The sequence below is a fragment of the Fringilla coelebs genome (assembly GCF_963513975.1).
Source record: "Fringilla coelebs genome assembly, chromosome: Z".
Lineage (NCBI taxonomy): Eukaryota > Metazoa > Chordata > Aves > Passeriformes > Fringillidae > Fringilla > Fringilla coelebs.
Genome location: NC_140031.1, coordinates 78,253,713 through 78,397,891, shown reverse-complemented (window position 1 = coordinate 78,397,891; position 144,179 = coordinate 78,253,713).

The window sequence follows — 144,179 nt, the reverse complement described above, 5'->3', positions numbered from 1 at the left end:
GATTTAGAATGGTGAAAGCATCCTAACAAATTGGTTGAGAGTTATGCTGGTGGTCCTAAAGCTCAACTCACAGCTGGTGTATTAGCTGGCGATGCTCCAAAGGACAGAGCCAAAGACCAGGCTGAGGCTTTGTCTCGGGCTGTGCTTGGAGATATTAAGAAAGCAGCCTGGAGGGCCTTTTTAACTGTACAGCCTGCAGGAACTCTTGAGAATGCTCTGATTTGGCTAGGAGAAACGGAATCCTATGGTTCTTTGCTGGATTGTTTAACCCAGGCTGTTCAGAGGCAAGGTCTGGATGAGGCAGCCCATCCCCTTAATTAAGAGCCTTGCTTTTGCAAATGCAAACAATGATTGTAAAACAGTCATTTTGATAGTGTAGGGATAAAATGTTTCTAAAATCATGGGATATTAAGGGGGTTTGGAAAGAAAGGTCGGGCCTGGTAGGTCCTGGGGAAATGCTAGGCTTTACTGGATCATGCAAAACTGTGTCTGTATAATCATTTAATGACTGATAAATGATACAATTGTTAAATGTGATGATTGCTTGTCAATTGGAAATAATTATTGTTTAATCGTAACAAGAATCATGAGAAATGATGTTTGGGGGGTTTGATGGAAGTTACAAAATCCATGCTTAGACAAAATCAATGTATACAATAGAGCAATATAAGTTTAATAATGAATATGTAGTTATATAACATTAAGGGTATAAAAATGTGTTCATCCCAAACCCATGTCAGAGTCAGATTTGGGTCTGTACCCCTGATGCTCAGAGCTCTTCAATAAAAGCATTCCCTGGTTATGTGTTTCTGAACGCGAACAATTTTAGCTCTGCCAGAACAACTCCTCACAGTTGCCCAAATGTTGTCTGCTTGTAGTAAGCTGGGTGTGGGAATTCAGCACATCACTCCGGATGTCCAGAGCTACCGAGAGAACCCTTGGGGGGCTCGGAGGTCTTGGAATGTTGCCGAAAGCGCCTGGTGGCTTGACGTTGATCCTTCTAGGGATGTGCCAGCTGCATATGAGGAAATGAGAATCACTGGGGTTTAAATGGTATAGAAATAGTATATTTACAAGGTGAAACACAGATTGCAAGGTTTTGGTACAGGGGGGTTATGGAGACAAGATGGAGGGATTGAGGCCTATCTCGTGGTTCTTCTTCCTTCTTCATGTCTTCCATTCTCTGTGTGACGCAGATATTTTTTGATAGGTTCTTGGTGAAGGTACACTTGCTAATAAAGATGATAAGTATTGGGGACAAAAGGTAAATATGATTTACATAGGTTTTGTTATAAAAAGACACAACAGCCTTGTGGGCAGTCAGAGTGCCTTTGCCTGCCTTGCTGGTCAGATCCTGGCTGGGCAGAGAGAATACTTTGTAGATAAGAAATAATAAACAGCCTTGGAGACCAAAAACCTGAGAGTCCAGTCTCATCCTTTGAAGCCCGATCTGAACAAACCATCCTACGCGTGTCTGGGCAGAGACAGACAACAGCTGACCCGGACAGATATTTACATACACTGACTGATACTTGTATAGGGATATTATGAATGTATGTCTAGTTACATTTACAGATGTATGCTATGAATATATATACATGTAAATATATATAAAAACATAGATATGTCTGCAGGTATTGATATGTGAACCTATGTATCTACTTATATATGTATCTCTGTGTTCACTATACATCCCTGCTTTCTTATATTCACATATGTGTACAGTTGTACAGCTGTATAATTCTACTGTTAAAGTGACGTGGATTTTTATATTGGTACATTGATATTTGTATTTATAGATAGGATTCTATGTATATATTTATATATTTCTTATTATATGTAATGTATAACAATATATGTTTATACTGGGCATTGTCATGGTTGTGTATATTTACTACTATTATATTGAAATGCATATGGATTTGTACAGTTCTGAAATTGTATCCATTTAATTCTAGGCCTAGGGTTATTTAGAGAGGGATACTGATGTTTCTCTGTTTGTATATGGGCTGTATAATTGTAGTAATATGTTATATATTTAATTGTTAAACTTCAATTGATATTTGTTTCTAGTGAGTGTTTGTAGATAGTTTCAGTAAATTAGTTTTTTTAACTGCATTTGATATTTCTAAATATTTACATTCTATGATAGTAACAATAAACTTGTTTTGTAACCTTCAATTGATATTTGTATGTTGGCAGCATAGGTGTAGCAATTATAAAAAATTTCATTTATAAACTTAAGTGGATTTTTGTGTATTTGTTCACAGTTGCAGCGTTGCAGGGTGGTAAAAATGCTGCAGCCTTCTTTGAGGCATCTCCTTCAGAAGCCGCTCAGAGGAAGGCCACGAGAACAGCCCTTTCCAGTCCGTGCACACGCACACGCCACAGACGGCTCAGCGGAGGAAAGACTGGGAGGGTCTTGGCGTGAGATATTCCAGGGTTTTATTGCATCCCTCAGCCAGAGGGACCAGAGACAAAAGACCAAACCATGCGCTCTGCATGACCTAAGTGTGGGGTCAGGGACCAATGACCTGGGGCACAGGGGCGGGCAAAGGGCAGGGCCCAGGGCAGCGAGCTGTAGGGGATGAGCAATGAAGAATTGGGGTGGGCAGTGTCAACTGGCCAATGGGGGAGGCAAGCTGATGTGGACTGGCAGTGGTGCTGCAGAGCGTCAGGGGTTACATCTTCTCCAACAGCCAGGTGGGGAAAACTCTATGATACAGAGTTTGAGGGAGGGGAGTCAGAGGATTCCACAACTCCCCTGTTTTTCCTTACTATGAAGACTTCCCCAGTGGACCTCTGCAGACACTTAATTAAACAGGGAAACAGGAGTAAAACCAATGATTACAACCCAAAAAATTCCTCAAACAAAAGATGAAAGCTATCCTGTCAATTCCCATTGTTCAAAAAGTTCATTGATGTCATCTGAGTTCTTCTCAGCTTTTATGTCCTTTACATGCTCCTTCAGCTTCTGGATGTTTACGTGGATAGAGGCTGAGTGCAAAGAAAAGTTGAAGCAGAGCATCCTTTCAAAGTGGTGGCAGCTGTGTCCACGGTGAGCAGTGAAAAGTTGATTGCTGCTGGTTTTATGGTGTTCCATGCGTGGTGTTATTAGCATTTGGTAGCAGCTCACTTGGTGCTAAGGACGTAGCATTGGTTTGCTTACTGAGCTAGCACTTTCAATTCTCTCAGCATTTTTTTTTTAGTTTTTGCAGCAGTAATCTCAGGGACCAATACTGAGGCTTCTATTTTCTTTTTTTCTACCTCAAAAATCAATTTTGCTTCTGCAGCCAGATTTAAACTGATGGAAAAATCTGTTGTGCCTAATCTTTCAGGTCACAAATTATGGTAATGTTAGGTACTACCAGAGCAGGCTTTCCCAAGTCTCGTGGGTCACTTCGGCCATGGGACCATTTATTTGCTGGTGGGGAGTAAGGTTTGCAAGAGGCTGCATGGGTGAGCAGGGCTCTCCCTAAGGTAATTTCTCGGAAAAAAACCTGTAAATGGAATACAGCTGCAAGAAAAAATTAAATTGTAATAGGCTGCAAGATTTAGTAAAGACTGAGTATTTGCAAATTTCAATTCACAGATTTGTTACATCTAGAGTACATGGAGAGACAAAATTGTATTTAGTTACACATCCTTTTAGTAAGGCTGTTTGAGGGCTTTAGCTCTCTGCTTTTCAATGGCTTTAAAGACTCCTTATTCTGAAGACAAATTTACGTGCATCTTCTAACTTCCCTTATAAAAGGAGACAGAGTTGTGCTGCTAGAATATAACAAAATTTTCAAAATGGAAAGCATACTTAAAGACTCACAAGAAATACCTATAAAAGAAACTATGCCTTTTTTTTTAATTTATCAAATCTCTTGCATGTGTTTGAGCAGTTGAACATTGGTATATATCTTTGCATGAAATTCACACATATAGAACAAAGAGTCTTATACAATTCTGAAGTTGCTGCAGGTGAGGTTTGGGTTAGAGGGCAGTCAGGGTGGTGAGCACTGGAAGATGCAGCTGCAGTCCCCATCCATGTCCCTTTCAGGGGTGGCTTTAGGGTGTCTGCAGCCTGGATCCAGAGCGCCCTGGGGGCTCCTGTGGCTGGCTCTGCACTCAGGCTGAGGATGGCCAGGAGCCGCTGAGGCCGGCAGTGGGGACCAGGGCTGGGGCTTGTGGCCTGGCAGGTGTGGCTCTGGGGGCTGTGACACGCCAGGGCGTGGGTCACAGTGGGAGCTGTGAGCAGGGGCACGGCCAGCTTGGCAGCTGAGTGACATGGTTCTGCTGGCTGTGACATCACAGAGGACAGGTCACACTGGCATCTGTGTCCAGGGGCAGCACCGGGCAGTTGGATTCTGGCAGCCAGTGAGTGCACATGCAGGGGGAAAGCTGGGTTGGATGGGGGCTAGGAAGGGTGCCCTGGGGGTTTAAAGCCAGAGTGAGAGCTGGGACCCTCAGGGCAGGGCACTGTCCCCAGGGCTGGGGCAAGTGGGGCTGGGGGCTGTCAGCATGGCAGGGCCCAGAGAGGCTCTGGGGACACTGCAGGTGTGGCCAGCCCCCTGCTCCCTCCCAGCCAGACATGCTGAGCCCCCTTTCTCCCACCAGGCCATGTCTCCAACACTGGCCTTCATCCTGGCCCTGCTATGCACCCCCAGTGGGTTGAAAGCGGACATGAAAATTGATAAGGATGCGGTCAGGCGGATGCGGGAGCGTGAAGAATTTCTGCATCAGGAGATGACTCGGCTCCTGCAGGAGGTGGAGGACAACAATTCCATCATGGAAAGCCTGTTCCATTCTGCACGGCAGCTGCTGTGGCTGCCCTGGCTGACCATTTCTGGGCAGAAGGAAAATTCACAAAATGAAAAGAGTGAAGCTGAACAGATGCAGGAGCGCAAGGAATATCTGCTTCAGGAAATGACTCGGCTCCTGCAGGAGGCTGATGGCAACAATTCCACCATGCAAAGCCTGTTCCTCCCTGCACGGCAGCTGCTGTGGCTACTTTTGCTCACCAAGGCTGTTCTGCTCTCTCTGGCCTTCTGGCTGGTCAGAAGATGGAACCGTGGCTCTGCCAGCTGCAGGTGGAGTGTTGTCAGGGAGAAGTTCAGCAGCAAGGAGAAGGTCAGTGAGCATGAAAAGGACAAGGGTGGAGACTGGGGTGGACACATTTTGGTTGTGCCCAGCCCATCACCAGTGGGCACATCCAGGATAAGGCTGGAGCAGGCTGTGAGCAACCTGATCTCCTTGGGAATGTCATTCCTCATTGCTGTGGGGGTCACACTGGATGCTCCTTAAAGGTCATTCCCAAGCCCAGCTGTTCTGTGATTCTGCTGCAGGGCCTGCCCAGCACAACGGTGCTGCAGGAGCTGGTGGACGAGCTCCTCAGTGTCTGCCGAGTGCTCTCCCGGAGGAGCTTCATGCCGGAGCTGCACCCAGCTGCAGGGACGGACACCAGCCCTGCAGCCTGCGGCGTGCAGGAGAACAGCAGCACCTACCGCACGCTGGTCATCCTGCGGCCACCCCCCGGCCACTCCTTCAGCCTGGAGAGCAGGAAGCGGCCGCCAGCCAGGCGCATCCGTGTGGCGCTGGAGTGCCTGTGCTCCGGGGAGCGGCTGCTGGGGCACTCGTGCTTTCTGCACGCCTCTGGTGGCCAGCAGCCCACGGATCAGGAGTGGTACCTGATGGACACCCTGTGCACGGGCCCGTACTTGGACATGGAGAAAGTCACCCGCTGGGTGCAGACGTTGGTGCTGTCGGCCTGGCTGCTCCTGCCGCAGTCACGCCACTGCCGGCTCACGGCGCTGCCCTGCGGCAAGTCCTGCAGCTTCCGGCTGAGCGGCGCCTCTGGGCTGTGCTGCAGCATCGAGATGGCTCTGGCCGTGCAGCAAGGCAGCTCAGGTGCCTGCCCGGCCTTGCGTAGGCAGCAGCCGGCTCTGCCAGCAGCACCGTGTGGGACAGAGAGCTGCTGCCTCTCAGACTCACTGCCATGACGGCACTGCTGCTGAGGTGACAGCACTGCCACCGAAAAGGAGCTGAGGAAGGTGAAGAGAACCATTCCTCGGGGGACATTTTTTGTTTTCTATTAGGATTCTTTAGTTCTTTATTATGAAACCTAAACGATGTAGCCAGACTGTAATAATTGTAAAACCTCCCACGGCAGAGCTGGGAAGGTTAGCATGATTTCAAATACGTAGAAGTTTGTGTTGAGAAAAATTGGACATGTAAAGGAGTTTTCCTACACCACTTTGTTTTCATTAAAAAAAATAAAATGGCGTTCTTTGACTCATATTTGGTCTCCCAACATGTCACTTGTGATGAGAATACAGACAAGACACAAACATTAGTAAATTGTCAATAGAAGCAACTATGGTGGCAATTCCACATTTCATTGGTTCTTCTAACGCTCCATCTCAACTCTAGGAAGGTTTTTATAAAAAGGATAGAGATATCCTTGTTGACATAGAGCTTGGCCTGCAATTCCTCAGAAAGCATTAGGAAAACCATGCTATTTTGGGAAACTGACACTGTCCCTAGCATTCAACAGATGCTTAACATCAGGCACAAATACAAAAGCCAAAAACGTAGTGTGCATTCGTTAGGCTCAGGCTGTTTGGATAATGTAGAATTGCTGAAGAGGCCTTCGGTTATACTGGCATCACTTTTTACACCAGGCAAAGCTTCTTCACAGGCCCTTACACAATTAAAACGATTGGCTTGCTGGACAGGAAAACAAATTAACATTACATCTACAATACTGAATGAGCTTACCACTGATGTAGGTAGCATGCGCCACGCTGTGCTACAAGACAGGGCTGCTATAGAATTTTTGTTGCTAGCAGAAGGACATGGGTGGGAGGATTTTGAAGGGATGTGTTGCATGAATCTCTCTGACCACTCTGAATCTATTCACAAGCAGCTGTCACTGTTTAAGGAGAATATGAAAAAGCTCACAGTTGTTGAGAATTCCTTTGAGGAGTGGTTAAAATCCTGGGGAATAAGAGGCCGGCTCAAGGCTTTGTTGTCTTTGGCATTATGATACTTTGTATTCTTTTTTCAAGTGCGCCTATAGCGCCTTGCTTACTGCGCTGTGTGCAGAAACTCATTGACGGTGCTTTTAAATCAGTCTGGCCTGTGCAAAAACAAAGCCGAGGAAATGTCAAGGATTTTTGCAGAAAGAGGAGTTTTTGCAGGACAATGGCCATATGCAGCCAATGCACAATCCAGCCTGCTTGGGATAATGGACAATGGACACATTCAAAAACAATGGATAATGGACATATTCAGAAACGGGGTCGGTATATCCTTGAAAAAGATACAAGAAGAAGAGTCATCAGAACTCAGCAAGTTTGCCAGTGAGCTTGGGAAAGTAAGAAAGAAGAAAAGTTATGGGTGGGCCAAGACAACTACAGAGATGCATGAAAAAATTCAGTGATCCAATCAGCATTCTATTTTAGACATGTGAACGGCTAGGTTTAACCAATCATGTATTAGCTAGAGATGTGTGGACAGTAGAGATTTATTATAAATATAATCTTTATAGGGATAATAAATTTGGCTTCACTGGATCATATTGGTTATGGTGTGATGTCCCTGAACCTCCACAGCCTGCAGGAGGAGTGAGCGGGAGAGGGGAGAGATGCTGGCAGGAGGGCAGAACTCTGGGAGAGGGGAGGAATCCTGCAAGAGGGAGAAGTCCCCGGGGAGAAGGGGGAGATCCTGAGAGAGGCGGGAGAGTCTGAGAGAGGAGTGGGAGCTCTTGGGAGAGAGGAGGACCCAGGGAGACAGGCCAGAGAGGAGAGGGGAGACTGGGAGCGGGGAGAGCCTGGGGGCAGAGAGAGAGAGCAGGGGAGCTGGGAGATCCCCGGGAAGAGGTGAGCCAGGGAGAGGGGGGAGAGGCTGGGTGGGGGAGAGACCAAGAGAGGGGAGATGCCGGGAACGGGGATAGAGCCCTGGCAGAAGGGCAAGAGTGCGGGACACAGGGAGGAGAGCCCGGGTGAGGGGGCATCCTGGGAGAGGGGAGACAGCCCTTGGAGAGAGGGGAGAATCCAGGGACAGGGTGAGCCTTGGAAAGAGGGGAGATCCCCGGCTCGGGGAGTCCTGCAGCCGGGCAGAGAATGGGCGCGGGTCAGTGCGTTCCGGGAGAGCGCGGCTGCGGGGCTGGCTCCGGAGCCGGAGGCACGTGGAAAGCGCTGCTCGGCAGCCCCGGCGGCGCTGAGAGCACAGCCCTGCCCGGGGAGGCAGCGCCACGGGCGCCGCTCGGGTTCCCAGCGAGGCCGTGGCACCGCTCGGGTTCGCCGCCGTATCCACGGCAGCTCGGAGCATCGGCCCCTGCCCGGGCCAGGGGGTCACCTGCGCCAGGTGCACCAGAGCATCGCCTCTGCCTTGACAACCCACAGCGAGCAGTGCTGGGACACAGGGACTGCAGATCCCCATTGGTGGCAGAGAAAAAAGGGCAAGGAATCTTCCATGGGAGAATATAGGCAATAGGATATTGCCTATATTAACAAAACCATTCATTAACAATAGCATGGATAAACAGAAGGTGCCTTTTCAGGTCCTGGTTTAAACTGCACACAGAAATACATTAAGGCAGCATTATTGCAGTTACAAAGTCAAGGGCTTGGAAGTTAGGAAAGGCCAGGATTAAGGCTGCAGCCAGCACCTTATTTCAGGCCCCTTGTGCATGCATGCCAAGATACATTCTTTAATTACATGATCCTATGCTCCTATTTCCCTACACAGAATGGAAGGTGTTCAGTCAATAAGATGAGGTGTCACTGTGTCCTATTTTGAAAAGGAAGTGAGTTTTTTGGGAGTTTGGTGGTCAAACCAATAAGTGCTGATACTTGAATATTGGCAGCTGATGTGGCCACTGAGGACATGGATACGCCTCTGAGAACACAGGGGGTTAAAAGCAGAGAACTCCCAGGGGAAGCTCTCTTGGTTCTGGTGGGTGAAAGAGGTCAGATCTCCCCTGCCCAGCTGCGGGGGAAGCCATGCGGCCGGGTGAGGTAGGCTGGGCCCTTGGACAGAGAAGGGAGGTGAAGGCCCCTGCAGGATGGAAGGGTGGAGGAACACTGAGAGGATTTGGGCAGCCCCCACACACACCCAGGAGACAGAGAGAGCGAGAGAGAGCCTGTGCTTGTGCTGCCTTGAAATTTGATAACTTTTGCTGGCAACACAGCCCAGCTGAGAAGGAGAAGGGGAGGGATGTGGAGAGAAGGTGCCTGTGCCCGGCAGGGCAGTCATGGGAGTTCTGGGCAGGCAGAGCCCAAGGTTTTAACCCTTTTCTTGGATGACGGAAACCTTACAAATACTGATCCTCCTGGATCACAATGAGAAGAGAGATAGAGATGGAATGCAGGAAATGGGCAAGTGTGATCAAAGTCCATACAAGTGAAAGATGTCAGAAGAGTTGAGAAGGATTCTAGGCAGGAGGAGATGAAGGAGTGGCCTTTGGCTGGACTTTTCTTGTATAGCCATGGACAGAACCATTTTTCCTGTGACACAGAGACTGCATTTAGGGGGAGGCAATGGCTTGGAGCCAAGAGAGTGCAGATATGTGATGTGAAGGAGTGCGTGAACAGAGACGATGGGGGAGGATGGTGGTGGTGCCCTTGATCTTCAGTGAAGAAAAAGATCTCTGTTCTTGAGACCTCACGGCCCCCAGGAGTGAAATGTGGGGGGGACAGGGGTCCCAAAAGTGAGAGACTGTGCTCTGTTTTTGGAATTGGGCAAAGCATCCTTAAAAGGGGAAACCTAGAATCAGCTCTGGTCCATGCGCAGTGGTGAGAGCACTGGGCATGGAAGAAAGATGTCACAATGGCAAATGTTCTCCGGGCAGTGCCATGTGTGACAGGGAAACACAAGAGGTTTCAACTGTACAGCCTCAGCCTCAACCTAGATCGCAAATGTTGCAGACGGTCGCCATGTCGGGTGCAGTCAAGCGGGCGACAGCGCCTTCCAGTGGCGGGACCGGCACACTGCAGGACAGCATACCGGATTTGGTTGGTCAAGCCGCAGCGCCGTCTAGTGGCGGGACTGCAACATTGCAACCATTTCTTCCAACAACATATAAAAAGAGATCCAGGTCAAAGAAAAAGGCTTCAGCACAGCAAGCGGAGTTTTCACCAGAAAAGAGATGGAAAAGGAAAAGTATTTATTACAAAGCATAGGAAACATCATGATGCCTGTGACATACTATGCACAGGGTCAGAATCTGAGATGAGATAGACTGGATCATGAAGCAGTCAAAGAATTAACCAAAGCAATTAGGGACAATGGACTGGGTTCTCAATATTTTTAGCAGCTTCTGAGGGGAACTTTCAATATGTATGATTTAACACCTTATGACATCAAATGTCTTTTGTCAATGCTTCTCACAGACACACAGAATCTCATGTGGGACGTGAAATGGAGAAGAGCTCTCAATGAACTGAGGCTCAGACACCGCGGTGGGCCAAATGCAAACCTCACAGTGGCACAGTTAGCAGGTGATCCTCCAGAAGACAATCCAGTGCAGCAAGCAGCCAGGCTTCCATGAGAGGTGCTGAATGACGTCAAAGAGGCAGCACGAAGAGCAGTTCTGCAAATCCCACTAGTGGGGGGCCAGATACCCTCTTCACAAATGTCAAACAAGGTATCACTGAACCTTTTTTATTGTTCGTAGATCGACTCACTCAAGCAGTGGATCGACAAATGCCCAATGAAGACGCAAAGCCATACATCATCAAAGGTCTTGCCTATGGCAATGCCAACCCAGATTGCCAACGGGTCATCAACGCAATGCCCGGTCAACCTTCCTTGGCAGAAATGGTAGAGGCATGCAGCAAGGTGGGAACACCTCAGCATGTTGCCTCCATCGTGAAGCAAGAATTGCAAGGACAGCAAGAAGAACAGCTGGAAGGACGACTGGAAGGACCGTTGGGAGAACGAGTGGAGAGGATGATGCAAACGCAGAATGAAAATATTGACAGAATTGACAGACTTTTAGCAAATATTGAAAAGAACAGCTCACCTGGAGGACAATGCTACAAATGTGGGGCAAATTTGGACACTTCAAGAAGAACTGCCCGCAAGCACAAGTGCCAAAGATGGGAAAGCCACCGGATCTCTGTCCAAGGTGCAGGAGAGGAAGACATCTTGCGAATGAATGTTATTCCCATACGGATGTGGATGGAAAACCACTACCGTATTTGGGAAATGCTGAGAAGAACACGCAGCATCACCAACACGTGTCGACACAAGTGCTGGTGATCACACAAGAACAGACAGGACAGTCATTGGAGAACGTCAGTCAGACCCCCTCAGCAAAACCATCAGCGGAATCCCAAGCGACCCAGAGCTCCTTCTACCAGGGGCACAGTGCATCCTAGCAACTTCCAAAATGACATGCTTCATGGATGGAAGCCATGCAGTGATACCCACAAGTGTCACGGGAACTTCACTTAAAAGACAGGATTTCTTAAAAACTGGAAAAGACAGAAGTAGTATCCTCTGACTCATCATTTGTCCTTCAATTGTCTCAGCAAATCAAAACAAAGAATTGACAGTTTTAGCTAAGGCTCTTCAACCACCATTGACTGTTCCAGAGAACACCCCGGTAGCCAAAGCTATTGCTTTGCCACCACATGCCACGGAACAGGTCATGTCAGTGTTTGACGAAGAAGGATTTCCTTCAGAAGAACACGTGGAAGCACACGCTTCCTGGGTACAGCAGACAGGCCAAGAGCGACCCACTGTCACTTGTCAGTTGACTTGTGGAGAAAAAACAATTGCAATCAGAGGGATGCTCGACACCGGGGCAGATGTCACAGTTATATCATATATCTTTTGGCCCTGGGAATGGAACTTGGTTGCTCCCTTGGGTTCCCTCACAGGCATAGGGGGAAGTTCCCTGTGTCTGCAGAGTGAGAACACAGTTGTTGTTTCAGGGGCAGGAGACAAAACAGCAGTCATTCGTCCCTTTGTTGTGCAGAAACCCATCACAGTATGGGGAAGAGACCTTTTGGCACAATGGGGCACGAAGTGGGAAGTGGATTTTTAGTTGGGGTCACTGCGGCACTCCCCACACTGAAGTTAACCTGGAAGACAGACAATCCTGTCTGGGGGATCAGTGGCCCCTTGAACAAAAGAAGTTGAGTGCACTGAAGAACCTGGTTCAAGCACAATTGCAGAAGTGACAGAAACAGCCTTTGGCAGATGATCAGGCTTCAGATGCAAAAGATGAACGAGAAAGAAAAAAAAAAAGGAAAAAAGAAAAACAGGAAAGGTTTTACATTAGGTTTCTAAGGACCCATAATAGATAATTACTACCTGCCTGCTTTATATTTTTATCAGCTGAATACCTATTACAGCTGCACAATTGTACTTCCTGAACTGGGTCAGTGGGATTTTGAAATGAGGGAGTGCTCCTATTGGAGGAAGAAAGCCGTCTTCCTCACAGGGAACTCTTCACCCATGGCCAGTTGGCATGACCTTTTGACCTGCTGGTTGTTGTATTGCACTAAATAGTTTATTTAGTTGTTGTTGTGCACTGGGTGATAGGAAATTTTACTGAGTATGTTAGGTCATGTGGATGGTTTTTTCCCTCCCCCATCACATGGTCTCTCCCTCACACATCCCCCCTGTTATACACACCTGTTGGTCTGTCCCATGGGTACCTGTCCCCGCCCCCATCCCCTTGGGTATAAAACTGCACTGCAAGGGTGCCACGCCCTCTTTTCTACCTGGGTGGTCGCCGTCACCAGCAGTGTCCTGTCCCAAGCCAATAAACAGGATACTCATCCCCACATGGAAAAGGGCGCTTCTCGTCTTTTACTTTCATCTATGCAAGTCCATGTGGGCTAGAGTCTGAGCTAGCCGGGTTTGGACTCATATAAAGCCCAGAAACCCACAGATTACTTCAGCTGGTCATGGTCCAAGCCTTTCCTAACTGTTTATTATTCTTAAGGCAAGGTATTTTTATGGTCTCTGCTCCTTCACAATTGCTACATCTATCCCAGTCACTCCTAGCTTTACGTTCCTAATATATTTGGTTCTCTAAGGTACGTTCTGCAGTCTATATTAGTAACTTAGCATCTTACCACATTTTAAAATCTTAACTAAAATATGCAATCTTCTACCATCCCAATTATAGTCCCAGCTGGCCCCTTGACTCATCTGCACTTTTCAATTATCCTAATTACATTTTCAGCTAACCCCTTGACTCACCTCAGGCACATCCCCGATTCCCTCTCTGCCAGCAGCTCAGAGCTGCATTGCACAGCGCTTGCTGTGCACAGACAGCACAAAGCAGGCTGGCCTGGTGGCCCTGAATATTTCTGCAAAACACTCTGCATCTCCCCGCTTTGCTGTGGCTCAGTGCACAACTGCAGGATTGCAGGCGCTTCCTCCCAGAGCTGCGTGAGGCGCTGGCTCCTGCAGATGTGACCGGCCAAGCTGTCCCTGCCTCCCGCTGGCCTCGCTTCCCCGGGCAGAAGTGCCGTGCCTGAAGGAGGCTGCCCTGTGCTCCAGCCTGCCGAGCAGCCCGGCTCCCTGCCCCGGTGCCCAGAGTGAGCACACACCGCTGACCTTGCCCAGCACTTACAGGGCAGCCGGCAGAAGAGGAGCAATCCTCAGGCAGCCCAGCGGCCCTCGGCTGCCCTTGGCCTTTCTCTGCTCCCGGGCACACTCCAGACGGCCGATGCCTCCAGTGCGGGCTGTGCCCAGCACGGCTGCGCTTCCCCTCGGCAGCAGCCAGCTGCCCCCGGGCTCTGGGAGCGCAGGATTCGCCCGCTCCCAGCAAGAGGCACCCAGGGCGGGCCCGCCTGCTGCCTCTCGCAGCTACAAGGGCCTCCTTCCAGCCTGCCTCTGCCCGGGCTCAGGCTGCTCCGGCCTCTGCCGGGGCTCTGCTGCGGCTCCGCCCCGGCCAAGGCCGGGCCCGCTCTCCCCTCACAGGCGCTGACAGCTCTGCACCACAGGAGACCTTCCCGAGCACCCTCTCTGATCTTTCTGCTCTCTCACTTCAGCAAGGCTCTCCTTCCACCAAAGACATTGCACTTAGGGATACAATTCCAACTGGCAGGAACCCAAATGCTCTCCAGTCACAGCTGCAGACCTGAATCCACACAGGATGTCTTGGCTGCCCCACTCCTCCTGTGGTTTTTCCTGCCTTTTCTGCCTCAACCAGAAATATCACAGCTGTGCCTAAACGGGCCAGTGGGCCGTATTCCAAAGGCAGTGTGGAGAGGGTGGATGAAGAAGAGTCTTCCCCACTTTCAAAGCACACCAAAGCAGCCATAAATGTCACTTTGCACCTCTAAGAGACAACAGACAGCTCAGAAGGAAATGCTGAGCTCGTTCACAGGGTGAGAAAGAATGGAATCTTCCAGATGAGTTGAAATTTCAGAAACTTTATTTATTCAAAATCCTTCTCTATAATCTTGTAAGGGTCATAATTACAGAAAAATGGACAGGTACTGAACAAACTAGCCTAACCTTCTGGAACTAAAGAACTAAAGAACTAGGTCATGTTTTTAATACAACTGCATTCATCTTATTGGATAAAAAGTTGATGTTGCAAGCAGAAAGAATAAGCAGAAGAGTTGCTGACAGATAAAGCAACCCAAATGAAATGACCCTTACAGCATCTACCAATTAGATTAGGAAAAAAAACGTGTTCTTGCCTCCTGGAAAAATAGAGCTACCAGTCAAGAGATGCGTGGAAAAAGCAAAGCAATAACCAAACAATGGCTGACTATATAAACGAAGATAAGTAGTAAATATAAACTACGTTTAGAAGCACAGTAAATGGCTTCTCCTTGATTCACATTGAATTATGTAAAATCTTTTGTCTTTTCTCTACATAAACTCTAAATCCTCCTCTACAGTCCTAATCTACAATCCTACTCTAAAATGATTATAGAGTAAATGGTCCTGCTGTGTTTATAGTACTGTTGGCTTCTCCATCCTCCTTTTCACTGAGACGATGAGTGGTACCAGGGGGGATGCAGGCTCAGCTGATGTCACGAATGGATGCTGCTCACAAAGAAAAAAACAAAAAAAAACCCACAAACAACAACAACAACACAAACAAACAAACCAAACGAAACCAAACCAAAACAAAAACCACCAAAAAACAACAAAGAACAATGAACCATTAGATTCCAAGCTCAATGCTTCACAGAGTCAATCAGGATTCCTCTAGTTCCTAAAAAGACCCAGAAAGAGGAGTGATGGGACCATCTGCTCCCCAGTTGTCATGTGCAGGACCTTGCCATCACAGGCAAACCTTGCCCAGAATCCCATTCATCCATTTATTCAGGTTGCTTCATCTTGCTGGGATTTTTGCCCTGCCAGTGCTCTAGAAATGGTGCTTTCTGTCCCTGGGATTTCCATCTTTCAGGAAACTCCAATGACTCACATGGGTCCCTGTCTTTGAAAGACAGGCACTGTGCTGATTTCCACAGGGACAGAAAGCAGTGTCAGCCTTTCCATGCCCTGCCCTTCCTGTGCTGGTGGCACCTTCCTTCCCAGCAGGGCCAGCCCAGTGGCACTGGGCCCTGCACTTCCCTCTCTGCCACACAACCTGGCAGTGACCCTGGGGCAGTTCCCGTCTGCTTGAGCGTGCCAGGCAGCAGATGGGGCTGGGACAAGTCCCTCTCAGCTGTCCCTGTGTGTGTGCCAGAAACCCCTAAGGGTGGGCTGGGGGCACAAACCAGGGCCCCTCAGAGGCTCAGAGAGACCCCCCCACAGCCCCTCCTGCCCACAGCCAAATGTCTGACCCCTCAGCTGGGACTGGCTTCCTTGCGTTCCTGCACCACCATTTCATGTCTCTGTACCCTGCATTGCTCTACTTCAATGCTTTTGCCATTAGATAAAAACTAAAAAAACTAAACACGCACCAAATTACAAAACAGGATGACAGAAACAGTCAGAAAACAGAGCACCTCTCCTCTACGAAAATGCAGAGAGAAAGGGAGCTATTCAGTTTTTTGAAGAACAGTCCCCAGGGAGACTTTATTGCCACTTCCCAAGACTTCAGAATGGCTTTGGAGAAAGTGAGGGACATCTTTTTTAACAGGGCCAGTAACAATAGGATAAATATTATAAATGGACAAATATTTTTAAACACAAAGGGGATTTAATCAGAGTATGTCTAAGGAAGAACTTGTTTACTCAGAGCATGCTGCTACCCTGGCACAGGTTGCCCCTTGTAGGGGGGGCTTGTAGGTGCCCCCTCCCTGGAACCATTCCAGGTCAGGTGGCAAAGGGCTCTGAGCAACCTGATCTCTGTAATGCTGTCCCTGCTCACTGCAGGACACTTGGACCAGAGGACCTTTACAGGGCCCTGCCAGCCCAGCCCAGTCTGGGATTCCTCACTGTTTTCATTTGAACAGCACCAAGAGTGGAGGTGAGGAGGAAGGGGCTCATCTGATGCCTTGGACTTCAGTGGAGGAGGAGCCCATCCCTCAGACCCTGTTTCACCTGCAGCCCCTTCACATTTTACCTGCAGGAGCTCCTTGGCAGACCAGCGCCGCGCCTCGTCTGTCTGCAGGCAGCAGCTCAGGAAGTCCCGCAGGCAAGGCGAGAATCGGTTGGGCTGCCGCAGCCATGGTCTCTCTCCCCTGGCTGTCAGGAGTTTAGCCTGCAGAAAAAGGAAACACCAGGCTCCACCTGCTGCTTTCCCATCTCTCACTGCTCTCCCAGATCTCATTGTTTTAGCTCCATTCTGCAGTGGCAGTTTCTGTCCTGGCAGAGACCCAGAGATGATTTTCCTTTACCAACCAAAAACCCAAACCCCGATGCAGCCACAGCTTTTCCAACATTCAGCACATCTTGCCTTTGCAGCTGATTTCATTGACTGGCCTAGTTAGTGGGAACTACATCAGCAAAGCACGTTTCCTTCCCTGAGGATTCACACCAGCTTGACAGGCTTTTTTGGAAGAGGGACTTTGCTACACTAACTCTACTGTTTCCAAGGATTAGTAATGATTTAGAATCAGGTGAAAGGCATCTCTGCAGTACTTGTTGCTCCTGTAAGCACAGCTGCCATAAAACAAAACTCATCAAGCTACATGTCCTCTTCTAGAAAACAGTGGTAATTGGAAGGAAAGAAAGGAAATCCACCAGGTATTCCTCAGGAAAGGAAAACAAACATTTGGAATCTCATAGTCAAGACAGACACTTTACGATGCATCCACAAATATATTGAGATGAAAATGCCTGCTTGGGTGCACAGGAGCCACCTGCAGCTCTGTCTCTCAGCTGCAAGTTTCAGCTTCTCACAGTCAAATAAGATGTTCCATGCTTATGGTTATCCTCTGCTCAGTTGGATACTCAAGTCAATGCATTAATGGTGTGCCCATTGTGGATAGTGTTGGGTAAGAAATGGGTGGTTTAGCAGGATCTCCATGACCCCAGGCTGTGGCCTGGTTTCCATAAAAACACCCTTCACAATACTAACAGCTCTGTGCTGGTGGCACTGAAATAGATGGTGACCAAAGAGAGACTTTGTTATTATCCTCTTCAAACCAGAGGAAAATTTCCAAGTCTAAAACAGCAAACACACTCCCTTTCAGTACAAATAATTTATGGCAGCTTTCTTTGCTTTTCCCACACCACCAGAGGTCACAAAGGGGGTTTTATCCTGTTCCTCTGCAGCTGTGCTCAGCCACTGGACATGGTGGGGAGCTGGAGTCCTCACTGTCATTAGAACTGTGCAGGCCAGGGATGGCCCTGCTCCTGTGGTAAAGGAGCACAGCACCGGTGTCAACTGCCCATGTTGGATCCCAGCCCAGGTGCCTGGCTGCAAGCTCATCAACTTGTTAAGGTACCAAAAACAGCCAAGGGTTTGGCATACAATTCTAACTGCAGTGGGAGAAAAACACATCCTAAACTTATCCAGGCCACCCACACACAGGACTGAACAATGTGCAGATGACTTGAAAATCAGAAAGTTTCCAAGTTCCACAGGATTTGGAAAAGATGCTACAGTATGGAGGAAAATTGATGTGCTGTAGTTCAAAAACGAAAAGGAAAGCAGAACTACTTGGGCATTGCTTTGGTGGTTGTTTCTTTTTCACTTTTTCTTTTTCCATAAAACTGAAATTGGGAATACTCAACTTCCATTTCGAAGGATATTTATCACACATCCAACTGTTCCACTGAAAAGATCTTGTCCTTCAGAGACAGAGCTCCAACAGGTTTCAAAAAGCAAATGAGAAATGTCAGGCATGGCTGGAGGCCAAAATGGCAGGTTTCTGAACTGGTTAGGTTTGTGAACTTGGTGGAAGCACTGCCAGCAGATGGCAATGGGATTTTGTCCAATGGAACACAGAGCATGGGACAGGTGAGAAAGACAGAGGTATCAGTGAGTATTTGGACCTTACCAAGACAGGAGTTTCATTCCAGTAAGGAACTTCTTGTTCCAGCATTTCAATGCCCACGATTCCAAAGGACCATATGTCCACTTTGGGGCCATATGGTTGACCTGCCAGCACTTCAGGCGCCATCCACCCACAAGTGCCGGCCACGGAGCTCCGTCTGCTCTGCTCAGGGGTGAGCTGAGCAAAGAGGCCAAAGTCAGCTGTGGAGCAAACAACAAACCATGAAAGCCAGCTCCAATTTGGAAACCAAGCCAAAGAATTCCCCCCTCTCAGGCTAAGAATGTGCTGTTGAATTTCCTGGAAAATTGTCCACGCTCAGTTTCCTTGGGGCTTTAGGCAAGGAACTATGGAATTGGCCACTTCCAAAAAAACCCAGGCTTTTAAACACTGCTCACAGCAGTGGACTTTATTCCCCTGAAGGTTTAAATTGTACCTCCCTCAGTCTGCAAGGGACACACACAGACCAACAGCAGTCTTGACCTCTTGTGGTTCCTTGTCCTACCTCTGTGCACGTTGCAACTGTGCCCTCAGCTCATAGCAGGGGTCCCTGCACTGCCACCAGCACCATTTTTGGGGAGCTGGCAGTCACTCAAAGCAGCCCCACACCCACATCCCTGGAACGCTGTACCTGACCAAGAATATACTGACCCAACTTGACAGAGCCATTGGTTCTGAGAAGGATGTTGCAGCTCTTCACATCTTGGTGGATCACATGGTTTGAATGAAGAAAATCCAGTCCTCGCAGGCACTGAGAGAGAGAACAGAAACAGGAGGGCAGAAATTAGTGATGTGATTTCATCCTGCAAGAAAGGAAACAAAGAATCTAAAAGATTCCCTCTGCAGGGGAATGGGGAGTAATGGCAGAGCACAGTGCCACTAAGAGGTAGAGCTTGCTGCTCCAACACGTGCAGAGCAGGACCTTTCTAAGCAAAGGCATATCAGCTTTTGAAAGAGCAACAGCACCTGCTGTATTAGACTGTCCCCTGCAAACCAGCCAGGATGACTGCTGCTGTAGTGAACATGCTATCTCCTTGGAGAATACAAAGGAGGGGTCTTGCCAAAAAAGAAAAAGTCCCTCCCTTTGGTGTGAAGCAGATCACTTTTGGGTGGGAGGCTGCATGATAAAGGTTGTATTGCTGGCCTCAGCACAGGCTTGGAAGTATCACATCAGTCACCTTCCTGAAGCAAAAAGCATTTTGGCTGCACTATGATTCTTTCAGCTGAGGACTGTGAGAAATGAGTCTCTCTTTATTCTTTGCTGCTTGTTTCAAATCCTGCCACCAGCACCTTTGCTTTCACAGGCAAGGAATGCAGTGTAGGCAGGCTCCAGGCAAATGTTTAGAGAGGCAAGATGGAGAACAGCAAATACAAATACATGAAACAGAGCGAGAATACAACAGCAGGAGATAAGAGTACTGGCACTGAGTACAGGGAGTGCAGGGGCACTGGCAGGCATTTCACTTGAGATGCTTTTTCTTGCCCATAGCCTACCAGCAACATAGAAACAAAGCCTGGCACAGGAATTCACTCCAGCCCTGAGCCCCTGTTTCCCAGACAATCCTGCCCAAGCCCTTGGCAGCACAGATGGGATTGCTGACCTGCTGACTGATGGCTGCCATCTCATCTTCAGACAGGTAGGTCTTGCTGATGACATCGCTCAGAGTGCCTCCATCCATGAACTCCATAACCAGCCAGAGTTCCTCACCCAGAAGGTAGCTGAAAGAAAGAAACAAGGGCATGGAGATGAACATGCATGGCGAGGTTGTTTCCTTGACTGATTCTTGTTTTCAGGTCCCTTTGTAACAAGGCCAGAATAAAAGGAATAGACATTCCCTCTCGGCTGTGCATTGTTTGCAGTCTGTCCAGTCTCAAGGAGAAAGGCACAGCTGTGAAAAAGGAGATGACTTAAATGACCAGCAAGTAAAAAATGCAGTTGAGTAAGAGCCCAGATAAAAAACCTGTCACACTGTGTGTTTCTGGAAATAAGCACCTAGTCTTCCTGGCATGCGTAGCAATGGAAAAGAGGGCAGACAATCCAAGGGAAATTCATGTTAGTTTATCTGGACATAAAAAGACACTTGAAAAAAATCAAGCCCCAAAACAAAGTGGTGACTTGGAACTTACAGGCTAATGATTTAGTAAAATATGATTAAACAAGGTTTTTGAATAATTTTCAAACTATGTGTGCTAGGGAAAACTCATGGAGACAAGATGTACTCTCTTCCCATCCACTGGAGATGAGCAGAGCAATAATAATCAACCAATAATTACAGCTCTTTTTTCTGGCAGTGATCAAAGCAGGATTTTACCTTACATGTTTGCAATACATGAACAAATATTCTCAACAACTCACCTGTCTAAATAGCTGACCAGATTGGGATTTCTATTCATTTTCATGACCAGGAGTTCATTGACTTTTAGTTCCTTCTTCCTCAGTCCTTGAAGATTTATTTTCTTTATGGCCACCTAAAAGGACATTGAAAATCAGGAACTTGAGAAGTTGGTGGCACGAGACCACAACGCACATGGAGCGAGTGATTTTGCAATGACACAGCTGAGCTGTGCCAAACTGCCTTGTGAGCAGGCACTGCAGTAATGAGGAACTGACATTCCAACAGCCCATTTCTCTGCTCCCTTGGGGGCAGTTACAGGACATGTGGGGCCACTGACATTTTGCCTTGTCCTCTTGGTAACAGTGGTGTCTCAACTATCACCCACAAACCCCTGACCACACTCTCTGCTGCTCTTTCTAGGATTCAGAAGAAGTAACCCAGGCCTTAATACTCTGTGGATACATCTTGGGCTATGGGCAGGGCTTAGGGATTTTAGGGATGGCTTGCAGATCTCTCCCTACGTGCAGTTCCCAAGTGCAGCACTGCAGGTGGCTGAGGAGCTGCCAGTAACTTTCAGATGTATTTGCTGGCAGCCAGAAATGAGAATTCAGGACTCTGAAGCTGTAGCCCCACAGAGCAGTGAGGTGCTCTAAGGCACCACCTTTGTTTCAGCAATGGAGAGCGAGTGAGCGCCTCCTTCTCTGAAAGGAACCGCTGCCCTCCGTGCCTTCCTTCCACCAGCTGAGGAGGACAAAGTCCCAAATGTATTTCATGGGCTGGCACCAGTCTGTGCTTCTTGTGCCTTTTCAGCACAGCTCTACCCAAAGCTCCAGCCACAGCTCACACCAGAGGGGAAAGCCATTCAAGTGCAGCAGAGTCTGCAGGGACTGTTGACATTTACCTCTCCTCCTGTGGCATTGTCAAGTGCTCTGAAAACGTCTCCAAAAGTCCTAGAAACAAAACAGAAGCAGAGAAAGGAGAAGCCGTTTAGATCTTGCACTGAAAGCCAGCCCACACAGGAGAGCTCTGCTGTAAATGCCTAAAACCCGCAGGATGCAGGAGGGCTCTGCCAGAAGGCAGATGATGCATCTTCCTCTCAAGTGCATTGGCACTGGGCCTGTCCCTGAAGCACTGGGGTTTACTGCCTCAGCTCCTAAAGACAACTTCTTCTTTCATCTTGGGTTTCAGTTTCTATACTGTGTGGTTCCTATCCTGACCACAGAGCAAACTTTTGGAAAGAAATGTTCCTGTGGACTGTTATCTAACAGCTATAAGGGAGTAGGTTGTTCTTTCAGGCAAGCAAGTTTCTTCCCCTTTTATTAGTGTGTCCAGATGATTTAGAGACATCCAAAAATGCTAAGGAAATTAACACAGAACTGTCCCACACTTGAGAGACAAAGAGATCTTCCAGGTTCTGTTCCTTGATGCAGGCAAGACCTTGGCAGCATGGAGATGTCTCTGACAATGCCTTCTGAGCCCACTCACAAATTATGAGCTGCACTGACACATGGGAAAATCTATCCCCAGTGTCTGAACATGTTAGCAGCTTGTCTGACTTCATGCTGGATAGATACTCCATCAAAAAATCACCTGGCCCATGGTTGTGCAGAAGTAAGTGCAGTTGGACTCACCCACTGCCCATATACTCCAGCTCAGTGTATTTCCTAGTGGGATTTTCCATGTTCACCATTCTCCCTGAGGGAAACAAAATGCAAGATGCTGACTTTAAAGCAGAGATCCCAGCTTCCAGGAGATACAAAAGGCAGCCCCAGTGCCTGGAGCTCTGAGCCCTTTGTGGGTCAGCTGGGTAACAACAACAATCAGGCAGACAGCTCTGAGCACAGGTGGCCAGCACAGAGACTGATTTTCTACAGCAGCTCCTCTGGGGACTCCTAAATGTCCCTGTGATGCCAAACTCAGAAAAAACACTTGGTACAGCTGTGCTGACATGTGCACACACTGCACTGTCCCTCAGACAAGAAATACAGCAGACGTACTCAGCAGCTCCAGGCAGTCACCCTCGGTCTCCTGTGGCTGAGCAGCAGCTGGGTCAGTGCAGGAGGTGAACAAAGTGCCCTGGCTCCACTTCTCAGGTCGGGGAGCAAAGGCTCCTTTAGACAATGCTGCTGCTGCAGCAGGTTTGGTGACAGAGCCTGTGGAGATCTGGGACAAGAAATGAGTTTATGTCAGAAAGGTGGCTGGCAGAGATTACCCTGAGATCCCTTTTTGAAATGCAAGCCCGTAGGAAGGTGCTGTCAGCCACATGCCGGGCTCTTAAAATTGATTACTAGGATGTCCACTTCTCAAACTGGCTGGGTCAAAACCAAAGGCTAGTTCTACTCGAGTTCATGGCCAGATTCATGTTCTATTTTCTGGAATTTTCCAATGGATGGCTGCCACAATCACCCTTCCACTTCCTCTCAAGGATTCCTTTCCCCCTCCAAGGGCTGCAGACACACTTGCAGCTCCTTGTTCAAATGTTCTGCCTCCTCCCACTGTGTCCTCTTTTCTTGCACCATCTTCAGGTCATGCTCAACTTGTGGCACTTCTTGTGGGGATGGTACCTGTGCCTCATGCCAAACTTGGAGCTCTTCATTGCCAGACATTTTCTGGAAGACTTGACAGGCTGCCTGGTGATATGTCAACACTTGCACCTCAAATCAAACAGAACAAAGCAGTCAGACACTACAGCTTGTCCCTGTCAGCCAAGAGGCATTGACTGAGGAAAGGGAAAGAACAGATTGAGAGGGGATACTGACAGCTTGTTTCAATTCTCCATCTGGGTCACCCTGTTCCCCTGTAAAAACACCTCAAGCAACAAAGCTATTCAGTAGCCCAGGAAGTGTCCTTGAGAGCAGCTGTGATACACACTCCAGCAGGATAGCCCTCAGAGGCATCCCACTACTCCCTGCTGCTCTGCACTGGAAAGGCAAGAAGGGCAGAAACCACCAGTTTGGTGACTGCTGTGGCTATCCCTCTTTCACTCACTTGCTTTTCTAGAGCCTGAGGGAAGGGATTAACTTTCTCTCTGATGATTTTCATTTCTTCCTCCAGCCTCTTCTGCAATGTGTTGATCCTAGCTTCAGTTTTCTGCAGCTCTGCCTGCATGTATGCCTTGATGTTCTGTAAAAAAGAAGGGAGAGGACGCTTCAGGAGTGGAGAGGCTGCCACTCTTTCCCTCACCTGGTTTTGTTGATCGTCCCTCTGCTGCTGGAGATTCAACTCCTCAATTCTTCTCCTGTTATCCTTGTTCCTCCTCCTCACTGCCATGATGGCACTCTGAGCTTCAGGCAGCTCTGCTTGTGGCTCTGCCTTGATGTCCTGTCCACACAAGTGCAGAGCAAGTGACTGGGAGCTGCCATCAGCCTCAAAATCACATTTATTCAGCCACTTCTTTCTGCTTCCCTAGCCACATCTGCTTCCAATGTAACCCTCCTGTCCCAGTGCTGTTCTCTGCAGATTCCAAGGCTCTGTGCTTCCAGTGCCTGTGGGACTCATGGCCTCCTCAGCCCCAAGAGCTCTGGTTTATGCCCCTCTTCCTGCCCTTCCCTCTGTCACCTGGCCTGTCAGGCTTACCTGGCCATTCTGCTGTGGCTCTTCCACCTGCTGCCTGAGCTGCCCTTCCTGCTCTCGGGCTGGGAACAGCTCTCCCTGAGTCTGGCATGGAATCTCTGATGGAGCAGGCTGCTCCTGATCTTTCTCTAGGGGAACCTGCACAGAAAGCAAGAGAAGATGGGTTTCAACTTCCCATGTGACCTTTGTGGGCCAAGACTCACAGACTGATGGGCTCACACATTCCCAAAGCACTGTGCTGCTGCTCTGCTGGGGCATTCTCTGCCCGTGGGAGGCACAGATTCCAAAGGGACCCTGGCCCTACAATCAGGGGCCCTCTGGGACTGAAGCTCCAACAGCCTCTCAGGCAGCTGACAGGGAAGGTGTGGCATTTCTCAAGGGTCTGGTGAGGGCCTCCCTCTGCTTCTGCCCTGTCCTGTTTGTCTTTCAGTAAGGACTGACACCTAGCCCCGTCCCACAGCTCCATCCTGGCCCTGCAGGTGGTTTCCTGTGTGAGCTCACTCCTTGTGAGAGACACTTCTGGAGTTCAAGTTCCCTTCAGGCCTGCACCAGCATTCCTGCCTCCCTGACATCTGCACTCCTGTTAGAAACCCTGGTCATTCAGGAGATGTGGATGCGTGCAAAGGTCTCTGATGGAGGTCACAGAGCCTCTATGGCCACCTCAGTATATGGAGGAGGACCAAGGTGTTTCTTCTCCCTCTTTTGTCAACTGACAATTCTCACCAGCAGTAACAGAGTCTCTCCTAAGGCCCCATTAACAAATGCACTGGGGATGCCAGTGAAGGAAACCAAGTGTCATGTAATGCATGGCATGTATGACCAGAGTCACCAAACAGCACCTAAACATGGAATTGTTCCACCTCACTTGGACAGGCAGAAAATGAAAGAATTAACTGTGGACTTCTGAATAGAAGAGGCTGGAGGAGGAAAAGAGCTCTGAGGAGAAAAAAACCACCATATCTGGATGGGGGAAACATCTCTGCCTGCTCAGAATCAGTCAATGAAACGTGTCTCTAATCCTTTCCTGAAAGGGATGCTTTAGGTGAGCTTTGCACCTCCAACTGCTTTGGAGCAGAGGTGGGAAGATTCAATAATGCAAATGTTAGATAGCTTAAATAGATAGAAAGATAGATAGATAGATAGATAGATAGATAGATAGATAGATAGATAGATAGATAGGCAGATCTAACTCTTACAATCTCTCTTTACTGTCCTTTCTTTTGCTGCACACATCCAAACTTGGTAGACATTGCTCTGACCAGCAGCAATCCTGAGATTGCTCTCCTGTTGCTGCAATAAACCACACTCTTGAGGAATCTGGAGCCTGTAGGTCCTTATGGAATGCAATCAGACCCAGAGCATTGCACTGGGAACTGCTCTCTTTGTGCATCTGAGCTCAGGCAAGTTCTCCTCTTGGACTTGACCACACTGATGGTGCTAAAGTGTCTGTAATGAGAAATGCAGCCCAGCCCCTCCCAGCTCCTCTGATCTCTGAGGAGCAGCTGGAATGCAAGGGCATTGATTTCCTGCTCAATTCCCAAACACCACGCATACTGATTCCCTGGGCTGTAAAAGGGCACGGGAAATGTAAACCTGAAAGTGATGTGCAAGGCCCTCCTGGCTGGCCTGGCACCAGAACAGCTCCTTCTGAACCAACCTCCTTGACCAAAACTATGTCTTTTCATGCACAAATATGGCATCGTCCAGAAGTGACACCTTGGAAATTAAAATTCTAGCAGACCCAATCCCAGTACTGGAAAAGAACAGGAAATAATGAGGAAAAGCACCTTAGATGCTGGAAATAGAGAAAATATACAGGGCTCCTCCTCCAAGCAAGTAAAAAACCACAACGAAAACAGAGGAAAATGTCACTACCACAAGTGTCTAAAATATATGGATTAAAAAAAAGGATGCCTTAAGGTACCGCATAAGATTCCAGTTGTCCAGGCTAAAGCTCCCCCAGCACCTCCTCACTGGCCTTGCGCTCCACCTCCTTGCCCATCTCCCGTGGCCTTCTCTGCACACACTCCAGCCCCTCAATCCCTTTCTGCTTCACAGGGCCCACAGCTGCACACAGCACTCCAGCTGTGGCCGCAGCACTGCCCAGCACAGGGCAACACTCACTGCCCTGCTCCTGCTGCCCCACTGCTGACTCGGGCCACGATGCCCTTGGCCTTCTTGGACACCTGGCCACACCACGCTGCCTCATCTTCAGCTGCCCTGGACCGCCAGCCCTGCGTCCCATTGCCCACGCAGCTCCCCAGGCACAAAGGTGCCGATCTGACTTCAGGCACAACATGCACCACTTCTAGATGGCCATCCTGCTCTACAACCACATCATCTAAGTTGATATCATAAAGTTTGGTTGGAATAGAATACTAAGGCACTGACTAAATGAAAATGGGCTAACTCATCTCTGCAGGAAATTGCTCTTAGTTAAATATTCCACCCAATCTGCTGTCAACAAGCAATGTTCTCTCTGCAAAACTGGCTTTGTACTTCTTCAAAGCTCTGATGTATAAATTACTAAATATATGTCTATATCTTTGTTATTTTTGTTGAAGGCATGAAAATGGATTTATTTTGGCCTCCCTTGCTGGGCCTCTACTCTCTACTGCTACTGGGCAAGCTCTCAGCTTGCACTACAATTCTTAAACACCAGGAACATGAAATGTTCCTTTCTCACTCACCTCAGGATTAGCACAGCTGAAGACACGCCTCAGGTGACCTGTAGAGGGCAAGGGAAAATGAACCAGATGCTGTAAGAAAACTGCCTGGGCTGCTGAATCCCACAGAACTAGTCAACCCAAATAGACATAATTTTCTGCTTCACAAAATCTCCCCAGGACCCACATTCCATTCACACAGCCAGCAAGAGATCTGGACAATATTCTTTGTTATGCCTATATTTTGGCCATTTTGCTAGTAAATGAATACCACCATGATGAAGAAAATGCAAATAGTTCTTCAACATTCAATGCTCCTGTTGTACCAAACACATAAAACTACCTTTTAAATCCTCTCCTTTAGGTACTTTTTTAAAAAATCAGTTCTATGCACTAATTCCCATTAACTTGCTGGAAACAGTGTCTCAGGAAAGCTTCCCAAAATCCCCCTGAGCTGTGGCACTTCTGTTGTGGAAGAGCACAGCAGCAGCTCCAGGGCTCAGGCGCAGACACTCACTGCTTTAGAGTTTGCAATTCCTTGCAAAAGGAATCACTATTTTAGCACTCAGTAAAAGGTCAAGTTGGACTTTGGTCAAATCCTTTCATGACAAAATTTAGAAAGGAAGTAGATTTCCCTGAATTCTGGGAACAACTGCAGAGTTTTTAGAAGGCCCTCCAAGAAGATCTCCCAGTCTCCATTTTCAAAGGTGTCTCACTTGTCCCAGCAAACAGAGGAAATGACAGACCCTGCTGCCACAGACTCTCCCATGGAGGGAATGTAATCCCTGCAGGTTCCCTTGCAAATGCTGCCCCTGTGGCTACAGACACCCTCTTTTCAACTGAACATCCTGACAGGAGCTTCACCAAACCAGCGGCATCCTAATGCTCTTTCTGTTTCTAAATCAGAAACTCAGTCACTAAGAAAGAGCAGGAAGTCATACAAAAGCCAGCTTAGGTTACACCCTAATCTAAGTAGAAGGGAAACCTCTACTTACGGGCAAAGTGAGTCACGTAGTAGGCAGAAAAAGAAACACCATATGCAGCAAAAGCTGCAGTAGCAAGATGATGAATCATTGTAAAAATGCTGAGCAAGTTTTCTCCAAGAGTAGGAAAAACAAGGCTCCTGTCAGTGTGCACCTGCACGCTGACAAATGCCTGAAGCAGGAGGATGCTCCTGCTCTGAGCAAGCTCTAGGGCTGCTCTGACGCTCAGGCCTTCCGAGCAGCAAAGCAACCTTCTGATGTCACCACGACGAGGTGGCAGCCATGCCCTGACATCACAAAGCAAAAGCTCTATGCTGCTCTGGGAATTTATGCAAAGCAATAACCAACTTTTCCTAAGGTTTGTTGCTTTCCCTAAGCAAACACAAAACAGCCTGGGAAGTTCTCCTCTTTCACAAAGCAGCACAAGTTCCCCTCATGGGCCAAACCACGTTGTTCAGGGGATCCAAGAGTAACTCCAAGAGTGCCCCAAGCACTTACAGCCTGTACCCCAACTGAGCACTCAGATGGGACACAAGCAAAGGAAAGCAGACCAAGAAATTGACCCCCAGCATTGCACATGTGGGAATCGACTCTCACTTTTAAAAGTTTAAAGGTTTATTAAACCTTATCAGATGACTCCATAAGGAAAGATTGCAGCACTGGAGTCTCCGTGACTAGCAGCCAGATGCTCATCTACAAAAAGGATGCTCTGCCTTTTATACCCTTAGCCCCTCCAAAAGTTTTGTCACTCAACTCCTTCTCTGCTGTCCATTGGTGGAGATTACTTTCTTGCACCTTCCTTGGAGGTCAGGTGTTGTTACACCGCGCCTCATGGTCACAAGCCAGCCCTCCCCAAATGCCCTGATCACCAAGGCTATTACAAGGGGGAGGGGAAAGAGGACTATGTGAGGATATATTACAATACCATCACTACACATTTGAACATCCACAGCATATCTATATCTTAATTGTCAGAGCCAACCATTACATTACTGATCTAGAACACACAGAACCAGGAGAGAAGGAGGTGTTGCCGTAACAGATGAAATAATTCCAAAAAATCTCCCCACGTATTTGCACGTTTCTTGGACATGCCCAGGGCTCCCGTGCACGTACATCTCTGCCTTTATTCTCCTTTGGAAGCAGTCAAACTGGCAGCATCTGCCCACCAGCAGCAGCTGCTCCAGGCTGGGAATGCCACTGGCAGTGCCGATTTCCAGAGACTTCTGTGTCCCGGGGGGAGCCAAGGCAGGAGCGGGTTGAAGGGTGCTGGCGCTGCTGCTGCTGCTCTGTGCCAGAGAGCCCCGGCTGGGCAGGGCACGGTGCCCGCTGCGCTGCGGGCTCTTTCTCCTGCCAGAGCTGGGCATACCTGGGAACAAGGCAGGACGACTTGTGGGGAAACCAAGGGGTTTGTGGGGCTGCACTGCTCTGCACACACGCAGGTCACCTGCAGCACAGAATTTTAACCCTCAAACAGGTAAACCAGAGGGAAACAGCTGGAAAAGATTTCATTTTGACCTTTCTTACCTGCTCAACAGAAGTCTTCAAAATCAACCTTACCAAGCAGGGCCTGATCCCTGCTGCCAGCTCAGGGTTAGAGAGGAGGCAATACTTGATTTCAGCACTGGGTGTGTGGGGAATCCCTTCCCTAACACCTGCACACCCAACAATCTCCCTTACTAGTTTGTATCAGTGGAACTAACGCATATTTAATACTTTGTTGAAACGCACAGGATAAATATTCCCCCAAATTATCTAATTTACTGATTGATACTTATTGATTTATTGATACTTATATAACTTCTCAGAATTTACTGATATGAGAATAGGAGTTTCCTGTACGTCCCTAGTGGTCATTGCCACAGGTTCAGGAGGAGACCCATGCACAAAACTGGGCTTGCAAGGCAAATTTATTCCATTAGTTGCTGTTGTAAATAATACATAACAACCCCTGGATTCCTAAAAATCTGCTGAGCAGAAGAAGGAGATGGAGCATGGTGCTTGGCAGCAGGCGCAGGTAGGCAGTGCTCTTTCAGGACATCCCCTGGATCAAAACGGTGCGCATCTCATCCTTCTCACCCTTCCAGCCAAGAACCAGGCCTTCAATCTCCTGCTCAGGAGTGGAATTTTCCCACTTACAGAAACAGCTCACACATGGCTGGCTCGTGAGGTGAGGCCAATGAATGGAGGGTTTAAAGCAACTGGAAGAATTGAAAATTTTGAGATTTAGGTAGAGGGAAAGAGTATAGCGTGAAGAGTAGAAATAATAAGGGATAGTCAGTTTTTAGTAGATAAAGTAGTTAAGGCTAGGGTAATATATCACTTGCCTGTCTTTACTATGTTTAAAGAAGCAGGATGGGATGTGGATTTCTTTGTGACAAAGAAGAGGAGCGTCACCTGCACCTGGGCCTCGAAACTTCAGCTATAGCCAAGGGGTCTGAAAGCTTGCCAAGAGGTCATAAGTAAAGAGGTCAAATCGAGGAAGATGTCTTGTCTTTCATCAGAAGGAGACCATTCCCCACTTTAAAACCCACCAACCCCTTTGAAGTGAAAGACTGCACAAATGTGAAGCAACTTGGGACTCAATTGAAATACATTTCAATACAAAGTGGGGGAAGGCTGTGTTAGCTACTGAATATGTATTAGGTCTCTTGGGAATTATATGAATATGTAAGACCTTCTTAGATAAGTAGAGAGCCAGAGCTGGTGACTCTTTGCACATGTCTTTAGGAGACGACTCCTCGTGTGCCTGGCGCTGTAATAAACATACCACCTTCTATCTTTAACCAGTGGCGAGTTCTATTCCACACTTCATTTGGTGACCGCGGCAGGAACGCTTCTCTGCTCCAGCAACAACAACCGGGCTGTGGAGGTCCATGGGTGCTGCCAGGACATTCCTTTCCTGGAGGGACCTCTGCTCCTGGCTGTTCCTCATGGGGGACAGACCAGACTGCTGGGACTGTGGAGAAAGGGTCGGTGTAACTGTGTATAAAGTAACCCGTGGGGCGTACGCAGGGGAAGGGCTGTTCATAAGTCAAACAGAGATGTCCTGCGCATGACGTACGCCTGTAGAGGTTGGGTTTGGGTCTGGCTGCTGGCAGAAAGGATTTGCTGTGTCAATAGGGACCTGCTAGCAATTCTGGGGGTGAATTAGCAAATCCTGTTTTATTGCTGCTATTTTTACTGTCTATTGTTATTGTGGTTGTGTGTGTATGTCTGAGAAAGCTGATGTGGGTGGATGCTGCTGTGGTGTATGGTGTGTGTTGTGTTGAGAAAAGTGAGCACTCTATCTCCTAATAAAGAGATTTCCCGGTGAGCTTGTGTGTGTGGACTTTCTAGCTGCAGGGGTCAGGATTCCCTGTGATGCCTGGTGTTTGGGTACACAGGGGGGTTGTGGGGTTTGTCTCCCACATTGTGGTCACCTGTGGTCCCACATTTGGGACTGTATGGCTGTGTTTGGGGAGATTTTAGGATTTGGTTTGCAACAAGTTCAGCAATTAATGCAGGAAACTACAGTGTGGTGATTTATGTATGTTGAAGTAGGGTAGCTCCTTTCTACCGCCCCCCCCCTCCTTCGGGGTTTAAAATCTCCTGCCACGAGTTGGATGCTCTCTTTCCTCTCCTGGATGGCCTCTTTCCTCTCCTTTTGCACTGCAGATATGCCTGCAGATCAACCCAAAAGGAATGTTTGCCTTGCTTTAGCCAAGTCAGCAAGCTCAGGCACCATATGTTTGACCAATTTGAGCCCAGACAAACCCTTTGTGACCTGTTTGGTCGGTGTGCCAGTGCCAGCCAAGGAGTGGCCAATACCCAATGGTGACAAATATTGGTGTGAAGCTGCCAGTGAGACCAGTTCCATAACCAAATGGCATCTTTGGGCCCCTGATCTTCTAAAAGCACATTCTGAACCTCAAGAATTGGAATTCTTGGTTCACTGGTCATGGAATTTTGTGCTGCATTTCAGTACCAGGGAGATCCACAGTTAAATGTTACTCCCCATCATGCTGTGTACAGATAGTCAAGTTTGTGGTACAATTGTACTACCCCAGTGTCCCCTAAGGGTGAAAATGATGGTAAGTAGATGACCTAGATGCGACCCCACAACAATCACAGAAAGGATATTGGCTCATTTGTGGAGATAGAGCCTGGCAGGGCATTGCCTCAAAAATTAAAGGTGGCCCATGTAGCATCAGACAACTCACTGTGATAGCACCTATTGCTAAAAAGGCCATCAAGAGAAAACATAGAGAAAAAAGATTTGCCCATCATTACAAAGAAAGCTGTCATAGCAATTTCAGACCCAAGGGCCCTGCAAAACGAGTGACATCAACTTTATTTTTACCTCAGCTTGCCTCAGGCGAGGCATTGAAACCATTGTACTGATTGGGGTGTTGGCTGAATAGAGAATACAGTGATAGTTCCATTGCAATTAGTGATATGATGACTGATGTTACTGCTGACAGACATGCAACCTTACAGAACAGAGCAGCAATTGATTTTCTTTTACTGGCCCAAGGACATGGTTGTGAGGAATGTGAAGGATTGTATTTTTATGAACCCGTCTGATCACTCTGAATCCATCCACAAAAGCATACAAAAGCTGAAAGATTTGAAAACTCAAATTCAAGAAGATGGTGGGTCATGGTTAAAAGATTTCTTCCAAGGATGGAGCTTTGCACCTTGGCTAAGGGAACCTTGTAAAACGGTCTCTATCTTTTGGGTGTTTTGGTAGTGACACTAGTAGTAATACCTTGCATGCTTCAGTGTGTGCAACAAATGATGGACAAAACTGTCAAAGAAGATTTTATCACACAAGAGAGAGAGGTAGGAAATAGATTCACAGAGAGTTCTCAAAGTCTCAGAGAGATGCTGGATGAAGGTATAGACATGGAGGAAGGTTTTGAATTAAGACCTTGGAAGAGGCAAGACTTTTTGGAACCATGACTTGTAATTGCTATCAGACATGACTTATTCCCTTTGAACTGACTGGACTTTCACAGCATTAAAATTGCTGTATTGTAATACAGCAAGGCTAATGCAAACAAAAAGGATGCTTTAAGCAAGTAATAAGCAGGTACTCTAAAGAAAAGCTATGAAATGCAAAATAGGTAATGAATGACATGGTTACAAAGGTTTCTTTTTAGTTGTACGAAGAGGGGGAAAGACACAGAAAGACACAGAAAAGAGGAGGAAAAAATTGGCATCATGCTACTGCTGGTATCCTCCTGGAGGAAAATCTGTTGGGTTTCTTAAGGTCGAAGCTTTCCAAAAACTAGGAAAACTACTCAGCAGCAGTAGCCCAATTGTGAATGGTTTTCTTGACTTGGCAAAGCTGGGATGTTTACAGTGGACTCTGTCCTTGGTTCAAATCACCTGCCCTCACCTGCAGACAAAAGCACCATCAGCAGCAGAAGCTACATCTGTCCATTTTCTCAAAAAGCTGTGTTAAATTTGGGAGAGGAAAGGAAAACATATCAGACACTGTGGATTAATGACAAGATTCTAAAGAACGGTTCCAAAGCAAAGGGCAGCAGTTTCTCTCTGGGACACTCCTTGTGCTCCAAGGCAGCCGGGCTGCCCTGCCTGCCCAGGACCCTGCGCTCCGCAGGCTCTGCAGAGCTGCACAGTGGGGAGGAGGCAGCTTTGGGCACCTCAGCCCCTGGGCAGGAGTGGCTTCTTGCTCTGGAGGGCTGCCAGTGGGCAAGTGCAGGGTGCTGGCTGCTGTGAGCAAGGTCCCAAGTTACTACTGTTCAAGTTGTAGGATCAATCTGAAACTGTAACAAGGTATGTTATTTAAATTGTTGTTAAATGGTAAACCTTTAAGTTACCCCTTTCCCTCTTACCCTGTATTTGTATCCCTTTCCATTGTGAACAAGTTCACAAGTTAATACAAGTTAGAGTTGTTAATGTTAATCCAAAACTGTAACAAGTTGTGTTATTTTAATTGTTGTTAAACCTTTTCCTTACCCCTTTCAGCCTTACCCTGTATTTGTATCCCTTTCTGTCCTACTCTGTATTTGTACCCCTTTCCGGCTTATCCCAGATTTGTTTCCCTTTCCCTCGGGAACCCTTCCCCTGCTCCCAGAAGGACTTGCACGCAGGCTGAATTATAATGAGAGGCTGATGGTACTGTATGAACCCTCTCAAAAACAACAAACCAGCACATAAACTGACTTTAACCCAGCAGAAATCACTCACCAGTGACCAGAACCTGATCCTGTCCTGCTGCCATAATTTAAGTAGCACCCAGCTTGCATGACATCCCTAAGGTACAAGCCAACATTTTCTTCTCAAGGACTTCCATGAGGACAGAAGCCCGAGCTCTGCCGAGAGACAAATCTGCACTCCTCCTCCTCAGTGTTCTCCTGTGGGAGCAGTGGCGGTGTTTGCAATCACTCAGGTTCCCTACCCAGGGCTGTCTTTAATAAAGGCCAGGTCTCCTGGCCCTGTTTATCACACTGGCCTTCTGCTCTTGGCCCTGGCCTGGCCTTGCAGGGCTAATCCTGTTCCCTGTCTCAAATGTGCTAAAGACAGACTTGTTTGTTTCCAGCTCTGCACAGCATTGATTTGCACCACAAAATACTGAAGGACTAAGGCCTGAACAACACACCCTGACTGAAACATCAAAAACAGGACCTGTGCCAAAGTTGCCCTGCAGATGACCTCTCCAACCAAATGTTCTATGGATCTGCTCCTTTACCAAGTATTACTATCAAATGGATCAATGCATCCATTCCCTGGTGAAACACGTCTTCGCCTTTTGGCATTAGGAAAATGGACAAGGCCACACCTGGCCTTGGCTCCTCCTTAAGCCCTGGGCAGGCTCAGGGAGAAAACCAAGAGGAGAATGAAACCAGCTGTCCCCCAGCAGAAGCTCTGGCACATTGCTCGTCCAGCACTATCAAAGCCGGGCTACTCTCACAGCGCGGTCGGAAGCCTCGAGGCCGGCAAAGGTGGAGGCATCGCAGGATTTCCCGGTTCCCGGCCGTGGCTCTGCAGGGCTTGGCTGGGACAGCTTCCCCCAGCTGATGTGCAGCCCTGGATGAAGGGGAAAGGATTGGGCTACCTGGTGATGTATCTTCCTTAATCACCAGAGGTAACCTTTTGTAATAATGCTGAGGTGCATTGCTTAGCTTATCATTTCCTGACCCTTTCTTGCACCTTTGCATTACAGTAAATTACACTGTTCCTTCTGTTGGTGTCTGTGTCTGCATCCCTGACCCTCCCCACCAGCAAAACAAACACACAGCAAGTTTAGCAGGAGCCCTGCCTCTCTGCCAGCCCATCTCTTGGCAAACACCCCTGGGGGCTGTCTCCACAAATGAAATTCCCACTTTGCAACTTCCTTTTCTGCAGGCAGGTGAGAAAAGGAGTCACTCCCAGCTCTGGATGCCTCCAGTAATCAACTGCTTTCAGCAGTCACAACCCTGAAATATCAAGCTCCTTTCTTAACCTGCCCATGGGGAGCTCTCTGCAAGAGGCTTTTTGTCCAAGGATATCCACAGAAGAGCTCGAGGATGGAGCAGTTTGAAACACAACCCCTGCAGAGTTTAAACCTGCCTTTATCACATGAGCACACACCAACCTGTCCCAAAGGGAAAGCAGGCAGGAAAGAGAAGCTCGCCTCCCACAACTGCAACCTCTGTGCTTCCTTCTGTTCCAGCTGGAGAGTGGAGGCCATGAGCTACACCTCACTTTGGGAAGGAGTCCTGGGAATTGGTCTGATCTGGGAGGGTAGCAGAGGGAAGTTTCCTAAAAACTTGGAAAAGAATCTCTGGAAGCAGAAGATTATGGCAATATTTCTGCAAAATACAGAACAACACAAAAAAAAAAATACTTGAAGCATTCCAAAAAGTTCCCAGACTGAAATTTGTGTCCCACTTTGACAACCCCAAAGTCTCTGTGGTGTATCAGTGTTATAAACAAGAAGCTTGACTCGGCCAATATTCAAGCAGCAATCAATTTAATAATTAATATGGTAAAATATGAGCAATACAGTGCAGGGTACAGTGGGGGAAGTTTTCCCTCCAACTGCACACCGATAGCTGGGGCCTGCAGGTATTTGTGGGGCTACTCATAAGCTTTCTCAGCAGTTTCTATTCCCAATTTTTGCTCATCAGCAGTTTCTATTCCCAATTTTTACATCACAATTCTGCACATTATTGTGATTTAGTTTTTCTCAGGATGTATCCCAGAAAAAAGAGTGTCCCAGGTGGTGGTGGTGGTTTGTTTTCCAAAAGCAGGAAGAAGTCTCCCAGATGGTGAGGTCCAGTCTCCAGATGTGGGTCCAACTTTTGATTGCAAGGACTATAAATCTCATAACAGGGATGTCTAGCTTCCCTTGGTTGAAACTCTTGAGACATAAACTTTAAGGAATTTAGAGATTTTAGAGGAGCTGAGGTTTTAGTTAGAGGTAAGCTTTATTAGAGGTAATCAAAATAAATGGGTAGGCCTTGATGAAGTTAGGAGTTAGTAGTTAACTAATAATTGATTGCATGTCCACATAATGTTTGTTTAGCTGGGTTTCTAGTGAAGAATATAAAAAGTGATAAATAGCTTTTAGGAACATGAGACAATTGTAGGCCTCCTCTGTTCTGAAACCAATTGAAGAGGGGGAACGGGAGTTCTACCAAGGGTTCATTTGTCATATTTGCATTGAAAAGGTAGAAAGGTCAGAACGAGGAAGACTTCATTTACTTCCTCATGTTGGGAACCCACCCCATGAAAGGGACCACCGACCCATTTCAAGGAACAAACTATGGATTCTTAATAGCTTTTGAACTAATTACCAAATGAAGCAGGGAATGGGATGCACCAAAGCTATGAATATGTATTTGTATTTTGGATATTCGATACTTGTATAGATAAAAGGACTCTGTAATCACCTGTAAATTGCAGTGTGTATTTGGGAGTTATCCCCCATGCTGCCCAGTGTTGCAATACACATACACTTCCTAACTTTAAACTGTTAGAGAGTCTTTGTCCCTCACAGTTGGATATCGGTACGAGAACAATATTCATAATTTTAATAAATCAAAGGTACTTGAATGGGTTTTAAGGAGAAATTGGGTTCAAGTGTTCTTATGGAAATGCTGTCCATTTCTTAGCATATTTTAAACTAGTCTTTTTCAACCAGCCTTTCTAGATAGATGTTGATTCATGCACAGACCTATGGGGACTTTGAAGTCAAGTGCTTTTCCTAAGTTTCCTGCCATTTATTCATTCAGCTGACATGGTAGACCTGTTAGCAGCAAAGCCATAACTTCTTTTGGGGAAGAATATGAAATTGACTGAGGGAGGATAACCTTTGGGAACATTCAATAGGGCTGTGACTGCCTATCTTCCTTGGACAGTATTCTACAAATTTCTCAGTTGTTTCCATGCCAATGATGTTGAGTGCCTGTGCCTGAGAGTTCTTGGGGTGTTTTGTGGTTGAACAGCTGAGCCATCGTTGCCCTTCTGTTCTCCTTCAAGTGAGGTTCAGCAAAATGTCAGCTGTTAAACCCTGAGACTTGGATCCTTTTTAGCCTGGGTCAGGGGTTGCTCCTACAGCTCTGCAGTGCAGCAGCCCCAGGAACGCTGCCGTGGGGGGCATGGGGTGAATTGTGCTGGGGAGCCTCCCCTTGGCCTGGTGGCTGCTGCTGGTTGACAGAGTGTGCAAGAGTTCTGCTGGTGAGAGTGGGCTGAGACGGAGGATTTTTCATAGTTGCCCCTTCATGATTCATCTTCTTCTTTTATGGAATTTCTACTAACTAATTCTACACCGCATAAAAAACTTTTTTTTCCATGCTCTGAGAAATTGAGTCTTGATATTGTCATCTATATTTTCCCCTCCAGTGCCTAGTGTGTTTGGGCTGGCATTCCTTGGGGGAAGGTGTATCAATGTACTGATCCCATCCCCTTTATTGCTGCAGGAGTGATTAGAAACCCATGAAATGGTTCCTTTCCACTTTTCTTTAAGTGCCTTGTTGCTGTACTTTCAGACATGGACACTTTCCTCAGGTTAATGAGGATGTACCTGAGTATCCAAAGTTATCAGGGATAGTCACATCAGAAATTTGTGGAAAGATGAGAGCACTTTGCTCAAAAGATGACACACATAGACTGCAATTATCATTTCCTATCACAAAAATTTCTCTAGAAAGGATTGTTACTTACTAGTGTCTTCCACTGAGCATTTCCTATGATCTCATGTTTTCTTTAGTAGCCACTGGAATTCTGATCCTCAGTAGTGCAAGGGGACGCACTTGTGGCCGCTTCAGGGAGTTTTCCTGGCAAAATTTTTCTCATTTCTGTTTTTAGACTCTGATTGGTCTCTCAGCCTTGCTGCTGGGCAATGACCTCCATGGGCTAAGTATGTCCTTGTTAACTGGGAGTGTTTTACAGAAATTTTGTTCCGTTTGAGCTATGAACTGAGAATCTGTGTCTGACAACATTCCAAAAGGAATCCCAATTTTGCCTTTTTGTAAGCTGTGTAAAAAACAGCACAAATACCTGGAAAATTTACCAAAGCATATTGCAAATTATCAGAATTTGGCATTGCCCAATGAAAATAATCTTTTTTCAGTGGTAAGTAGATACCTGCAAATTCTTGACCTGCTAAGGTTAACAGTCTTGTTCTGGCCTTAATTACAATTTGTGCTATCAGCTCTAAAACTGTGAAAATAGTCTTTGGAAACCTGTAGAGAAGAAAAACCCATTCTATTATCAACAAAGGATCTCTCTCAGAAGGGTCCCTTTGAAAAATTAGACCACAAAGTTGCATTTTTTCTTCTAAAATTGCAAAAAAGGATGGCCTTTTGGGAATACAGCAATGAGCTTGTTGTCTTTGGAGAGCCTCCATGACCTTGTCAAGGGCTGGATGAGCTTCAAGTGTTTAATTTCTATGAGAGTTGATGATGCAGCTTCCTCTCAACAAATTAAAAAGTGGACACAGTTCATCCCTGGTGATTCCCAAAACGGGCCTGATCCAATTGATTTCTCCTAGAAGCTGTTGTAAATCTTGCAGGGTGTTGACATTGGTCTGGAGCTGTATCTTCTGTGGTGTTATTGTTTTTTCAGTCATCTTCCATCCCAGATACTTCCAGGGTGGAACTTCTTGAATTTTGGCTATAGAAATTTTAAGTCCAGCGTTTTGGATTTCAGTAACAACACTAGCATGAGTTTGCTCCATCTCTGGCTGCATTGGAAAGGCGATGAGCAAATCATCCATGTAGTGTAGAATCCTGGATCTTGGATACTTCTGTTGAACTGGAGACAAAACTTATGCGACAAAATCTTGGCAAATTAAAGGCAAATTCTTTGTTTCTACAGTCAATGATTTCCAGTGCCATCTCTGTATGGGTTCTCTTCAGTTGATGGCTGGAACTGAAAAGGCAAATCCTGGAGCATCATGGGGATGAAATGGAATGTGGAAAAAACAATCCTTTAAATCAATGACAACAAGAGGCCTGTGTTTTGGGATCACTGGTAAAGAAGGAAGTCCAGGCTGTCTTCAGTCCCATGTCTTCAGTCACTTCATCAATCTTCTTTCGGTCATGAAACAATCTCCAGGAGTCCGATGTCTTCTTGTGGATGATGAATACTGGTGAATTCCAGGGACTATTTGTGGGTGTGATGTGACCAGTCTTTTAAGACTATTAAATTCTTCCTCGGTTAAAGGCCATTGATCAATCCATGAAGGATGATCAGTTTTCCAGTTCAGCTTTCAGGTGGCAGGTTTCGACATGGTTTCCATCACAGGCCCACTTCCAGTTCTGCTCCCCTTTGGGACAGGACGTCTCTCCCCCAGACAATGAGAAGCTTCTGAAGAACAAAAGGATGCACCGTCGCTGTCCTTTCTTCAGGACCTGTAATGATAATCATAGATGCACTTTGCAAACACACAGTAGCACCTCCAATCCCTGTGAAGGGACCCTGCAGGAGCTGCCAAATCCCAATCACTGGGCCAAAACATGTGAGAAATTACAGTGACATCTGCACCAGTATCTGGCATGCCTGTCATGTAAATTGTTTTACCACAGTGAGTCAGGTAGGTAGCAAGTCAATTTTGGTTGGTTGCAGTCCAAACATTGCACCCAAAAGACCTCAGGATCTGAGGTTCCAAATGGCACAGATACCATTGAATTCTCTGGAAAGTTGTTTGGCTTGTCTGTATTCATGGGGGAAAGAAATGCAATAGCTATAGGTGGTTTTGGTGGAGTCACTTAAGGAACATTAAAGGCAAGAGCTAAAATTGTTAGCTCTTTGTTACAATTTATTGAAACAGTTGCTGGAAGGACTGGAAGTCTGAAAATTTTGTTGGTAGCTCTGCCTAGAATCAAAAGGTGTTGTCTTTGTTGAAAAAACCTGATAATTCCAGTAGAAATACTTTCAGAACAAAAATTATTTAGAAGGTGTGTCAATTTTCAGGAGGCAAATTCAAACCTTGTACCTGAAGGTATTGAGCTGGCACCATTTGAGGAATGGCTGACTGAGGGATAAATGACTGAGGTACCAATACCACTTGACTGGGTAATTGGCTGTAAGGAGGTGCCACTGCTTGTGTCGAGGCGCGGTGATAATCCACGCTCTTTTCTGAACTCTTTAACAACCAAGCTTTGCCATTGCTGTCAAATTGAGAACGATAGTGCCTGGCAAGATGCCTCCCTATCCGACACCAAGGGCAAATAGAAAGTTGTTTAGGTCGGATTGTTGTTGTAGGACAATCCGTTTTCACAGGTCCTGCTTTACAACAAGCAAAGCAACAAGACTTTTTATCAGAGTCCGACTGTACAGTGCCAACAGATTATGAAAACATTTTTGTTTGTGATTCAAGGGCCTTTTCAAGCTTTTCCAATTTTTGTCCCAAATGTTCTCCCAAAACCTTTCCCAAAAATTTCTCAAGAAATGTTTTCCTTAACTTTTCTTGAGATTCTGCAATCTGCTTTCCAATAGCACTGACTTGCACATTAGCAAGATGTTGTGGAGAAATAAGCTTACTGCAAGCTCTTAGCATCTGTGTTACAGTTGGAGGCTGATCAGATAAAGTTATAATAAAGTTTGTACATTCCTAGAAGTTGTTTGATATCATGGTGAGAAAGAGTTTTGTACTATGGATTTGCATAGTGACCATGTCTTACAGGTAAGTCAAGGAGTTGTTTATTTGAATCCAAACTTTTTCCTAAATTTTGAATAATATTAGAGCAGTTAGGTAGCTGACATGGAAGGTTTACCACTGATTCAGACTGTGTTTTGTTTTTCCCTTTCATCACTCCAGTATCTGATCCAGAGGAACAGGTAGTGTTGTCACAGCAATCAGCTGTCCCAGGAACCCTGCCAAGAAGCTCCAAGTTCTTGGCAATAGCGTCCTCATTGCAGCAACTTTCCTGGGAGCCCTGCCAGGAAGGGTTGGGGAGGAAGGCTCCAAGTTCTTGGTGACAGGAAGAAAGCCAGAGCCTGCTAACTCACATCTGGATTCACTACATTGGATCTTTTTAGATTCATACAAAGTGGGCAGCTCGCCAGCTGCAGATCCCAAATTTGTATTTGTGACAATTTCCAATGGACTGTTACAGGTTCCACGTGGTATCCCCACCTGCAGGGATACAGCTGAAAACCTCTAAGGTCTGAGCTGCGATCTCAGCATGCTTTCTCCCCCCACCCCAGCAGAGAATGAGACAGGCTTCAAGGCTTCTAAATGAACTGTCTGTGTTTCCACAGCAATGTTCCTGAGCTCTCCCACCTCCACCTCATCCATCTCTCTGGGCAGAGCCATCCCTGCCCTGCTCAAGCCCTGGCTGTCGTCCGCTGCCTCTGTCCGTCCCCCTGCCCACTCCCCTGCAGACAGAGCCAAAGCCAAAGCCCCCCCACCTTCTGTAAGCGGGGCTGGGGAGCCAAAAGTGGTGAAAATCCTGGAAGAGACTTGGCAGAGGAATCTATATGAAAAGAGTCTTCGGAGCTGCAAAGCAAACTGCCTGGCTGAGCCCAATCTGAGGAGGTGACTTCCTGGGAAGGGGAAACTGTGGCATGTGCTGGGCATGGCTGGAGATTTTCATGGCCAAAATCCTTCGGCATTTCCATCTGCTCATGGCTTTGGGTAGCACAAATTACAACACATCCATCTCAGCTGACAAATGGCATTTCTTACAAACTGCTACACCACCGCTGACAACACAGGACTATACAGATCTTAGTTAAAGTTAAAAAAGTAAGTTATTTCACTGTTACACCACACTATTTAAAAACATACAAATAACAACTTCCACTAACAAAACCTAATTTATTGGAAACCTCTACAAACACTCACTATACACAGAGATCAAGGGAAAATTAACAACTTAATTTCTTGCATATTATGACAAGCATACAGCCCATGTTGAAATACAAAAAATATCCGTATCTCTCTGTAATACCAAGTATTCAACAAATAGAATTCCACCACGATACAACTCCATACACAATTAAATAGAACTGAGTACATATGCAACTACCACAACATAGAGATGTGAATATAGATTAAATGTTACCTATCACATTCAAGAAACAGATACCTAAAACAAACCTATCTATAAATAGACAAAGAGCAGTACCAATCTAAATATCTGTATCAATGCAACTGTACAGCTATACATCTGTATATACATGCAAATATAATACATAGAGAAATAGATCAATATGCATCTAAAAATATAAAACCAGACATATATACAGATACAAATACCAAGATACCTATTTAAAAAGACATATGACAAAAGCTGCATCAATACAAATAGATACCTACACTCCTGTATACATATGGAAATCTAAACACAGATATTACAATACATTAAAAGAACTAGATACACATAGACACAAATACTGACTGCAAACCTGTATATATGCAGGTATCTTCACATACAAATATACATAGTACATTCATAAATCTAACACCATATGCACAGAAACATGCCGGTACAAATAGCAGGCTACATATGTACACATCCATCTCATAATCCCAGTTCACATGCAAGTCCGTGTATCTTTAAACAGCACTCCAAGCAGAGGGATTCCATCTGCCCCATCTTCAAAGCCTCTCCCTCGCTCTCCTCCTCCCGTGCACAGCAGCTCTCCTGGACAGGGACAGCAGATGGGACATCAGGCAAAGGGAACACTGAGTGAGTATGGGGACGTTTCCCTGGGCAGCAGCTGCACTTCCATCAGGGCAGAGGAAATCTCAGAGCCTCCCCAGGAGGGTCAGAAAGAGAAAGCAGCCGAGCGGGCCAGGCTGTGGTGAGCGCAGCCGCGGCGGGACCGTGGCGCAGCCCCGGCAGCCCGGCCCTGCCGGCACAGCCGCCTTGCCCAAGGACAGCCCCTGTGCCGGCCGGGGCAGCTGCGCTGAGCAGCCCCAGCACGGGCAGGGCCCGCTCCTGCCCCGCCGGGCAGTGCCCACGGCCACAGCCCACGCCACCCTCAGCCCCACCCTGCCTGCCCGGGCCTGTGGCCTCAGCCGGGCTCTCTCCGGGCTGGCAGCAGCAGGTCCCCGCTCACTGCTCTTGCTGCTGGCCTCCAGCTTCTCCCTGCTGCCTCCCGTCAGTCTCCGGCTGTCCTCAAGGTCTTCCTTGCAGCTGCTGCCAAAGTGGAGGCTCTGGAATTGGTTCCAAGGCCTGGCAGAGCTGCAGTCCCGGAGCCCTCTGTGCTCCCTGCTGGCCCCTCCATCCCTTCAGCCCCGCCATGCTCTCGCTGAACCCCCAGCCCCCTTCAGTTCCTTCAGCCCCTCGCAGTCCTCTCACCCCCCTCAGTCCCTTGTGACCCATCCTGTCCCCCGAGACCCGCCAGCCCCTCAGCCTGTGCCACTTCCCTGTCACCTCAGTGCCACCATGGCCCTCGGCTGCCCCACAGCCCTCAGCCCCAGCAGCAGCTCAGGGTCCCCGTCCCTTGAGCGCCACCGCCCCCTCAGCCCCCTCAGCCCCCTCAGTCTCCCCGTCCTCCAGCAGCTCCTCAGGGCACAGTGCCTGGGGCCAGCGGCAGCTCCCAGCGCTCCAGGGACAGCCGGGGCTGGAAGTGCTGCTCCGCCCGGCCCGGCCGCCAGCTCGGAGCCAGCACAGGGAGAGGGGACCCAGGGGCACAGGAGGAAAAGCAAGAGGTGAGAAAGGCAGCCGAGGGGGGAAAGAGGTAAAAATGCAGCCTAGGCCTGCACAGCTCAATCTCTGCATCTAAACTTCCACATACCCCTAAGGAAATAACCATGCCATATTCTAGATTGATATCTAAGCATGTAAATGTAGGCATGTAAATTTAGGCATCTAAATGTAGGCATGTAAATCTAGACATCTAAATGTAGGCATCTAAATGCTACTCCAAAAATATATAAATGTAAATCTCCAAATCTATAAATGGAACTACATCCATACAAATATATTACTATCCTATTTATAATGATATGTATCAATTTAACTCTGTAGATGTATATATATACCTATAAAGACACCCCTCTATAAAACTATAAATTAAACTATATGGATATATCAATTGAAGTAGAAAAATCTACAAATCTGTGTATCCACAAATGGATTCCACCTGCCTGATGGTCACAGGCTCTCCCTCGATCATCTTCCCATGCAGGGCAGCCCTCCTGGCAAGGTAGATCAGGTGGTTGTCTGGGAAGCAAAGGGAACACTGGGTCAATATTGGCCTCTGTGCATCATTCCCTTTGGAAGTAACTGTCCTTCCATCAAAGACTGTAAAAGATGGCTGGAAAGGCAGACTCTGACTTGGCACTTTGAAGCCTGCTCTTCAAAGAGCTGCAATCCTTCCAATTGTTCAGAACTTCTGAAGTTTTGAAGTATCCCAATAAACTCAAAGCAGTGCAAATGGCCCTCATGAGAGCTTGAAACACAGACAGTCCCAGCTGGCACAAAGAAGCCCAGCCTTGTTCTTTCTCTGTGCTGACAGAGAGACCTCAGTCCTCACTGAAATGGCTGAAGCTGAAGGTGCTGGGAGCTGAGTTATGAACTAGCACCGTTCCCTGCCATCTCCAGCCTGCCCTCTGCAGCGAGCAACAGCTCCTCCAAAACAACCACCAGCTCTGGGATGAGGAACTGTGTGACAAATGCCCAGAAAATATTTGCTTTGGCATTTTTGTATTAGCTCTTGCAAGATGTTATAGATTATAAATATTTAGAAATAGAATAAGTTATAACTTTTTGTAGCTGCTTGTTAATATCGTAGAATCCATCAGCTTAAGTGCGCACTTTGTTGCTCATAGAAAAAGTAGTGTAATGAATATAATATCTATGTATCACTTATGGAGACAATTGTGTGATGAGGAGGAATTCTTTGGCTTGGTTTCCAAATTGGAGCTGGCTTTCATGGTTTGTTGTTTTCTCCACAGCTGACTTTGGCCTCTTTGCTCAGCTCACCCCTGAGCAGAGCAGACGGAGCTCCGTGGCCGGCACTTGTGGGTGGATGGCGCCTGAAGTGCTGGCAGGTCAACCATATGGCCCCAAAGTGGACATATGGTCCTTTGGAATCGTGGGCATTGAAATGCTGGAACAAGAAGTTCCTTACTGGAATGAAACTCCTGTCTTGGTAAGGTCCAAATACTCACTGATACCTCTGTCTTTCTCACCTGTCCCATGCTCTGTGTTCCATTGGACAAAATCCCATTGCCATCTGCTGGCAGTGCTTCCACCAAGTTCAGAAACCTAACCAGTTCAGAAACCTGCCATTTTGGCCTCTAGCCATGCCTGACATTTCTCATTTGCTTTTTGAAACCTGTTGGAGCTCTGTCTCTGAAGGACAAGATCTTTTCAGTGGAACAGTTGGATGTGTGATAAATATCCTTCGAAATGGAAGTTGAGTCTTCCCAATTTCATTTTTATGGAAAAAGAAAAAGTGAAAAAGAAACAACCACCAAAGCAATGCCCAAGTAGTTCTTCTTTCCTTTTTGTTTTTGAACCACAGCACATCAATTTTCCTCCATACTGTAGCATCTTTTCCAAATCCTGTGGAACTTGGAAACTTTCTGATTTTCAAGTCATCTGTACATTGTTCAGTCCTGTGTGTGGGTGGCCTGGATAAGTTTAGGATGTGTTTTTCTCCCACTGCAGTTAGAATTGTATGCCAAACCCTTGGCTGTTCTTGGTACCTTAACAAGTTGATGAGCTTGCAGCCAGGCGCCTGGGCTGGGATCCAACGTGGGCAGTTGACACCGGTGCTGTGCTCCTTTACCACAGGAGCAGGGCCATCCCTGGCCTGCACAGTTCTAATGACAGTGAGGACTCCAGCTCCCCACCATGTCCAGTGGCTGAGCACAGCTGCAGAGGAACAGGATAAAACCCCCTTTGTGACCTCTGGTGGTGTGGGAAAAGCAAAAAAAGCTGCCATAAATTATTTGTACTGAAAGGGAGTGTGTTTGCTGTTTTAGACTTGGAAATTTTCCTCTGGTTTGAAGAGGATAATAACAAAGTCTCTCTTTGGTCACCAACTATTTCAGTGCCACCAGCACAGAGCTGTTAGTATTGTGAAGGGTGTTTTTATGGAGACCAGGCCAAAGCCTGGCGTCATGGAGATCCTGCTAAACCACCCATTTCTTACCCAACACTATCCACAATGGGCACACCATTAATGCATTGACTTGAGTATCCAACTGAGCAGAGGATAACCATAAGCATGGAACTTCTTCTGATTTGACTGTGAGAAGCTGAAATTTACAGCTGAGAGACAGAGCTGCAGGTGGCTCCTGTGCACCCAAGCAGGCATTTTCATCTCAATATATTTGTGGATGCATCGTAAAGTGTCTTTCTTGACTATGAGATTCCAAATGTTTGTTTTCCTCTCCTGAGGAATACCTGGTGGATTTCCTTTCTTTCCTTCCAATTACCACTGTTTTCTAGAAGGGGACAAGACGCTTGATGAGTTTTATTTTATGGCAGCTGTGCTTACAGGAGCAACAAGTACTGCAGAGATGCCTTTCACCTGATTCTAAATCATTACTAATCCTTGGAAACAGTAGAGTTAGTATAGCAAAGTCCCTCTTCCAAAAAAGCCTGTCAAGCTGGTGTGAATCCTCAGGGAAGCAAATGTGCTTTGCTGATGTAGCTCCCACTAACTAGGCCAGTCAATGAACTCAGCCGCCAAGGTAAGATGTGCTGAATGTTGGAAAAGCTGTGGCTGCATCGGGGTTTGGGTTTTTGGCTGGTAAAGGAAAGTCATCTCTGGCTCTCTGCCAGAGCAGAAACTGCCACTGCAGAATGGAGCTTAACCAATGGGAACGAATGGGAGAGCAGTGAGAGATGGGAAAGCAGCAGGTGGAGCCTGGTGTTTCCTTTTTCTGCAGGCTAAACTCCTGACAGCCAGGGGAGAGAGACCATGGCTGCGGCAGCCCAACCGATGCTCGCCTTGCCTGCGGGACTTCCTGAGCTGCTGCCTGCAGACAGACGAGGCGCGGCGCTGGTCTGCCAAGGAGCTCCTGCAGGTAAAATGTGAAGGGGCTGCAGGTGAAACAGGGTCTGAGGGATGGGCTCCTCCTCCACTGAAGTCAAAGGCATCAGATGAGCCCCTTCCTCCTCACCTCCACTCTTGGTGCTGTTCAAATGAAAACAGTGAGGAATCCCAGACTGGGCTGGGCTGGCAGGGCCCTGTAAAGGTCCTCTGGTCCAAGTGTCCTGCAGTGAGCAGGGGCAGCTTTACAGAGATCAGGTTTCTCAGAGCCCTTTGCCACCTGACCTGGAATGGTTCCAGAGATGGGGCACCTACAAGCCGCCCCCTACAAGGGGCAACCTGTGCCAGGGTAGCAGCATGCTCTGAGTAAACAAGTTCTTCCTTAGTCATATTCTGATTAGATCCCCTTTGTGTTTAAAAATATTTGTCCATTTATAATATTTATTCTATTGTTACTGGCCCTGTTAAAAAAGATGTCCCACACTTACTTCAAAGCCATTCTGAAGTCCTGAAAAGTGGCAATAAAGTCTCCCTGGGGACTGTTTTTCACAAAACTGAATAGCTCCCTTTCTCTCTGCATTTTCTGAGAGGAGAGGTGCTCTGTTTTCTGACTGTTTCTGTCATCCTGTTTTGTAATTTGGTACGTGTTTAGTTTTTTTAGTTTTTATCTAATGGCAAAAGCATTGAAGTAGAGCAATGCAGGGTAAAGAGACATGAAATGATGGTGCAGGAACGCAAGGAAGCCAGTCCCAGCTGAGGGGTCAGACATTTGGCTGTGGGCAGGAGGGGCTGTGGGGGGCTCACTCTGAGCCTCTGAGGGGCCCTGGTTTGTGCCCCAAGCCCACCCTTAGGGGTTTCTGGCACACACACAGGGACAGCTGAGAGGGACTTGTCCCAGCCCCATCTGCTGCCTGGCACACTCAAGCAGACGGGAACTGCCCCAGGGTCACTGCCAGGTTGTGTGGCAGAGAGGGAAGTGCAGGGCCCAGTGCCACTGGGCTGGCCCTGCTGGGAAGGAAGGTGCCACCAGCACAGGAGGGGCAGGGCATGGAAAGGCTGACACTGCTTTCTGTCCCTGTGGAAATCAGCACAGTGCCTGTCTTTCAAAGACAGGGACCCATGTGAGTCATTGGAGTTTCCTGAAAGATGGAAATCCCAGGGACAGAAAGCACCATTTCTAGAGCACTGGCAGGGCCAAAATCCCAGCAAGATGAAGCAACCAGAGAAAACAGATGAATGGGATTCTGGGCAAGGTTTGCCTGTGATGGCAAGGTCCTGCACATGATGGCTGGGGAGCAGATGGTCCCATCACTCCTCTTTCTGGGTCTTTTTAGGAACTAGAGGAATCCTGATTGACTCTGTGAAGCACTGAGCTTGGAATCTAATGGTTCATTGTTCTTTGTTGTTTTTTGGTGGTTTTTGTTTTGGTTTGGTTTCGTTTGGTTTGTTTGTTTGTGTTGTTGTTGTTGTTTGTGGTTTATTTTTTGTTTTTTTCTTTGTGAGCAGCATCCATTCGTGACATCAGCTGAGCCTGCATCCACCCTGGTCCCACTCATCATCTCAGTGAAAAGGAGGATGGAGAAGCTAACAATGCTATAATCACAGCACGACCATATACTCTATAATCATCTTAGAGTAGGATTGTAGATTAGGACTGTAGAGCAGTAGGATTTAGAGTAGGATGATGTAGAGAAAAGACAAAAGACTTTGCATAATTCAATGTGAATCAAAGAGAAGCCACTTACTGTGCTTCTAAACGTAGTTTATATTTACTTCCTATCTTGGTTTATATAGTCAGGCATTCTTTGGTTGGTTGCTTTGCTTTGTCCATGCATCGTTTGATTGGTAGCTCTATTTTGTCCATGAGGCAAGCACACTTTTTTTTCCTAATCTAATTGGTTGATGCTGTAAGGGTCATTCCATTTGGGTTGCTTTATCTGTCAGCAACTCTTCTGCTTCTTTTTTCTGTTCACAACATCAACTTTTTATACAATAAGATGAATGCAGTTGTATTAAAAACATGACCTAGTTCTTTAGTTCCAGAAGGTTAGGCTAGTTTGTTCAGTAGCTGTCCATTTTTCTGTAAATAATGACCCTTACAAGATTGTTGAGTAGGATTGTGAATAAATAAAGTTTCTGAAATTTTAACTCATCTGGAAGATTCCATTCTTTCTCACCCTGTGAACGAGCTCAGCATTTCCTTCTGAGCTGTCAGTTGTCTCTTAAAGGTGCAAAGTGACATTTATGGCTGTTTTGGTGTGCTTTGAAAGTGGGGAAGACTCTTCTTCATTCACCCTCTCCACACTGCCTTTGGAATATGGCCCACTGGCCCATTTAGGCACAGCTGTGATATTTCTGGTTGAGGCGGAAAAGGCAAGAAAAACCACAGGAGGAGTGGGGCAGCCAAGACATCCTGTGTGGATTCAGGCCTGCAGCTGTGACTCAAGAGCATTTGGGTTCCTGTCACTTGGAATTGTATCCCTAAGTGCAATGTCTTTGGTGGAAGGAGAGCCTTGCTGAAGTGAGAGAGCAGAAAGATCAGAGAGGGTGCTCGGGAAGGTCTCCTGCGGTGCAGAGCTGTCAGCGCCTGTGAGGGGAGAGCGGGCCCGGCCTTGGCCGGGGCGGAGCCGCAGCAGAGCCCCGGCAGAGGCCGGAGCAGCCTGAGCCCGGGCAGAGGCAGGCTGGAAGGAGGCCCTTGTAGCTGCGAGAGGCAGCAGCCAGGCCCTGGGTGCCTCTTGCTGGGAGCGGGCGAATCCTGCGCTCCCAGAGCCCGGGGGCAGCTGGCTGCTGCCGAGGGGAAGCGCAGCCGTGCTGGGCACAGCCCGCACTGGAGGCATCGGCCGTCTGGAGTGTGCCCGGGAGCAGAGAAAGGCCAAGGGCAGCCGAGGGCCGCTGGGCTGCCTGAGGATTGCTCCTCTTCTGCCGGCTGCCCTGTAAGTGCTGGGCAAGGTCAGCGGTGTGTGCTCACTCTGGGCACCGGGGCAGGGAGCCGGGCTGCTCGGCAGGCTGGAGCACAGGGCAGCCTCCTTCAGGCACGGCACTTCTGCCCGGGGAAGCGAGGCCAGCGGGAGGCAGGGACAGCTTGGCTGGTCACATCTGCAGGAGCCAGCGCCTCACGCAGCTCTGGGAGGAAGCGCCTGCAATCCTGCAGTTGTGCACTGAGCCACAGCAAAGCGGGGAGATGCAGAGTGTTTTGCAGAAATGTTCAGGGCCACCAGGCCAGCCTGCTTTGTGCTGTCTGTGCACAGCAAGTGCTGTGCAATGCAGCTCTGAGCTGCTGGCAGAGAGGGAATTGGGGATGTGCCTGAGGTGGGTCAAGGGGTTAGCTGAAAATGTAATTAGGATAACTGAAAAGTGCAGATGAGTTAAGGGGCCAGCTGGGACTTTAATTGGGATGGTAGAAGATTGCATATTTTAGATAAGATTTTAAAATGAGGTAAGATTCTAAGTTAGTAATATAGCTTGCAGAACGTACCTTAGTTAAAGAGAACCAAATATATTAGGAACGTAAAGCTAGAAGTGACCGGGATAGATGTAGCAATTGTGAAGGAGCAGAGACCATAAAAATATCTTGCCTTAAGAATATTAAACAGTTAGGAAAGGTTTGGACCATGACCAGCTGCAGTAATCCGTGGGTTTCTGGGCTTAAAAGAGTCCAAATCCGGCTAGCTCAGACTCTAGCCCACATGGACTTGCATAGACGAAAGTAAAAGACCAGAAGTGCTCTTCTCCATGTGGGGATGAGTATCCCGTTTATTGGCTTGGGACAGGACACTTCTGGTGACGGCGACCACCCAGGTAGAAAAGAGGGCGTGGCACCCTTGCAGTGCAGTTTTATACCCAAGGGGATGGGGGCGGGGACAGGTACCCATGGGACACACCACCAGGTGTGTATAACAGGGGGGATGTGTGAGGGAGAGACCATGTGATGGGGGAGGGAAAAAACCATCCACATGACCTAATATACTCAGTAAAATTTCCTATCACCCAGTGCACAACAACAACTAAATAAACTATTTAGTGCAATACAACACCTCCACCTTTTCTGTTAACTAAAAGTAAAAGTGTGTGTGACTATTTCGGCTGCAGATTATGAATTTGTCCACCACTCATGTTCTGCAGTCAATTTGCTTTAGTTCCACAAACTCTGTGCGGTTGACTTCTGCAGTACTGGAGACCAAACCATTGATAGTCTTTAAAAGTATGTGACGTAAAATCCCAAATGCTAACATGACTAGGAAAATAACTACAAAAAACAACAAAATTGTCCTAATCATAGAAGTCCACCACCCCAAGAGTCCCCAATCCTTGAACAGTCCGCTGAACCAGTCCTCGGATTCTTGCTTGACTTGTTCGATCAGGCTTTTCACTTCTCGGAGAGCTACGGTGGACGTTGGGTGCCTTTGGTGCCAGGTTCATGCAGCACAGTCCTGTTGGAGTGTCTGTGCCCGGGTCACCCAGATGTTTTGGCGTGGCTGAGGAACGACCCACGCAGCTGTCAGACTGCTCAGTGTGAACAGGATGACAACTCAAACAGGGCTCATTGTGACATTGGGTAGGAGCTGGATTTTCTGTTCTACAAAGGAAAACAAACATTTTTTAAGAAAAACACATACAAGTTCATGGGTCTGCCGGAATACAGCTCTTTTAGCTCTCTCTCTCCCATCAGTAAATTGAGAAGGGGAGCTAGGTCCCTGTTGGTGAGACCCAGCCAAGGCCTGACCCAGTTCAAAGATCCACACAAGGAATGGAGATCTGCTAGGGTTTTGGGATCAGTCTTAATTTCCAATTTCTGTGGAACAATGGTCTGCGCAGTGATTTGCAAGCCCAGGTAATTCCAAGGTGGCATCTTCTGAACCTTGTTTTCCTGCAGTTGGAATCCAGCAGAGGTTAAAACTTTAACCACTAGGTCAAGTGTGTCTTGGAGTATTATGTCATTGGGGGCACACACAGAAGCACATCATCCATGTAGCATAGGATGATTGCCTCTTTTTTATGGGCGCGCACTGGGGACAGCAATGAAGCTACATACCACTGGCAGATGGATGGACTGCATTTCATTCCCTGCGGCAATACTTTCCAGTGGTAGCGCTTCATTGGGGCTTTTTGATTGGTGGTAGGAACTGAGAAGGAAAACCATGGTGCATCCTCCGGGTGTAGAGGAATATGGAAGAAACAGTCCTTGATGTCTAGAACAGCCAATTGCCAATTTTGGGGGAGTATCGTTGGGGAGGGCATCTCTGGTTGGAGAGACCCCATGTCCACAATTCTCTTGTTTATTTCTCTTAAGTCATGGAGGAGCCGCCAATTATCCTTCCCCGGCTTTTTTATTTCAAAGACCGGGGAATTACAGCAGCTAGATGTCTCTTCAATGTGTCCTTTAGCCAACTGTTCTTCCATTAGCTCCTCAAGCGCTTCTATCTTTTCCTTACTGAATGGTCACTGTTTTACCTAGACTGGATCATTTTTCAGCCATGTTAACTTGTGGGCGGGGTGCTCCACAGTGGCCGCTTCTAAAAATCCTGGGGTGTCTTAGGGATGACCAATTTGACTCCCCACTGGGACATGGTGTCTCTACCCCACAAGGGAGCTTTGTCATTAGTAACAAATGGACGGACACTGGCCAATATTCAAGTATCAGCACCTATTGGTTTGACCACCAAACTCCCAAAAAACTCACTTCCTTTTCAAAATAGGACACAGTGACACCTCATCTTATTGACTGAACACCTTCCATTCTGTGTAGGGAAATAGGAGCATGGGATCATGTAATTAAAGAATGTATCTTGGCATGCATGCACAAGGGGCCTGAAATAAGGTGCTGGCTGCAGCCTTAATCCTGGCCTTTCCTAACTTCCAAGCCCTTGACTTTGTAACTGCAATAATGCTGCCTTAATGTATTTCTGTGTGCAGTTTAAACCAGGACCTGAAAAGGCACCTTCTGTTTATCCATGCTATTGTTAATGAATGGTTTTGTTAATATAGGCAATATCCTATTGCCTATATTCTCCCATGGAAGATTCCTTGCCCTTTTTTCTCTGCCACCAATGGGGATCTGCAGTCCCTGTGTCCCAGCACTGCTCGCTGTGGGTTGTCAAGGCAGAGGCGATGCTCTGGTGCACCTGGCGCAGGTGACCCCCTGGCCCGGGCAGGGGCCGATGCTCCGAGCTGCCGTGGATACGGCGGCGAACCCGAGCGGTGCCACGGCCTCGCTGGGAACCCGAGCGGCGCCCGTGGCGCTGCCTCCCCGGGCAGGGCTGTGCTCTCAGCGCCGCCGGGGCTGCCGAGCAGCGCTTTCCACGTGCCTCCGGCTCCGGAGCCAGCCCCGCAGCCGCGCTCTCCCGGAACGCACTGACCCGCGCCCATTCTCTGCCCGGCTGCAGGACTCCCCGAGCCGGGGATCTCCCCTCTTTCCAAGGCTCACCCTGTCCCTGGATTCTCCCCTCTCTCCAAGGGCTGTCTCCCCTCTCCCGGGATGCCCCCTCACCCGGGCTCTCCTCCCTGTGTCCTGCACTCTTGCCCTTCTGCCAGGGCTCTATCCCCGTTCCCGGCATCTCCCCTCTCTTGGTCTCTCCCCCACCCAGCCTCTCCCCCCTCTCCCTGGCTCACCTCTCTCTCTACCCCCGGGCTCTGCCCGCTCCCAGTCTCTCCTCTTCTCTCTGGCCTATCTCCCTGGGTCCTTCCCCCTCTCCCAAGAGCTTCCCCTTCTCTCTTGGACTCTCCCGCCTCTCTCAGGATCTCCCCCTTCTCTCCGGGGACTTCTCCCTCTTGCAGAATTCCTCCCTCTCCCAGAGTTCTGCCCTTCTGCCAGCATCTCTCCCCTCTCCCGCTCACTCCTCTTGCAGGGTGCTGTGATAGTCTGTCCGAAACTTCTCTCATTTGTCTCATGACTTTCGTCATGAAAAAGGACAGAAACTGAGACCACTGAAAGATCCTGTTTGATATCCAGGTTTGAAGAAAGTCTGCCAAGCTTACAAGGCCGAGACATGACTCCCAGCCTGCCAAGTAATTGTGCAAAGGAGCACCTTGACCCATTTTGCAACAACAAGCCTTGGAATTTCCCTGCCTCTCAGCTTGGATGGACTCTTTTCTGGAATAACCTTTATGTGGTCCCCACAGAAGACCCTTCATTTGTTCTGCAACCAATGTGACTGACTTACTGAGATGGGAGAAACCTCTTCCCCAAAGACTGAGACTTGAAACACTCACATAAAACTCCTTTTCTTCCCAAGAATTGAGACTGAAATCTGGGAGGGACTGGCAGGGGGAACAGAACAGACCGTGATGCTTACTTGCGGGTACAGATTATGATGTTTGCTCGCAGGTAGTGATTATTGGGACTATTGGACCAAGAAGGAAACTATTGCATTATCCCCCCCACCTCTTTCGCAATCCTCCATAGGATAAAAACCCCCAAGTTAGCTAGTCCAATTTGAAGATCTTCCCCGCGCTGGGAACGACCCTTCGACTGACAGAACCTCGACTGGACTCCAAAGGACCCAGTTGCTTCCACGGGCGGTAGCTATAGCCTCCTCTTTTCTCTTTACCTCCCTACTTTTCCATATGCTTTCCCTGCTTTCCCTCTTTTCCCTCACACGCATTTTGCTGTAATCATTCAATAAAGTAGACTGTTTTAATTGTTACTGCAAACCCCCTTTGCCGTGTTGGTATTTTGTACTGAGAAATCCTTTGGAAACGAATCATCACGAAATCCGTCAATAAGGACAGTTCGTGACAGGTGCGGAGGTTCAGGGACATCACACCATAACCAATATGATCCAGTGAAGCCAAATTTATTATCCCTATAAAGATTATATTTATAATAAATCTCTACTGTCCACACATCTCTAGCTAATACATGATTGGTTAAACCTAGCTGTTCATGTGTCTAAAATAGAATGCTGATTGGATCACTGAATTTTTTCATGCATCTCTGTAGTTGTCTTGGCCCACCCATAACTTTTCTTCTTTCTTACTTTCCCAAGCTCACTGGCAAACTTGCTGAGTTCTGATGACTCTTCTTCTTGTATCTTTTTCAAGGATATACCGACCCCGTTTCCGAATATGTCCATTATCCATTGTTTGGGAACGTGTCCATTATCCCAAGCAGGCTGGATTGTGCATTGGCTGCATATGGCCATTGTCCTGCAAAAACTCCTCTTTCTGCAAAAATCCTTGACATTTCCTCGGCTTTGTTTTTGCACAGGCCAGACTGATTTAAAAGCACCGTCAATGAGTTTCTGCACACAGCGCAGTAAGCAAGGTGCTATAGGCGGACTTGAAAAAAGAATACAAAGTATCATAACGCCAAAGAGAACAAAGCCTTGAGCCAGCCTCTTATTCCCCAGGATTTTAACCACTCATCAAAGGAATTCTCATCGAAGGAATTCTCAACAACTGTGAGCTTTTTCATATTCTCCTTAAGTAGTGACAGCTGCTTGTGAATAGATTGAGAGTGTCAGAGAGATTTATGCAACACATCCCTTCAAAATCCTCCCACCCATGTCCTTCTGCTAGCAACAAAAATTCTATAGCAGCCCTGTCTTGTAGCACAGCGTGGCGCATGCTACCTAGATCAGTGGTAAGCTCATTCAGTATTGTAGATGTAATGTTAATTTGTTTTCCTGTCCAGCAAGCCAATAGTTTTAATTGTGTAAGGGCCTGTGAAGAAGCTTTGCCTGGTGTAAAAAGTGATGCCAGTATAACCAAAGGCCTCTTCCACAATTCTACATTATCCTTACAGCCTGAGCCTAACGAATGCACACTACGTTTTTGGCTTTTGTATTTGTGCCTGATGTTAAGCATCTGTTGAATGCTAGGGACAAACAGTGTCAGTTTCTCAAAATAGCATGGTTTTCCTAATGCTTTCTGAAGAATTGCAGGCCAAGCTCTATGTCAACAAGGATATCTCTATCCTTTTTATAGAAACCTTCCTAGAGTTGAGATGGAGCGTTGGCAGAACCAATGAAATGTGGAATTGCCACCATAGTTGCTTCTATTGACAATTTACTAATGTTTGTGTCTTGTCTGTATTCTCATCACAAGTGACATGTTGGGAGACCAAATATGAGTCAAAGAACGCCATTTTATTTTTTTTAATGAAAACAAAGTGGTGTAGGAAAACTCCTTTACATGTCCAATTTTTCTCAATACAAACTTCTACGTATTTGAAATCATGCTAACCTTCCCAGCTCTGCCTTGGGAGGTTTTACAATTATTACAGTCTGGCTACATCGTTTAGGTTTCATAATAAAGAACTAAAGAATCCTAATAGAAAACAAAAAATGTCCCCCGAGGAATGGTTCTCTTCACCTTCCTCAGCTCCTTTTCGGTGGCAGTGCTGTCACCTCAGCAGCAGTGCCGTCATGGCAGTGAGTCTGAGAGGCAGCAGCTCTCTGTCCCACACGGTGCTGCTGGCAGAGCCGGCTGCTGCCTACGCAAGGCCGGGCAGGCACCTGAGCTGCCTTGCTGCACGGCCAGAGCCATCTCGATGCTGCAGCACAGCCCAGAGGCGCCGCTCAGCCGGAAGCTGCAGGACTTGCCGCAGGGCAGCGCCGTGAGCCGGCAGTGGCGCGACTGCGGCAGGAGCAGCCAGGCCAACAGCACCAACGTCTGCACCCAGCGGGTGACTTTCTCCATGTCCAAGTACGGGCCCGTGCACAGGGTGTCCATCAGGTACCACTCCTGCTCCGTGGGCTGCTGGCCACCAGAGGCGTGCAGAAAGCACGAGTGCCCCAGCAGCCGCTCCCCGGAGCACAGGCACTCCAGCACCACACGGATGCGCCTGGCTGGCGGCCGCTTCCTGCTCTCCAGGCTGAAGGAGTGGCCGGGGGGTGGCCGCAGGATGACCAGCGTGCGGTAGGTGCTGCTGTTCTCCTGCACGCCGCAGGCTGCAGGGCTGGTGTCCGTCCCTGCAGCTGGGTGCAGCTCCGGCATGAAGCTCCTCCGGGAGAGCACTCGGCAGACACTGAGGAGCTCGTCCACCAGCTCCTGCAGCACCGTTGTGCTGGGCAGGCCCTGCAGCAGAATCACAGAACAGCTGGGCTTGGGAATGACCTTTAAGGAGCATCCAGTGTGACCCCCACAGCAATGAGGAATGACATTCCCAAGGAGATCAGGTTGCTCACAGCCTGCTCCAGCCTTATCCTGGATGTGCCCACTGGTGATGGGCTGGACACAACCAAAATGTTTCCACCCCAGTCTCCACCCTTGTCCTTCTCATGCTCACTGACCTTCTCCTTGCTGCTGAACTTCTCCCTGACAACACTCCACCTGCAGCTGGCAGAGCCACGGTTCCATCTTCTGACCAGCCAGTAGGCCAGAGAGAGCAGAACAGCCTTGGTGAGCAAAAGTAGCCACAGCAGCTGCCGTGCAGGGAGGAACAGGCTTTGCATGGTGGAATTGTTGCCATCAGCCTCCTGCAGGAGCCGAGTCATTTCCTGAAGCAGATATTCCTTGCGCTCCTGCATCTGTTCAGCTTCACTCTTTTCATTTTGTGAATTTGCCTTCTGCCCAGAAATGGTCAGCCAGGGCAGCCACAGCAGCTGCCGTGCAGAATGGAACAGGCTTTCCATGATGGAATTGTTGTCCTCCACCTCCTGCAGGAGCCGAGTCATCTCCTGATGCAGAAATTCCTCACGCTCCCGCATCCGCCTGACCACATCCTTATCAATTTTCATGTCCGCTTTCAACCCACTGGGGGTGCATAGCAGGGCCAGGATGAAGGCCAGTGTTGGAGACATGGCCTGGTGGGAGAAAGGGGGCTCAGCATGTCTGGCTGGGAGGGAGCAGGGGGCTGGCCACACCTGCAGTGTCCCCAGAGCCTCTCTGGGCCCTGCCATGCTGACAGCCCCCAGCCCCACTTGCCCCAGCCCTGGGGACAGTGCCCTGCCCTGAGGGTCCCAGCTCTCACTCTGGCTTTAAACCCCCAGGGCACCCTTCCTAGCCCCCATCCAACCCAGCTTTCCCCCTGCATGTGCACTCACTGGCTGCCAGAATCCAACTGCCCGGTGCTGCCCCTGGACACAGATGCCAGTGTGACCTGTCCTCTGTGATGTCACAGCCAGCAGAACCATGTCACTCAGCTGCCAAGCTGGCCGTGCCCCTGCTCACAGCTCCCACTGTGACCCACGCCCTGGCGTGTCACAGCCCCCAGAGCCACACCTGCCAGGCCACAAGCCCCAGCCCTGGTCCCCACTGCCAGCCTCAGCGGCTCCTGGCCATCCTCAGCCTGAGTGCAGAGCCAGCCACAGGAGCCCCCAGGGCGCTCTGGATCCAGGCTGCAGACACCCTAAAGCCACCCCTGAAAGGGACATGCATGGGGACTGCAGCTGCATCTTCCAGTGCTCACCACCCCTGTCTGCCCTCTAAGTGAACCCAAACCTCACCTGCAGCAACTTCAGAATTGTATAAGACTCTTTGTTCTATATGTGCAAATTTCATGCAAAGATATATACCAATGTTCAACTGCTCAAACACTTGCAAGATTCGATAAATTTAAAAAAAAAGGCATAGTTTCCTTTATAGGTATTTCTTGTGAGTCTTTAAGTATGCTTTCCATTTTGAAAATTTTGTTATATTCTAGCAGCACAACTCTGTCTCCTTTTTATAAGGGTAGTTAGAAGATCCACGTAAATTTGTCTTCAGAATAAGGAGTCTTTAAAGCCATTGAAAAGCAGAGAGCTAAAGCCCTCAAACAGCCTTACTAAAAGGATGTGTAACTAAATACAATTTTGTCTCTCTATGTACTCTAGATGTAACAAATCTGTGAATTGAAATTTGCAAATACTCAGTCTTTACTAAATCTTGCAGACTATTACAATTTATTTTTTCTTGCAGCTGTATTCCATTTACGGTTTTTTTTCCGAGAAATTACCTCAGGGAGAGCCCTGCTCACCCATGCAGCCTCTTGCAAACCTTACTCCCCACCAGCAAATAAATGGTCCCATGGCCGAAGTGACCCACGAGACTTGGGAAAGTCTGCTCTGCTAGAACCTAACATTACAATAATTTGTGACCCGAAAGATTAGGCACAACAGATTTTTCCATCAGTTTAAATCTGGCTGCAGAAGAAAAATTGATTTTTGAGGTAGAGAAAAAGAAAATAGAAGCCTCAGTATTGGTCCCTGAGGTTACTGCTGCAAAAACTAAAAAAAAAATGCTGAGAGAATTGAAAGTGCTAGCTCAGTAAGCAAACCAATGCTACGTCCTTAGCACCAAGTGAGCTGCTACCAAATGCTAATAACACCAAGCATGGAACACCATAAAACCAGCAGCAATCGACTTTTCACTGCTCGCCGTGGACACAGCTGCCACGACTTTGAAAGGATGCTCTGCTTCAACTTTTCTTTGCACTCAGCCTCTATCCATGTAAACATCCAGAAGCTGAAGGAGCATGTAAAGGACATAAAAGCTGAGAAGAACTCAGATGACATCAATGAACTTTTTGAACAATGGGAATTGACAGGATAGCTTTCATCTTTTGTTTGAGGAATTTTTTGGGTTGTAATCATTGGTTTTACTCCTGTTTCCCTGTTTAATTAAGTGTCTGCAGAGGTCCACTGGGGAAGTCTTCATAGTAAGGAAAAACAGGGGAGTTGTGGAATCCTCTGACTCCCCTCCCTCAAACTCTGTATCATAGAGTTTTCCCCACCTGGCTGTTGGAGAAGACGTAACCCCTGACGCTCTGCAGCACCACTGCCAGTCCACATCAGATTGCCTCCCCCATTGGCCAGTTGACACTGCCCACCCCAATTCTTCATTGCTCATCCCCTACAGCTCGCTGCCCTGGGCCCTGCCCTTTGCCCGCCCCTGTGCCCCAGGTCATTGGTCCCTGACCCCACACTTAGGTCGTGCAGAGCACATGGTTTGGTCTTTTGTCTCTGGTCCCTCTGGCGTGAGGGATGCAATAAAACCCTGGAATATCTCACACCAAGACCCTCCCAGTCTTTCCTCCGCTGAGCCGTCTGTGGCGTGTGCGTGTGCACGGACTGGAAAGGGCTGTTCTCGTGGCCTTCCTCTGAGCGGCTTCTGAAGGAGATGCCTCAAAGAAGGCTGCAGCATTTCTACCACCCTGCAACGCTGCATCTGTGAACAAATACACAAAATCAACTTAAGTTTATCAATGAAATTTTTTATAATTGCTACACCTGCTCTGCCAACATACCAATATCAATTGAAGGTTACAAAACAAATTTATTGTTACTATCATAGAATGGAAATATTTAGAAATGTCAAATGCAATTAAAAAAACTAATTTACTGAAACCATCTACAAACACTCACTAGAAACAAATATCAATTAAAGTTTAACAATTAAATATATAACATATTACTACAATTATACAGCCCATATACAAACAGAGAAACATCAGTATCCCTCTCTAAATAACCCTAGGCCTTGAATTAAATGGATACAATTTCAGAACTGTACAAATCCATATGCATTTCAATATAATAGAAGTAAATATACACAACCATAACAATACCCAGTATAAATATATATTGTTATATATTACATATAACAAGAAATGTATAAATATATATGCATAAGAATCCTATCTATAAATACAAATATCCATGTACCAATATAAAAATCCACCTCACTTTCACAGTAGAATTATACAGCTGTACAACTATACAAATATGTGAATATAAGAAAGCAGGGATGTAAAGTGAACACAGACATACATATATAAGTAGATACATAAGTTCACATATCAATACCTGCAGACGTATCTATGTTTTTATATATATTTACATGCATATATATATTCATAGCATACATCTGTAAATGTAACTAGACACACATTCATAATATCCCTATACAAGTATCAGTCAGTGTATGTAAATATCTGTCCGGGTCAGCTGTTGTCTGTCTCTGCCCAGACACGCGTAGGATGGTTCGTTCAGATCGGGCTTCAAAGGATGAGACTGGACTCTCAGGGTTTTGGTCTTCAAGGCTGCTTATTATTTCTTATCTACAAAGTTTTCTCTCTGCCCAGCTGGGACCTGACCAGCAAGGCAGCCAAAGGCACTCTGACCGCCCATGAGGCAGTCATGTCTTTTTATAACAAGACCTATGTAAATCGTATTTACCTTTTGTCCCCAATACTTATCATCCTTTTTAACAAGTGTACCTTCACCAAGAACCTATCAGAAAATATCTGCGTCACACAGAAAATGGAAGACATGAAGAAGGAAGAAGAACCACGAGATAGGCCCAAATCCCTCCATCTTGTCTCCATAACCCCCCGTACCAAAACCATACAATCTGTGTTTCACCTTGTAAATATACTATTTCTATACCATTTAAACCCCAGTGATTCTCATTTCCTCATATGCAGGTGGCACATCCCTAGAAGGATCAACGTCAAGCCACCAGATGCTTTCGGCAACATTCCAAGACCTCCGAGCCCCACAATGGTTCTCTCGGTAGCTCTGGACATCCGGAGCGATGTGCTGAATTCCCACACCCAGCTTACTACAAGCAGACAGCATTTGGGCAACTGTGAGGAGTTGTTCTGGCAGAGCTAAAATTGTTCACGTTCAGAAACACATAATCAGGGAATGCTTTCATTGAAGAGCTCTGAGCATCAGGGGTACAGACCCAAATCTGACTCTGACATGGGTTTGGGATGAACACATTTTTATACCCTTATCGTTATATAACTACATATTCATTATTAAACTTATATTGTTCTATTGTATACATTGATTTTGTCCAAGCATGGATTTTGTAATTTCCATCAAACCCCCCAAACACCGTTTCTCATGATTCTTGTTACGATTAAACAATAATTATTTCCAATTAAGAAGCAATCATCACATTTAACAATTGTATCATTTATCGGACATTAAATGATTATACAGACACAGTTTTGCATGATCCAGTAAAGCCTAGCATTTTCCCAGGACCTACCAGGCCCGACCTTTCTTTCCAAACCCCCTTAATATCCCATGATTTTAGAAACATTTTATCCCTATACTATCAAAATGACTGTTTTACAATCATTGTTTGCATTTGCAAAAGCAAGGCTCTTAATTAAGTGGATGGGCTGCCTCATCCAGACCTTGCCTCTGAACAGCCTGGGTTAAACAATCCAGCAAAGAACCATAGGATTCCGTTTCTCCTAGCCAAATCAGAGAATGAGCATTCTCAAGAGTTCCTGCAGGCTGTACAGTTAAAAAGGCCCTCCAGGCTGCTTTCTTAATATCTCCAAGCACAGCCCGAGACAAAGCCTCAGCCTGGTCTTTGGCTCTGTCCTTTGGAGCATCGCCAGCTAATACACCAGCTGTGAGTTGAGCTTTAGGACCACCAGCATAACTCTCAACCAATTTGTTAGGATGCTTTCACCATCCTAAATCCCATCAAATACACCGTGAATTCGTTAAAATCATCAGAGGAAATATTCTTACGATCTGACGCTGTTAGGTCATAAGAGTCAAATTTACTTTTCACCACATTGGTAAAATATGGGGAACTCAAGCCACCATCTTTGATTTCTTTCCTTAACTCTTTGATATCATAATGTGAGATGGGCTCCCATCTGGGGTTAGCATTATTCCTTCCATACCTAACTGGCATTACAAGCAAGTCTCCATTAGGTGAAACAAAGTCTTTATCTTGCCTCTCCTTTATGTCTTCTCTCAGCCCAATCAGCCAGTCTCTTTGAATTATTTCCCAAATCAAAATCAGGTAGACCAAGCTCCCTTTCTGTTTTTGCAGGACCAGCAAATTAAAAGGTTAATTTCCTCTTCTGAAGACTTGCTGGAATCACTAGAGTTACTGTTCTCCTTCTCCCCCATGACCATGTAAATCACAGACCATCTCTGAGGAATTTCAAGGTGACCAGAGCCTGTTTGTTTTGTAATGTTACCAGAGAAATCATCCTCCCTTTTGCTAGCAGATACACTGGTACTGAGAAACTTTCCCCTCGTCCTCTCCCCGTCCTTTTTCTCACAAGAGGCAAAAAGTTCACGTTCTGGGGGGCAGAGGGGGGACCTGGACATGGCTCAGAAAATGGTGAAAGTTGGGGGGCACACTGCCCTGGTAGGGGTGGAGGTCCCACAGCCCCAGTCTGAATTTCAGGGTCTTGAGTTAGGGCTCAGCCGAGGGGGGTCTGGGGACTCAGCCCGAGTGTCGGGGGTAGGTGCAGATGCAGCCAAGGAAGAGGAGGGTTTGGTAGAATGTTTAAACATATCAATCATCCTAGACACACCAGAAGCAACATAGCAGCTCTTCGATCTCTGTTTATGGTAAAAGCATTGTAGAGTTTTGGTCCTAAAAGTTCCCAAGAAGGGAGTGATAACACAGAAGCTTCATCCACAGCTGGAAACTGCTTCTGAATGCATAACAGTAAGTCATTTAACTCAGTTTTTAAAGCATAACAAGAATTAGATTTGATTGATTAAGGTTTTTATAAACATCTCTAGGCAAATTGGACATCTTGTGTCCCATCATGTTCCCAGAGGCTTACCTGATCTTGAACAACAGGCAAGTATTGCCAGATCTCTGACCTGATCGAGCCAGCAACGAGGGTAGAAATCCAACTTCTCTCTTCTTGCAGAAATTATAATCTTGGGATTCACACTTCTTTCAGCAGCACTTCACAAAAATTACCTCGGGTCTTTCCAACAGTCAGACACATGGGCTGATTTATCTGCCTCACTCAGGGGCACCAATTTGTCAGACAATACCCTCTCCTGACCCAGAGATGGGGCAGCTGAGATGCAGTTTAAAAACTTTTATTCCATTTTCAGTCTCATGAGAAAGATGAGACAATACAGATGGTATAATTCACACCATCACAATCAGAAGCCAACCATTTCCTTGTTCCAGTACACTAGAAGCGTTTCTTGGCCTATCAGCTTTTTGCCCCACCATGTTGTAGATGCCTTAAAGCCAATCCCCTGAAACTACCCCTCGTGGGTCCCATTACAATGCATCGTTCATAGTTCTATTTCTCCAAAGTATCTAGTCTCATTTGCAAGGCCATCCTTTGAAACTTTTTACTAGCTCCATTTCTCTCTCAACAATATCTGTCCCATTCCATGGCATATCTAAGTCAGCATTTCTTGTCTCAAACTTTGCATATGGATGCATACTGTGTGGGCCTTCTGTCAGGCCCTGAGAACTCTCTACAAATCCATTTCCAACACATGGTAAATTTTACTTATGACCCCATTACTAACATGGCCACTGCCTTTGCACTTAGCATACACAGAGCCACAATTTATGTTATCCACCCTATCATTGCATCAGGATTAAATCGTGAGAAGGCAGTACTTTGCCTCTCTCAATATCAGGTATGGGCCAGAATGGTAGAGAAGAAATGGCAAACTGTAAACATAGACTCCTTTGTTACTCGACAACAGCGGGGATTCATCTGTGGAAGTAATACCATTGATGCCCAAGACATATGCTTAGATACTGAACAGGGTGTGTGACACTCTGAGATCCACCCAGACACCATTCAGAAAACAGAGCTTATACACACTGGTCAGGGCTTTGTATGCTTGAGAACTGCCTGTGTCTCAGTAAAAATAGACAATGAAAATAGATATTTACTTGTTAAAAATCACTCCAGCTTTTGCTGGAGTGATTACCAATTACAAAATTGGTAATTTTGTTAACATTGTAGGCTGCGATTTTACATATTCAGTACCAGATGTCTCCCACCAACTGATAATGGCCAACTACAAAATGTATCACCCTTTATCAACTGCACCACTGGCATAAACCTTACAAGATCTGAGCAAGATCTTGAGCAAAATTAAAGAGAATGGAGAAAATTTTAATAGCTGTTCATCATGATGCAAAAGAAATTAGCAGGGTTCTGCAAAACATAAAGCAAGAAGCAAGTCATCATTGGTGGGATGAACTTTTTGGATGGTCACCAAAAGCAACTGGAATACTTAATGCCCTAATCCTTCCAATGATTGTTTTGCTCATTTTAGCTGCCAGAAGCTTAATTTTGTCCATTGCAATATTTGGAATTGGACGATGCTATGACTAATGGCAGTCTTGAATTCATTGCCAAGAGCACATGGTATAGCCTCGAAAGATACTTACCGTATGACTCGGTTACATGAGGAAGAAACTGTGTATTAGTAAAAGAATTTACTAACCCTACAGAAAAAGGGGGGGATGAATCAAGGATTAAAAAAAAACTGAGAGTTAAAAGTTTACTAGATTTAGTATGGGGGGAAGAGTATAGTGAGAAGAGCAGAAATAATAAGGGATAGGTAATTTTTAGCAGGTAAAGTAGTTAAGGCTAGGGTAATACATCATTTGCGTGTTCTTTACTATGTTTAAAGAAGCAGGATGGGTTGCAGATTTCATTGTAAAAAAGAAGAGGACCATAGCCTGCACCTGGGCCCCTGAGCTATAGCCAAGGGGACCGAAAGCCTGGGGAAGTCATAAGTAAAGAAGTCAAATTGAGGAAGATGTCTTGGCCTTCATCAGAAGGAGACCATTCCCCACTTGAAAACCACCAAGTCATTTGAGGTGAGAGACTGCGCAAGTGTGAAGGAACTTTGGACTCAATTATAATATATTTTAATACAAAGTGGGGGTAGGTGGGTTAGGTAATGAATATATATTAGGCATTTTGGGAATTATCTGAATATGTAAGGCTTTTTTAGATTAAGAGCCAGAGCCTCTGATTCTTCACACATGTCTTTAGAACAAGACTCCTTGTGTGCCTGGTGCTGTAATAAACCTTCTATCTTTAACTAGTGGCGAGTTCTTTTTGTGCTTCACCATGATGGCTCATGATAACAACCACATGGCAACAACACATGGCTCCATTATGCATTGCTCCCCTTTCAAAGGTTAACTACCCACGGATTGACCAATACATTGTTTCTCTTTAAAAGCTTCCTACCCATTGAACAATGCACTTTTCTTCATTTCTCATTGACCTGCTCAAACATGGATCAAATATGACAGAGTCTCGGACACAACTCCACTCCCTGCCACAGTTGTTTGGGAAATATCCCATTCCTCAAATTCTCCTTTCCTGGTCAAGAACCTCCTAAAAACACTCTCTTTCCCTTGAATGCATTCCAGTTACCTTCTTGGAAGGAACCCTCACTTTACTCTCTCTGGGCCAAGATAGCCACTTGCACACAGTAAGCATTGCAATGGGGCTATACAGGACCAAGCGCTGCCTGCTAACGCTAAAGGAATTCACAAACTTATGCCCCGTTTGTTATATTTAAATATATTCCCAGCACCTCTCCTTACTCTTCTGGGAATCAAACACAAACATTTTGCCATTAAGGCTTTCAAGGGCTTTTGAGGAGTGAAGACACATTGCACATTCTTTTTGAAAAGAATGAAGAAAACACAGATTTCCTACTGAAATTATTCTGCTCCCTTCCAAATCAGTTCACTCCTCAAGCAAACCCCTCAGGCACATCCCCGATTCCCTCTCTGCCAGCAGCTCACAGCTGCATTGCACAGCGCTTGCTGTGCACAGACAGCACAAAGCAGGCTGGCCCTGTGGCCCTGAATATTTCTGCAAAACACTCTGCATCTCCCCGCTTTGCTGTGGCTCAGTGCACAACTGCAGGATTGCAGGCGCTTCCTCCCAGAGCTGCGTGAGGCGCTGGCTCCTGCAGATGTGACCGGCCAAGCTGTCCCTGCTTCCCGCTGGCCTCGCTTCCCCGGGCAGAAGTGCCGTGCCTGAAGGAGGCTGCCCTGTGCTCCAGCCTGCCGAGCAGCCCGGCTCCCTGCCCCGGTGCCCAGAGTGAGCACACACCGCTGACCTTGCCCAGCACTTACAGGGCAGCCGGCAGAAGAGGAGCAATCCTCAGGCAGCCCAGCGGCCCTCGGCTGCCCTTGGCCTTTCTCTGCTCCCGGGCACACTCCAGACGGCCGATGCCTCCAGTGCGGGCTGTGCCCAGCACGGCTGCGCTTCCCCTCGGCAGCAGCCAGCTGCCCCCGGGCTCTGGGAGCGCAGGATTCGCCCGCTCCCAGCAAGAGGCACCCAGGGCCCGCCTGCTGCCTCTCGCAGCCACAAGGGCCTCCTTCCAGCCTGCCCCTGCCCGGGCTCAGGCTGCTCCGGCCTCTGCCGGGGCTCTGCTGCGGCTCCGCCCCGGCCAAGGCCGGGCCCGCTCTCCCCTCACAGGCGCTGACAGCTCTGCACCACAGGAGACCTTCCCGAGCACCCTCTCTGATCTTTCTGCTCTCTCACTTCAGCAAGGCTCTCCTTCCACCAAAGACATTGCACTTAGGGATACAATTCCAACTGGCAGGAACCCAAATGCTCTTGAGTCACAGCTGCAGGCCTGAATCCACACAGGATGTCTTGGCTGCCCCACTCCTCCTGTGGTTTTTCCTGCCTTTTCGGCCTCAACCAGAAATATCACAGCTGTGCCTAAACGGGCCAGTGGGCCGTATTCCAAAGGCAGTGTGGAGAGGATGAATGAAGAAGAGTCTTCCCCACTTTCAAAGCACACCAAAGCAGCCATAAATGTCACTTTGCACCTTTAAGAGACAACAGACAGCTCAGAAGGAAATGCTGAGCTCGTTCACAGGCTGAGAAAGAATGGAATCTTCCAGATGAGTTGAAATTTCAGAAACTTTATTTATTCAAAATCCTAGTCTATAATCTTGTAAGGGTCGTATTTACAGAAAAATGGACAGGTACTGAACAAACTAGCCTAACCTTCTGGAACTAAAGAACTAAAGAACTAGGTCATGTTTTTAATACAACTGCATTCATCTTATTGGATAAAAAGTTGATGTTGCAAGCAGAAAGAAGAAGCAGAAGAGTTGCTGACAGATAAAGCAACCCAAATGAAATGACCCTTACAGCATCTACCAATTAGATTAGGAAAAAAAACGTGTGCTTGCCTCATGGAAAAATAGAGCTACCAGTCAAGAGATGCGTGGACAAAGCAAAGCAATAACCAAACAATGGCTGACTATATAAACGAAGATAAGTAGTAAATATAAACTACGTTTAGAAGCACAGTAAATGGCTTCTCCTTGATTCACATTGAATTATGTGAAGTCTTTTGTCTTTTCTCTACATAAACTCTAAATCCTCCTCTACAGTCCTAATCTACAATCCTACTCTAAGATGATTATAGAGTAAATGGTCCTGCTGTGATTATAGTACTGTTGGCTTCTCCATCCTCCTTTTCACTGAGACGATGAGTGGAACCAGGGTGGATGCAGGCTCAGCTGATGTCAGGAATGGATGCTGCTCACAAAGAAAAAAACAAAAAATAATCCACAAACAACAACAACACCACAAACAAACAAACCAAACGAAACCAAAACAAAACAAAAACCACCAAAAAACAACAAAGAACAATGAACCATTAGATTCCAAGCTCAGTGCTTCACAGAGTCAATCAGGATTCCTCTAGTTCCTAAAAAGACCCAGAAAGAGGAGTGATGGGACCATCTGCTCCCCAGCCATCATGTGCAGGACCTTGCCATCACAGGCAAACCTTGCCCAGAATCCCATTCATCCATTTATTCTGGTTGCTTCATCTTGCTGGGATTTTGGCCCTGCCAGTGCTCTAGAAATGGTGCTTTCTGTCCCTGGGATTTCCATCTTTCAGGAAACTCCAATGACTCACATGGGTCCCTGTCTTTGAAAGACAGGCACTGTGCTGATTTCCACAGGGACAGAAAGCAGTGTCAGCCTTTCCATGCCCTGCCCCTCCTGTGCTGGTGGCACCTTCCTTCCCAGCAGGGCCAGCCCAGTGGCACTGGGCCCTGCACTTCCCTCTCTGCCACACAACCTGGCAGTGACCCTGGGGCAGTTCCCGTCTGCTTGAGCGTGCCAGGCAGCAGATGGGGCTGGGACAAGTCCCTCTCAGCTGTCCCTGTGTGTGTGCCAGAAACCCCCAAGGGTGGGCTGGGGGCACAAACCAGGGCCCCTCAGAGGCTCAGAGTGAGCCCCCCACAGCCCCTCCTGCCCACAGCCAAATGTCTGACCCCTCAGCTGGGACTGGCTTCCTTGGGTTCCTGCACCACCATTTCATGTCTCTGTACCCTGCATTGCTCTACTTCAATGCTTTTGCCATTAGATAAAAACTAAAAAAAACTAAACACGCACCAAATTACAAAACGGATGACAGAAACAGTCAGACAACAGAGCACCTCTCCTCTACGAAAATGCAGAGAGAAAGGGAGCTATTCAGTTTTGTGAAGAACAGTCCCCAGGGAGACTTTATTGCTACTTCCCAAGACTTCAGGGTGGCTTTGAAGAAAGTGAGGGACATCTTTTTTAACAGAACCAGTAACAATAGGATAAATATTATAAATGGACAAATATTTTTAAACACAAAGGGGATCTAATCAGAGCATGTCTAAGAAAGAACTTGTTTACTCAGAGCATGGTGCAACCCTGGCACAGGTTACCCCTTGTAGGGGGGGCTTGTAGGTGCCCCATCTCTGGAACCATTCCAGGTCAGGTGGCAAAGGGCTCTGAGCAACCTGATCTCTGTAAAGCTGTCCCTGCTCACTGCAGGACACTTGGACCAGAGGACCTTTACAGGGCCCTGCCAGCCCAGCCCAGTCTGGGATTCCTCACTGTTTTCTTTGAACAGCACCAAGAGTGGAGGTGAGGAGGAAGGGGCTCATCTGATGCCTTGGACTTCAGTGGAGGAGGAGCCCATCCCTCAGACCCTGTTTCACCTGCAGCCCCTTCGCATTTTACCTGCAGGAGCTCCTTGGCAGACCAGCGCCGCGCCTCGTCTGTCTGCAGGCAGCAGCTCAGGAAGTCCCGCAGGCAAGGCGAGAATCGGTTGGGCTGCCGCAGCCATGGGCTCTCTCCCCTGGCTGTCAGGAGTTTAGCCTGCAAAAAAAGGAAACACCAGGCTTCACCTGCTGCTTTCCCATCTGTCACTGCTCTCCCAGATCTCATTGGTTTAGCTCCATTCTGCAGTGGCAGTTTCTATCCTGGCAGAGACCCAGAGATGATTTTCCTTTACCAGCCAAAAACCCAAACCCCAATGCAGCCACAGCTTTTCCAACATTCAGCACATCTCGCCTTGGCAGCTGATTTCATTGACTGGCCTAGTTAGTGGGAACTACATCAGCAAAGCACGTTTCCTTCCCTGAGGATTCACACCAGCTTGACAGGCTTTTTTGGAAGAGGGACTTTGCTATACTAACTCTACTGTTTCCAAGGATTAGTAATGATTTAGAATCAGGCGAAAGGCATCTCTGCAGTACTTGTTGCTCCTGTAAGCACAGCTGCCATAAAACAAAACTCATCAAGCTACATGTCCTCTTCTAGAAAACAGTGGTAATTGGAAGGAAAGAAAGGAAATCCACCAGGTATTCCTCAGGAAAGGAAAACAAACATTTGGAATCTCATAGTCAAGACAGACACTTTACGATGCATCCACAAATATATTGAGATGAAAATGCCTGCTTGGGTGCACAGGAGCCACCTGCAGCTCTGTCTCAGCTGCAAGTTTCAGCTTCTCACAGTCAAATAAGAAGATGTTCCATGCTTATGGTTATCCTCTGCTCAGTTGGATGCTCAAGTCAATGCATTAATGGTGTGCCCATTGTGGATAGTGTTGGGTAAGAAATGGGTGGTTTAGCAGGATCTCCATGACGCCAGGCTTTGGCCTGGTTTCTATAAAAACACCCTTCACAATACTAACAGCTCTGTGCTGGTGGCACTGAAATAGATGGTGACCAAAGAGAGACTTTGTTATTATCCTCTTCAAACCAGAGGAAAATTTCCAAGTCTAAAACAGCAAACACACTCCCTTTCAGTACAAATAATTTATGGCAGCTTTCTTTGCTTTTCCCACACCACCAGAGGTCACAAAGGGGGTTTTATCCTGTCCCTCTGCAGCTGTGCTCAGCCACTGGACATGATGGGGAGCTGGAGTCCTCACTGTCATTAGAACTGTGCAGGCCAGGGATGGCCCTGCTCCTGTGGTAAAGGAGCACAGCACCAGTGTCAACTGCCCACGTTGGATCCCAGCCCAGGTGCCTGGCTGCAAGCTCATCAACTTGTTAAGGTACCAAGAACAGCCAAGGGTTTGGCATACAATTCTAACTGCAGTGGGAGAAAAACACATCCTAAACTTATCCAGGCCACCCACACACAGGACTGAACAATGTACAGATGACTTGAAAATCAGAAAGTTTCCAAGTTCCACAGGATTTGGAAAAGATGCTACAGTATGGAGGAAAATTGATGTGCTGTGGTTCAAAAACGAAAAGGAAAGCAGAACTACTTGGGCATTGCTTTGGTGGTTGTTTCTTTTTCACTTTTTCTTTTTCCATAAAACTGAAATTGGGAATACTCAACTTCTATTTTGAAGGATATTTATCACACATCCAACTGTTCCACTGAAAAGATCTTGTCCTTCAGAGACAGAGCTCCAACAGGTTTCAAAAAGCAAATGAGAAATGTCAGGCATGGCTGGAGGCCAAAATGGCAGGTTTCTGAACTGGTTAGGTTTCTGAACTTGGTGGAAGCACTGCCAGCAGATGGCAATGGGATTTTGTCCAATGGAACACAGAGCATGGGACAGGTGAGAAAGACGGAGGTATCAGTGAGTATTTGGACCTTACCAAGACAGGAGTTTCATTCCAGTAAGGAACTTCTTGTTCCAGCATTTCAATGCCCACGATTCCAAAGGACCATATGTCCACTTTGGGGCCATATGGTTGACCTGCCAGCACTTCAGGCGCCATCCACCCACAAGTGCCGGCCACGGAGCTCTGTCTGCTCTGCTCAGGGGTGAGCTGAGCAAAGAGGCCAAAGTCAGCTGTGGAGCAAACAACAAACCATGAAAGCCAGCTCCAATTTGGAAACCAAGCCAAAGAATTCTCCCCTCTCAGGCTAAGAATGTGCTGTTGAATTTCCTGGAGAATTGTCCACGCTCAGTTTCCTTGGGGCTTTAGGCAAGGAACTATGGAATTGGCCACTTCCAAAAAAACCCAGGCTTTTTAACACTGCTCACAGCAGTGGACTTTATTTCCCTGAAGGTTTAAATTGTACCTCCCTCAGTCTGCAAGGACACACACAGACCAACAGCAGTCTTGACCTCTTGTGGTTCCTTGTCCTACCTCTGTGCACATTGCAACTGTGCCCTCAGCTAACGGCAGGGGTCCCTGCACTGCCACCAGCACCATTTTTGGGGAGCTGGCAGTCACTCAAAGCAGCCCCACAGCCCTGGAATGCTGCACGTAACCAAGAATATACTGACCCAGCTTGACAGAGCCATTGGTTCTGAGAAGGATGTTGCCACTCTTCACATCTTGGTGGATCACATGGTTTGAATGGAGAAAATCCAGTCCTCGCAGGCACTGAGAGAGAGAACAGAAACAGGAGGGCAAAAATTAGTGATGTGATTTCATCACACAAGAAAGGAAACAAAGAATCTAAAAGATTCCCTCTCCAGGGGAATGGGGAGTAATGGCAGAGCACAGTGCCACTGAGAGGTAGAGCTTGCTGCTCCAACACGTGCACAACAGGACCTTTCTAAGCAAAGGCATATCAGCTTTTGAAAGAGCAATAGCACCTGCTCTTGTAGACTGTCCCCTGCAAACCAGCCAGGATGACTGCTGCTGTAGTGAACATGCTATCTCCTTGCAGAATACAAAGGAGAGGTCTTGCCAAAAAAGGAAAAGTCCCTCCCTTTGGTGTGAAGCGGATCACTTTTGGGTGGGAGGCTGCATGATAAAGGTTGTATTGCTGGCCTCAGCACAGGCTTGGAAGTATCACATCAGTCACCTTCCTGAAGCAAGAAGCATTTTGGCTGCACTATGATTCTTTCAGCTGAGGACTGTGAGAAATGAGTCTCTCTTTATTCTTTGCTGCTTGTTTCAAATCCTGCCACCAGCACCTTTGCTTTCACAGGCAAGGAATGCAGTGTAGGCAGGCACCGGGCAAATGTTTAGAGAGGCAAGATGGAGAACAGCAAATACAAATTCATGAGACAGAGCGAGAATACAACAGCAGGAGATAAGAGTACTGGCACTGAGTACCGGGAGTGCAGGGGCACTGGCAGGCATTTCACTTGAGATGCTTTTTCTTGCCCATAGCCTACCAGCAACATAGAAACAAAGCTTGGCACAGGAATTCACTCCAGGTATGAGCCCCTGTCTCCCAGACAATCCTGCCCAAGCCCTTGGCAGCACAGATAGGATTACTGACCTGCTGACTGATGGCTGCCATCTCATCTTCAGACAGGTAGGTCTTGCTGATGACATCGCTCAGAGTGCCTCCATCCATGAACTCCATCACCAGCCAGAGTTCCTCACCCAGAAGGTAGCTGAAAGAAAGAAACAAGGGCATGGAGATGAACATGCATGGCGAGGTTGTTTCCTTGACTGATTCTTGTTTTCAGGTCTCTGTGTGAGAAGGCCAGAATAAAAGGAATAGACATTCCCTCTCGGCTGTGCATTGTTTGCAGTCTGTCCAGTCTCAAGGAGAAAGGCACAGCTGTGAAAAAGGCGATGACTTAAATGACTAGCAAGTAAAAAATGCAGTTGAGTAAGAGCCCAGATAAAAAACCTGTCACACTGTGTGTTTCTGGAAATAAGCACCTAGTCTTCCTGGCATGCGTAGCAATGGAAAAGAGGGCAGACAATCCAAGGGAAATTCATGTTAGTGTATCCGGACATAAAAAGACACTTGAAAAAAATCAAGCCCCAAAACAAAGTGGTGGCTGGGAACTTACAGGCTAATGATTTAGTAAAATATGACTAAACAAGGTTTTTGAATAATTTTCAAACTATGTGTGCCAGGGAAAACTCATGGAGACAAGATGTACTCTCTTCCCATCCACTGGAGATGAGCAGAGCAATAATAATCAACCAATAATTACAGCTCTTTTTTCTGGCAGTGATCAAAGCAGGATTTTACCTTTCATGTTTGCAATACGTGAACAAATATTCTCAACAACTCACCTGTCTAAATAGCTGACCAGATTGGGATTTCTATTCATTTTCATGACCATGAGTTCCTTGACTTTTGGTTCCTTCTTCCTCAGTCCTTGAAGATTTATTTTCTTTATGGCCACCTAAAAGGACATTGAAAATCAGGAACTTGAGAAGTTGGTGGCACGAGACCACAACACACATGGAGCGAGTGATTTTGCAATGACACAGCTGAGCTGTGCCAAACTGCCTTGTGAGCAGGCACTGCAGTAATGAGGAACTGACATTCCAACAGCCCATTTCTCTGCTCCCTTGGGGGCAGTTACAGGACACATGGGGACACTGACATTTTGCCTTGTCCACTTGGTAACATTGGTGTCTCAACTATCACCCCCAAACTCCCTGACCACACTCTCTGCTGCTCTTTCTAGGATTCAGAAGAAGTAATCCAGGCCTTAATACTCTGTGGATACATCTTGGACTATGGGCAGGGCTTAGGGCTTTTAGGGATGGCTTGCAGATCTCTCCCTACGTGCAGTTCCCAAGTGCAGCACTGCAGGTGGCTGAGGAGCTGCCAGTAACTTTCAGATGGATTTGCTGGCAGCCAGAAATGAGAATTCAGGACTCTGAAGCTGTAGCCCCAAAGAGCAGTGAGGTGCTCTAAGGCACCACCTTTGTTTCAGCAATGGAGAGCGAGTGAGCGCCTCCTTCTCTGAAAGGAACCGCTGCCCTCCGTGCCTTCCTTCCGCCAGCTGAGGAGGACAAAGTCCCAAATGTATTTCATGGGCTGGCACCAGTCTGTGCTTCTGGTGCCTTTTCAGCACAGCTCTACCCAAAGCTCCAGCCACAGCTCACACCAGAGGGGAAAGCCATTCAAGTGCAGCAGAGTCTGCAGGGACTGTTGACATTTACCTCTCCTCCTGTGGCATTGTCAAGTGCTCTGAAAACGTCTCCAAAAGTCCTAGAAACAAAACAGAAGCAGAGAAAGGAGAAGCCGTTTAGATCTTGCACTGAAAGCCAGCCCACACAGGAGAGCTCTGCTGTAAATGCCTAAAACCTGCAGGATGCAGGAGGGCTCTGCCAGAAGGCAGATGATGCATCTTCCTCTCAAGTGCATTGGCACTGGGCCTGTTCCTGAAGCACTGGCATTTACTGCCTCAGCTCCTAAAGACAACTTCTTTCATCTTGGGTTTCAGTTTCTATACTGTGTGGTTCCTATCCTGACCACAGAGCAAACTCTTGGAAAGAAATGTTCCTGTGGACTGTTATCTAACAGCTATAAGGGAGTAGGTTTCTCTTTCAGGCAAGCAAGTTTCTTCCCCTTTTATTAGTGTGTCCAGATGATTTAGAGACATCCAAAAATGCTAAGGAAATTAACACAGAACTGTCCCACACTTGAGAGACAAAGAGATCTTCCAGGTTCTGTTCCTTGATGCAGGCAAGAGCTCGGCAACATGGAGATGTCTCTGACAATGCCTTCTGAGCCCACTCACAAATTATGAGCTGCACTGACACATGGGACAATCTATCCCCAGTGTCTGAACATGTTAGCAGCTTGCCTGACTTCATGCTGGATAGATACTCCATCAAAAAAATCACCTGGCCCATGGTTGTGCAGAAGTAACTGCAGTTGGACTCACCCACTGCCCATATACTCCAGCTCAGTGTATTTCCTAGTGGGATTTTCCATGTTCACCATTCTCCCTGAAGGAAACAAAATGCAAGATGCTGACTTTAAAGCAGAGATCCCAGCTTCCAGGAGATACAAAAGGCAGCCCCAGTGCCTGGAGCTCTGAGCCCTTTGTGGTCAGCTGGGTAACAACAACAACAACAATCAGGCAGACAGCTCTGAGCACAGGTGGCCAGCACAGAGACTGATTTTCTACAGCAGCTCCTCTGGGGACTCCTAAATGTCCCTGTGATGCCAAACTCAGAAAAAACATTTGGTACAGCTGTGCTGACGTGTGCACACACTGCACTGTCCCTCAGACAAGAAATACAGCAGACGTACTCAGCAGCTCCAGGCAGTCACCCTTGGTCTCCTGTGGCTGAGCAGCAGCTGGGTCAGCGCGGGAGGTGAACAAAGTGCCCCGGCTCCACTTCTCAGGTCGGGGAGCAAAGGCTCCTTTAGACAATGCTGCTGCTGCAGCAGGTTTGGTGACAGAGCCTGTGGAGATCTGGGACAAGAAATGAGTTTTATGTCAGAAAGGTGGCTGGCAGAGATTACCCTGAGATCCCTTTTTGAAATGCAAGCCCGTAGGAAGGTGCTGTCAGCCACATGCCGGGCTCTTAAAATGGATTACTTGGATGTCCACTTCTCAAACTGGCTGGGTCAAAACCAAAGGCTAGTTCTACTCGAGTTCATGGCCAGATTCATGTTCTATTTTCTGGAATTTTCCAAAGGATGGCTGCCATAATCACCCTTCCACTTCCTCTCAAGGATTCCTTTCCCCCTCCAAGGGCTGCAAACACACTTGCAGCTCCTTGTTCAAATGTTCTGCCTCCTCCCACTGTGTCCTCTTTTCTTGCACCATCTTCAGGTCATGCTCAACCTGTGGCACTTCTGGTGGGGATGGTACCTGTGCCTCATGCCAAACTTGGAGCTCTTCATTGCCAGACATTTTCTGGAAGACTTGACAGGCTGCCTGGTGATATGTCAACACTTGCACCTCAAATCAAACAGAACAGAGCAGTCAGACACTACAGCTTGTCCCTGTCAGCCAAGAGGCATTGACTGAGGAAAGGGAAAGAACAGATTGAGAGGGGATACTGACAGCTTGTTTCAATCCTCCATCTGGGTCACCCTGTTCCCCTGTAAAAACACTTCAAGCAACAAAGCTATTCAGCAGCCCAGGAAGTGTCCTTGAGAGCAGCTGTGATACACACTCCAGCAGGATGGCCCTCAGAGGCATCCCACTACTCCCTGCTGCTCTGCACTGGAAAGGCAAGAAGGGCAGAAACCACCAGTTTGGTGACTGCTGTGGCTATCCCTCTTTCACTCACTTGCTTTTCTAGAGCCTGAGGGAGGGGATTAACTTTCTCTCTGATGATTTTCATTTCTTCCTCCAGCCTCTTCTCCAATGTGTTGATCCTAGCTTCAGTTTTCTGCAGCTCTGCCTGCATGTATGCCTTGATGTTCTGTAAACAAGAAGGGAGAGGACGCTTCAGGAGTGGAGAGGCTGCCACTCTTTCCCTCACCTGGTTTTGTTGATCGTCCCTCTGCTGCTGGAGATTCAACTCCTCAATTCTTCTCCTGTTATCCTTGTTCCTCCTCCTCACTGCCATGATGGCACTCTGAGCTTCAGGCAGCTCTGCTTGTGGCTCTGCCTTGATGTCCTGTCCACACAAGTGCAGAGCAAGTGACTGGGAGCTGCCATCACCCCTCAAAATCACATTTATTCAGCCACTTCTTTCTGCTTCCCTACTCCCATCTGCTTCCAATGTAACCCTCCTGTCCCAGTGCTGTTCTCTGCAGATTCCAAGGCTCTGTGCTTCCAGTGCCTGTGGGACTCATGGCCTCCTCAGCCCCAAGAGCTCTGGTTTATGCCCCTCTTCCTGCCCTTCCCTCTGTCACCTGCCCTGTCAGGCTTACCTGGCCATTCTGCTGTGGCTCTTCCACCTGCTGCCTGAGCTGCCCTTCCTGCTCTCGGGCTGGGAACAGCTTTCCCTGAGTCTGGCATGGCATCTCTGATGGAGCAGGCTGCTCCTGATCTTTCTCTAGGGGGACCTGCACAGAAAGCAAGAGAAGATGGGTTTCAACTTCCCATATGACCTTTGTGGGCCAAGACTCACAGACTGATGGGCTCACACATTCCCAAAGCACTGTGCTGCTGCTCTGCTGGGGCATTCTCTGCCGGTGGGGAGGCACAGATTCCAAAGGGACCCTGGCCCTACAATCAGGGGCCAGCTGGGACTGAGGCTCCAACAGCCTCTCAGGCAGCTGACAGGAAGGTGTGGCATTTCTCAAGGGTCTGGTGAGGGCCTCCCTCTGCTTCTGCCCTGTCCTGTTTGTCTTTCAGTAGGGACTGACACCTAGCCCCGTCCCACAGCTCCATCCTGGCTCTGCAGGTGGTTTCCTGTGTGAGCTCACTCCTTGTGAGAGACACTTCTGGAGTTCAAGTTCACTTCAGGCCTGCACCAGCATTCCTGCCTCCCTGACATTTACACTCCTGTTAGAAACCCTGGTCATTCAGGAGATAAGGATGCCTGCAAAGGTCTCTGATGGAGGTCAGAGAGCCTCTATGGCCACCTCAGTATATGGAGGAGGACCAAGGTGTTTCTTCTCCCTCTTTTGTCAACTGACAATTCTCACCAGCAGTAACAGAGGCTCTCCTAAGGCCCCATTAACAAATGCACTGGGGATGCCAGTGAAGGAAACCAAGTGTCATGTAAGGCATGGCATGTATGACCAGAGTCACCAAACAGCACCTAAACATGGAATTGTTCCACCTCACTTGGACAGGCAGAAAATGAAAGAATTAACTGTGGACTTCTGAATAGAAGAGGCTGGAGGAGGAAAACAGCTCTGAGGAGAAAAAAACCACCATATCTGGATGGGGGAAACATCTCTGCCTGCTCAGAATCGGTCAATGAAACGTGTCTCTAATCCTTTGCTGAAAGGGATGCTTTAGGTGAGCTTTGCACCTCCAACTGCTTTGGAGCAGAGGTGGGAAGATTCAATAATGCAAATGTTAGATAGCTTAAATAGATAGAAAGATAGATAGATAGGCAGATGTAACTCTTACAATCTCTCTTTACTGTCCTTTCTTTTGCTGCACACATCCAAACTTGGTAGACATTGCTCTGACCAGCAGCAATCCTGAGATTGCTCTCCTGTTGCTGCAATAAACCACACTCATGGGGAATCTGGAGCCTGTAGGTCCTTATGGAATGCAATCAGACCCAGAGCATTGCACTGGGAACTGCACTCTTTGTGCATCCGAGCTCGGGCAAGTTCTTCTCTTGGACTCGACCACACTGATGGTGCTAAAGTGTCTGTAATGAGAAATGCAGCCCAGCCCCTCCCAGCTCCTCTGATCTCTGAGGAGCAGCTGGAATGCAAGGGCATTGATTTCCTGCTCAATTCCCAAACACCACGCATACTGATTCCCTGGGCTGCAAAAGGGCACAGGTAATGTTAACCTGAAAGTGATGTGCAAGGCCCTCCTGGCTGGCCTGGCACCAGAACGGCTCCTTCTGAACCAACCTCCTTGACCAAAACTATGTCTTTTCATGCACAAATATGGCATCCTCCAGAAGTGACACCTTGGAAATTAAAATTCTAGCAGACCCAATCCCAGTACTGGAAAAGAACAGGAAATAATGAGGAAAAGCACCTTAGATGCTGGAAATAGAGAAAATATACAGGGCTCCTCCTCCAAGCAAGTAAAAAACCACAACAAAAACAGAGGAAAATGTCACTACCACAAGTGTCTAAAATATATGGATTAAAAAAAAGGATGCCTTAAGGTACCGCATAAGATTCCAGTTGTCCAGGCTAAAGCTCCCCCAGCACCTCCTCACTGGCCTTGTGCCCCACACCCTTGCCCATCTCCCGTGGCCATCTCTGCACACGCTCCAGCCCCTCAATCCCTTTCTGCTTCACAGGGCCCACAGCTGCACACAGCACTCCAGCTGTGGCCGCAGCACTGCCCAGCACAGGGCGACGCTCACTGCCCTGCTCCTGCTGCCCCACTGCTGACTCGGGCCATGATGCCCTTGGCCTTCTTGGACACCTGGCCACACCACGCTGCCTCTTCTTCAGCTGCCCTGGACCGCCAGCCCTGCGTCCCATTGCCCACGCAGCTTCCAAGGCACAAAGGTGCTGATCTGACTTCAGGCACAACATGCACCACTTCTAGATGGTCATCCTGCTCTACAACCACATCATCTAAGTTGATATCATAAAGTTTGGTAGGAATAGAATTCTTAGGCACTGACTAAATGAAAATGGGTTAACTCATCCCTACAGGAAATTGCTCTTAGTTAAATATTCCACCCTATCTGCTGTCAACAAGCAATGTTCTCTCTGCAAAACTGGCTTTGTAGTTCTTCAAAGCTCTGATGTATAAATTACTAAATATCTGTCTATGTCTTTGTTATTTTTGTTGAAGGCATGAAAATGGATTTATTTTGGCCTCCCTAGCTGGGCCTCTACTCTCTACTGCTACTGGGCAAGCTCTCAGCTTGCACTACAATTCTTAAACACCAGGAACATGAAATGTTCCTTTCTCACTCACCTCAGGATCAGCACCGCTGAAGACACGCCTCAGGTGACCTGTAGAGGGCAAGGGAAAATGAACCAGATGCTGTCAGAAAACTGCCTGGGCTGCTGAATCCCACAGAACAAGTCACCCCAAATAGACATGATTTTCTGCTTCACAAAATCTCCCCAGGAGACACATTCCATTCACACAGCCAGCAAGAGATCAGGACAATATTCTTTGTTATGCCTACACTTCGGCCTGTTTATCCAGTAAATGAATACACACATGATCAAGAAAATGCAAATAGTTCTTCAACATTCAATGCTCCTGTTGTACCAAACACATAATACCTCTTTTAAAACTTCTCCTTTAGGTACTTTTTAAAAAAATCAGTTCTATGCACTAATTCCCATTAACTTGCTGGAAACAGTGTCTCAGGAAAGCTTCCCAAAATCCCCCTGAGCTGTGGCACTTCTGTTGTGGAAGAGCACAGCAGCAGCTCCAGGGCTCAGGCGCAGACACTCACTGCTTTAGAGTTTGCAATTCCATGCAAAGGGAATCACTATTTTAGCAGTTAGTAAAAGGTCAAGTTGGACCTTGGTCAAATCCTTTCATGACAAAATTTAGAAAGGAAAAAGCTTTCCCTGAATTCTGGGAACAACTGCAGAGTTTTTAGAAGGCCCTCCAAGAAGATCTCCCAGTCTCCATTTTCAAAGCTGTCTCACTTGTCCCAGCCAACTGAGGAAATGACAGACCCTGCTGCCACAGACTCTCCCGTGGAGGGAATGGAATCCCTGCAGGTTCCCTTGCAAATGCTGCCCCTGTGGCTACAGTCACCCTCTTTTCAGCTGAACATCTTGACAGGAGCTTCACCAAACCAGCGGCATCCTAATGCTCTTTCTGTTTCTAAATCAGAAACTCAGTCACTAAGAAAGAGCAGGAAGACATACAAAAGCCAGCTTAGGTTACACCCTAACCTAAGTAGAAGGGAAACCTCTACTTACGGGCAAAGTGAGTCACATAGTAGGCAGAAAAAGAAACGCCATATGCAGCAAAAGCTGCAGTAGCAAGAGTATGAATCATTGTAAAAACGCTGAGCAAGTTTTCTCCAAGACTAGGAAAAAACAAGGCTCCTGTCAGTGTGCACCTGCACGCTGACAAATGCCTCAAGCAGGAGGATGTTCCTGCTCTGAGCAAGCTCTAGGGCTGCTCTGACGCTCAGGCCTTCCGTGCACCAAGGCAACCTTCTGATGTCACCACGACAAGGTGGCAACCATGCCCTGACATCACAAAGCAAAAGTTCTATGCTGCTCTGGGAATTTATGCAAAGCAATAACCAACTTTTCCCTAAGGTTTGTTGCTTTCCCTAAGCAAACACAAAACGGCCTGGGAAGTTCTCCTCTTTCACAAAGCAGCACAAGTTCCCCTCATGGGCCCAACCACGTTGTTCAGGGGATCCAAGAGTAACTCCAAGAGTGCCCCAAGCACTTACAGCCTGTACCCCAACTGAGCACTCAGATGGGACACAAGCAAAGGAAAGCAGACCAAGAAATTGACCCCCAGCATTGCACATGTGGGAATCGACTCTCATTTTTAAAATTTTAAAGGTTTATTAAACCTTTTAAAAGGACTCCATAAGGAAAGATTGCAGCACTGGAGTCTCCGTGACTAGCAGCCAGATGCTCATCTACAAAAAGGATGCTCTGCCTTTTATACCCTTAGCCCCTCCAAAAGTTTTGTCAGTCAACTCCTTCTCTGCTGTCCATTGGTGGAGATTACTTTCTTGCATCTTCCTTGGAGGTCAGGTGTTGTTACACTGCGCCTCCTGGTCACAAGCCAGCCCTCCCCAAATGCCCTGACCACCAAGGCTATTACAAGGGGGAGAGGAAAGAGGACTATGGGAGGATATATTACAATACCATCACTACACATTTGAACATCCACATCATATCTACTTCTTAATTGTCAGAGCATACCATTACATTACTGATCTAAAACACACAGAACCAGGAGAGAAGGCACTGTTGCCATAATAGATGAAATAATTCCTAAAAAATCTCCCCACGTATTTGCACGTTTCTTGGATATGCCCAAGGCTCCGGTGCCCGTACATCTCTGCCTTTATTCCCCTTTGGAAGCAGTCAAACTGGCAGCATCTGCCCTCCAGCAGCAGCTGCTCCAGGCTGGGAATGCCACTGGCGGCACCGATTTCCAGAGGCTTCTGTGTCCTGGGAGGAGCCAAGGCAGGAGCGGGTTGAAGGGTGCTGGCGCTGCTGCTGCTGCTCTGTGCCAGAGAGCCCCGGCTGGGCAGGGCACGGTGCCTGCTGCGCTGCGGGCTCTTTCTCCTGCCAGAGCTGGGCACACCTGGGAACAAAGCAGGACGACTTGTGGGGAAACCAAGGGGTTTGTGGGGCTGCACTGCTCTGCACACACCCAGGACACCTGCAGCATGGAATTTTAACCCTCAAACAGGTAAACCAGAGGGAAACAGCTGGAAAAGATTTCATTTTGACCTTTCCTACCTGCTCAACAGAAGTCTTCAAAATCAACCTTACCAAGCAGGGCCTGATCCCTGCTGCCAGCTCAGGGTTAGAGAGGAGGCAATACTTGATTTCAGCACTGGGTGTGTGGGGAATCCCTTCCCTAACACCTGCACACCCAACAATCTCCCTTACTAGTTTGTATCAGTGGAACTAAGACACATTTAATACTTTGTTGAAATGCGCAGGATAAATATTCCCCCAAATTATCTCATTTACTGATTGATACTTATTCATATATTGATACTTAAATAACTTCTCAGAATTTACTGATATGAGAATAGGAGTTTCCTGTACATCCCTAGTGGTCATTGCCACAGGTTCAGGAGGAGACCCATGCACAAAACTGGGCTTGCAAGGCAAATTTATTCCATTTGTTGCAGTTGTAAATAATACATACCAACAAATGGATTCCTAAAAGTCTGCTGAGCAGAAGGAGATGGAGCATGGTGCTTGGCAGCAGGCGCAGGTAGGCAGTGCTCTTTCAGGACATCCCCTGGATCAAAACGGTGCGCATCTCATCCTTCTCAGCCTTCCAGCCAAGAACCAGGCCTTTCATCTCCTGCTCAGGAGGGGAATTTTCCCACTTACAGCATCAGCTCACACATGGCTGGCTTGTGAGATGAGGCCAATGAATGGAGGGTTTAAAGCAACTGGAAGAGTTGAAGGTTTTGCAAAATTTAGGTAGAGGGAAAGAGTATAGCAGGAAGAGTAGAAATAATAAGGGATAGTCAGTTTTTAGTAGATAAAGTAGTTAAGGCTAGGGTAATATATCACTTGCCTGTCTTTACTATGTTTAAAGAAGCAGGATGGGTGGGATGTGGATTTCTTTGTGACAAAGAGGAGGACCGTCGCCTGCACCTGGGCCCCGAAACTTCAGCTATAGCCAAGGGGTCTGAAAGCCTGCCAAGAGGTCATAAGTAAAGAGGTCAAATCAAGGAAGACGTCTTGGCTTTCATCAGAAGGAGACCATTCCCCACTTTAAAACCCACCAACCCCTTTGAAGTGAAAGACTGCACAAATGTGAAGCAACTTAGGACTCAATTGAAATACATTTCAATACAAAGTGGGGGAAGGCTGTGTTAGCTACTGAATATGTATTAGGCCTCTTGGGAATTATATGAATATGTAAGACCTTCTTAGATAAGTAGAGAGCCAGAGCCGGTGACTCTTTGCCCATGTCTTTAGGAGACGACTCCTCGTGTGCCTGGCGCTGTAATAAACATACCACCTTCTACCTTTAACCAGTGGCGAGTTCTATTCCACACTTCATTTGGTGACCGTGGCAGGAACGCTTCTCTGCTCCAGCAACAACAACCGGGCTGTGGAGGTCCATGGGTGCTGCCAGGACATTCCTTTCCTGGAGGGACCTCTGCTCCTGGCTGTTCCTCGTGGGGGACAGACCAGACTGCTGGGACTGTGGAGAAAGGGTCGGTGTAACTGTGTATAAAGTAACCCGTGGGGCGTACGCAGGGGAAGGGCTGTTCATAAGTCATACAGAGATGTCCTGTGCACGACGTACGCCTGTACAGGTTGGGTTTGGGTCTGGCTGCTGGCAGAAAGGATTTGCTGTGTCAATAGGGACCTGCTAGCAATTCTGGGGGTGAATTAGCAAATCCTGTTTTATTGCTGCTATTTTTACTGTCTGTGGTTTTTGTGGTTGCTATTCGAGTGTGTGTATGTCTGAGAATGATGATGTGGGTGGATGCTGCTGTGGTGTATGGTGTGTCTTGTGTTGAGAAAAGTCAGCACTCTATCTCCTAATAAAGAGATTTCCCGGTGAGCTTGTGTGTGTGGACTTTCTAGCTGCAGGGGTCAGGATTCCCTGTGACACCTGGTGTTTGGGTACACAGGGGGGTTGTGGGGTTTTTCTCCCACATTGTGGTCACCTGTGGTCCCACATTTGGGACTGTATGGCTGTGTTTGGGGAGATTTAAGGATTTGGTTTGCAACAAGTGCAGCAATTAATGCAGGAAACTACAGTGTGGTGATTTATGTATGTTGAACTAGAGTAGTTCCTTTCTACCACCCCCCCTCTCCCAGGGTTTAAAATCTCCTGCCATGAGTTGGACGCTCTCTTTCCTCTCCTGGACGACCTCTTTCCTCTCCTTTTGCACTGTAGATATGCCTGCAGATCAACCCAAAAGGAATGTTTGCCTTGCTTTAGCCAAGTCAGCAAGCTCAGGCACCATATGTTTGACCAATTTGAGCCCAGACAAACCCTTTGTGACATGTTTGGTCGGTCTGCCAGTGCCAGCCAAGGAGTGGCCAATACCCAATCCTGACAAATATTGGTGTGAGACTGACAACAAGACCAATCCCATGACCAAATGGAAACTTTGGGTCCCTGCTCTTCTAAAAGCACATTCTGAACCTCAAGAATTGGAATTCTTGGTTCACTGGTCATGGAATTTTGTGCTGCATTTCAGTACCAGGGAGATCCACAGTTAAATGTTACTCCCCCTCATGCTGTGTACAGATAGTCAAGTTTGTGGTACAATTGTACTATCCCAGTGCCCCCTAAGGCTGACTAGTAGATGACCCAGATGAGACCCCATGACAATCACAGAAAGGATATTGGCTCATTTGTGGAGATAGAGCTTGGCAGGGCATTGCCTCAAAACTTAAAGGTGGCCCATGTAGCATCAGACAACTCACTGTGATAGCACCTATTGCTAAAAAAGCCATCAAGAGAAAACATAGAGAAAAAAGATTTGCCCATCATTACAAAGAAAGCTGTCATAGCAATTTCAGATCCAAGGGCCCTGCAAAACGAGTGACATCAACTTTATTTTTACATCAGCTTGCCTCAGGTGAGGCATTGAAACCATTGTACCGATTGGGGCGTTGACTGAATAAAGAAGAGAGTGATAGTTCCATTGCAATTAGTGACATGATGACTGATGTTACTGCTGACAGACATGCAACCTTACAGAACAGAGCAGCAATTGATTTTCTTTTACTGGCACAAGGACATGGTGGTGAGGAATGTGAAGGATTGTATTTTTATGAACCTGTCTGATCACTCTGAATCCATCCACAAAAGCATAGAAAAGCTGAAAGATTTGAAAACTCAAATTCAAAAAGATGGTGGGTCATGGTTAAAAGATTTCTTCCAAGGATGGAGCTTTGCACCTTGGCTAAGGGAACCTTGTAAAATGGTCTCTATGTATTGGGTGTTTTGGTAGTGACACTAGTAGTAATACCTTGCATGCTTCAGTGTGTGCAACAAATGATGGACAAAACTTCTTCTGTCAAAGAAGATTTTATCACACAAGAGAGAGAGGTAGGAAACAGATTCACAGAGAGTTCTCAAAGTCTCAGAGAGTTGGTGGATGAAGGTATAGACATGGAGGAAGGTTTTGAATTAAGACCTCCGAAAACTTTTTGGAACACTGACTTGTAATTGCTATCAGACATGACTTATGCCATTTGAACTGACTGGACTTTCACAGCATTAAAATTGCTGTGTTGTAATACAGCAAGGCTTAATGCAAGCAAAAAGGATGCTTTAAGTAGGTAATAAACAGGTACACTATAGTAAAGCTATGAAATGCAAGGTAGTAAATTAATGACACTGTTACAAAGGTTTCTTTTTAGTTGTACCAAGAGGGGAAAAGACACAGAAAGACACAGAAAAGAGGTGGAAAAAATTGGCATCATGCTACTGCTGGTATCCTCCTGGAGGAAAATCTGTTGGGTTTCTTAAGGTCAAAGCTTTCCAAAAACTAGGAAAACTGCTCAGCAGCAGTAGCCCAATTGTGAATGGTTTTCTTGACTTGGCAAAGCTGGGGTGTTAACAGTGGATTCTGTCCTTGGTTCAAATCACCTGCCCTCACCTGCAGACAAAAGCACCATCAGCAGCAGAAGCTACATCTGTCAATTTTCTCAAAAAGCTGTGTTAAATTTGGGAGAGGAAAGGAAAACATATCAGACACTGTGGATTAATGACAAGACCCTGAGGAAGAGTTCCAAAGCAAAGGGCAGCAGCTTCTCTCTGGGACACTCCTTGTGCTCCAAGGCAGCCGGGCTGCCCTGCCTGCCCAGGACCCTGTGCTCCGCGGGCTCTGCAGAGCTGCACAGTGGGGAGGAGGCAGCTTCGGGCACCTCAGCCCCTGGGCAGGAGTGGCTTCTTGCTCTGGAGGGCTGCCAGTGGGCAAGTGCAAGGTGTTGGCTGCTGTGAGCAAGGTCCCAAGTTACTACTGTTCGAGTTGTCAGAGTCAATCTGAAACTGCAACAAGGTATGTTATTTAAATTGTTGTTAAATGGTAAACCTTTAAGTTACCCCTTTCCCTCTTACCCTGTATTTGTATCCCTTTCCATTGTGAGCAAGTTCACAAGTAAATACTTTTAGAGTTGTTAGTGTTAATCCAAAACTGTAACAAGTTGTGTTATTTTAATTGTTGTTAAACCTTTTCCTTACCCCTTTCAGCCTTACCCTGTATCCCTTTCTGTCCTACTCTGTATTTGTACCCCTTTCCGGCTTATCCCAGATTTGTTTCCCTTTCCCTCGGGAACCCTTCCCCTGCTTACAGAAGGATTTGCATGCAGGCTGAATTTTAATGAGAGGCTGATGGTACTGTATGAACCCTCTCAAAAGCAACAAACCAGCACATAAACTGACTTTAACCCAGCAGAAATCGCACAAAATCACCCACCAGTGACCAGAGCCGGATCCTGTCCTGCCACCATAATTTAAGTAGCACCCAGCTTGCATGACATCCCTAAGGTACGAGCCAACATTGCCTTCCTAAGGACTCCCATGAGGACAGAAGCCCCAGCTCTGCCGAGAGACAAAGCTGCACTCCTCCTTCTCAGTGTTCTCCTGTGGGAGCAGTGGCGGTGTGTGCAACCACTCTGGTTCCCTACCCAGGGCTGTCTTTAATAAAGGCCAGGTCTCCTGGCCCTGTTTATCCCACTGGCCTTCTGCTCTTGGCCCTGGCCTGGCCTTGCAGGGCTAATCCTGTTCCCTGTGTAAAGTGTGCGAAAGAGAGACTTGTTTGTTTCCAGCTCTGCACAGCATTGATTTGCACCACAAAATACTGAAGGACTAAGGCCTGAACAACACACCCTGACTGAAGCCTCAACAACAGGACCTGAGCCAAATCTGCCCTGCAGATGACCTCTCCAACCAAATGTTCTATGGATCTGCTCCTTTACCAAGTATTACTATCAAATGGATCAATGCATTTGTTCACTGGTGAAATACATCTTCACCTTTTGGCATTAGGAAAATGGACAAGGCCACACCTGGCCTTGGCTCCTCCTTGAGCCCTGGGCAGGCTCAGGGAGAAAACCAAGAGGAGAATGAAACCAGCTGTCCCCCAGCAGAAGCTCTGGCACATTGCTCGTCCAGCACTATCAAAGCCGGGCTACTCTCACAGCGCAGTCGGAAGCCTCGAGGCCGGCAAAGGTGGAGGCACCGCAGGATTTCCCAGTTCCCGGCCGTGGCTCTGCAGGGCTTGGCTGGGACAGCTTCCCCCTGCTGATGTGCAGCTCTGGATGAAGGGGAAAGGATTGGGCTACCTGGTGATGTATCTTCCTTAATCACCAGAGGCAACCTTTTGTAATAATGCTGAGGTGCATTGCTTAGCTTATCATTTCCTGACCCTTTCTTGCACTTTTGCATTACAGTAGATTACACTGTTCCTTCTGTTGGTGTCTGTGTCTGCATCTCTGACCCTCCTCACCAGCAAAACAAACACACAGTGAGTTTAGCAGGAGCCCTGCCTCTCTGCCAACCCATCTCTTGCCAAACACCCCTGGGGGCCATCTCCACAAATGAAATTCCCACATTGCAACTTCCTTTTCTGCAGGCAGGTGAGAAAAGGATCCACTACCAGCTCTGATGCCTCCAGTAATCAACTGCTTTCAGCAGTCACAACCCTGAAATATCAACCTCCTTTCTTAACCTCCCCATGGGGAGCTCTCAGCAAGAGGCTTTTTATCCAAGGATATCCACAGAAGAGCTTGAGGAGGGAGCAGTTTGAAACACAACTCCTGCAGAGTTTAAACCTGCCTTTATCACATGAGCACACACCAACCTGTCCCAAAGGGAAAGCAGGCAGGAAAGAGAAGCTCGCCTCCCACAACTGCAACCTCTGTGCTTCCTTCTGTTCCAGCTGGAGAGTGGAGCCATGGGCTACACCTCACTTTGGGAAGGAATCCTGGGAATTGGTCTTTTCTGGGGGGGCAGCAGAGGGAAGTTTCCTAAAAACTTGGAAAAGAATCTCTGGAAGCAGAAGATTATGGCAATATTTCTGTAAAATACAAAACAAAACAAAAAAATACTTGAAGCATTTTCAAAAAGTTTCCAGACTGAAATTTGTGTCCCACTTTGACAAGCCCAAAGTCTCTGTGGTGTATCAGTGTTATAAATAAGAAGCTTGACCAGGTCAATATTCAAGCAGCAATCAATTTATTAATTAATATGGTAAAGTATGAGCAATACAGTGCAGGGTACAGTGGGGGAAGTTTTCCCTCCAACTGCACACCGATAGCTGGGGCCTGCAGGTATTTGTGGGGCTACTCATAAGCTTTCTCAGCAGTTTCTATTCCCAATTTTTACTCATCAGCAGTTTCTATTCCCGATTTTTACATCACAATTTTGTACATTATTGTGATTTAGTTTTTCTCAGGATGTATCCCAGAAAAAGGAGTGTCCCAGGTGGTGGTGGTGGTTGGTTTTCCAAAAGCAGGAAGAAGTCTCCCAGACAGTGAGGTCCAGTCTCCAAATGTGGGTCCAGCTTTTGATTGCAAGGACTATAAATCTCATAACAGGGATGTCTAGCTTCTCTTGGTTGAAACTATTGAGACATAAACTTTAAGGAATTTAGAGATTTTAGAGGAGCTGAGGTTTTAGTTAGAGATAAGCTTTATTAGAGGTAATCAAAATAAATGGGTAGGCCTTGATGAAGTTAGGAGTTAGTAGTTAACTAATAATTGATTGCTTGTCAACATAATGTTTGGTTAGCTGGGTTTCTAGTGAAGAATATAGAAAGTGATAAATAGCTTTTAGGAACATGAGACAATTGTTGGCCTCCTCTGTTCTGAGACCAATTGAGGAGGGGGAACGGGAGTTCTACCAAGGGTTCATTTGTCATATTTGCATTGAAAAGGTAGAAAGGTCAGAACGAGGAAGACTTCATGTACTTCCTCATGTTGGGACCCCTCCCCATGTAAGGGACCACCGACCCATTTCAAGGAATAAACTATGGATTTTTAATAGCTTTTGAACTAATTACCAAATGAAGCAGGAAATGGAATGTACTAAAGCTATGAATATGTATTTGTATTTTGGATATTTGGTAGTTGTATAGATGAAAGGACTCTGTAATCACCTGTAAATTGCAGTGTGTATGTTGCAATACACTTACACTTCCTAACTTTAAACTGTTAGAGAGTCTTTGTCTGTCACAGTTGGATATGAGTACTAAATCAATATCCATAATTTTAATAAATCAAAGGTACTTGAATGGGTTTTAAGGAGAAATTGGGTTCAAGTGTTCTTATGGAAATGCTGTCCATTTCTTAGCATATTTTAAACTAGTCTGTTTCAACCAGCCTTTCTAGATAGATGTTGATTCATGCACAGACCTATGGGGACTTTGAAGTCAAGTCCTTTTCCTAAGTTTCCTGCCATTTATTCATTCAGCTGACATGGTAGACCTGTTAGCAGCAAAGCCATAACTTCTTTTGGGGAAGAATATGAAATTGACTGAGGGAGGATAACCTTTGGGAACATTCAATAGGGCTGTGAGTGCCTATCTTCCTTGGACAGTATTCTACAAATTTCTCAGTTGTTTCCATGCCAATGATGTTGAGTGCCTGTGCCTGAGAGTTCTTGGGGTGTTTTGTGATTGAACAGCTGAGCCACTGTTGCCCTTCTGTTCTCCTTCAAGTGAAGTTCAACAAAATGTCACCTCTTAAACCCTGAGACTTGGGTCCTTTTTAGCCTGGGTCAGGGGTTGTTCCTACAGCTCTGCAGTGCAGCAGCCCCAGGAACGCTGCCGTGGGGGGCATGGGGTGAATTGTGCTGGGGAGCCTCCCCTTGGCCTGGTGGCTGCTGCTGGTTGACAGGGTGTGCAAGAGTGCTGCTGGTGAGAGTGGGCTGAGACGGAGGATTTTTCATAGTTGCCCCTTCATGATTCATCTTTTTCTTTTATGGAATTTCTTCTAACTAATTCTACTATGTATAGAGAATTTTTATTTCCATGCTTTAACAAAGTGAGTCTTGATATTCTCATCTATATTTTCCCCTCCAATGCCTTGTGTGTTGGGGCTGGCATTCCTTGGGGGAAGGTGTATCAATGTACTGATCCCATCCCCTTTATTGCTGCAGGAGTGATTAGAAACCCATGAAATGGTTCCTTTCCACTTTTCTTTAAGTGCCTTCTTGCTGTACTTTCTGACATGGACGCTGTCCTCAGGTTAATGAGGATGTACCTGAGTATCCAAAGTCATCAGGGACAGTCACATCAGAAATTTGTGGAAAGATGAGAGCACTTTGCTCAAAAGATGACACACACAGACTTAAATTATCATTTCCTATCACAAAAATTTCTCTAGAAAGGATTGTGACTTACTAGTGTCTTCCATTGAGCATTTCCTATGGGCTCATGTTTTCTTTAGTAGCCACTGGAATTCTGATCCTCAGTAGTGCAAGGCGAAGCACTTGTGGCCACTTCAGGGAGTTTTCCTGGCAAAATTTTTCTCATTTCTGTTTTTAGACTCTGATTGGTCTCTCAGCCTTGCTGCTGGGCAATGACCTCCATGGGCTAAGTATGTCCTTGTTAACTGGGAGTGTTTTACAGAAATTTTGTTCCGTTTGAGCTATGAACTGAGAATCTGTGTCTGACAACATTGCAAAAGGAATCCCAATTCTGCCTTTTTGTAAGCTGGGTAAAAAACAGAACAAATACCTGGAAAATTTTCTAATACATATTGCAAATTATCAGAATTTTGCATTGCCCAATAAAGATAATCCTTTTTCAATGGTAAGCAGATAACTTCAAATTCTTGACCTGCTAAGGTTAACAATCTTGTTCTGGCCTTAATTACAATTTATGCTGTCAGCTCTAAAACTGTGAAAATAGTCTTTGGAAACCTGTAGAGAAGAAAAACCCATTCTATTATCAACAAAGGATCTCTCTCAGAAGGGTCCCTTTGAAAAATTAGACTACAAAGTTGCATTTTTTCTCCTAAAATTGCAAAAACGGATGGCCTTTTGGGAATACAGCAATGAGCTTGTTGTCTTTGGAGAGCCTCCATGACCTTGTCAAGGGCTGCAGGAGCTTCAAGTGTTTAATTTCTATGAGAGTTGATGATGTAGCTTCCTCTCAACAAATTAAAAAGTGGACACAGTTCATCCCTGGTGATTCCCAAAATGGGCCTGACCCAATTGATTTCTCCTAGAAGCTGTTGTAAATCTTGCGGGGTGTTGACATTGGTCTGGAGCTGTATCTTCTGTGGTGTTATTGTTTTTTCAGTCATCTTCCATCCCAGATACTTCCAGGGTGGAACTTCTTGAATTTTGGCTATAGAAATTTTAAGTCCAGCATTTTGGATTTCAGTAACAACACTAGCATGAGTTTGCTCCATCTCTGGCTGCATTGGAGAGGCGATGAGCAAATCATCCATGTAGTGTAGAATCCTGGATCTTGGATACTTCTGTTGAACTGGAGACAAAACTTGTGTGACAAAATTTTGGCAAATTTAAGGACAAATTCTTAATTTCTACAGGCAATGATTTCTAGTGCCATCTCTGCATGGGTTCTCTTCGATTGATGGCTGGAACTGAAAAGGCAAATCCTGGAGCATCATCGGGAGGAAGTAGGATGTGAAAAAAACAATCCTTTAAATCAATGACAACAAGAGGCCAGTGTTTTGGGATCATTGATAAAGAAGGAAGTCCAGGCTGTCTTCAGTCCCATGTCTTCAGTCACTTCATCGATCTTCTTCAGGTCATGAAGCAACCTCCAGGAATCCGATGTCTTCTTGTGGATGATGAATCCTGGTGAATTCCAGGGACTATTTGTGGGTGTGATGTGACCTTCTTGTAATTGCTCCTTTACCAGTCTTTTAAGGCTATTAAATTCTTCCTCTGTTAAAGGCCATTGATCAATCCATGAAGGATGATCAGTTTTCCAGTTCAGCTTTCAGGTGGCAGGTTTCGACATGGTTTCCATCACAGGCCCACTGTTCCAGACTGCAAGGCAAGATGTATTCTATTGCCATCTGTATGGCAGTTGTCTGGTGTCAAGTGGGCAATGCTCCTTATCTCTCTTCCAGAGTGATCATAATCAACAGGGGACATCTGCTGATAAGGGGCTATTGAATGTCAGCCCATGACTGATAAGAACTATAGCATCCCATTGTGAGATGCTCCGCCCAGGGGGAGGAGCCAAGCAGTGCCATGCAGATATAACCTGCAAGGTTCTGACACCAAGACAGCCTTTGCTCCACTGGACTGTCCAGAGGAACAGCAGCTGCTTCTACTTCCACGGATCTGCGGAGGAAGAATACACCCCTTTCCTACAGGACTCCCCTGCTCCAACAGAACCACGCCTGACACTCCAGGAGGACTGCAGCCCTTTTCCAAGTGGACTGCTACCAACACCCTGACCCACAGGGTGTCAGATTGTGTTCTGAATCTGACAGTGTTGTTCTGGTGTATTGCATTGTTGCATTTTATCATTTTAATATTTTTTCCCTTCCCTATTATAGAACTGTCATTTCCTGCTACCATGTTTTTTGCCTGAGAGCCCCTTATTCATACCAATTCGGAGGGGTGGGGAGGGTTTGCATTCTCCATTTCAGGGGAGGCTCCTGTCTCCTTTAACAGGCACCTGTCTTTCCAAACCTAGACACCTAGGAATGCCCCCACCTCCTTGCTGAGGATCAGAAGAACCAGTCTGGGTGCGGAGCAGCTGCCAGCAGTTTTAAATTGAGATGTGATGATCATTTTTCACTTAGGCTCTGTTACCTTTGGCATAGATCCAAGAGGCTTTTCCTTCCTTTTAATAATGGGTATGGAGTAGGCCAAATTTTCTCATTCCTTTTTATAGAAACCTTCCTAGAGTTGAGATGGAGCGTTGGGAGAAACAATGAAATTTGGAATTGCCACCACAGTTGCTTCTATTGACAATTTACTAATGATTGCGTCTTGTCTGTATTCTCATCACAAGTGACATGTTGGGAGACCAAAAATGAGTCAAAGAATGCCATTTTATTTTTTTAAAGAAAAAAAAAGTGGTGTAGGAAAACTCCTTTACATGTCCAATTTTTCTCAACACAAACTTCTACGTATTTGAAATCACGCTAACCTTCCCAGCTCTGCCGTGGGAGGTTTTACAATTATTACAGTCTGGCTACATCTTTCAGGTTTCATAATAAAGAACTAAAGAATCCTAATAGAAAACAAAAAATGTCCCCCAAGGAATGGTTCTCTTCACCTTCCTCAGCTCCTTTTCGGTGGCAATGCTGTCCCCTCAGCAGCAGTGCCGTCATGGCAGTGAGTCTGAGAGGCAGCAGCTCTCTGTCCCACACGGTGCTGCTGGCAGAGCCGGCTGCTGCCTATGCAAGGCCCGGGCAGGCACCTGAGCTACCTTGCTGCACGGCCAGAGCCATCTCGATGCTGCAGCGCAGGCCAGAGGCGCCGCTCAGCCGGAAGCTGCAGGACTTGCCGCAGGGCAGCGCCGTGAGCCGGCAGTGGCGCGACTGCGGCAGGAGCAGCCAGGCCGACAGCACCAACGTCTGCACCCAGCGGGTGACTTTCTCCATGTCCAAGTACGGGCCCGTGCACAGGGTGTCCATCAGGTACCACTCCTGATCCGTGGGCTGCTGGCCACCAGAGGCGTGCAGAAAGCACGAGTGCCCCAGCAGCCGCTCCCCGGAGCACAGGCACTCCAGCGCCACACGGATGCGCCTGGCTGGCGGCCGCTTCCTGCTCTCCAGGCTGAAGGAGTGGCCGGGGGGTGGCCGCAGGATGACCAGCGTGCGGTAGGTGCTGCTGTTCTCCTGCACGCCGCAGGCTGCAGGGCTGGTGTCCGTCCCTGCAGCTGGGTGCAGCTCCGGCATGAAGCTCCTCCGGGAGAGCACTCGGCAGACACTGAGGAGCTCGTCCACCAGCTCCTGCAGCACCGTTGTGCTGGGCAGGCCCTGCAGCAGAATCACAGAACAGCTGGGCTTGGGAGTGACCTTTAAGGAGCATCCAGTGTGACCCCCACAGCAATGAGGAATGACATTCCAAAGGAGATCAGGTTGCTCACAGCCTGCTCCAGCCTTATCCTGGATGTGCCCACTGGTGATGGGCTGGGCACAACCAAAATGTGTCCACCCCAGTCTGCACCCTTGTCCTTCTCATGCTCACTGACCTTCTCCTTACTGCTGAACTTCTCCCTGACAACACTCCACCTGCTGCTGGATCCCTCCTGCATCCTGCAGCTGGCAGAGCCACGGTTCCATCTTCTGACCAGCCAGAAGGCCAGAGAGACCAGAACAGCCTTGGTGAGCAAAAGCAGCCACAGCAGCTGCCGTGCAGGGAGGAACAGGCTTTGCATGGTGGAATTGTTGCCATCAGCCTCCTGCAGGAGCCGAGTCATTTCCTGAAGCAGATACTCCTTGAGCTCCTGCATCTGTTCAGCTTCACTCTTTTCACTTTGTGAATTTGCCTTCTGCCCAGAAATGGTCAGCCAGGGCAGCCACAGCAGCTGCCGTGCAGAATGGAACAGGCTTTCCATGATGGAATTGTTGTCTTCCACCTCCTGCAGGAGCCGAGTCATCTCCTGATGCAGAAATTCTTCACGCTCCCGCATCCGCCTGACCGCATCCTTATCAATTTTCATGTCCGCTTTCAACCCACTGGGGGTGCATAACAGGGCCAGGATGAAGGCCAGTGTTGGAGACATGGCCTGGTGGGAGAAAGGGGGCTCAGCATGTCTGGCTGGGAGGGAGCAGGGGGCTGGAAACACCTGCAGTGTCCCCAGAGCCTCTCTGGGCCCTGCCATGCTGACAGCCCCCAGCCCCACTTGCCCCAGCCCTGGGGACAGTGCCCTGCCCTGAGGGTCCCAGCTCTCACTCTGGCTTTAAACTCCCAGGGCACCCTTCCTAGCCCCCATCCAACCCAGCTTTCCCCCTGCATGTGCACTCACTGGCTGCCAGAATCCAACTGCCCGGTGCTGCCCCTGGACACAGATGCCAGTGTGACCTGTCCTCTGTGATGTCACAGCCAGCAGAACCATGTCACTCAGCTGCCAAGCTGGCCGTGCCCCTGCTCACAGCTCCCACTGTGACCCATGCCCTGGCGTGTCACAGCCCCCAGAGCCACACCTGCCAGGCCACAAGCCCCAGCCCTGGTCCCCACTGCCGGCCTCAGCGGCTCCTGGCCATCCTCAGCCTGAGTGCAGAGCCAGCCACAGGAGCCCCCAGGGCGCTCTGGATCCAGGCTGCAGACACCCTAAAGCCACCCCTGAAAGGGACATGGATGGGGACTGCAGCTGCATCTTCCAGTGCTTACCACCCCTGTCTGCCCTCTAAGTGAACCCAAACCTCACCTGCAGCAACTTCAGAATTGTATAAGACTCTTTGTTCTATATGTGTGAATTTCATGCAAAGATATATACCAATGTTCAACTGCTCAAACACATGCAAGAGATGTGATAAATTAAAAAAAAAGGGCATAGTTTCTTTTATAGGTATTTCTTGTGAGTCTTTAAGAATGCTTTCCATTTTGAAAATTTTGTTATATTCTAGCAGCACAACTCTGTCTCCTTTTATAAGGGAAGTTAGAAGATCCACGTAAATTTGTCTTCAGAATAAGGAGTCTTTAAAGCTATTGAAAAGCAGAGAGCTAAAGCCCTCGAACAGCCTTACTAAAAGGATGTGTAACTAAATACAATTTTGTCTCTCTATGTACTATAGATGTAACAAATCTGTGAATTGAAATTTGCAAATACTCAGTCTTTACTAAATCTTGCAGCCTATTACAATTTAATTTTTTCTTGCAGCTGTATTCCATTTACGGGTTTTTTACCGAGAAATTACCTTAGGGAGAGCCCTGCTCACCCATGCAGCCTCTTGCAAACCTTACTCCCCACCAGCAAATAAATGGTCCCATGGCCGAAGTGACCCACGAGACTCGGGAAAGCCTGCTCTGCTAGAACCTAACATTACCATAATTTGTGACCCAAAAGATTAGGCACAACAGATTTTTCCATCAGTTTAAATCTGGCTGCAGAAGCAAAATTGATTTTTGAGGTAGAAAAAAAGAAAATAGAAGCCTCAGTATTGGTCTCTGAGGTTACTGCTGCAAAACCTAAAAAAAAAAATGCTGAGAGAATTGAAAGTGCTACCTCAGTAAGCAAACCAATGCTACGCCCTTAGCACCAAGTGAGCTGCTACCAAATGCTAATAACACCACACATGGAACACCATAAAACCAGCAGCAATCGACTTTTCACTGCTCACTGTGGACACAGCTGCCACGACTTTGAAAGAATGCTCTGCTTCAACTTTTCTTTGCACTCAACCTCTATCCACATAAACATCCAGAAGCTGAAGGAGCATGTAAAGGACATAAAACTGAGAAGAACTCAGATGACATCAATGAACTTTTTGAACAATGGGAGTTGACAGGATAGCTTTCATCTTTTGTTTGAGGAATGTTTTGGGTTGTAATCATTAGTTTTACTCCTGTTTCCCTGGTTAATTGTCTGCAGAGGTCCACTGGGGAACTCTTCATAGTAAGGAAAAACAGGGGAGTTGTGGAATTCTCTGACTCCCCTCCCTCAAACTCTGTATCATAGAGTTTTCCCCACCTGGCTGTTGGAGAAGACGTAACCCCTGACGCTCTGCAGCACCACTGCCAGTCCACATGAGATTGCCTCCCCCATTGGCCAGTTGACACTGCCCACCCCAATTCTTCATCGCTCATCCCCTACAGCTCGCTGCCCTGGGCCCTGCCCTTTGCCCGCCCCTGTGCCCCAGGTCATTGGTCCCTGACCCCACACTTAGGTCATGCAGAGCGCATGGTTTGGTCTTTTGTCTCTGGTCCCTCTGGCTGAGGGATGCAATAAAACCCTGGAATATCTCACGCCAAGACCCTCCCAGTCTTTCCTCCGCTGAGCCGTCTGTGGCGTGTGCGTGTGCACGGACTGGAAAGGGCTGTTCTCGTGGCCTTCCTCTGAGCGGCTTCTGAAGGAGATGCCTCAAAGAAGGCTGCAGCATTTTTACCATCCTGCAATGCTGCATCTGTGAACAAATACACAAAATCAACTTAAGTTTATAAATGAAATTTTTTATAATTGCTACACCTGCTCTGCTAACATACAAATATCAATTGAAGATTACAAAACAAATTTATTGTTACTATCATAGAATGTAAATATTTAGAAATATCAAATGCAGTTAAAAAAACTAATTTACTGAAACCATCTACAAACACTCACTAGAAACAAATATCAATTAAAGTTTAACAATTAAATATATAACATATTACTACAATTATACAGCCCATATACAAACAGAGAAACATCAGTATCCCTCTCTAAATAACCCTAGGCCTAGAATTAAATGGATACAATTTCAGAACTGTACAAATCCATATGCATTTCAATATAATAGAAGTAAATATACACAACCATAACAATACCCAGTATAAATTTATATTGTTATATATTACATATAACAAGAAATATATAAATATATATGCATAAGAATCCTATCTATAAATACAAATATCCATGTACCAATATAAAAATCCACCTCACTTTAACAGTAGAATTATACAGCTGTACAACTGTACACATATGTGAATATAAGAAAGCAGGGATGTAAAGTGAACACAGACATACATATATAAGTAGATACATAGGTTCACATATCAATACCTGCAGACGTATCTATGTTTTTATATATATTTACATGCATATATATTCATAGCATACATCTGTAAATGGAACTAGATACACATTCATAATATCCCTATACAAGTATCAGTCAGTGTATGTAAATATCTGTCCGGGTCAGCTGTTGTCTGTCTCTGCCCAGACACGCGTAGGATGGTTCGTTCAGATCAGGCTTCAAAGGACGAGACTGGACTCTCAGGTTTTTGGTCTCCAAGGCTGTTTATTATTTCTTATCTACAAAGTTCTCTCTCTGCCCAGCTGGGACCTGACCAGCAAGGCAGCCAAAGGCACTCTGACCGCCCATGAGGCAGTCATGTCTTTTTATAACAAGACCTATGTAAATCATATTTACCTTTTGTCCCCAATACTCATCATTCTTTTTAACAAGTGTACCTTCACCAAGAACCTATCAAAAAATATCTGCGTCACACAGAGAATGGAAGATATGAAGAAGGAAGAAGAAGCACGAGATAGGCCCAAATCCCTCCATCTTGTCTCCATAACCCCCCTGTACCAAAACCTTACAATCTGTGTTTCATCTTGTAATTATACTATTTCTACATCATTTAAACCCCAGTGATTCTCATTTCCTCATATGCAGGTGGCACATCCCTAGAAGGATCAACGTCAAGCCACCAGGCACTTTTGGCAACATTCCAAGACCTCCGAGCCTCCCAAGGGTTCTCTCGGTAGCTCTGGACATCCGGAGCGATGTGCTGAATTCCCACACCCAGCTTACTACAAGCAGACAACATTTGGGCAACTGTGAGGAGTTGTTCTGGCAGAGCTAAAATTGTTCGCGTTCAGAAACACATAATCAGGGAATGCTTTCATTGAAGAGCTCTGAGCATCAGGGGTACAGACCCAAATCTGACTCTGACATGGGTTTGGGATGAACACATTTTTATACCCTTATCGTTATATAACTACATATTCATTATTAAACTTATATTGCTCTATTGTATACATTGATTTTGTCCAAGCATGGATTTTGTAATATCCATCAAACCCCCCAAACACCGTTTCTCATGATTCTTGTTACGATTAAACAAAAATTATTTCCAATTAAGAAGCAATCATCACATTTAACAATTGTATCATTTATCGGTCATTAAATGATTATACAGACACAGTTTTGCATGATCCAGTAAAGCCTAGCATTTTCCCAGGACCTACCAGGCCCGACCTTTCTTTCCAAACCCCCTTAATATCCCATGATTTTAGAAACATTTTATCCCTATACTATCAAAATGACTGTTTTACAATCATTGTTTGCATTTGCAAAAGCAAGGCTCTTAATTAAGTGGATGGGCTGCCTCATCCAGACCTTGCCTCTGAACAGCCTGGGTTAAACAATCCAGCAAAGAACCATAGGATTCCGTTTCTCCTAGCCAAATCAGAGAATGAGCATTTTCAAGAGTTCCTGCAGGCCGTACAGTTAAAAAGGCCCTCCAGGCTGCTTTCTTAATATCTCCAAGCACAGCCCGAGACAAAGCCTCAGCCTGGTCTTTGGCTCTGTCCTTTGGAGCATCGCCAGCTAATACACCAGCGGTGAGTTGAGCATTAGGACCACCAGCATAACTCTCAACCAATTTGTTAGGATGCTTTCACCATCCTAAATCCCATCAAATACACCGTGAATTCGTTAAAATCATCAGAGGAAATATTCTTACGATCTGACGCTGTTAGGTCATAAGAGTCAAATTTACTTTTCACCACATTGGCAAAATATGGGGAACTCAAGCCACCATCTTTGATTTCTTTCCTTAACTCTTTGATATCATAATGTTAGATGGGCTCCCACCTGGGGTTAGCACTATTCCTTCCATACCTAACTGGCATTACAAGCAAGTCTCCATTAGGTGAAACAAAGTCTTTATCTTGCCTCTCCTTTATGTCTTCTCTCAGCCCAATCAGCCAGTCTCTTTGAATTATTTCCCAAATCAAAATCAGGTAGACCAAGCTCCCTTTCTGTTTTTGCAGGACCAGCAAATTAAAAGGTTCACTTCCTCTTCTGAAGACTCACTGGAATCACTAGAGTTACTGTTCTCCTTCTCCCCCATGACCATGTAAATCACAGACCATCTCTGAAGAATTTCAAGGTGACCAGAGCCTGTTTGCTTTGTAATGTTACCAGAGAAATCATCCTCCCTTTTGCTAGCAGATACACTGGTACTGAGAAACTTTCCCCTTGTCCTCTCCCTGTCCTTTTTCTCACAAGAGGCAAAGAGTTCGCATTCTGGGATGGGGGCAGAGGGGGGACCTGGACATGGCTCAGAAAATGGTGAAAGTTGGGGGGCACACTGCCATGGTAGGGGTGGAGGTGCCACAGCCCCAGTCAGAATTTCAGGGTCTTAAGCTAGGGCTCAGCCGAGGGGGGTCTGGGGACTCAGCCCGAGTGTCGGGGGTAGGCGCAGATGCAGCCAAGGAAGGGGAGGGTTTGGTAGAATGTTTAAACATATCAATCATCCTAGACACACCAGAAGCAACATAGCAGCTCTTCGATCTCTGTTTATGGTAAAAGCATTGTAGAGTTTTGGTCCTAAAAGTTCCCAAGGAGGGAGTGATAACACAGAAGCTTCATCCACAGCTGGAAACTGCTTCTGAATGCATAACAGTAAGTCATTTAACTCAGTTTTTAAAGCATCACAAGAATTAGATTTGACCAGATTAAGGTTTTTATAAACATCTCTAGGCAAATTGGACATCTTGTGTCCCATCATGTTCCCAGAGGCTTACCTGATCTTGAACAACAGGCAAGTATTGCCAGATCTCTGACCTGATCAAGCCAGCGACGAGGGTAGAAATCCAACTTCTCTCTTCTTGCAGGAATTATAATCTCGGGATTTGGCTTCTTTCAGCAGCACTTTACAAAAATTACCTCGGGTCTTCCCAACAAGTCAGACACGTGGGCTGATTTATCTGCCTCACTCAGGGGCACCAATTTGTCAGACAATACCCTCTCCTGACCCAGAGATGGAGCAGCTGAGATGCAGTTTAAAAACTTTTATTCCATTTTCAGTCTCATGAGAAAGATGAGACAATACAGAAGGTATAATTTACGCCATCACAATCAGAAGCCAACCATTTCCTTGTTCCAGTACACTAAAAGCATTTCTTGGCCTATCAGCTTTTTGCCCCACCACACTGTAGATGCCTTAAAGCCAATCCCCTGAAACTACCCCTCGTGGGTCCCACTACAATGCATCGTTCATAGTTCTATTTCTCCAAAGTATCTAGTCTCATTTGCAAGGCCATCCTTTGAAACTTTTTTCTAGTTCCATTTCTCTCTCAACAATATCTGTCCTATTCCATGGCATATCTAAGTCAGCATTTCTTGTCTCAAAGTTTGCATATGGATGCATACTGTGTGGGCCTTCTGTCAGGCCCTGAGAACTCTCTACAAATCCATTTCCAACACATGGTAAATTTTACTTACGACCTCATTACTAACATGGCCACTGCCTTTGCACTTAGCATACACAGAGACACAATTTATGTTATCCACCCTATCATTGCATCAGGATTAAATCGTGAGAAGGCAGTACTTTGCCTCTCTCAATATCGGGTATGGGCCAGAATGGTAGAGAAGAAATGGCAAACTGTAAACGTAGACTCCTTTGTTACTCGACAACAGCAGGGATTCATCTGTGGAAGTAATACCATTGATGCCCAAGACATATGCTTAGATACTGAACAGGGTGTGTGACACTTTGAGATCCACCCAGACACCCTTCAGAAAACAGCGCTTATACACACTGGTCAGGGCTTTGTATGCTTGAGAACTGCCTGTGCCTCAGTAAAAATACACAATGAAAATAGATATTTACTTGTTAAAAATCACTCCAGCTTTTGCTGGAGTGATTACCAATTACAAAATTGGTAATTTTGTTAACATTGTAGGCTGCGATTTTACATATTCAGTACCAGTTGTCTCCCACCAACTGATAATGACCAACTACAAAATGTATCACCCTTTATCACCTGCACCATTGGCATAAACTTTACAAGATCTGAGCAAGATCTTGAGCAAAATTAAAGAGAATGGAGAAAATTTTAATAGCTGTTCATCATGATGCAAAAGAAATTAGCAGGGTTCTGCAAAACATAAAGCAAGAAGCAAGTCATCATTGGTGGGATGAACTTTTTGGATGGTCACCAAAAGCAACTGGAATACTTAATGCCCTAATCCTTCCAATTATTGTTTTTCTCATTTTAGCTGCCAGAAGCTTTATTTTGTCCATTGCAATACTTATTTGGAATTGGAGGATGCTATGACTAATGGCAGTCTTGAATTCATTGCCAAGAGCACATGGTATAGCCTTGAAAGATACTTACCGTATGACTCGGTTACATGAGGAAGAATCTGTGTATTAGTAAAAGAATTTACTAACCCTACAGTAGAAGGGGGGGATGAATCAAGGATTTAAAAAAAACTAAAACAATAAAAGTTTACTAGATTTAGTATGGGGGGAAGAGTAAAGCGAAAAGAGCAGAAATAATAAGGGATAGGTAATTTTTAGCAGGTAAAGTAGTTAAGGCTAGGGTAATATATCACTTGCATGTTCTTTACTATGTTTAAAGAAGCAGGATGGGTTGCAGATTTCATTGTAAAAAAGAAGAGGACCGTAGCCTGCACCTGGGCCCCTGAGCTATAGCCAAGGGGACCGAAAGCCTGGGGGAGTCTTAAGTAAAGAAGTCAAATTGAGGAAGACATCTTGGCCTTCATCAGAAGGAGACCATTCCCCACTTGAAAACCACCAAGCCATTTGAGGTGAAAGACTGCGCAAGTGTGAAGGAACTTTGGACTCAATTATAATACATTTTAATACAAAGTAGGGGTAGGTGGGTTAGGTAATGAGTATGTATTAGGCATTTTAGGAATTATCTGAATATGTTAGGCTTTTTTAGATAAAGAGCCAGAGCCTGTGATTCTTCACACATGTCTTTAGGACAAGACTCCTTGTGTGCCTGGTGCTGTAATAAACCTTCTATCTTTAACTAGTGGCGAGTTCTATTTGTGCTTCACCATGATGGCTCATGATAACAACCACATGGCAACAACACATGGCTCCATTATGCATTGCTCCCCTTTCAAAGGTTAACTACCCACAGATTGACCAATACCTTGTTTCTCTTTCAAAGCTTCCTACCCACTGAACAATGCACTTTTCTTCATTTCTCATTGACCTGCTCAAACATCGATCAAATATGACAGAGCCTCGGACACAACTCCACTCCCTGCCACAGTTGTTTGCAAAATATCCCATCCCTCAAATTACCCTTTGCTGGTAAAGAGCCTCCTAAAACCACTTATTTTCGCTTGAGAGCATTCCAGTTACCTTCTTGGAAGGAACACTCACTTTACTCTCTCTGGGCCAAGATAGCCACTTGCACACAGTAAGCATTGCAATGGGGCTATACAGGACCAAGCGCTGCCTGCAAACGCTAAAGGAACTCAAAAACTTATGCCCCGTTCGTTATATTTAAATATTTTCCCAGTGCCTCTCCTTACTATTCTGGGAATCAAACACAAATATTTTGCCATTAAGTCTTTCAAGGGCTTTTGAGGAGTGAAGACACATTGCAACTTTCTTTCTGAAATGAATGAAGAAAACACAGATTGCCTACTGAAATTATTCTGCTCCCTTCCAAATCAGTTCACTCCTCAAGCAAACCCCTCAGGCACATCCCCGATTCCCTCTCTGCCAGGAGCTCAGAACTGCATTGCACAGCGCTTGCTGTGCACAGACAGCACAAAGCAGGCTGGCCCTGTGGCCCTGAATATTTCTGCAAAACACTCTGCATCTCCCCCCTTTGCTGTGGCTCAGTGCACAAGTGCAGGATTGCAGGCGCTTCCTCCCAGAGCTGCGTGAGGCGCTGGCTCCTGCAGATGTGACCGGCCAAGCTGTCCCTGCCTCCCGCTGGCCTCGCTTCCCCGGGCAGAAGTGCCGTGCCTGAAGGAGGCTGCCCTGTGCTCCAGCCTGCCGAGCAGCCCGGCTCCCTGCCCCGGTGCCCAGAGTGAGCACACACCGCTGACCTTGCCCAGCACTTACAGGGCAGCCGGCAGAAGAGGAGCAATCCTCAGGCAGCCCAGCGGCCCTCGGCTGCCCTTGGCCTTTCTCTGCTCCCGGGCACACTCCAGACGGCCGATGCCTCCAGTGCGGGCTGTGCCCAGCACGGCTGCGCTTCCCCTCGGCAGCAGCTAGCTGCCCCCGGGCTCTGGGAGCGCAGGATTCGCCCGCTCCGAGCAAGAGGCACCCAGGGCGGGCCCACCTGCTGCCTCTCGCAGCTACAAGGGCCTCCTTCCAGCCTGCCTCTGCCCGGGCTCAGGCTGCTCCGGCCTCTGCCGGGGCTCTGCTGCGGCTCCGCCCCGGCCAAGGCCGGGCCCGCTCTCCCCTCACAGGCGCTGACAGCTCTGCACCCCAGGAGACCTTCCCGAGCACCCTCTCTGATCTTTCTGCTCTCTCACTTCAGCAAGGCTCTCCTTCCACCAAAGACATTGCACTTAGGGATACAATTCCAACTGGCAGGAACCCAAATGCTCTCCAGTCACAGCTGCAGGCCTGAATCCACACAGGATGTCTTGGCTGCCCCACTCCTCCTTTGGTTTTTTTCCTGCCCTTTCTGCCTCAACCAGAAATATCACAGCTGTGCCTAAACAGGCCAGTGGGCCATATTCCAAAGGCAGTGTGGAGAGGGTGGATGAAGAAGAGTCTTCCCCACTTTCAAAGCACACCAAAGCAGCCATAAATTTCACTTTGTACCTTTAAGAGACAACTGGCAGCTCAGAAGGAAATGCTGAGCTTGTTCACAGGGTGAGAAAGAATGGAATCTTTCAGATGAGTTGAAATTTCAGAAACTTTATTTATTCACAATCCTACTCTATAATCTTGTAAGGGTCATATTTACAGAAAAATGGACAGCTACTGAACAAACTAGCCTAACCTTCTGGAACTAAAGAACTAGGTCATGTTTTTAATACAACTGCATTCATCTTAGTGGATAAAAAATTAAAGTTTTGAGCAGAAAGAGTTGCGTGGACAAAGCACAGCAACCAACCAAACGATGCCTGACTATATAAACCAAGATAGGAAGTAAATATAAACTATGTTTAGAAACCCAATAAATGGCTTCTCCTTCATTCACATGGAATTATGCAGAGTCTTTTGTCTCTTATCCTTATAATCCTACTCAAAATCCTACACTACAATCCTACTCTACAATCCTACTCTAAGATGGTTCTGGAGTAAACAGTCCTGCTGTGATTGTCACACTGTTCGCAGGTGTATCCTCCTCTTCACTGAGAGGATCAGTGGTACAAGGCTGGACGCTGGCTTCGCTGATGTAACAAATGAATGCTGTCCATAGGAAAAAAAACCAAAAAAACAAACCCAATGAACCATTAGTTTCCAAGCTCAGTGCTTCACAGAGTCAATCAGGATTGCTGTGGTTCTCAGACAGACCCAGAAAGAGGAGCGATGGGACCATCTGCTCCCCAGTCATCTTGTTCAGGACCTTGCCATCACAGGCAAACCGTGCCCAGAATCCCATTCATCCATTTATTCTGGTTTCTTTATCTTGCTGGGATTTTTGCCCTGCCAGTGCTCCAGAAATGGTGCTTTCTGTCCCTGGGATTTCCATCTTTCAGGAAACTCCAATGACACACATGGGTCCCTGTCTTTGAAAGACAGGCACTGTGCTGATTTCCACAGGGACAGAAAGCAGTGTCTGCCTTTCCATGCCCTGCCCCTCCTGTGCTGGGTGGCACCTTCCTTCCCAGCAGGGCCAGCCCAGTGGCACTGGGCCCTGCAGTTCCCTCTCTGCCACACAACCTGGCAGTGACCCTGGGGCAGTTCCCGTCTGCTTGAGCGTGCCAGGCAGCAGATGGGGCTGGGACAAGTCCCTCTCAGCTGTCCCTGTGTGTGTGCCAGAAACCCCCAAGGGTGGGCTGGGGGCACAAACCAAGGCCCCTCAGAGGCTCAGAGTGAGCCCCACACAGCCCCTCCTGCCCACAGCCAAATGTCTGACCCCTCAGCTGGGACTGGCTTCCTTGGGTTCCTGCACCACCATTTCATGTCTCTGTACCCTGCATTGCTCTACTTCAATGCTTTTGCCATTAGATAAAAATGAACACCCCACTAAATTACAAAAAAGAGGATGACAGAAACAGAAAACAGAGCACCTCTCCTCTCAGGAAATGAGAGAGAGGTGGAGTTATTCAGTTTTGTGAAGAACAGTCCCCAGGGAGACTTTATTGCCATTTCCCTAGACTTCAGAGTGGCTTTGAAGAAAGTGAGGGACATAATTTTTAACAGGGCCAGTAACAATAGGATAAATATTATAAATGGACAAATATTTTTAAACACAAAGGGGATTTAATCAGAGTATGTCTAAGGAAGAACTTGTTTACTCAGAGCACTGTGCAACTCTGGCACAGGTTGCCCCAAGAGCTGATAGGTGCCCCATCCCTGGAATCATTCCAGGTCAGGTGGCAAAGGGCTCTGAGCAACCTGATCTCTGTAAAGCTGTCCCTGCTCACTGCAGGACACTTGGACCAGAGGACCTTTACAGGGCCCTGCCAGCCCAGCCCAGTCTGGGATTCCTCACTGTTTTCATTTGAACAGCACCAAGAGTGGAGGTGAGGAGGAAGGGGCTCATCTGATGCCTTGGACTTCAGTGGAGGAGGAGCCCATCCCTCAGACCCTGTTTCACCTGCAGCCCCTTCGCATTTTACCTGCAGGAGCTCCTTGGCAGACCAGTGCCGTGCCTCATCTGTCTGCAGGCAGCAGCTCAGGAAGTCCCGCAGGCAAGGCGAGCATCGGTTGGGCTGCTGCAGCTGTGGGGTCCCTTTTGTGGCTATCATGAGTCTAGCCTGCAGAAAAAGGAGACACCAGGCTCCACCTGCTGCTTTCCCATCTCTCACTGCTCTCCCATTGCTTCCCATTGGTTAAGCTCCACTCTGCAGTGGCAGTTTCTGCCCTGGCAGAGGCCCAGAGATGACTTTCCTTTACCAACCAAAACCCAAACCCCAATGCAGCCACAGCTTTTCCAGCCTCCTGCAGATCTTGCCTTTGCAGCTGATTTCACTGACTGACCTTTAGTTAGTGTGAACTACATCACCAAAAACATGTTTGCTTCCCTGAGGATTCACACCAGCTTGACAGGCTTTCTGGAAGAGGGACTTTGCTGTACTAACCAATTCCAAGGATTAGTACATGAAAGGCATGTCTGCAGTGCTTATTGGTCCCTTAAGCACTGCTGCCTGTGCTGGTGTCAGTTCAAAACTGGGCAGAAACACGAAATTTCTCTAGTGGTTTTGGTTCACCAATTGAAGATTTCCCCAGTTCTTAGTTTTTCCCAGCTCATGTGTTCAAGAGTGTGGTGGGTTTGGTGTTGGTCAATTACCAATGTACTTACTTCCTGTGGTGAGCTAGGAAGATAGGATTAGGAGAAAGTAAAATAGGCCTAAAACTTTCAAAGGGTATAAAGAAAATGTTTTCATAGCAAATAAAGAAAGAGTAATAAGAATCAGAATAAACCCTCCTGAACATTTCTCCTCCCGCCACAACCTTTTCTTTCTCACTGATAATGCAAAGAAGCAAAACCTAACATTTCCAGCCTGTTTACTACTTTTAAAATAGTCTTTCTTCAGTTTACTTAGGGAGAAAGGTCCCTCTTGTTAATGTTATGGGGACTTCTCTACAAGAGAAAAAAAGAGTTTTCTTGTGGTTCTTAATTTCTTCATCGATTACAGCCGCTTGCGGAACTCTGTTGTCATGAAGTTTCTCCCATTTTCTAAAAGCCTTCCCCCAACTTGTTTATGGCCATGTTGATTAAGGGGGTATTGTTTTAAAGATGAGTTTTTCAAAAGTAAAAGTTTTCCTTATCTATTTTTTAAATCAATTTTATCCCTAGGAACAGAAATCTTCTTCTCCTGGGAGTACAGGACTACTCTTCTCTCTCTGTTTCAGCTTCTCATAAGATGATAGTTACCTTAATATCTGCTTACTTTAATGTGGAGGCCTTTGCTCAAAATCAATTTGAACTCTTCATCTCCCCATAGTTTCATGTGTTATAAGAAAAAACCCTTTTTCTTCATAGTTTAAAAGAGAATTTCAGCTTGAAAATGAAAATATTTCCTCATCCCTCCAATCTAGGACTTAACTTGTTCCTCACTGAAGATAATGTTTTCATATTATTCCTTCCCATACTTGTATCCTGTTCTTTTCTCTCACTCATGGCAAGATTGGAGCACTAAAAGGGCTAATATTTTAAAAGGACCCTATAAATGGTCAAACTAACCCCAGTGGGACTAGGTGTTGCAAACAGTACAAACTGGGGCTAAGGTGCAGCTCAGATCCAATCAAGCAGACCAGAACTCAAGAGCGACACACCAGGATAACAGAGAGGTAGTTTCTCCTTCCTTCTGCCTGATGCTTGTGAGTAACTTCTGCAGAGGTAAAATCCCAACATCGAGCCGGGGCTACTCCCGGGCCCGGTGAGCTCAGCTGGGCACCGGGCTGGGCGGAGTGTAACAAGTAACCAAATATTACCAAGGCCGGCTCCATCTGGCTCCGCAGCACCCCCTCTCCCTGCCCATACCCGATGTTAGGGGGCCGGCAGGCAGCCCGGGAGAAGGGGGAGCCTAAGCCCACGACAGGACCAGCTGGCCCGGCCCTGGAGCAGGGCCCACCCAGCCGTGTTACCTCACTCCCAAGCGGCAGGGAAAGAAAAAGTTTCTTTCTTCTTTTAACGTGTGTTTTTCACAGAGGTGTGTCCAGCTTTCCAGGGGTTAAAAGCTTTATACCACTTCCCTAAATGTCTCTCATGTAAAACTGTAACAATGCCATAGAAAAAAACTCATCAAGCTTTTGCTGTGTTCTTGAAAACAATGGGAATTGGACAAAAAGAAAGGAAATCCATCAGTTAATCCTCAGGTAAGGAAACATTTGCAATCTCATATTCAACACAGTCACATTAGATGCCAGCACAAATGTACTTGGATGAAAATGCCTGCTTAGGCACACAGGAGCCATGTGCAGCTCAGTCTCTTGGCAGTCTGAAAATTTCAGCTTCCCTTAAGCGGCAAAAGAAAAACTTTTCATGGTCAGAAGACGGAGAGGTGCCATCCCTATGGTCACCCTCTGCTCATTTGGCTACTCAAGTCAATGCATTAATGGTCGGCCCATCCCAGAAAGTGCCAGGAAACAAATGGGAGGTTTTGGCAGGCTCTCCCCCTCACCAGGCTCTGCCTTGGTGACGTGGAGAACGTGGCTTGGGCTATGAAAGAAACACGGTCACTGAGGGTTTCAGCAACACTGCACGAGAAGCAGAAGAGACTCTGTGGCCTTCACACCCTCATGCCCCGGTTTCAGGCATGTTTCCCAGTGAGAAGAAACTGCACAGGGGATACAGTTCCTGTCTAACATCCACTGTTTTAGAAACTCTGTTGGGTTTGGGTTTCTTTCCTTCATTTCTAGAAAAGTAACACCAGTTCTTAGATGCTGGTTTGCTGTTATTAGGGCCATCTACACAGAAGAAAGAACTGGAACCACTTATAAAGCAAAGGAAAGTGTTGCCTGAGAATGGAGTTTGTTTGCATGTGCTAAGGCTTGAGTTCCTCCACTGATGCAACCAAAACTACAGCAGATGCTGATGTACTGCAGGCACATTTTTAGCAAGGGACCTTGGTGGAAGTAGTTCCAGCAGATGGCAATGGGATTTTGTCCAGTGGCAGAACATGGGACAGTTGAGAAAGACAGTGGCATCAGTGAGTATTTGCTCCTTACCGTGCCAGCACTTTGGTTCCAGTAAGGAGCTTCGTGATCTACCATTTCGATGCCCACAATTCCAAAAGACCATATGTCCACTTTAGGACCCTATGGTTGCTGCATCACCACTTCAGGCGCCATCCACCAAGTAGTCCCGGCTTCCGAGCACCGTCTGCTCTGCTCAGGGGTGAGCTGAGTCGAGAGGCCAAAATCAGCTGAGGAGAAAGCAAAATACTGTTTTTATTTTAATTCTGTGCAATTAGGAACCCAAGCAAAAGAATTCCCTAGTAGAAGTTTGAGAATGTGCTGTTGAATCTCCAGGGCAACTATCCCTGCTCGATTTTCCTCAGGGCTTGAGCCAAGGAAATATGGCATTGGTGACTTTAAAAATCCCCACATTTTTTACACTGCCTCCAGCAGTGGCTTTTGTTCTTTGGAAACTTTAGTCTTGTAGCTCCCTCCCTCTGGAAGGGACACACACAGAGCAATGCAACTCTTGACTGCTTGTTCCTCGTCCTACCTCTGTGCACGTTGCAAGTGTGCCCTCAGCTCACAGCAGGGGTCCCTGCACGGCCACCAGCACCATTTTGGGGAGCTGGCAGTCACTCAAAGCAGCCCCACAGCCCACATCCCTGGAATGCTGTACCTGACCAAGGATATACTGACCCAGCTTGACAGAGCCGTTGGTTCTGAGAAGGATGTTGCAGCTCTTCACATCTCGGTGGATCACGTGTTTTGAGTGAAGAAAATCCAGTCCTCGCAGGCACTGAGAGAGAGAACAGAAACAGGAGGGCAAAAATTAGTGATGTGATTTCATCCTGCAAGAAAGGAAACAAAGAATCTAAAAGATTCCCTCTCCAGGGGAATGGGGAGTAATGGCAGAACATAGGTCCTTTGAGAGGAAGAGCTGGCTGCTCCAGCACTTGCAGAGCAGGACCTTTCTAAGCAAAGGCATGTCAGCTTTTGAAAGAGCAACAGCACCTGCTGCTGTAGACTGTCCCCTGCAAGCCAGCCAGGATGACTGCTGCTGCAGGGGATGTGCTCAGAAGCAAACAGCGTTTTGGCTGCGCTCCTATCCTTTTTAGCTGAGAACTGAGGGAAATGAGTCTCTCTTTATTCTTTGCTGTTTGTTTCAAATCCTGCCACCAGCACCTTTGCTTTCACAGGCAAGGAATGCAGTGAAGACAAACAAAAGTTTAGGGAAGGAAGATGGAGAACAGCAAATACAAATACATGAGACAAAGTGAGAATACAACAGCAGGAGGTATGAGTACTGGCACTGAGTACAGGGAGTGCAGGGGCACTGGCAGGCCTTTCACTTGAGATGCTTTTACTTGCCCATAGCCTACCAGCCACGTAGAAACAAAGCTTGGCACAGGAAATCACTCCAGGTATGAGCCCCTGTTTCCCAGACAATCCTGCCCAAGCCCTTGAAAGAACATCTCTGACCTCCCGACTGATGGTTGCAATCTCTCCTTCAAACATGTCAGACTCATTGATGGCATCATTTAGAGTGCCTCCGTCCATGTACTCCATAACCAGCCAGAGTTCCTTTCCCCGAAGGTAGCTGAAAGAAGGAAACAAGGGCGTGGAGAGGAACATGCATGACTACATTGATTTTTTGCTTCCGGGTTTCTTATTTCCAGATCCTTTTGATACAAGGACAGAATCAAATGAATAGACATTCCCTCTTGGCTGTGCATTGTTTGCAGTCTCAAGGAGAAAGGCACAGCTGTGAAAAGATGTCTTAGATGGGCAGCAAGCAAAAAGTGCAGTTTAGCAACAGCCCCCATAAAAAACCTGTCAGGCACAGTGTGCCTGGAGATAAGCACCTAGTCTTCCTGGCATGCATAGCAATGACAAAGAGGAGCAACAATCCAAGGGAAATTCTTTATCTGCACTTCAGAAACTTTAAAAAAATCAATCCCAAAAAACTGTGGAGGCAGAGACCTTAGAGAGTATTGATTTAGTAAGATACAGCTGATAGAGATTTTGGGTAATTTTTGAATAATTTTCAAATAACGTGTGCCTGGGAAGACCCATGCAGATAAAATGCAATCTCTTCTCATCTTCTCAAGATGAATAGAGAAATAATAGTTAATAATAATTAACAGCTCTACTTTCATCCAGTGAACAAAGTGGGTTTTTAACCTCTCATCGTTGCCGTATATAAACGCACATTCATGGGATGAGACCATGACCACTCACCTGGCTAAATAATTCACAACACTGGGACTCCTACACCTCTTCATGATCATGATTTCGTTAACAGTTAGTTTCTTCCTCCTCAGTCCTTGAAGATTTATTTTCTTTATGGCCACCTAAAAGGACATTGAAAATCAGGAACTTGAGAAGTTGCTGGCACAAGACCACAACACACATGGAGCAAGTGATTTTGCAATGACACAGCTGAGCTGTGCCAAACTGCCTTGTGAGCAGGCACTGCAGTAATGAGGAACTGACATTCCAACAGCCCATTTCTCTGCTCCCTTGGGGGCAGTTACAGGACACATGGGGCCACTGATATTTTGCCTTGTCCTCTTGGTAACAGTGGTGTCTCAACTATCACCCACAAACTCCCTGACCACACTCTCTGCTGCTCTTTCTAGGATTCAGAAGAAGTAATCCAGGCCTTAATACTCTGTGGATACATCTTGGGCTATGGGCAGGGCTTAGGGCTTTTAGGGACGCCTTGCAGATCTCTCCCTACGTGCAGTTCCCAAGTGCAGCACTGCAGGTGGCTGAGGAGCTGCCAGTAACTTTCAGATGTATTTGCTGGCAGCCAGAAATGAGAATTCAGGACTCTGCAGCTGTAGCCCCACAGAGCAGTGAGGTGCTCTAAGGCACCACCTTTGTTTCAGCAATGGAGAGCGAGTGAGCGCCTCCTTCTCTGAAAGGAACCGCTGCCCTCCGTGCCTTCCTTCCACCAGCTGAGGAGGACAAAGTCCCAGATGTATTTCATGGGCTGGCACCAGTCTGTGCTTCTTGTGCCTTTCCAGCACAGCTCTACCCAAAGCTCCAGCCACAGCTCACACCAGAGGGGAAAGCCATTCAAGTGCAGCAGAGTCTGCAGGGACTGTTGACATTTACCTCTCCTCCTGTGGCATTGTCAAGTGCTCTAACCACACGTCCAAAACTCCTAGAAACAAAACAGAAGCAGAGAAAGAAGAAGCTATTTAGATTTTGCACTGAAAGCCAGCCCACACAGAAGAGCTCTGCTGTAAATGCCTAAAACCTGCAGGATGCAGGAGGGCTCTGCCAGAAGGCAGATTATGCATCTTCCTCTCAAGTGCATGGGCACTGGGCCTGTCCCTGAAGCACTGGGGTTTACTGGCTCAGCTCCTAAAGACAGCTTCTTCTTTCATCTTGGGTTTCAGTTTCTAACTGTGTGGTTCCTATCCTGACCATGAAGGATTTCCTTCAGCAAACCATGTTCCTAAGAACTGTTATCTCACAGCTTTGATAGGGGGTAGGTTTCTCTTTCAGGCAAGCAAGTTTCTTCTTTTTTCATTAGTGGGGCAGTATCATTTTGATACCAACAAAAATGCGAAAGAAATTAACATACAGCTTTCCCAAACTTGAGAGACAAGGAGACCTTCCAGGTCCTGTTCTTGACGCAGACAAGAGCTCTGCCACAGGGAGATGTCTCTGACAATGCCTTCTGAGCCCACTCACAAATTCTGAGCAGCACTGAGACATGGGACAATCTATCCCCAGTGTCTCAAACTGTTTGCAGCTTGCCTGACATCACGCTGGATAGACATTCCACCAGAAAAACACCTGGCCCAGGGTTGTGCAGGAGTAACTGCAGCTGGACTCACCCACTGCCAATATATTCCAGCTCAGAGTATTTCATGATGGGATTTTCCATGTTCACCATGCTCCCTGAAGGAAACAAAATGCAAGATGCTGACTTTGATGCTAAGATCCCAGCTTCCAGGAGATACAAAAGGCGGCCCCACTGTCTTGGGCTCTGAGCCCTTTAGAGTCAGCTGGGTAACAACAACAACACCACCAGCAACAAGACAGGCAGCCTTGCAGTGCAGATGGCTGGCGCAGGGACTGATTTTGTACAGTCCTTTGAAGAGTTCTCTTGACAAGAAACAAAGCACAGGGACATGCATTCCCAGGAGAGGAGGACATCTTCTCCACCTATCAGCAGTTTGCCAAAAGAATTCCTTTCCGTTTGCAAACCAGAGCAGCTCATGCTATAACTGATCCCCACGGGGCTTTCAGCATCAGGACCCTCACCTGTTTATGAGCAGGCTGAGCTCAAAGATGCCCCTCTCCCACCAGTCCTCAGGGACAGGGCAGCTAGCCCAACAAGGCTGGCAAAGCCCAAGCATGAGCACTGACAAGCAGTAGGAAGAAGCCACAGGCAGCCTGAGCCCCGTCCCAGCTGTTGCCCCCATTCAGGACACAACAGGATGGGCTTTGAGATCAGCCACACCAGGGTGCAGATCAATGCCCTTTTTGTCCCAACAGGTGATGGTAGACACAGAATCCACTGGGCTCTTCTCTCAGCCCCACCAGTTCTTAACTGAGAGCACAGCACTGGCAGCTCTTACAGGCAAGAAGCAGACTCATGGGGTTGTGCTGCAGAATCACAAAGGACTTGATGTGTTTTCCTAGAGACTGATCTGAGCAGGGCTTGCACCAGTGGGTAGGATTCTAACAGTCACACGAAAGAGCGGAAATCAGGTATGAAAAAGTGCCATGGGTCTGAGGAATATGCCATGGGTGGGCTGGAGGCTCTCTCCTGGGAAATGCCGGCAGTACAGTTTTATCTGATCACGCCACTTGGATGTGTCTCTTAGACACATCTGTATAAGCATAAAACTGGGATATGAAATACAGATTGTTATAAAAGGATCTGGTTTTCCTTTGGGGGCACATGGAAAACACCTTGTGCTCTCTATTTCTCCTGTAACCTGTTGTTCTTTCAAAGTAGCTCTTCTCAACAAAAATATAGGATTCTTATGAAAATAAACTGCAGATGCAGAAGTGTTAACAGTAACAGCCATAAAAATGACATCAGCGAGACGTGGGGCAGAAGGGCTTTTTCAGGATGGAGAAAAATTAACTCCACCAAAAAAAACCGACAAACCAATAAATAAGAAACAAAAACAACTCCAAAATTACCAATACCAGAAGCAAAAACAAAACCCCACAAAAGCAAAAAGAAAAGAAAAAAGAAGAAAACAAAAAAAAAAAAAAAAACAAAAAAAAAAAAGACCAACCAAAAAGACAAAACTCCAAAGCCAGTCAATTTCTGTGAAGTTTTTGTCTCTGATGACTGGTTAGAAGACAGGAGACTATGGAGAATTTAGGAAGCTAAAATATCTATTCAGTATGGCCATGAGCACGCAGGTCTTGCCTAGATCATTTGCTAGGTCACAGCCTTCTGCTGATCCAAGAACAATCCCTGCTTCAGCCTTTAGCAGAGAGGGAAGCTCAGGCAAAGCCAAGGCAATCCCAGGTGCCCTCAGAGGCAGCAGGAACACCCAGAGCGCTCTCTCGCTGCCTCAGAGCACAGCACTTCCTCTGGGGAGTCCTAAATGGCCCTGTGGCACCAAACTCAGGAGGAGCATTTGGTACAGCTATGCTGACACCTGCGCACAATACCCTGTCCCTCAGACAAGAAACACACCACACATACCCAGTATCTCCAGGTAAATCTCCTCAATCTCCTATTGTGGAGCAGCCATGCTGCTGTCAGCTCTGGAGATGAACAAACTGCCCGAGCTCCATTTCCCAGGTCTGACAGCACAGATTCCTTCAGGTAATGCAGCTGCGGCAGCACCTTTAGTGCCAGAGCCCGTGGAGATGTGCTCAACCTGTGGCACTTCTGGTGGGGACGGTTCCTGTGCCTCACGCCAACCTAGGGGCTCTTCATTGCCAGACATTTGCTGGAAGTCTCCACAGGCTGCCAGGTGAGATGTCGACACTTGCACCTCAAATCAAACAGAACAGAGCAGTCAGACACTACAGCTTGTCCCTGTCAGCCAAGAGTCATCGACTGTGAGGAAAGGGAAAGGACAGATTGACAAGGGATACCGACAGCTTGTTTCAATCCTCCATCTGGGTCACCCTGTTCCCCTGTAAAAACACCTCTAGAAACAAGGAGAGCAGGAACAGGCCAGCAGGAATTTGTTTGGATGTATGCAAGCCAGAAGGCAAAAGAAAAGTCCCACTATCCAGGGCAGCAGTGGAGATACAGCACACCAGGAAATGTCCTTCAGAGTGACTGTGATACACACTCCAGCAGGATGGCACTGAGAGGCATCACCCCACTCCCTGCTGCTCTGCACTGGAAAGGCAAGAAGGGCAGAAACCACCAGTTTGGTGACTGCTGTGGCTATCCCTCTTTCACTCACTTGCTTTTCTAGAGCCTGAGGGAGGGGTTTAACGTTCTCTCTGATGATTTTCATTTCTTCCTCCAGCCTCTTCTCCAATGCGTTGATCCTAGCTTCAGTTTTCTGCAGCTCTGCCTGCATGTATGCCTTGATGTTCTGTAAACAAGAAGGGAGAGGACGCTTCAGGAGTGGAGAGGCTGCCACTCTTTCCCTCACCTGGTTTTGTTGATTGTCCCTCTGCTGCTGGAGATTCAACTCCTCTTGAATTCTTCTCCTGTCATCCTTGTTCCTCCTCTTCACTGCCACGATGGCACTCTGAGCTTCAGGCAGCTCTGCTTGTGGCTCTGCCTTGATGTCCTGTCCACACAAGTGCAGAGCAAGTGACTGGGAGCTGCCATCAGGCTCAGCTTTTTCCTCTGGCAGCCTCCAGATCACATTTATTCACATTTATTCCCTCTGCTTCTGCCCTGTCCTGTTTGTCTTTCAGTAGGGACTGACACCTAGCCCTGTCCCACAGCTCCATCCTGGCTCTGCAGGTGGCTTCCTGTGTGAGCTCACTCCTTGTGAGAGACACTTCTGGAGTTCAAGTTCACTTCAGGCCTGCACCAGCATTCCTGCCTCCCTGACATCTACACTCTTTTAGAAACTCTGGTCGTTCAGGAGATAAGGATGCCTGCAAAGGTCTCTGATAGAGGTCACAGAGCCTCTGTGGCCACCTCAGTATATGGAGGAGGACCAAGGTGTTTCTTCTCCCTCTTTTGTCAACTGACAATTCTCACCAGCAGTAACAGATGCTCTCCTAAGGCCCCATTAACAAATGCACTGGGGATGCCAGTGAAGGAAACCAAGTGTCATGTAATGCATGGCATGTATGACCAGAGTCACCAAAAACTACCTAAACACGGAATTGTTCCACCTCACTTGGACAGGCAGAAAATGAAAGAATTAACTGTAGAATTCTGAAGAGAAGAGGCTGGAGGAGGAAAACAGCTCTGAAAAGAATATATGACCATATCTGGATGGGGGAAACATCTCTGCCTGCTCAGAACTGGCCAATGGAATGTGTCTCTAATCCTCTCCTGAAACGGATGCTTTAGGTGAGCTTCACACCTCCAGCTGCTTTGGAGCAGAGGTGGGAAGATTCAATATTGTAAGTGTTACATAGGTAGATAGATAGATAAATAGATAGATAGATAGATAGATAGATAGATAAATAGATAGATAGATAGATAGATAGATAGATAGATAGATAGATAGATCAAAACTTGGCAGCCAGTGCCCCACTCAGCAGCAATCCTGAGATTGCTCTCCTGTTGCTGCAATAAACCACACTCTTGAGGAATCTGGAGCCTGTAGGTCCTTATGGAATGCAATCAGACCCAGAGCATTGCACTGGGAACTGCACTCTTTGTGCATCCGAGCTCAGGCAAGTTCTCCTCTTGGACTTGACCACACTGATGGTGCTAAAGTGTCTGTAATGAGAAATGCAGCCCAGCCCCTCCCAGCTCCTCTGATCTCTGAGGAGCAGCTGGAATGCAAGGGCATTGATTTCCTGCTCAATTCCCAAACACCACGCATACTGATTCCCTGGGCTGTAAAAGGGCACGGGTAATGTTAACCTGAAAGTGATGTGCAAGGCCTTACTGGCTGGCCTGGCACCAGAACAGCTCCTTCTGAACCAGCCTCCTTGACCCAAACTATGTGTTCTCATGCAAAAATACGGCATCCTCCAGAAGTGACACCTTGGAAATTAAAATTGTAGCAGACCCTATCCCAGTACTGGAAAAGAGCAGGAAATAATGAGGAAAAGCACCTTAATTGAGGGGAAAAGAAAATGAGCAGGGTTCCTCTGCCAGGAAAACAAAAAAATAACAAAAGAAAACAAGGGGGAAATGTCACTTCTGCAAGTGGCCAAATATTTGGATGCACTGATGGGATGCTAAAAGTCACTGATCAACCTCCCACTGTCCAGGCTAAAGCTCCCTCAGCACCTCCTCACTGGCCTTGTGCCCCACACCCTTGCCCAGCTCCCGTGGCCTTCTCTGCACACGCTGCAGCCCCTCAATCCCTTTCTGCTTCACAGGGCCCACAGCTGCACACAGCGCTCCAGCTGTGGCCGCAGCCCTGCCCAGCACAGGGCGACGCTCACTGCCCTGCTCCTGCTGCCCCACTGCTGCTGACTTGGGCCATGATGCCCTTGGCCTTCAGATACAGCATCCACCATTTCCTGTTCTACAACCACATCATCTAAGTACATATAAAATTTGAAAGGAATAGAATTCTAAGGCACTCTGACTACATTAAAATGGGCTAACTCATCTCTACAGGAAATCACTCTTTTTTAAATATTCCACCCTATCTGCTTTCAACAAGCAATGTTATCTCTGCAAAACTGGCTTTGTAGTTCTTCAAAGCTCTGAGATGGATATTAAAATATATCCATCTTTGCCTTTGTTATATTTTTTGCAGGCATGAAAACGGACTTTTTTTTGGCTTTCCTAGCTGGCCCTCTACACTCTATTGCTACTGGCAAAGCTCTCAGCATTCTCTACAATTCTTAAACACCAGAAACTTGAAATGTTCCTTTCTCACTGACCTCAGCATCAGCACCGCAAAAGACACGCTTCAGGTGACCTGTAGTGGGCAGGAGAAAATGAACCAGATGCTGTCAGAAAACTGCCTGGGCTGCTGAATCCCACAGAACTAGTCAACCCAAAGAGAGATGTTTTTCCATTTCACAAAATCTCTGCAGGACACACATTCCATTCACACAGCCAGCAAGAGATCAGGACAATATTCTTTGTTATGCCTACACTTCGGCCTGTTTAGCCAGTAAATGAATACACACATGATCAAGAAAATGCAAATAGTTCTTCAACATTCAATGCTCCTGTTGTCCCAAACACATAATACCTCTTTTAAAACTTCTCCTTTAGGTACTTTTTAAAAAAATCAGTTCTATGCACTAATTCCCATTAACTTGCTGGAAACAGTGTCTCAGGAAAGCTTCCCAAAATCCCCCTGAGCAGTGGCACTTCTGTTGTGGAAGAGCACAGCAGCAGCTCCAGGGCTCAGGTGCAGACACTCACTGCTTTAGAGTTTGCAATTCCTTGCAAAAGGAATCACTATTTTAGACCTCAGTAAAAGGTCAAGTTGGACTTTGGTCAAATCCTTTCATGACAAAATTTAGAAAGGAAAAAGCTTTCCCTGAATTCTGGGAACAACTGCAGAGTTTTTAGAAGGCCCTCCAAGAAGGCCTCCCAGTCTCCATTTTCAAAGCTGTCTCACTTGTCCCAGCCAACTGAGGAAATGACAGACCCTGCTGCCACAGACTCTCCCGTGGAGGGAATGGAATCCCTGCAGGTTCCCTTGCAAATGCTGCCCCTGTGGCTACAGACACCCTCTTTTCAGCTGAACATCCTGACAGGAGCTTCACCAAACCAGTGGCATCCTAATGCTCTTTCTGTTTCTAAATCAGAAACTCAGTCACTAAGAAAGAGCAGGAAGACATACAAAAGCCAGCTTAGGTTACACCCTAACCTAAGTAGAAGGGAAACCTCTACTTACGGGCAAAGTGAGTCACATAGTAGGTGGAAAAACAAACGCCATATGCAGCAAAAGCTGCAGTAGCAAGATGATGAATCATCGTAGAAATGCTGAGCAAGTTTGCTCCAAGAGTAGGAAAAAACAAGGCTCCTGTCAGTGTGCACCTGCACGTTGACAAATGCCTCAAGCAGGAGGATGCTCCTGCTCTGAGCAAGCTCTAGGGCTGCTCTGACGCTCAGGCCTTCCGTGCACCAAGGCGACCTTCTGATGTCACCACGACGAGGTGGCAGCCATGCCCTGACATCACAAAGCAAAAGCTCTATGCTGCTCTGGGAATTTATGCAAAGCAATAACCAACTTTTCCTAAGGTTTGTTGCTTTCCCTAAGCAAACACAAAACAGCCTGGGAAGTTCTCTGTCACAAAGCACCACAAATTCCCCTCATGGGCCAAACCCTATTGTTTAGGGGATCCAAGAATAACCCCAAATTGCCCCACGTATTTACAGCCTATACGCCAACTGAGCACTCAGATGGGACACAAGCAAAGGAACCCAGACCAAGAAATTGACCCCCAGCATTGCACATGTGGGAAACGATTCTCATTTTTAAAATTTTAAAGGTTTATTAAACCTTTTCAAAGGACTCCATAAGGAAAGATTGCAGCACTGGAGTCTCTGTGACTAGCAGCCACATGCTCATCTACAAAAAGGATGCTCTGCCTTTTATACCCTTAGCCCCTCCAAAAGATTTGTCAGTCAACCTTTTCTCTGCTGTCCATTGGTGGAGATTACTTTCTTGCACCTTCCTTGGAGGTCAGGTGTTGTTACACTGCACCTCCTGGTCACAAGCCAGCCCTCCCCAAATGCCCTGATCACCAAGGCTATTACAAGGGGGAGGGGAAAGAGGACTATGGGAGGATATATTACAATACCATCACTACACATTTGAACATCCACATCATATCTACTTCTTAATTGTCAGAGCCAACCATTACATTACTCATCTAGAACACACAGAACCAGGAGAAAAGCCACGGTTGCCATAACAGATGAAATCATTCCTAACAAATCTCCCTACGTATTTGCACGTTTCTTGGAAATGCCCAGGGCTCCCGTGCACATACATCTCTGCCTTTATTCCCCTTTGGAAGCAGTCAAACTGGCAGCATCTGCCCGCCAGCAGCAGCTGCTCCAGGCTGGGAACGCCACTGGCGGTGCCGATTTCCAGAGGCTTCTGTGTCCCGGGGGGAGCCAAGGCAGGAGCGGGTTGAAGGGTGCTGGCGCTGCTGCTGCTGCTCTGTGCCAGAGAGCCCCGGCTGGGCAGGGCACGGTGCCCGCTGCGCTGCGGGCTCTTTCTCCTGCCAGAGCTGGGCACACCTGGGAACAAGGCAGGACGACTTGTGGGGAAACCAAGGGGTTTGTGGGGCTGCACTGCTCTGCACACGCAGGTCACCTGCAGCACAGAATTTTAACCCTCAAACAGGTAAACCAGAGGGAAACAGCTGGAAAAGATTTCATTTTGACCTTTCTTACCTGCTCAACAGAAGTCTTCAAAATCAACCTTACCAAGCAGGGCCTGATCCCTGCTGCCAGCTCAGGGTTAGAGAGGAGGCAATACTTGATTTCAGCACTGGGTGCGTGGGGAATCCCTTCCCTAACACCTGCACACCCAACAATCTCCCTTACTAGTTTGTATCAGTGGAACTAACGCATATTTAATACTTTGTTGAAACGCACAGGATAAATATTCCCCCAAATTATCTAATTTACCGATTGATACTTATTGATTTATTGATACTTATATAACTTCTCAGAATTTACTGATATGAGAATAGGAGTTTCCTGTACGTCCCTGGTGGTCATTGTCACAGGTTCAGGAGGAGACCCATGCACAAAACTGGGCTTGCAAGGCAAATTTATTCCATTAGTTGCTGTTGTAAATAATACATACCAACCCCTGGATTCCTAAAAAACTGCTGAGCAGAAGAAGGAGATGGAGCGTGGTGCTTGGCAGCAGGCGCAGGTAGGCAGTGCTCTTTCAGGACATCCCCTGGATCAAAACGGTGCGCATCTCATCCTTCTCACCCTTCCAGCCAAGAACCAGGCCTTCAATCTCCTGCTCAGGAGTGGAATTTTCCAACTTACAGAAACAGCTCACACATGGCTGGCTCGTGAGGTGAGGCCAATGAATGGAGGGTTTAAAGCAACTGGAAGAGTTGAAATTTTTGCAAGATTTAGGTAGAGGGAAAGAGTATAGCAGGAAGAGTAGAAATAATAAGGGATAGTCAGTTTTTAGTAGATAAAGTAGTTAAGGCTAGGGTAATATATCACTTGCCTGTCTTTACTATGTTTAAAGAAGCAGGATGGGATGTGGATTTCTTTGTGACAAAGAGGAGGACCGTCGCCTGCACCTGGGCCTCGAAACTTCAGCTATAGCCAAGGGGTCTGAAAGCCTGCCAAGAGGTCATAAGTAAAGTGGTCAAATCGAGGAAGATGTCTTGGCTTTCATCAGAAGGAGATTATTCCCCACTTTAAAACCCACCAACCCCTTTGAAGTGAAAGACTGCACAAATGTGAAGCAGCTTAGGACTCAATTGAAATACATTTCAATACAAAGTGGGGGAAGGCTGTGTTAGCTACTGAATATGTATTAGGTCTCTTGGGAATTATATGAATACGTAAGGCTTTCTTAGATAAAGAGCCAGAACCAGTGATTCTTCGCACATGTCTTTAGGAGACAACTCCTCATGTGCCTGGCGCTGTAATAAACATACCACCTTCTACCTTTAACCAGTGGCGAGTTCTATTCCACACTTCATTTGGTAACCGTGGCAGGAACGCTTCTCTGCTCCAGCAACAACAACCGGGCTGTGGAGGTCCATGGGTGCTGCCAGGACATTCCTTTCCTGGAGGGACCTCTGCTCCTGGCTGTTCCTCGTGGGGGACAGACTAGACTGCTGGGACTGTGGAGAAAGGGTCGGTGTAACTGTGTATAAAGTAACCCGTGGGGCGTACGCAGGGGAAGGGCTGTTCATAAGTCACACAGAGATGTCCTGCGCACGACGTACGCCTGTACAGGTTGGGTTTGGGTCTGGCTGCTGGCAGAAAGGATTTGCTGTGTCAATAGGGACCTGCTAGCAATTCTGGGGGTGAATTAGCAAATCCTGTTTTATTGCTGCTATTTTTACTCTCTGTGGTTTTTGTGGTTGCTATTCGAGTGTGTGTATGTCTGAGAAAGATGGTGTGGGTGGATGCTGCTGTGGTGTATGGTGTGTGTTGTGTTGAGAAAAGTGAGCACTCTATCTCCTAATAAAGAGATTTCCCGGTGAGCTTGTGTGTGTGGACTTTCTAGTTGCAGGGGTCCGGATTCCCTGTGACACCTGGTGCTTGGGTACACAGGGGGGTTGTGGGGTTTGTCTCCCACATTGTGGTCACCTGTGGTCCCACATTTGGGACTGTATGGCTGTGTTTGGGGAGATTTTAGGATTTGGTTTGCAACAAGTGCAGCAATTAATGCAGGAAACTACAGTGTGGTGATTTATGTATGTTGAACTAGGGTAGTTCCTTTCTACCGCCCCCCCTCACCCAGGGTTTAAAATCTCCTGCCACGAGTTGGACGCTCTCTTTCCTCTCCTGGATGACCTCTTTCCTCTCCTTTTGCACTGTAGATATGCCTGCAGATCAACCCAAAAGGAATGTTTGCCTTGCTTTAGCCAAGTCAGCAAGCTCAGGCACCATATGTTTGACCAATTTGAGCCTAGACAAACCCTTTGTGACCTGTTTGGTCGGTGGGCCAGTGCCAGCCAAGGAGTGGCCAATACCCAATGGTGACAAATATTGGTGTGAGTCTGACAACGTGACCAGTTCCATAACCAAATGGCATCTTTGGGCCCCTGATCTTTTAAAAGCATATTCTGAACCTCAAGATTTGGAATTCTTGGTTCACTGGTCATGGAATTTTGTGCTGCATTTCAGTACCAGGGAGATCCACAGTTAAATGTTACTCCCCATCATGCTGTGTACAGATAGTCAAGTTTGTGGTACAATTGTACTACCCCAGTGTCCCCTAAGGGTGAAAATGCTGATGAGTAGATGACCTAGATGAGACTCCACTACAATGACAGAAAGGATATTGGCTCATTTGTGGACATAGAGCTTGGCAGGGCATTCCCTCAAAAATAAAGGTGGCCCATGTAGCATTAGACAACTCACTGTGATAGCACCTATTGCTAAAAAAAGCCATCAATAGAAAACATAGAAAAAAAAGATTCGTTATAAAGAAAGCTGTCATAGCAGACCCAAGGGCCCTGCAAAACGAGTGACATCAATTTTATTTCTACATCACCTTTCCTCAGGCGAGGCATTGAAACCATTGTACTGATTGTGGTGTTGACTGAATAAAGAAGACAGTGATAGTTCCATTGCAATTAGTGACATGATGACTGATGTTACTGCTGACAGACATGCAACTTTACAGAACAGAGCAGCAATTGATTTTCTTTTACTGGCCCAAGGACATGGTTGTGAGGAATGTGAAGGATTGTATTTTTATGAACCTGTCTGATCACTCTGAATCCATCCACAAAAGCATAGAAAAGCTGAAAGATTTGAAAACTCAAATTCAAGAAGATGGTGGGTCATGGTTAAAAGATTTCTTCCAAGGATGGAGCTTTGTACCTTGGCTAAGGGAACCTTGTAAAACGGTCTCTATGTATTGGGTGTTTTGGTAGTGACACTAGTAGTAATACCTTGCATGCTTCAGTGTGTGCAACAAATGATGGACAAAACTGTCAAAGAAGATTTTATCACACAAGAGAGAGAGGTAGGAAATAGATTCACAGAGAGTTCTCAAAGTCTCAGAGAGATGCTGGATAAAGGTATAGACATGGAGGAAGGTTTTGAATTAAGACCTCGGAAGACTTTTTCGAACCATGACTTGTAATTGCTATCAGATATGACTTATGCCATTTGAACTGACTGGACTTTCACAGCATTAAAATTGCTGTGTTGTAATACAGCAAGGCTTAATGCAAGCAAAAAGGATGCTTTAAGTAATAAGCAGGTACACTATAGAAAAGCTATGAAATGCAAGGTAGTTATTGAATGACACGGCTACAAAAGTTTCTTTTTAGTTGTACCAAGAGGGTGAAAGACAGGGAAAGACACAGAAAAGAGGAGGAAAAAATTGGCATCATGCTACTGCTGGTATGCTCCTGGAGGAACATGTGTTGGGTTTCTTAAGGTCCTAGCTTTCCAAAAACTAGGAAAACTGCACAGCAGCAGTAGCCCAATTGTGAATGGTTTTCTAGACTAGGCAAAGCTGGGATGTTTACAGTGGATTCTGTCCTTGATTCATTTTGCCTGCCCTCACCTGCAGAAAAAAGCACGATCAGCAGCAGAAGCTACATCAGTCAATTTTCTCAAAAAGCTGTGTTAAATTTGGGAGAGGAAAGGAAAACATATCAGACACTGTGGATTAATGACAAGATTCTAAAGAACGGTTCCAAAGCAAAGGGCAGCAGCTTCTCTCTGGGACACTCCTTGTGCTCCAAGGCAGGCGGGCTGTCCTGGCTGCCCAGGACCCTGCGCTACGCAGGCTCTGCAGAGCTGCACAGTGGGGAGGAGGCAGCTTTGGGCACCTCAGCCCCTGGGCAGGAGTGGCTTCTTGCTCTGGAGGGCTGCCAGTGGGCAAGTGCAGGGTGCTGGCTGCTGTGAGCAAGGTCCCAAGTTACTACTGTTCGAGTTGTCAGAGTCAATCTGAAACAGTAACAAGGTATGTTATTTAAATTGTTGTTAAATGGTAAACCTTTAAGTTACCCCTTTCCCTCTTACCCTGTATTTGTATCCCTTTCCATTGTGAACAAGTTCACAAGTTAATAGTCTTAGAGTTCTTAGTGTTAATCCAAAACTGTAACAAGTTGTGTTATTTTAATTGTTGTTAAACCTTTTCCTTACCCCTTTCAGCCTTACCCTGTATCCCTTTCTGTCCTACTCTGTATTTGTACCCCTTTCCGGCTTATCCCAGATTTGTTTCCCTTTCCCTCGGAAACCCTTCCCCTGCTTACAGAAGGATTTGCACGCAGGCTGAATTATAATGAGAGGCTGATGGTACTGTATGAACCCTCTCAAAAACAACAAACCAGCACATAAACTGACTTTAACCCAGCAGAAATCGCACAAAATCACCCACCAGTGACCAGAGCCTGATCCCGTCCTGCCGCCATAATTGAAATAGCACTCAGCTTGCATGACATCCCTAAGGTACGAGCCAACATTGTCTTCCTAAGGACTCCCATGAGGACAGAAGCCCCAGCTCTGCCGAGAGACAAAGCTGCACTCCTCCTCCTCAGTGTTCTCCTGGGGGAGCAGTGGCGGTGTGTGCAACCACTCTGGTTCCCTACCCAGGGCTGTCTTTAATAAAGGCCAGGTCTCCTGGCCCTGTTTATCCCACTGGCCTTCTGCTCCTGGCCCTGGCCTGGCCTTGCAGGGCTAATCCTGTTCCCTGTCTCAAATGTGCTAAAGACAGACTTGTTTGTTTCCAGCTTTGCACCACAAAATACTGAAGGACTGAGGCCTGAACAACACACCCTGACTGAAGCCTCAACAACAGGACCTGAGCCAAAGTTGCCCTGCAGATGACCTCTCCAACCAAATGTTCTATGGATCTGCTCCTTTACCAAGTATTACTATCAAATGGATCAATGCATTCATTCCCTGGTGAAACACGTCTTCACCGTCTGGCATTAGGAAAATGGACAAGGCCACACCTGGCCTTGGCTCCACCTTGAGCCCTGGGCAGGCTCAGGGAGAAAACCAAGAGGAGAATGAAACCAACTGTCCCCCAGCAGAAGCTCTGGCACATTGCTCGTCCAGCACTATCAAAGCCGGGCTACTCTCACAGCGCAGTCGGAAGCCTCGAGGCTGGCAAAGGTGGAGGCACCGCAGGATTTCCCGGTTCCCGGCCGTGGCTCTGCAGGGCTTGGCTGGGACAGCTTCCCCCTGCTGATGTGCAGCCCTGGATGAAGGGGAAAGTATTGGGCTACCGGTGATGTATCTTCCTTAATCACCAGAGGCAACTTTTTGTAATAATGCTGAGGTGCATTGCTTAGCTTATCATTTCCTGACCCGTTCTTGCACTTTTGCATTACAGTAAATTACACTGTTCCTTCAGCTGGTGTCTGTGTCTGCATCTCTGAAACTCCCCACCAGCAAAACAAACACACAGCAAGGTTTGCAGGAGCCCTGCCTCTCTGCCAGCCCATCTCTTGCCAAACACCCCTGGGGGCTGTCTCCACAAATGAAATTCCCACTTTGCAACTTGCTTTTCTGCAGGCAGGTGAGAAAAGGAGTCACCCCCAGCTCTGGACACCTCCAGTAATCAATGGCTTTCAGCAGTCACAACCCTGAAATATCAACCTTCTTTCTTAACCTGCCCATAGGGATATCCCAACAAGAGGTTTTTTATCCGAGGATATCCACAGAAGAGCTTGAGGAGGGAGCAGTTTGAAACACAACTCCTGCAGAGTTTAAACCTGCCTTTATCAAATGAGCTCACACCAACGTGTCCCAAAGGGAAAGCAGGCCGGAAAGAGAAGCTCGTCTCCCACAACAGCAACCTCTGTGCTTCCTTCTGTTCCAGCTGGAGAGTGGAGGCCATGAGGTATACCTCACTTTGGGAAGGAGCCCTGGGAATTGGCCTGATCTGGGAGAGCAGCAAAAGGAATTCCCCAACTGCAGGAAAAGAATCTCTGGAAGTGATAGATGATGACAATATTTCTGCAGAAAGGCACAAAAAGAATAATTGAAGCATTTCCAAAAGTCCCCAGACTGAAATTTGTTTGCCAATACGACAACCCCAAAGTCTCTGTGGTGTGTCAGGCAGCTCAGCAATGAACCTGCAAGGCTTGGATAAACATCATTGGTGTCTGTCCCCAAGAGCACAAGCAGCTCCCAACAAAGACTTCAAGACTAAGGGACAAAGCTTCCCCATTCAGTTCTCCACAGCAGCTCTAGGCAGTCTCTCTCCATTGCAAGATTTCCTTTGTCAGTCTACAGTGACAAGAGTTGGCTGCAGGAGGCATTTGCATGGAACTCTCCACAGATGGGGGGAAGAAAAAGAAGAGGTGATTCCTGAGGAAAGAAAAAGGCAACGCTTTTTGGGAAGACACCAGTGTGAATTCATAACAAGGCCAGAAATCTCTTGAATAAAGCAACATTCATCCATGGGGCAGCGCTTTAGCTTTGATATCAGTGCTGACAAAATTGCTGCCCCTTCCTGCTGTAGCTGACTCCAAATCATGAGAAATGTGTCCACTCTGCCAAAGACAGGCAGACATGGTGAGATAAAACCAGCTAGTCTGGTGGAAAGGAGACAAAATGAATGTTTTCTAATCCCCCCTTTTCATCCTTTCCCCAGCCAAGGCAGAGCAATGTCCCTCCTCTCTGTCACCGATGGTGACCCAGGCATGGGATGCAGCATGGGGACAGAGCCCATCACTGCTCCCAGGGCCCTGCCCTGCCCTTCCCTGCCAGCCTTGTCCTTCCCTATCCTGCCGTAACCTGCTGTGCCATCCCGTGCCGTGCCGAGCCCAGTCAGTGGTCACGCATTTCGGGAATGACACTCCCCTGTGCCGCCCGCTGGCATAATGAACATACCACTTTCTAACTTTGACTAGTTAGAGAGTTTTTGTCTGTGAATTTCAGCTTTAACAATTCAGGAAGCTTTTGTTTTCCCTGACAGAAGTACAGTTGCTGCCAAGGGAAACACACCCAAAGACACATAGTGACCCAGCCTTCCCTTTGCTTCCTTTTTCTTTCCCTCACTGCTACACAGCGCTCTCCTACCAGCACCTCAGTGCTGCCTCACCTGAGGATCTAGAGCTGCCTCCAGGCCCTTCCAGGCTAAGTGCAGGTGCTCAGGACTCTGAGGTTTCCTAGCTCCTCCCAAGAAGGTGTTTGCCTCATCTGGACTTCTTGGCGTTTCATTGGAGGAACCAGGCACAGGCAAATTTCTTCTTCACCGTGAGTTCATCATTCTGCTCATTCCCGTGGACATTAAATGCCACCCTGAGCTCATCGTTCCTCTGGCTCCATAGACCATCACAACCCTTCCATGGCCTCTCTGGAGAGGAGCAGCTGCACATCTTCAGAGCAGCAGTTGCCAGCCTGCAGCTCATCAGGTAGGGAAAGAGTTTCTACCCTTGCTTTCCAAGCAGGTCCTGGTGAACGACCCTTTAAAGAGTTTTCCTGCAGTGCTCTAGCATGGGTAGATCTCAAGTGAGAATCAGGTAGAAAGTGTCAAGTTGCCTAGGAAGGGGGACCTTGAAAACAGAAAGATTCTCTGCCTGCTTTTCCTTTCCTTGCTGCAGATTTGGAGGGTGTTCTGGGCATTTTCCAGACAGCCTCTCTGTAGGGGTACAAGGGCAAGGTGAAAGATACTGCCTGACAAATGGTCAGTGTTAGGTGTACTCTCCCCTTTTTCTGAATGAAGCCAGACTAGGATGGTGATATGATATTGCAGATGTTTAAGACTATCTGCCCTGGAAATCAAGCTGTGCCATTGAAATGAGCTCTGTGTGCCCCACAACAGCTGCAGCTGCAGAATATGGCCTCACCCATAAAATTGTTTTTTGAAGAAACTCAGAGTACAAGTTTAGCATGCATGTCTGCAGATCTGGGCTCTTCCTGGGTGATTCCACTTTCTTTGGTCTTTTGGAATGAGAAACCAAATGTTTCCCAAATCTCAAAGCTGCTGGGAAAGGAAAATGCAAAAGGCTGTGATTATAAGGTGCTCGTGTGTGTCTGTGTGTGTGTCCATATCAGATTTACAACCTATGCTTTAATCTATGTTCATGTCAATTAGGAGAAATATTTTTAAGAGGAAGAACTCACTCTTCCAATCCCCTGGGAAATCTGAATACATTTCTGGAACTGAGCTTGCTGTGTGCTTGCTGTGATGTTTGATCCAAGGCAGCACTAGAGCTCTGCATCTCAAAGACACATTGTGGAGCCTGACCAATGTGTTTGGATTTTTGCAGCCACCGCAGACACTTCAGCCCCCAGCACTCCAGCTGGCAGTGCAGGTTTGGCAGCCCCCAGCTGGCTGTGGAATACTCCTGGGCAAGAGGAATTGCCAACGCGGGATCTGGACATGGAGTTTGAGATGCTGGAGGAGATGTTTGCTCCCTCTGCTCAGGTAACTGCATTGGACAGGGAAGAAAGGGAATGGACTGAGAGCTTGTGAATTTTGTTGCATGGCTGAGAAGCAAAAGCTTCTTGAGTTCAGCTGTGAATGGACAGGGAAGGCTTTGCTTGGTAAAGCAAGACTTCCTAAAGAAGAGGGAATGAAAATGTGTCCCCCCTGAGGAAGGATGAAAAGGTGTGAGCCTGTGTTGGCCACGATTGGGTGCTCCATTTGCTGGGAAGTATCCCCGGGCAGGGACATTTGTGGTGAGGAAGTGGAAGCTTTGTAGGTTCTAAGAGGCTTTGTTTGATGGGAAAGAAGAGAAGAGTGTTTGGAGAACTGGCACTGAAAGCCAAGCATCCCGTGCAGGGAGGGGCATGCCAGAGGTGCCTCTGTTCCAGCAGCAGATGTGGGCTGTGCCTCTTTTGGGTGGGAAGGCCAAGGCAAAACAAGGGCTGGGCTGCTGCTGCTCTGTGAGCCCTGCCGTGCGTGTAGGCACTCCCAGAGCCGTGGCTGGGGCTGGGCTGGAGCTGCAGCTTTCTTGTCCTCTCAGTGAGCTGGTGCCTGCAGTGCAGTTTCCTTCTGGGAAATCCTCCACTGGGCAAACTGGCCAGTCTTGCTGTCCATGTTGCAGAGATCAGTCCCCTTGCTCTTGGGCATCTCTGTGGGAAGAGATGTGTGTTTTCACACTGTCCCTGCCAAGCTGCAGCCTGAATGAGACTGCTGGGCTCTGGGCTGTGGAGGGAGGAGCACATCCCTGTGCCAGGAGCTGGAGGACTCCTTCCTTAGCAGCCATTCCATGTGTTCAGTGTCACCCTCACATTCAACATTGTCAGCTTTGACAGCTTTTGGACTGGGTTTGAGAAGTCAAATCTTTCTGACTGCTGAAGGGCTTTGAGGCCCAGAGTTCTAGTTCAGAAAAAGGGATGAAGTGTGTGAGCCATGGAGTTGTTGGACCAGGTGTTTTGTGTAAGTAGTGAGAAGGGTCTTTTTCTCTTTCTCTTTTTCTCTTTCTCTTTCTCTTTCTCTTTCTCTTTCTCTTTCTCTTTCTCTTTCTCTTTCTCTTTCTCTTTTTTTTTTCTTTCTCTTCCTCTTCCTCTTCCTCTTCCTCTTCCTCTTCCTCTTCCTCTTCCTCTTCCTCTTCCTCTTCCTCTTCCTCGTCCTCTTCCTCGTCCTCTTTCTTTTTCTCGGAGAATATTACTGTGTCCCTGAGTCTTCAGGAGGGGAGCCTGTGGACAGAGCTGCAGCAGAGGGAGCTTTGCCTGGCACTGAGAGCTGCAGGAACAACTCCCAGGAGCCTGAGGAGCTTGGTAAGGACAGAGCCCCCTTTGGTTTAGAGAGGTGTGAGATGGCTGCTCTGAGCCTGCCTCTGGCAGGAAGGGAGATAAGAAGGGTTGAGTTGCTGTCTGCAGGCTTGGTGCTTCCTGCTGCCTTTAGTTCAAATCCTGCACTGGCACAACCTGCCTGAGCCCTGCCCTGCACGCTTCTCCAGAGGCTCTGACACTGAGTCCTCTGCTGTGGCAAGGAATAAACCTGACCTTGTGGGACTTGTGTCACCAAGCCGGGTGTCCCAGCTTTGTGCTGATGTCCATAGATAGGTTTGCTGCAGGGTGTCAGTGCTCTGGAGGCAACACTGAGTGACTCTTGAAGCTAGAGAGGAAAAGCCCAGCAAAAAGTCAGTGTAGAAGTCCAAGCTTTTTGTCTTCTGTGTCTCCATCCTGCTGTTTCACATCTTCTGGTAAGGGTTTACTACGTCCTCCTTAAATATAGCACGGTATTCCCTAATTGTTTTCTGGTGCTCTGGTTTGTGTCAGGGTTATCATATCACTTGGACAGGTGGGTCAGTGGATGGCCTTACACTATTTTTAGTTACACAAAAGCCTTTTTTTCTCCTTATGTTTTCCTAAGGTCTAGAACACAATACATTCATCACACAATTGTCTCCATAAGCGATGCATAGATATTATATTCATTACACTACTTTTTCTATAAGCAACAAAGTGCATACTTAAGCTGATAGATTCTATGATATTAACAAGCAGCTAGAAAAAGTTGTAACTTATGCGATTTCTAAATATTTATAATCAATAACAACTTACATAAGCTAATACATAAATGCCAAAGCCAATATTTTCTGGGCATTTGTCACACAGTTCCTCATCCCAGAGCTGGTGGTTGTTTTGGAGGAGCTGCTGCTCACTGCAGAGGGCAGGCTGGAGATGGCAGGGAACGGTGCTAGTTCATAACTCAGCTCCCAGCACCTTCAGCTTCAGCCATTGCAGTGAGGACTGAGGTCTCTCTGTCAGCACAGAGAAAGAACAAGGCTGGGCTTCTTTGTGCCAGCTGGGACTGTCTGTGTTTCAAGCTCTCCTGGGGGCCATTTGCACTGCAAGTGCTTTGAGTTTATTGGGATACTTCAAAACTTCAGAAGTTTTGAACAATTGGAAGGATTCCAGCTCTTGGAAGAGCAGGCTTCAAAGTGCCAAGTCAGAGTCTGCCTTTCCAGCCATCTTTTACAGTCTTTGATGGAAGGACAGTTACTTCCAAAGAGAATGATGCACAGAGGCGAATACTGACCCAGTGTTCCCTTTGCTTCCCAGACACCCACCTGATCTACCTTGCCAGGAGGGCTGCCCTGCGTGGGAAGATGATCAAGGGAGAACCTGTGACCATTGGGCAGGGGAAATCTCTCTCTGGATACACAGATGTATAGATTTCTCTACTTCAATTGATATATCCATATAGTTAAATTTATAGTTTTATAGAGGGGTATCTATATGAGCATATATATACACCCATATAGTTAAATTGATATATATCATTATAGATAGGATAGTAATATATTTGTATGAATGTAGTTCCATTTATAGATTTGGAGATTTACATTTTTATATTTCTAGAGTAGCATTTAGATGCCTACATTTAGATGTCTACATTTACATGCCTACATTTAGATGCCTACATTTAGATGCCTACATTTAGATGCCTACATTTAGATGCTTAGATATCGATCTAGAAATGGCACAGTTATTTCCTTAGGGGTATGTGGAAGTTTAGATGCAGAGATTGAGCTGTGCAGGCCTAGGCTGCATTTTTACCTCTTTCCCCCCTCGGCTGCCTTTCTCACCTCTTGCTTTTCCTCCTGTGCCCCTGGGTCCCCTCTCCCTGTGCTGGCTCCGAGCTGGTGTCCGGGCCGGGCGGAGCAGCACTTCCAGCCCCGGCTGTCCCTGGAGCGCTGGGAGCTGCCGCTGGCCCCAGGCACTGTGCCCTGAGGAGCTGCTGGAGGACGGGGAGACAGAGGGGGCTGAGGGGGCTGAGGGGGCGGTGGCGCTCAAGGGACGGGGACCCTGAGCTGCTGCTGGGGCTGAGGGCTGTGGGCAGCTGAGGCCGATGGTGGCACTGAGGTGACAGGGAAGTGGCACAGGCTGAGGGGCTGGCGGGTCTCGGGGGACAGGATGGGTCACAAGGGACTGAGGGGGGTGAGAGGACTACGAGGGGCTGAAGGAATTGAAGGGGGCTGGGGGTTCAGCGAGAGCATGGCAGGGCTGAGGGGATGGAGGGGCCAGCAGGGAGCACAGAGGGCTCCGGGACTGCAGCTCTGCCAGGCCTTGGAACCAATTCCAGAGCCTCCACTTTGGCCGCAGCTGCAAGGAAGACCTTGAGGACAGCCGGAGACTGACGGGAGGCAGCAGGGACAAGCTGGAGGCCAGCAGCAAGAGCAGTGAGCGGGGACCTGCTGCTGCCAGCCCGGAGAGAGCCCGGCTGAGGCCACAGGCCCGGGCAGGCAGGGTGGGGCTGAGGGCGGCGTGGGCTGTGGCCGTGGGCACTGCCCGGCGGGGCAGGAGCGGGCCCTGCCCGTGCTGGGGCTGCTCAGCGCAGCTGCCCCGGCCGGCACAGGGGCTGTCCTTGGGCAAGGCGGCTGTGCCGGCAGGGCCGGGAGCTGTGCCGGCTGTGCCGGGCTGCCGGGGCTGCGCCACGGTCCCGCCGCGGCTGCGCTCACCACAGCCTGGCCCGCTCGGCTGCTTTCTCTTTCTGACCCTCCTGGGGAGGCTCTGAGATTTCCTCTGCCCTGATGGAAGTGCAGCTGCTGCCCAGGGAAACGTCCCCATACTCACTCAGTGTTCCCTTTGCCTGATGTCCCATCTGCTGTCCCTGTCCAGGAGAGCTGCTGTGCACGGGAGGAGGAGATCGAGGGAGAGGCTTTGAAGATGGGGCAGCTGGGATCCCTCTGCTTGGAGTGCTGTTTAAAGATACACGGACTTGCATGTGAACTGGGATTATGAGATGGATGTGTACATATGTAGCCTGCTATTTGTACAGGCATGTTTCTGTGGATATGGTGTTAGATTTATGAATGTACTATGTATATATGTACGTATAGATACCTGCATACATACAGGTTTGCAATCACATATTTGTGTCTATGTGTATCTAGTTCTTTTAATGTATTGCAATATCTGTGTTTAGATTTCCATATGTATACAGTAGTGTAGGTATCTATTTGAATTGATGTAACTTTTGTCATATGTCTTTTTAAATAGGTATCTTGGTATTTGTATCTGTATATATGTCTGGTTTTATATTTTTAGATGCATATTGATCTATTTCTCTATTTATTATATTCACATATATATACTGATTTATAGCTGTATAGTTGCATTGATGCAGCTGTACAGATATTTAGATTGCTACTGCTTTTTGTCTTGTTATAGATAGGTTTGTTTTAGGTATCTGTTTCTTGAATGTAATAGGTAACATTTAATCTATATTCACATCTGTATGTTGTGGTCCTGTATATGTATTCAGTTCTATTTAAATGTGTATGGAGTTGTATCATGGTGCAATTCTATTTGTTGAATACTTGGTATTACAGAGTGATACGGATATTTTTTGTATTTCTACATGGGCTGCATGCTTGTCGTAATACGCAAGAAATTAAGTTGTTAATTTTCCCTTGATCTCTGTGTATAGTGAGTGTTTGTAGAGGTTTCCAATAAATTAGGTTTTGTTAGTGGAAGTTGTTATTTGTATGTTTTTAAATAGTGTGGTGTAACAGTTAAGTAACTTACTTTTTTAACTTTAACTAAGATCTGTATAGTTCTGTGTGGTCAGCGTTGGTGTAGCAATTTGTAAGAAATGCCATTTGTCAGCTGAGATGGATGTGTTGTAATTTGTGCTACCCAAAGCCATGAGCAGATGGAAATGCTGGAATATTTTGGCCATGAAAATCTCCAGCCATGGCCAGCACAAGCCCCACCTGCACTCAGGCTGGGCAAGGGAAGCGCAGATTTGGGAAGGCAGCAGAGCCACACGTTGGCTCAGAACTCGCTGCTAAGGCCTGCTGGCTTAGAAAAAGATCAAGGATACATTTTATATATTCTATTTATTACAGTACATATATTAAAATATATATGATGTAGTATATTGTAGAAATCCTTAAAATCAGAGTGTTTTGGGAAATCTGCTTCTCCGTGAGGAGGATTTCTAGCCTAGAGGAACATAAAAATAAAAAGAAGACCATGGGCAGTGCCACTGCCGTAGGCCCAGGCTGTTAAAAGGAGGAATGGATGGTCCCCTTGGCCGTCTGTAGCTGACAGCCTTGTAAGTAATAAGTAGCAACTCTAGGGGCTCCTGGGCAAGGAGATGGGAAACCATCTTTCTAAAACAAAATGGGATGTCTTTTACCAGCTTGAGACAATTTTAGGATAAAGGACATTCAGACACCTCAAAACATGAAATGAAAGACTTACTCTCAGGGTAAAAGTGAACACTCAAAATATAGACCTGCAGTCACCTTTTACCTTTGATTTCTGGGACCAGATAAAGTGGAAAATTTACAATCTAGTGTTTCTCAAAAAGGAAGAGACTTTGGTCAAACTAATGCCTGACTCCAGAGCTTTAATGGAAAGCTTTGAACAGAATGATTGTAACAGAGACTTTCTCGAACAACAAAACAGAGCACCTGGTTCTGAGACTTTAATTCCCAGTGGTGCTGGACCTTCATCATCCTCTAGGGGAATCTTGGGTTTTGTTCAGGGTTCTTTCCCTTCTCCTGGCGAGTCCGGGCTTTTTTCAGGCAGTGTGGACAGAATCCCGAACTCTGGAAAGGGGGAATCAGATCAGCTTCCAGCTTTGGTCATGTCTTCTGTTTTTTCCCGGATTCCCTCTGTCACTGGTGCTGAGACAGGCTGTCCTCCCACTCCTCCGCAAAATCATCCAGACCAGGAATTCCCAGTAAAGCGTTCAGGATTTTTGTTGCATTCCAAGAATTTGGGGGATTCAGGGAACGTTTTCTGGGGATGTTGGGAATCGAATGGGTCAGGGAGATGAGAATTTGGGGAAGCTTTGCAAAGCAGGAGCTGCTGTTTCTGTGCCCTGCTCCTCTTACGAACAAGATGAGGCCGGATCTTGTTCAGAAGTTCTGCAGGCGGGGTCTGCCAAGGGGGACTCTGGATCTGCTCTGCCTGGCCGAGGGGCTGCAGGGTCACTCCTGCCACAGTTTCCCCTTCCCAGGAAGTCACCTCCTCAGATTGGGCTTAGCCAGGCAGTTTGCTTTGCAGCTCTGACGACTCTTTTTATAGAGATTCCTGCCTGTCTCTTCCAGGATTTTCACCACTTTTGGCTCCCCAGCCCCGGTTACAGAAGGTGGGGGGGCTTTGGCTTTGACTCTGTCTGCAGGGGAGCGGGCAGGGGGACGGAAAGAGGCAGCGGGCGGCAGCCAGGGCTTGAGCAGGGCAGGGATGGCTCTGCCCAGAGAGATGGATGAGGTGGAGGTGGGAGAGCTCAGGAACATTGCTGTGGAAACACAGACAGTTCATTTAGAAGCCTTGAAGCCTGTCTCATTCTCTGCTAGGGTGGGGGGAGAAAGCATGCTGAGATCGCAGCTCAGACCTTAGAGGTTTCCAGCTGTATCCCTGGGGACAAGGATCCCATGTGGAACCTGTAACAGTCCATTGGAAATTGTCACAAATACAAACTTGGGATCTGCAGCTGGAGAGCAGCCCACTTTTTATGAATCTATAAAGATCCAATGTAGTGAATCCAGATGTGAGTTAGCAGGCTCTGGCTTTCTTCCTGTCACCAAGAACTTGGAGCTTTCCTTCCCAGCCCTTCCTGTCAGGGCTCCTGGGAAAGTTTGTTGCTGCGGCAGTAAGAACTTGGAGCTTCTTGGCAGGGTTCCTGGGACAGCTGATTGCTGTGACAACACTACCTGTTTCTCTGGATCAGATACTGGAGTGATGAAAGGGAAAAACAAAACACAGTCTGAATCAGTGGTAAACCTTCCATGTCAGCTACCTAACTGCTCTAATATTATTCAAAATTTAGGAAAAAATTTGGATTCAAATAAACAACTCCTTGCCTTACCTGTAAAATATGGTCATTATGATGCAAATCCATAGTACAAAACTCTTTCTCACCAGGATATCAAACAACTTCTAGGAATGTAAAAACTTTATTATAATTTTATCTGATCAGCCTTCAACTGTGACACAGATGCTAAGAGCTTGCAGTAAGCTCATCTCTCCACAACATCTTGCTAATGTGCAAGTCAGTGCTTTTGGAAAGCAGATTGCAGAATCTCAAGAAAAGTTAGGAAAAACATTTCTTGAGAAATTTTTGGGAAAGGTTTTGTGAGAACATTTAGGACAAAAATTGGAAAAGCTTGAAAAGGCCCTTGAAGCACAAACAAAAATCTCTTGGTACCGTACAGTTGAACTTTGATAAAAAGTGTTGTTGCTTTGCTTGTTGTAAACCAGGACCTGTGAAAACGGATTGTCCTACAACAACAATCCGACCTAAACAACTTTCTATTTGCCCTTGGTGTCAGATAGGGAGGCATCTTGCCAGGCATTGTCGTTCTCAATTTGACAGCAATGGCAAAGCTTGGTTGTTAAAGAGCTCAGAAAAGAGCGCAGATTATCACCGCGCCTCGACACAAGCAGTGGCACCTCCTTACAGCCAATTACCCAGTCAAGTGGTATTGGTACCTCAGTCATTTATCCCTCAGTCAGCCATTCCTCAAATGGTGCCAGCTCAATACCCTCTGGTACAAGGTTTGAATTGGCCTCCTCAAAATTGATACACCTTCTAAATAATTTTTGTTCTGAAAGTATTTCTACTGGAATTATCAGGATCTTCAACAAAGACAACACCTTTTGATTCTAGGCAGAGCTCCCAACAAAATTTTCAGTCTTCCAGTCCTTCCAGCAACTGTTTCAATAAATTGTAACAAAGAGCTAATAATTTTAGCTCCTGCACTTAATGTTCCTATAGTGACTCCATTAAAAACATCTATAGCTATTGCATTTCTTTCCCCCATGAATACAGACAAGCAAAACAACTTTCCAGAGAATTCAGTGATTCTGTGCCATTTGGAACCTCAGGTCCTGAAGTCTTTTGGGTGCAATATTTGGACTGCAACCAACCAAAATTGACTTGCTGCCTGACTCACTGTGGTAAAACAATTTACATGATAGGCATGCCAGATACTGGTGCAGATGTCACTGTAATTTCTCACAGATTTTGGCCCAGTGATTGGGATTTGGCAGCTCCTGCAGGTTCCCTCACAGGGATTGGAGGTGCTACTGTGTGTTTGCAAAGTGCATCCACAATGAAAATTACAGGGCCTCAAGTAAGGACAGCAACGGTGCATCCTTTTGTTCTTCAGAAGCCTCTCACTGTCTGGGGGAGAGACGTCCTGTCCCAATGGGGAGCAGAACTGGAAGTGGGCCTGTGATGGAAACCATGTCAAAACCTGCCACCTGAAAGCTGAACTGGAAAACTGATCATCCTTCATGGATTGATCAATGGCCTTTAACCGAGGAAGAATTAAATAGCCTTAAAAGACTGGTAAAGGAGCAATTACAAGAAGGTCACATCACACCCACAAAAAGTCCCTGGAATTCACCAGGATTCATCATCCACAAGAAGACATTGGACTCCTGGAGGTTGTTTCATGACCTGAAGAAGATCGATGAAGTGACTGAAGACATGGGAATGAAGACAGCCTGGACTTCCTTCTTTACCAGTGATCCCAAAACACTGGCCTCTTGTTGTCATTGATTTAAAGGATTGTTTTTTCTACATCCCACTTCATCCCGATGATGCTCCAGGATTTGCCTTTTCAGTTCCAGCCATCAATTGAATAGAACCCATGTAGAGATGGCACTGGAAATCATTGCCTCTAGAAATGAAGAATTTGCCTTTAATTTGCCAAAATTTTGTCACACAAGTTTTGTCTCCAGTTCAACAGAAGTGTCCAAGATCCAGGATTCTACACTACATGGATGATTTGCTCATCGCCTTTCCAATGCAGCCAGAGATGGAACAAACTCGTGCTAGTGTTGTTACTGAAATCCAAAATGCTGGACTTAAAATTTCTATCACCAAAATTCAAGAAGTTCCACCCTGGAAGTATCTGGGATGGAAGATGACTGAAAAACCAATAACACCACAGAAGATACAGCTCCAGACCAATGTCAACACCCTGCAAGATCTGCAACAGCTTCTAGGAGAAATCAATTGGGTCAGGCCCGTTTTGGGAATCACCAGGGATGAACTGTGTCCACTTTTTAATTTGTTGAGAGGAAGCTGCATCATCAACTCTCATAGAAATTAAACACTTGAAGCTCCTGCAGCCCTTGACAAGGTCATGGAGGCTCTCCAAAGACAACAAGCTCATTGCTGTATTTCCTTTCTTTTTTTTGCAATTTTAGAAGAAAAAATGCAACTTTGTGGTCTAATTTTTCAAAGGGACCCTTCTGAGAGAGATCCTTTGTTGATAATGGAATGGGTTTTTCTTCTCTACAGGTTTCCAAAGACTATTTTCACAGTTTTAGAGCTGATAGCACAAATTGTAATTAAGGCCAGAACAAGATTGTTAACCTTAGCAGGTCAAGAATTTGAAGTTATCTACTTACCATTGAAAAAGGATTATCTTCATTGGGCAATGCAAAATTCTGATAATTTGCAATATGCATTAGAAAATTTTCCAGGTATTTGTTCTGTTTTTTACCCAGCTTACAAAAAAGCAAAATTGGGATTTCTTTTGGAATGTTGTCAGACACAGATTCTCAGTTCATAGCTCAAACGGAACAAAATTTCTGTAAAACACTCCCAGTTAACAAGGACGTACTTAGCCCATGGAGGTCATTGCCCAGCAGCAAGGCTGAGAGACCAATCAGAGTCTAAAAACAGAAATGAGAAAAATTTTGCCAGGAAAACTCCCTGAGGCGGCCACAAGTGCTTCGCCTTGCACTACTGAGGTCAGAATTCCAGTGGCTACTAAAGAAAATGTGAGCCCATAGGAAATGCTCAATGGAAGACACTAGTAAGTCACAATCCTTTCTAGAGAAATTTTTGTGATAGGAAATGATAATTTAAGTCTCTGTGTGTCATCTTTTGAGCAAAGTGCTCTCATCTTTCCACAAATTTCTGGTGTGACTATCCCTGATGACTTTAGATGCTCAGATATATCCTCGTCAACCTGGGGACTGTGTCTTATGTCAGAAAGTACAGCAAGAAGGCACTTAAAGAAAAGTGGAAAGGAACCATTTCACGTGTTCCTAATCACTCTTGCAGCAATAAAGGGGATGGGAACGGTACATTGATACACCTTCCCCCAAGGAATGCCAGCCCCAACACACAAGGCACTGGAGGGGAAAATATAGATGACAATATAAAGCCTCACTTTCTCAGAGCATGGAAATAAAAATTCTCGATATGGTGTAGAATTAGTTAGAAGAAATCCCATAAAAGAAAAAGATGAATCATGAAGGGGCAACTATGAAAAATCCTCAGTCTCAGCTCACTCTCACCAGCAGCACTCTTGCACACCCTGTCAACCAGCAGCAGCCACCAGGCCAAGGGGAGGCTCCCCAGCACAATTCACCCCATGGCCCCCACGGCAGCATTCCTGGGGCTGCTGCATTGCAGAGCTGTAGGAACAACTCCTGACCCAAGTCTCAGCGTTTAAGAGGTGACATTTTGTTGAACCTCACTTGAAGGAGGACAGAAGGGCAATGATGGCTCAGCTGTTCAATCACAAAACACCCCAAGAACTCTCAGGCACAGGCACTCAACATCATTGGCATGGAAACAACTGAGAAATTTGTAGAATACTGTCCAAGGAAGATAGGCAGTCACAGCCCTATTGAATGTTCCCAAAGGTTATCCTCCCTCAGTCAATTTCATATTCTTCCCCAAAAGAAGTTATGGCTTTGCTGCTAACAGGTCTACCATGTCAGCTGAATGAATAAATGGCAGGAAACTTAGGAAAAGGACTTGACTTCAAAGTCCCCATAGGTCTGCCCATGAATCAACATTGGTGTCTTCCCTAGAAAGGCTGGTTGAAACAGACTAGTTTAAGATATGCTAAGAAAAGGACAGCATTTCCATAGGGACACTTGAATCCATTTTCCTTTTAAAACCCATTGAAGTACCTTGCCTCCAACACTTCTCCATGTGTTTTACAAAACTCTTGCAAAGATCTCGATATTGCTTGGCTCACTGACAAGGTGAGGCCATAATTTACAAGCAGTTCTGAGAGCTGCTTCAGCTGACAGCTTAGAGCAGCCCATATGCACTCCTTTATAACCCTCCAAAAAATACTGATTTGGGGAGGGGGGTTCTCTAAAACCTCTAAACCTTCCACCACTTAGGCAAAGATCTCAAATTAACAAGAAAGTTCAGAAAACAGGCTTATTCTAATCATAAAAAATCCCATTTGCTGCAATCTTGTCTTAAAATGTGCACAACTTCAATAGTAGAGGTACTAGGCTTCCACCCTCTAAAACTCATTCAGTGGACAAACTGAAGTCTTGAAGAGAAGAATTGACCAGAAGAAAGACACTCCAAATAAGATAAAAGTGACAATAAGAGAAAGAGTTAATAATCATGCAACTTCTTTATTAGTAAAGTTCAATACTAACTTCTATAATCTTTGAAGAACTAATCCTACGTTTTTAACAAACAATCAGCTGCTCACTGCTAACTTGAAGAATCTTAGAACAACTAATCTTCTCTTAAAATAAAAAAGCCGGAGTTCACAGATGTTCCCTTGCTGATGCAGATGGCTGGTGGCAGGACTCCACTTGCTGCTGGCCAAATTCAGATACTCATTGCTGAATGTGGAACAGCTTTTTGTGGAGGTCCTGGCACCTGCTCTTCATCTCAGAGTAGCTGGGGCTAACCTATGAAGGAGAAATCAAAAGAAAATTAGGGCATGCCAACATTTCTGCAGAGTTTAGAATTTCGTGACTTTTGCTTTAAAAGAGCCTTGAGGCACACTCAGAAGGTACCAAGCCTGGCCAATTTGTTTTATTCAGGTAAAACAGTAAAAATACTCTCAGTTTGACTTTTGAGCTATTTTTCTCTGTGAGCCACCACTCTTCTGGGAACTTTGCAAACTGAGGCTCTTGTAATACAGACCGAAAACCAAACTCTAGACATGTCTGAAGCCACCACAACAATAACCCAAAGCACATCAGCTCCTAAGGAGGGCAAAACTCATTAATGCTTAAAGCCACTGATGGGAGTCAAAACTTCTTCAATTCTTTCTCCCTCAAAACAACACAAGTATGGTTTATCAAGCTAATACTAAAAATCCAAGATGAAGTGGCAATGAGAATAATAGATGCCACTTCCCAACACTCTCACAACAATGCTTCTGCTCCTCTGGGCTTGGAAACTTGATTCTTCCTCCCCATGGGAATAAACAATCCAAACTATCCTAAGATTAATATTTACAAGCAGTAAATCTTTAACAAGTTGAAATTCCGTACCAGGACAGACAACTACTTGTGCCAAGGATGCATCCCAGGCGAGATGCACATGACTGGTGTGCAGGATAAGTTTGAAAAGAAAACTACAGATGCCTTGCAATATGCTGGGAGGCACCTGAGAAGCAGCAGCTTGCACTACTGCCTTCTGCCCAGTGACATTTGCTGGCTGAGCCCTAGCACAGGCCTGACTGCAGCGCTCCCCTGCAGGGCCAGACTTGCCCTCAGCCTTGCACGGAGCATCCCTGGCTGTATCCAGGGGGAGCCAGGGCCCTCCGCGCCTGCTCCAAAGGCCGCAGCTGCCCCGGAGCCCAGAGCTGCAGGAGGCCTGGCTGCCCTTGCCAACAGCACTGCTCTGACACAGGCTGGGAGCAATTCCCAGTGCTTCACCACACACACACACACTTCTCCCTCCTGCACTGCAAATACGCTGGGGGGATGCAGCCCCACTGCTGCAGCTGAGCCTGCGCAGCTGCACTGCAGGAAGGGAGGGCCCAGCCGGCCTGACCCCCTTGGTGCTCATCTCTGCACTTCCCCCACCTTGCCCTTCTCCTCCTTTATTCTTCCTGTCTTCCTACTTCACATTTACTTGTAAAAAGCATCTCTAGTATTAACTCTGAAATATGGCCTTGCTTGCACCTTAATTCATATAGAGGCTGCTTTTAATAATCAAATTTTACTCCATTGTTT